The sequence below is a fragment of the Panthera onca genome, chromosome C1, assembly GCF_046562875.1.
Source record: "Panthera onca isolate mPanOnc1 chromosome C1, mPanOnc1 haplotype 2, whole genome shotgun sequence".
Taxonomy (NCBI): domain Eukaryota; kingdom Metazoa; phylum Chordata; class Mammalia; order Carnivora; family Felidae; genus Panthera; species Panthera onca.
The window spans coordinates 91,590,967-91,735,145 of record NC_138346.1 but is presented as its reverse complement, the minus strand read 5'-3'; the positions used below and the strand labels follow the sequence as shown (position 1 = coordinate 91,735,145).

The 144,179-nt window shown below is 38.9% G+C and overlaps 1 protein-coding gene across 1 annotated transcript; it reads right to left on the bottom strand.

Annotated features, from left to right (window-relative positions):
* Nucleotides 1-28,152: 28,152 nt before the first annotated feature.
* Nucleotides 28,153-140,777, bottom strand: NXPH2 (neurexophilin 2). The gene is made up of 2 exons (XM_060626119.3): nucleotides 140,617-140,777; nucleotides 28,153-30,637 (listed from the first exon to the last, which is right to left on the bottom strand). The coding sequence occupies exons 1-2, from the start codon at nucleotides 140,665-140,667 to the stop codon at nucleotides 29,894-29,896; spliced, it is 795 nt and encodes a 264-aa protein (XP_060482102.1). The 5' UTR covers nucleotides 140,668-140,777; the 3' UTR covers nucleotides 28,153-29,893.
* Nucleotides 140,778-144,179: the final 3,402 nt, after the last annotated feature.

Below are 144,179 nucleotides of genomic sequence, written 5' to 3'. Positions count from 1 at the left end.
CTTCCAAACAACCATCAAGTTTCATTCAACCAAAATTAACATATGCTAATCTAAGAACTACTTGATATATTGGATTTTCTTAGATATATTACCACACCATGCTTCTTGGCATGATTTTTACTAAGCCTTACACATTTTTTTTGTCAGTTCTAAAAACTATGGATTGTTTTTTCCTCCCTTGTGCATATCTGACTCTACCTTAAAGTTAAAAATCATTAAAGAAACAGAAAAGCATTTCACCTCTTTTTTTTTTAACGTTTGTTTATTTTTGAGACAGAGAGAGACAGAGCATGAACGGGGGAGGGTCAGAGAGAGGGAGGCACAGAAATCTGAAACAGGCTCCAGGCTCTGAGCTGTCAACACAGAGCCCGACACGGGGCTCAAACTCATGGACCACAAGATCATGACCTGAGCCGAAGTCGGCCGCTTAACTAACTGAGCCACCCAGGAGCCCTGCATTTCACCTCTTGAATGTGCAATATATACACAGTTCAAGTTCTACCCATTTTGCAAGTGAGCAAGATTCCAGCCATCAATCAACCTGCAGTAACTTTTATTTTATTATATTTTAAAGGCATATGAGGTAATAGTAGGAGCTGAAAAAAAGCTTAAATAACCACATCACAGTTAACTAATAGTGCTAAAGGTTTCACCAGAATTTGCTTCTAAGTCCTCATGAAGAATGACTTGTTCTTTTGTAGATTTTCCTCTTTGGCTGTTCCTCAGCCATTCCTGTGAAATTGTTTTATAATGAAGTGTTTCCCCCTTTCTTTCTTTATATTCTTTTTTTATATAATCATGAAAGTAATACATGTTTATTAATGGAAGAAAAAAATGTGTTTTTATTTGTGTATTTATTTATTTTAATGTTTATTTATTTTTGAGAGAGAAAGAAAGAGAGGCAGAGAGCAAACAGGAAAGGGGCAGAGAGAGATGGAGACATGGAATCTGAAGCAGGCTCCAGGCTCTGAGCTGTCAGCACAGAGCCCGACACGGGGCTTGAAACCATGAACCATGAGATCATGACCTGAGCCGAAGTCGGATGCTTAACCAACTGAGCCACCCAGGAGTCCACCAAAAAATCTGTTTTTAAAAAAAGACTTAAAACCTCCATTGTAATGTACTATTCAGAGATAAGCATTAACATTTGGTTGCATTTCCTTTTCTTCTCTCTAAGTGTGTGTGTGTGTGTATGTGTGTGTTTACACATATATACACACAAATGTATGAACAAAATAGGAACATACAATATGCATATACATTTTGGTGTTCTGCTTTTTCTCTTAAAATCTGTTATTAGCATTTGTTTCTCCACCCCCATGTCTTCTGTTCTCAGGTTCATTCCCCCAGTTCCCGATCTCATTTCCTACCAGCCTCCCCACTCTTGTTTTCTTAGTCCCCACCTTGCTACCCTCCTTAATCTTTTCTCAGTGCTGCAGCCAAAGGCATTTCTCTCCTGTGGTACTAGAAAGCATGAGCTGGGGAGGGGCAGAGAGAGAGGGAGACAGAGAACCCCAAGTAGGGTCTGCACTGTCAGCGCAGAGCCCAATATGGGTCTCCATCTCACAAACATGAGATCGAGACCTGAGCCAAAACTAAGAGTTAGACACTTAACTGACTGAGCCACCCAGGTGCTCCTCCCCTATTTTAAAGCCTTTGACATGTTGCCTCTTTGCTCACAGGGTAAACCCAAGTTCCCTTTAGTTTCCTGCATGACCTTCAGCTCCTCTCTCAGGCCTATCTTTCAGTCACAGCCTGTTGCTTTCTCCTTCCATATATTCTGTCCAGTTGCAGCGTTTCTCAACGTATGACCCACAAGCCACGTGTTTTAGTCTTATAGAGTGACATTTGAACAATGAGGAGTCAAGGGGCACCTGGACAGCTCAGTTAGTTTAGCGTCCAACTTTGGCCAGGTCATGATCTGATGTTTCATGAGTTTGAGCCCCGCATCGGGTTCTGTGCTGACAGAGGCTGGAGCCTGCTTCAGATTCTGTGTCTCCCTCTCTCTCTGCCCCTCCCCCACTCATGCTCTGTCTGTCTCTCTCTCTCTCTCAAAAAATGAGTAAACATTAAAAAAAAATTGTTTAAAGTAGCCAGATTAAAAAAAGTTATATGCTTTTGATTCCAATCACACATTTCTAGAAATAAATACTAATCTATGGTATTGAAAGTAGAACCACAGTCATCTGGGGTTGGGAGATGGGGCAGAGGGGAGGGAATGCAGGGAAGGAGGGAGGGATTAAAATGGCAGGAGGAAACTTTTGGGGCTGATAGGTATGTTCATGTCAAAAGTTATCATAAAGTGCACCTCAAACATGTGCAGTTTATTTTATGTCAGTTTAACCTCAACAAAATTGTTTCACACACAGCATCCATCTTTGGATATTATAAAGCAAACGTCTCTCTGCTTTTCAAAGCCTTTCATACGTCATACATACTATTAGCTTCTCAATTTGTCCAGTTAGTTGATTCCCCTTCTGTTTATAGAATTCATCATAAAGTAAGTGTGTTATTCTTGAATGTGTGGCCCAAGAAGTCTCAGAGGGGTGACTAACTCAAAATTAGGGATCACTGTTGTTTCTTACTTAAATCCTAAGAAAAGCCAGTCTCCTCCCTATATCCAAATGCTATTGCTGCCTTTTTTTCTCAGAAGTAGCCTCTCATAATTGGAGTAATTTTACTTTTTCCTCATATTGTTTTAAAATCTCTTCATTTCCTGGGGTGCCTGGGTGACTCAGTCAGTTAAGCATCCGACTTGTTTGCATCCCATTTAGGCTCAAGTCCCGCATCAGGCTCTGTGCTGACAGCTCAGGAGCCTGCTTCAGATTCTCTGCCTTCCTCTCTCTCTGCCCTGTCCCCACTCACGTGCTGTTACTCTCTCTCTCAAAAATAAATATTTAGAAAATAATAAAAAAATAAAATCTGTTTTTTTCTTAGTTCTTCCTGAGAGAAGTCTAAAGCAGTGCCCCTCAAGTATGGTCCACAAATATTCACTGATCTACAACAGATACATACAAAAGTTGAGAATAAGAGTATAGAAAGCATTATAGCAATTTTGAGGAGTAATTATACATCTATTAAACCTAAGAATTAAAAATCGGGGCTTTATTTTATATGTCTTTTTATTATTTTTCTATTCTTTTTTGAAGTTATAAATTATTTTTGTATAGAGTATATGACTTTCCATTTGCAAAATAATTGAACTGAATATTGGCATAGAAAAATATTTATAATTACAAAATAAAAAGAGTAACCTTTTAAAAAACATATTGATCTCTGAATTCTGTATAGGAAAACATTTTTAAGAACACCATAAGGAGTAGTTTCAGTATAGGGGTGCCCGTGCTCCAGCACAGAGCCTGGAGCCTGCTATGGATTCCGTATCCCTGTCTCTCTGCCCCTCCCCCGTTCATGCTCTGTCTCTTTCTCTCTCATAAATAAACGTTAAAAAAAAAAAAAAAGAGTAGTTTCAGTATAATACCAAAGGTCTAGAGCCTGGCAACGGACTACAAGGTTTAATTTCTGCCTCTTACACTTGCTAACTGACTTGGGGAAATTACCTATTCTGTGCCTTTTTAACTATTAAATAGTAACAATATACTCATCATCATCATGAAACCTGCCATATAGAGTCTAGAAATCTATGAAAATTGCTTTGAAGAAGTCCTGGCTCACAGCAGGTATTCAATAAAGGTGTTATCTGTTAATAATTTTTTTGAGCAGTTAGTCACGTCGAGAGGTCAATAAAGTACCCAAATCCCTTACATTAAAATGTTTTAATTATTTATGAGTATTAATTAGAAAATGACCTTTTCAGAGGTGAGAGCTATATCAAATCAATCTTTGCAACCCTATTCTCAGTGCTGGTGCCTGGTGAGGAATTGGCACTAAGTAAAGATGCCTAGAGCGCTCCTCTCCAGGGGGCAGGCATACCTGGCTCCTCTTGCCATCCAATCTCAACTTTCAGTCTTTGCCTCAGAGCCTCCCTTCAGAGGACCCTCTCCCCTCCTCCTACCTCCCCCCCCTCCCCTGCTGTGAACACAACCCATCCTGCCCTATCACTCTCTGGCATGTTACCTGCTTTCCTTCCTCCCATCTCTTATCACTGTCCCCACTTCTCTTTTTCTCTATTGGTTTTCTTATTTGCTATTTTTCTTCTTCCCACTAGAATATAAGGTTAATGGACTCAGGAAATTTGTTTGTGTTTTTATTTGCTATTTCATCACATCAGTGCCAAGAACAGTGTTTGGGAACATAGTATTTTTCTGTTCATTTTTTTAAAATTGTATTTTAAGGACATATCAATTCACAACCACTGGAAAATAAGAAAAAACAAAATGTAAGACACAAAACTGGCCCTTTTACCACAGATAGTTTGAGGGACACTGATTTAATGGGGCTTATTTACCATTTCACACATACATAAACTGAGCCGCAGGAACTTTCAGGGACTTACCCAAAGGCTAATAAGTGGTTATGTTGTAGGACCAGCGTAAAACCCAGATCCCTGGATCCTGGCCTCTCCCTTCCTGCTGTGGACTCCCTTGTCTTTAGCAGGACAATACATTGAGCTTCTTAGATGGTTCAAGTGGGTGGGTTATTAAACTTTGGATTGGAGGTGACCAACAGAGTGCTCTTACTCTGAATGTTTCTCCTATTACTGCAACAGATGATACCCCAGAAAGTTGACCTAAAACAGTGGGGTTCTATCCCTGACTGGCGAGCAAGGCCAGGAGTTTCATTAATACTGGATTTGCCTTGCTAAGTAAACACGCTTATTTGGTTTTAATATATTAGGCTTCGCGATTCAGAACTAGATTAAACTGTCAATCATCCCCCCATATTTCATATTGTTTCCTCTGGGCAGGGGCATGTGTGATGTTACACATGTCTCGCCAATAAAACAGCCCTCTGGATTGAAATCTGTTCAGGACTTATAGCAAGATGTCAAATTAATTGTACCGAAATAATGAGTTAGCACCAAATGCTAATTAAATATTGATGAAAGTCATACTTTCAATTATCTTCATTATGGCCCCATGTTTTATGTAGGCATTAAGTGCTTGCAGTACAGCTACGTCTGGTAATTAGCTCTGCACTATTAAAAAAAAAAAAAAGCCCAAGTTATTGCCCTACATGTTAAAAGCACTTAGAAACCACTTGGAAAATGGAAACTCTGAAAAGAGGTAGTTCTTTTTTTCTGAGAATGTTTGAACTTCTATGAATTCCATACTTCCTGTTTGTAGTAATGGATACTCCTTTTTTTTTTTTTTTTTTTTCCCCCTGACTGGGCAGATTAGAAATCAGAAGGCCCTTCAAAGTCCCTATTGAGCTCTGCTGGGTCATGGCTTTTTCCACTCTGGTTAACTTCTGGCAGCCTTTTCTTTTAAACACTTACCCTGCCTTTGACTTTTTTCCTGCCTGTAGGCACAATGGTTGCCTCAGGCAAATATGACCATTGCTACAATTTGTTGTGTTGTGATTCAGGTGGTTGTCAGAGAGCGCAGTTATTGTGCTGCCAGCGTTCCAATCACCTGGATTACTATTTATCTTGTATACCCCCCAGCCCCACACAGGTGACCCAACAAAGGAGAAGGTGGCCAAGAATGGGGATGATACAGTTTGACAACTGATAGATAATAACATTTTCCATCCTGGCTGTATAGTAGAATAGATGTAGCGTCTTTTAAAACATAGTACCTTACCTGATCTTACGTAGGGCCACAGCCCATATGTGTGTGTGAACATATGAGTGTAAGGACAGTTTAATGGGTCCTTAAACAGTATATGTATACTCTGCCATCCTTTCTGGTGGGAAGGCTTTCTCCACTTCTGTGCTTGAAAATTTCTCTCTCCATTCATTGTCAGTGATGCACTTTTTTTTTGAAATGTGAACTTACTTTGTGCTGGTTGGTCATTTGTTTGTTTTCAGATCCTTTCCTTTCAATATAAAACATGTTCATGGGGATAGTCAGGTGCCACCTTGTCATGAAGCCATGGAAGCAGTATGGACTTGGAGTCTGGAAGCCTTGGGCTTCCATTCACATGTGGTGAATCCTGACTCCACCATTTGTTATTTACTGGCACTTTACAGAATTTATTTAACTTCTCTGACCCTCAGTTTCCTCATCTGCGAAAGGGAGGTAGTCAAATCCACTTCCAAGGTTGATATGAACACCAAATTAAATACTCTACAAGCATGTTAGGCAGGTGGTTAATCGCCCACAAGAAGGCTGCTGTCTGAACCACTTGTAACATGTAAAAGGCTCTGCAAGAGATTCATAGAAAATGCTCCATAAATGTCATTTAAAAAAATTAATTGGATTCTACAGCTGTTTTATATTCATTCACTGAGTCGAGGTAGAAATAGAAAAAAAAAAAGAGCTGGTTCTGTTGAAGACTTCTTCATCTGTCATAGGCTAAACCATTCTGTCCTGCAGAACACGGCTTTTGTCACTCACCAGCTCATAGTCCTCCAGTGGCTTCTGAGTGAATGCCAAAGTGCTCACCTTGTATGAACGAACCCTGGCCACTTGTTTAGCATCAACTCCTACCAGGCCCCCCTTGCTTACTGGCTTCCAGTCACACAGGTCTTTGTGCTGCTCCTAGAACAAGCCAAGCAAAGGCCCATCAGAGTCTTTATGATTTTGTGTCCCTTCTGCCTCGATCCCTCTTCTGCATCCTTGCATTTAAGCTGGCTTCCTCATTTCACTTGGGTCTGTGCTTAACTGTCACCTTCCCAGAGAGACGCCTTGACCATTCTACATAAAGCAGCACCCATCTCTCTTCTTTAACCTGCTCTATTCATCTTCCTAGAGTTTAGCTAGAATACTTACTGTCTGCTTATTTTATCATCTGTCTATCCTTCTAGAAAGTATACCCCAACACAACAGGGACCTCAGGAGTTCACTCATGTATCTAGGTGACTGCTTGACAGGTACGGAATGAATTAATGACCAAAAGCTGGTGGTAAGAAGGGAAAGGGAAGTAACATTGCTGAGCACTTGCTCTGCTGGGCCACGGTCCAGGCTATACAGTCACTCTTTAGGATACAAGGTCCTCACCGTCGCACACATCAGCTCAAGACTCACAGGCAATAAGTTGTTGCCAGTGCAAAGTCACAATGTCCAAAATCACAGTTATGATATTTCCCCTCATCCTGCTCTGGGCCCAATGGATCTTATCTCAGTGAAGGTAGCAGCATCTTCTCAGTTGCTCAAATTAGAAAGCCAAGAGTTGGGGTGCCTGGGTGGCTCAGTCACTTAAGCGTCTGACTCTTGATTTTGGCTCAGGTCATGATCTCACACTCCTGGGATTGAGCCCCACATCAGGCTCAACATGGATTTCAGAACCTGCTTGGGATTCTCTGTCTCTCTCCTCTCTGTGCCCCTCCCCTGCTTGCATTCTTTCTCTCTCAAAATAAATAACCAGACTTGGAAAAAAAAAAAGAAAGAAAGTCAAGAGTCTTCCTGGAGGCACTCTCCTCCCTCACTGCTCATGTCCAATCCATCCGGAGCCTAGTGACTTTATCTCCTAAATATCTCTCAAGTCCATCTGCTTCTCTCCATCTTTATTAGCACTCTAGTCCAAGGAGTCATTAGTTTTTAGTTGGATCTTGTAGTACTTACTACCTGGTTGACCCTCTTTTCCACACTTGCTCTCTAATAACCCATCTTCTACAGAGACCTGAGAAATCATTACAAAATGCAAAACTGATTATGCCCTGCTGTCCTTCCCTTGCTAAAGTATTTCATTAATTTCCCATTGTCCTTAGCACCATACTGAGGTCCTAAATTTGGCCCACCGTGTACCATTTTGTCCTTGCCTCCCTTCTATTGGTTTCCACCTTGCTCACTGTGTACTGGCTACTCTGATCTTGGTCCGTGTTTCTAAATAATCCAAGCATCTCCCGTGCTCAACCTGCACACTCTCATTGCCTTCCTGCCTTTTGGCCAAGTTTTGGTTAACTCTCATCCTTTTTGTTCCAGCTCAATTATATGTCAGAAATATTTCCTTCCTATCCTACAGTCTAGGGACTGATATCAACCATCACAGAACAAGTGGCTTCTTCAACAGGGAGTTTACTACAATTGTAACCAAGAGATTATGAATTTATGCCTATCTTTCCCACTAGATTATAAACTCCCAGAGATAGTGTTCTATAACATTTATCTTGTGGATGTTTTTCCATCACTTAGTCTGGGGTTGTGCATAGAAAGCACTCCATAAATGTTGAATTAATGAATGTGACCTCACTTTGAATGTTGGACCTGATGGGGTTAGAGCTTGGCTTTGGACCCAAGGCTGTCCAACTCTTAACTACATTAATGCTCTTTCTGAAGGTGCTGCTCAGGCCCAAAGCGAACCCAGGTACCAGAGAGAAGTGGAGGACTGGAAGTTCTGAGAGCCTGGGAGTTCTTCCTGGAAGCAAGAGCTGGGAAGCATCTACCATGGGGGCTGGTCTCAGCCCAGGTGCTCAAAGGCCACTGTGTTCTTCTTCCTCCCCATCAGGCTCCAAGACTGGTTTCGAGTTGACCTTTGTTTTTCACTTCTCTCAACTTAAAAAAAAAAAAAAAAGCCATGACAGAGTATCACCTTTCAGGAGGCACACTGCCTCATTTGGAGCTGTTAAGATAAGGGAAGCAAAAGCTTAATTGATGGAGAGTGACGAGGTGGGTGCTACTGTGTATCTGAAAATGAGGTGTGTGAATGGAAATTGGATTTGTGGTGATAGTAACAGCTGAAAGAGGGCCACACTGCTAAAGAGCAACTAAAATTCACTCACTCATTCATTCACTCACTCATTCACTCATTCATTCATTCAGGTGGTGATAGAGCTCCTTTTATGTAAGAAACCCTGATTTAGCATGAAATATACAACAATGAAAAAAATGGCTGGCACTAACCTCTTGTATCTTATATTTTAGTGGGAGAGAGACAATAAACAAATAAAAATTAAACGCGTAACAATATTAAGTGATGAGAAACACTTTGAAGAAAATCAGTGTATGTAAAGTGATAATAGACAAATGTGGCTAGGTTAGATTTTTTTGTTTTTTATTTTTTGTTTTTAATATATGAAATGTATTGTCATATTGGTTTCCATACAACACCCAGTGCTCATCCCAAAAGATGCCCTCTTCAATACCCATCACCTACCCTCCCCTCCCTCCCACCCCCCATCAACCCTCAGTTTGTTCTCAGTTTTTAAGAGTCTCTTTATGCTTTGGCTCTCTCCCACTCTAACCTCTTTTTTTTTTTTTTCCTTCCCCTCCCCCATGGGTTTCTGTTAAGCTTCTCAGGATCCACATAAGGGTGAAAACATATGGTATCTGTCTTTCTCTGTATGGCTTATTTCACTTAGCATAACACTCTCCAGTTCCATCCACGTTGCTACAAAAGGCCATATTTCATTCTTTCTCATTGCCACGTAGTACTCCATTGTGATATAAACCACAATTTCTTTATCCATTCATCAGTTGATGGACATTTAGGCTCTTTCCACAATTTGGCTATTGTTGAGAGTGCTGCTATAAACATTGGGGTACAAGTGCCCCTATGCATCAGTACTCCTGTATCCCTTGGGTCAATTCCTAGCAGTGCTACTGCTGGGTCATAGGGTAGGTCTATTTTTAATTTTTTGAGGAACCTCCACACTGTTTTCCAGAGTGGCTGCAGCAGTTTGCATTCCCACCAACAGTACAAGAGGGTTCCCGTTTCTCCACATCCTCTCCAGCATCTATAGTCTCCTGATTTGTTCCTTTTAGGTACTCTGACTGGCATGAGGTGATATCTCAATGTGGTTTCGATTTGTATTTCCTTGATGAGGAGTGACGTTGAGCATCTTTTCATGTGCCTGTTGGCCATCTGGATGTCTTCTTTAGAGAAGTGTCTATTCATGTTTTCTGCCCATTTCTTCATTGGATTATTTGTTTTTCGGGTATGGAGTTTGGTGAGCTCTTCATAGATTTTGGATACTAGCGCTTTGTCCTATATGTCATTTGCAAATATCTTTTCCCATTCCGTTGGTTGCCTTTTAGTTTTGTAGATTGTTTCCTTTGCTGTGCAGACGCTTTTTATCTTCATGAGGTCTCAATAGTTCATTTTTGCTTTTAATTCCCTTGCCTTTGGGGATGTGTCAAGTAAGAAATTGCTGCGGTTGAGGTCAGAGAGGTCTTTTCCTGCTTTCTCCTCTAGGGTTTTGATGGTTTCCTGTCTCACATTTAGGTCCTTTATCCATTTTGAGTTTATTTTTGTGAATGGTGTAAGAAAGTGGTCTCGTTTCATTCTTCTGCAAGTTGCTGTCTAGTTCTCCCAGCACCATTTGTTAAAGAGACTGTCTTTTTTCCATTGGATATTCTTTCCTGCTTTGTCAAAGATTAGTTGGCCATACTTTTGTAGGTCTAGTTCTGGGGTTTCTATTCTATTCCATTGGTCTATGTGTCTTTTTTTTGGTGGCTAGGTTAGTTTAGATGAGTAGTCAGAGAAGGCCTCTTTGAGGTGACATATGAGGAAAGATCTAATGAAATAGGCCACATGAATATAGAAAGATTTCAAACGGAAGTAAGTGACATACAAAGAAATTTGGTTCATGGTTTAGTTATGAGAGGCTAATTTTTTTTTTAAGTTTATTTATTTTGAGAGAGTGAGGGAGGGACAGAGAGAGAAGGAGAGAGAGAATCCCAAGCAGGCTCTGCACTGTCAGTGCAGAGTCCAATGTGGGACTCGAACTCATGAACCATAAGACCATGACCTGAGCCGAAATCAAGAGTTTGATGCTTAACCCACTGAGCTACCCATGTGCCCTGGGAGACTAAATGTTTAACAAATGTTGGAGGAGGTCATTGGGAAGATATGACCACTGGATGACCTGTGAACTGAACCCCAACAGTCAGAGGCGCTTCTCACTTCCTTCTCTGTCCTTGGAATGTGCATTCCGCTTCCTGGAAGCTGGTCCTGGAAGCTGCACCAAGGACACACTCTTGAGACAGTGATGTGCTGCTGAGACCATCTAGATAGTATACGTGACTGATCCCAGTTAAGGCTGCTATGTAAATTTCTAAGACTTGACAAGTGGGTGCAGAGATCTACTTGTCATGTGGCCACCCAAAACAAACCTCATAAGTAAGTTCCCTTGCACTTTAAACCTTCCACTTATCAATCAGGAGTGGTTGCCTCTCTCTGGCCTCTCTCTGCCCTATTCATGGGCTGATTTTAGATTACACCAGGGAAGTTCCTAAAGAGATTAGAAACCAATGCCAATATCACCCATGCCCACCATGGAAACTCAAGTGGTTTAACACAAAGGATGCTTATTTCTTGCTCATAGCAGAGGCTAGTGTGGGTTTAGTGGATGTGCATCCCTGTGTAGTTTCAGGCTCTCAGGACCCTTCCCCTGGTGGCTCTACCACTCTCTAGCATCCTGAGTCCTCTCTATCCCATTGGAAGATGAAGCAAACAGATCGTGTGGGAGGTTTTTACTGGCCAAGTCTGAAAATGGCATGTGCCTGTCATTTTTTTTTTTTTTTCACCAGCAAGAACCCATCACATGTCACTCCTATCGGTACAAGAGGCTGGGAAATGCAACCTAGCTGTGTTTGAGAAGAAGAGGGTCCAGGTTTGGGAAGCACCTAGCCCATTTCTTTCCAGCATACATAAAGAACACAGAGGAGGCAGAGTGACTGTTGCTGAGGGAAGATGATATTTGAGAGGTGGGCATGTGCTAGGGGAAGGTAATAAGGCCTTTAGGTCACAGAAGGAACTTTGTGCTATTTTCCTGAGTATATTGGCATACTACTGGAAGATTTTAAACAAGGAAGTGATATGCTTGGATTTCGATTTTAAAAAAGATCTTGAAAGCTCTTCAGAGACTATAAAGTAAGGGACAAAAAAGGCGAGGATAATAATTCATGGGAGAGGTGATGATAGCTGGGGCTAAGTCATGGCTGTGGTGAAGAGCTGAACAGTGGTCTCATTGAACATAGTTTGGAAAGAAAAGCAAATAGAAGTTACTGTTAAATTGAATGTGGAGCCTGAAAGAAAGAAAAGAATCAGTGAAGCTTGCTAAATTTTTTGTCTGAGAAACTGGGTAGATAGTTTTGCCCTTTACTGAGATGGAAGAGACTGGAAAAGGAGGAGGGGGCAGAAATGGAGACTTCTCTTCCAGATATTATATTTGTAATGCCTATTGAACAGCCAAGTGAAGGTATCAAGTAGCAATTGCAGATGGAAAGCTCATGGTGGCAGGAATGGAGTGATTGGAGCTGGAGATATCAGGTTTATCAGGCTGGGGTTATCAGGATAAACCAAGAGATTTCAGGAGATCACTAATTTCAATAAAGAATAGACGAATTTTGAGGCCTTGCTCAGGAGCATTTCAAGATCTAAAGCTCAAATCATAGACTCGTGGACTCAGAAATAACAAGGCTCTACGAAGTTATCAGGTCAAACCTCTTATTTTTTTCAGTGAAGAGACTAAGCACAAATGATGCCATTGCATAACTAAGATCACATCATTTGTGTTGGCAGAATTTGGCTACAATCCAGATGTTAGGGCTACTTACCCACTGCGTCTTTGTCTATCTAATAATCAAAACAATAATTCCTGTGGTGAAGGATAAGAGAGAGGAGTTAGAGGACCTGGATGGCTCTGTTGGTTGAGCAACTGACTCTTAATTTTGGCTCAGGTCATGATCCCAGGATCGTGGGATTGAGCCATGCATGGGACTCCATGCTGAGCATGGACCCTGCTTAAGATTCTCTCTCTCTTTTCCTTCCTTCCTTCCTTCTCTTCTTTCTTTCTTTCTTTCTTTCTTTCTTTCTTTCTTTCTTTCTTCCTTCTTTCTTCCTCTCTCTCTTTCTCTCTTTCTCCCTCTGCCCTGGCTTGCATGTGCTCTCTTTCTAAAAAACATAGTAAATAAATAAAAATAAAAGAGGGGCAATTGGTGAGATTAAAGAGAAAAGGAGGGAAATAAACTGTGTTGGAGAATATGTTTACCCCCCTTCCCATCTCCCTCTTAATCTTTCTAATCACTGCAGAACACATTCTATATAAAGGATAAGGTATTAGTTCACTTTCATATTGTTTCAACTCTGAAGAGACTGGGAGAATATTGAACAGTAGCCAATCCTGAAACATATTTCAGATGAAAGGGCAGAAAGAGCTGTTGGAAGAAAAAAAGGAAAAACTGCATCCATTGTCTTTATATCCAAAAGCAGAAGTTAATAAGTTTTGCCTTTTTTTTTTTTTCCTGAGACCTCTGGATTTGGGCTGTGGTTGGGGATTTGGGCAGAGGAAAGGTAAGGAGGCCAGACATATGATGGAAGTAATGGAGGCCCAGAGGAGAAGCATAGTCTCAAGGGGGAAGATCCCATTAACCCAAACTGGCAAGAAGTCAAATATGGGGACTGAAAAATAATTATAGATGGTGTGAACATAGATGATACTGAGAATAAAATATCCAGAATGATAAAGTACACATAGTGAACAGAAAGAAACAGATAAACATAGGTAAAGGTAAGGAAAAATAAGATAAAAAGAGAGATGCAAACCATAAGAGATTCTTAAATACAGAGAACAAACTGAGGGTTGTTAGAGGGGTGTTGGATGGGGGAATGGGCTAAAGAGGTGATGGACATTAAGGAGGGCACTTTTTGGGATGAGCACCGCGTGTTATATGTAAGTGATGAATCATGGGGTTCAACTCCTGAAACCAATACTACACTGTATTTTAACTAACTTGAATTTAAATAAAATTAAAATAAATGAATAAATAAATAAATAAATAAATAATAAATAAATAAATAAATACACAAATAAAGGTTGAATCATGTAATGTCAAATGGTAGTTTCCTGACTCCATCATCCCTTCTAGATTTACTAATTGGCAACATATTGTAAGATGGAACTTTCCCTTCTCTTATATTTATTTATTCATTTCTATCAGCATGTACTCATGACTTCCTATTTTACTCAAAGGGTTGCAATATTTTACAATTATTCTTTATTTTCATATTCAAATTGTCTTGGGCTATACCAAGGAGAGCCCCTTTAAATTGATTTGTGTGGCCTTTTGAGGTCTCCATCATTCTGGAGTATTTTATTGCTTTCTGGCACAAAACATTTTAGTCTTATTATGTAATTTTCTTACCCTAGTCCTAGAGAGGCCTATTTCTTTTTCTTTTCTTTTCTTTTCTTTCTTTTCTTTCTCTTTCTTTCTTTCTTTCTTTCTTTCTTTCTTTCTTTCCCTTGTGATCATAACCTAAACTGAAAAAAAATTCAGACATTCAACCTACTGAGTCACCCAGGCACTCCAAGAGCCATTACTTCAGGAACCCCTGGTTCCTTTCAATGGAGAATGATATTAAGAAGCCAAGATCTAACCTTCAGAGTGTTCCTGCTGCTAGATCCTCTCATAGGGCAGCATTAGGAAACCTATACATATACACCTTTATCTCTTTATCTCTTTGTGTGTCTATCTGTGTATCTGTCATCTATCACAAGCCAGTTCAGTCCAGCACAATAACATGTATTAGCATTCCCCTTTCCTTAATTGTAATCCCTTATCTGGTAATAAAATACCCAGGTTGCATTATTCTCAATGTATTTATTTATATACTTCATCTCCTGATTACGCTAGCTGAAAATTTGACCCTGGTCACATTGGTCCCTCCTATCATACCTCAAGCCTCACTGAGAACTAGCTAAAAGTTTGGACCCAAAGAAAGGGAAAAAGGAAGCCCCCTGTGTATTCCAGGGGAGGAGACATTGAAGGGGGTTCTCAGATATATAATCTGCTATAGTTGGCAGAAAGCATTTGCCCTACTCATCCTCTGTTTCCTCCTCTATTGTCCACTTTCATCACCTGAAGAGCCACTTGCCAAGACCTCACTGTTACAACTGCCATAGGGTGAATAAGAACTTAGTTGTCAGGAACCAGTGTTCCTCAGTGAGCACCCTGCAGCCGTACAGCACAGTGCCTACCCTCACTTCTCTGCCTCTACCACTCAGCCCCAAGGCCACTCAGCTTGAACTCAGCAGTGTAGAGTTCCCTCAGCTTCTGTCTCTCACCAATTCCCTGATGACTTTTCAATACTTTCATTAGATAACAGATACACTAACAAAAACAGCCTTGTCTGTTCTTGCCTTTACATTTTGTCATAGAGACTCAATCAAGTGTAGCTTATTGGCAGAATGGGAAGTGATGTCCCTCTGCTCCTGCTTTTCTAACTTCCCCCTAAGGCTTACCCATCCACTTCCTACTCTTATAACATTCAAATTCTCCTGTCTTCTCTTAATAACAAAATATGCACCAAGTATATCGATGGTTGTGAACAGATCCTGGAAGAGAGAGGTTGGAGTGACATCTGGTCTAGAGCTCGGCCAATCCCCAGCCAGATCCCCATCTCCTTGAGTTTATGATCTCTTATACTCTTAATACTTAAAGGATAGGCTAATAACAGCTCCTAAAGAATGGGCTGGGCAGCTTCTTGTAACTGGCTAAGCCCCCATGGAACTCTCAAGAGAAATACTCTTCTCCAGAGCTGTGCCAGCCATATGTGACTCACACTAGAACCAGGCTGAATGGAACAACAAAGCTGTGAGGATTGATGGATCATCCTCAGATCATAGTATGATGGTGGTCAGCCTCCATATCTTTTTCATTTAAAACATAGCTCTGTGTATGCTCTGCATTTCAGATAGTGCTAAACAGCACTTACAGAGTTGAATATTAATAGTACTACTATTAAGAAATGGTTCTTTTCCTCAAATAAATCACTGCATAGTTTAAGAGACAAACAAATGAACAAATGATTGCAATGCATTATATTTGGTGAGGTGCCAGGAGTATGATAGAAATGTAGAACAAATAGCTGGCAGAGATGAGTGAGGAAATGCTTTCAAGACCAGGTCATGAACATTAGGAGAAAAGTAGAGTTAGCCAGACTGAGTATGCAATAGAAGTGAACTCATTGAGGTGACAGAGAACTTGACACCTGGGGAGTGTGTGTTAATTAGTAAGAATATCAAGAAACAGCACTGTCATACAATAATGGTCTGTTGTACAGCACAAATTGGCACAATATTCCTGGAGGACAATTCATATTTCAACAGTTTTGGCCTGTGACTGATCAATTCTACCATTATGAATTTATAGTAGGGAAATAATCAGAGCACAAAAATATTTATTTCATTATTATTTTAATAGCTATTTATAATAGATAAAGTACATATATGTTGGAGTATTTCTCTGTTTCTTTCCACCCCAGGCTAAGACTCCAGCATCCCTTTCCGGCTCTAGCTCTTATTTAACATATCTTCTTCTATAATAGTTTCAACTCACTGGGTTTTTGTAACACTTTCCTTTCCTTCCTCTTCAGCCTAGAAAGAGTAGGGATGTTCCACTGATGCCTTCCCTGCATGCCTCAATATCCCTTTGTTGTTCCTCTACCCTTGCAACATGTCTGGAAATAGTCTTTTTATTAAATTTTCTTCAAAATACCTCTTCAGGTGTCTTCTGTTTCCTCCTGGAATACTGACTGATAGATACATCACCTAAGCTTTTAAAAAACCATTTTGAAAGGAGGGCTTTTGATAATTCTACAATTATAGATCCGAATGGATGGACCCAAAACGTAGTCTCTCTTATTCTCAATTGACTATAACACACATAAGTGAGCATACCAGGGGTCAGGAGATTTGCTAAGTGACAGGGAAGAACAATGAACAAGAATAATGAAGAGATCCATGGCCCAAGCAAGCTGACAGTCTAGTCAGAAAGACAATGCTTTATACATTATTTATACATTATTTATTATTGCATCCACATTGTACCCTGGTCAGATATTATATAACTAAGTTTGCATCTCAAGACAATATCTATTAACAAGCACATAGTCTCTAGGCACAGCTCTTTCACCATAGACTGTGTTATACTCATTACCACCTCATAAGAAAATCAAGTAAAAATAATATTTGATAATTACAGTTTAATGCACCTGTCCTTGGCCTAAGATGCAAATATTCAGCATGGGACCTTCTATGTTGATACTCAAACAGGACCTATGCTTGTGTTAATTGGGAAAATTTGGGGATGAAATAGTTAAAAATTTTCATTTGGGTAACACCAGGATGTGTTTTGAAATGTTTTCTCCTTTACTTGTTTCTTATGCACTCTTAAAATTTGTGAGTTAATTGCATTTTGCCTGTTTTCTCCCCACCTCTCACTACAGTGAACAGAAAGATGACTGTTCTTTTATATTCAGCTGATAGGATTTTATTACACTGAGTTGTAAAGGACTTGAAGAAACAACTCCTTCTTGATTTTTGCCAGAAAGAAAGGCTATAGTTTATTTCTTAACTAAAGTTGTTATTTTTGGTAAGTGTCCTTTATGAATAAAAATGTTTTAGTGTGATATACTGAAATATAATAGGGTTAAACTGGAAACTTGGGGCCAAAATACATGAACTTTTGGGGCCAAAGCAAATGGAACTATGCATGTTTAGCATGGGGGATATAGAAAAGACTTGGGGGTTTATGTGGACAGTAAACTTGACATGAGTTAATATGCATGATTACTAAGAATATTGGTGTAATCTTAAGTGACATTAATGAAGAAGAAAATTTAAGATTAGGGAGGTAGTTCTCTTGCTGGACTCATTACTGGTCCATCCCACCTTGACTGCTATAGGATAACTTTTAAAGGAGAAGCACAGATATATTGTACTGCATTTGGGGAGAGGCATGGGAATGCGTTAAAGGGCCTAAAAGCATGTAACATGGGAAACATGTGAAGGACAAGAAGAAAAGACAAAAAAATAGAGGGCAAATAAGGAGAGGACTTTGAGCACCATAAATGTCATCATGTCAAAGAGTCTGTGGATGTGTAGCATGGAAAGCAGGCACTAGGACCAGTGAATGAAGGCTAAAGGTAGGCAGAGAGGGGAAAAAAAGTAATTCTCTATTGCAAAATAACTTTATTTCTTTTGGCATACGTTTTGGAAATGGTTTGTTTTGTAGACAACATCAGACAATAGTGTTGCTGAATGGTGGGGAATTGGTGCTTTTTTGAGACTGTTTGGGGAAGGTTAGCTTTCTGTTTTTTTTCTGCCTTTGAATGATTTTCAGGTTCAAAGTATTGGAACCTTGCTTGTGGAATAAAATGTTGAGGATCCCAAAGCTCATGATTTTCTGTGCTGGAAAGAATTAAAAATAACCTCTGTTAACTGCTGTTCACCTGCCCTTGTTGAACTTGTTTCAACAGGATCTTCTTTCACATCATCATTTTATACTATTGTGCAAAATTCTATTGCATAGATGTGCCTCGTTTTTCTTAATCAGTCTTCTTTTTTTGAAAATTTCAGTTGTTTTAGTATTTCATATTAATAATGGTGATCCAGTGAATATCCTTGTTGCTCGATCTTTGCTCTTATCTATGAGTTGCTCTTAAGCAGTCCAATAGCAGGGTCAAAGAATAAAGGGTCAACACCATAAAGGCTTTGGAAGATATTTCCAAATTGCTTTCAAGAAAGGTGGACCATGCACAGTTTTCTTTCCTGTACACATTTTAGCTTGAATATAAAAAAATTAATTTCTATTTTGTTAATTTGTATTAATTTGATTAATTATGAGGAAGAAAACTGTTTTCAGATATTTATTAGCCATTTTTCTCCCTAACCTTCCTCCTGCCCTCCCTCTTGAACTAACTTTGTTTCTCCCTCTCCCACCCATGCCTCCCTTCCAACATTCCTTCCTTTCTATAATGTCCTCATCCCTGTTGGCAAGATTAAATCATAATGCTTCCATAACAGCCCAAGATATCTCACCCCCAGATTTATATGACATGAGAAAAACAAACCTCTATTTCCTTAAGCCATTCTAAGTTAGGTTTTCTATTCGGTGCAGGTGATAATGTTCTCTGCCTGTATTTAATTGTGAAGACCATAATTTGGTTATTGATCTGGAAGAGGTCTTTAGACGTAAAGGGTATGAACACCTATTCAATAAGTGTTGTCAATCAATGATGTTTTAATAGAGGTGTAATGGAATAGATGATAACTATACTTGTGATGATCATAGCATAGTGTATGAACTTATCAAATCACTAAGTTGTACACCTGAATTTAAAGTACCATTATGTGTCAACTATACTCAGATTAAAAAAAAAGCATTTTCAAATATTTTCCAGTTTCTAATTTATTTTTATCTTTTTTGTGTGGTCTGTTTAAATATTAAAAAATTCAGTTATCAAATTTATCAATTTTCATTTTATGGTATCTGCCTTGTTGTCATATTTGGGAAGACTTTTAGTACATGATCATGTATTTATATTTTGCTTTAAAAAACTAGGATGGCATATCCATTATCTTCCCCTCCCACACTCATGGCAGACATTGCTAACTGATGGTGCCACTCATTCTTTATTAGCCATTTTATTAGCTACTAGCCCTATCTGGGCCTCTTCTACCAACAATAAAGTTTCATGTAGCATAAAACTCATTTGCTATCCTCTATTTATAGTAGTTTGTATTTTTAAAAAATCCATTCCTATGTGCCACCATAAGTCATTTCTCAGACAAGATGGAGCATCAGTAGATAAAGAGATAGACTGGTCTACTGGTTTATTAACAATATTGGTCAAGCACCACTAAAAGCAGATAATTGCTATTAACATTTCATAGACCAGAAAAGAAATTGAGAAGAAACATTTCTTTTAATTGTGTAGCTTCCAGTCTAACAAGAAAGTACAATTCAAATGATGATATCTGTCAAATGACAAAATCACTCATATATCTAAATCACTCATATATCAAATCACTCATTATTTAGACACATCTTCTTTCTTGCCTCTACTATATAGGCTGGTGTTTGAATATTCCAAGTGTTTGTGAAGGAGTCAGAACACCTGGGGTATTCAGACCCATGACAACTTCATGGGAGGATGGAAGGGGAGGTGAGCATCTCTGCACAATGGTTCAGCAATGAGAAATAGTGATTCATGAATTAGAAACAATAAGTACAAACCTTTAGAGAGCAAAAAGTTCTTTGGCAGGATTTGAGAAACCAAAAGTAAAGGAAACATGGTCAGGGGACCCTAGAATAAATTATCAGGAGCATGACATTTGTGAGTCATGGAGATTTTTCTTTGACTTTCAATTTGGCCCATTCCCTTCATTCTCTCTCCTATTTAACAGGCAATACGCTGATGCCCATTATGATTTTCCTTGTTGCTTTCCTTAGAATGGCAAACAAAGGGGCAATGCAGTTGTAGATACACATAAAATTCAAAGACAATAATTTTTTAAAATATGCATTCCATAGTTATTTTTAAGGCTTAATTTATATTATTGGTTCCTGAAAGGAAATGCCGAGATAACCTCTAAAAGCTTCTCTCTAGCTAGGATCTGCCACTGTGCTGCTCACTGAAGATGAGTGGCTGACTGCTCTGATGTTATCGATGGTGATACCACAGCATAAAGTAGGAAGAAATAAATGGGACTGGGCTTCATTGGTTTAACCTCTAGAAGAATCATGGAGCTAAGAAGAGAGGTTGTGGGAGGGGATCAATAGTTGACAAATGAAAAGAGTCTCGGTCAGTTGGAAAGGACATTTATTTTCCCATGACGTAGCAGAATAAATCACTTGTAGAATCCCACATCTCAGGATTGTCTTTTGCAAAATAACACTCTCTGTATTTCTTTACCTAAAATCTTTGGGTACTACAGTACAAAGTTTTTTCTACATTGTATAATCATGAAAATAGAAATACGTCACCTAAATTGATGCTGGAAGGAAAGCAAATCTATCATCACTGTTATTGTTCTGAACAAGTACTTATGTAACATATAAAATACGTCGAACATGCTATTATGGAATCTGCTTAATACAATGTGATTCCTGTTCCCATGAAGTTGTTTCCCCCCACAAAATGTAGCGCATGGCCTACTGATAACATGCAAATGTTCTTTTTTTATTGAGAGATTTATCTCAAGTTGTGATGTTTCTTTCACTAATTCTTTGTGTAAGCCAAATTTATCTTTCACATTAAGAGGCCTCCTGGTTGCATGTAATATAAATCTATTTGAGCTATTTCATGGTTTATTTTACACTTGCTGTTCTTTCTCTCCATCCATTCACTGTCCTTTCGTGTAGTGGCTAGTGTGTGCCATGGTGCTGCTCTGTGCTCTGGATTGTAGAGCCCTGGAGACTCATTCTCTTGAACCATCTTGTTGATTGATATCTGGTTGGGTGTGGCATTGGGAGGTGCTGTTAGGTATGAATGAGGGCAAGATGAGAGAGATCTGGATGTTCATTTCTTCCCTCTGCTCTCCTTTGAGCAGTGGCTGCATTCTTTTGACCACAGCTCCCTCCAGGCTAGGTAGCCCTTTCTTCACTACTCCAGCTCCACTGGCTGTCAACATACTCTTTCTTCCCTTATTTCTTTAGCCTAATGATGGTAATGGCTTCTAGCTGATGTTTTCATGATAGAGGGGAGAAACTCAAGGGAGAGCCCAATCCAAACCCCACAATTACATGTTAAGCTTCTGTGTGGATAGGGCAAAGGTCAAATCTACTCACATCCAAGTGGCCAAAGCATGTAACAGGACCAAGCCTCAAGTCAAACAAGTGGGGACATAAGCTTTTCCCACAGGGGTTTTAGACTGGGTGACCTGTTTTCTGCGGGCACTCTAATACACTTATCTCTAGGGGAAAAAAAGGACATTTATTACAATGATATATCGAGTAGTCTTACTGAGCCCAAAGGCAGGGATTGCAGCCTGCCCTGGAAATAAGCCAGAATGAGAGACTTAAGTACACTCAGGACTTGCTTTCTTTTCTCTGTTCCTTTCTGTTTGCCTCCCTCTTCTTCCGTAGGATAGTTTCATTTGCTTCTTTACCTGTATGTTGGAAAACATTATGGCCAACAGTCTTTAGGTGTAACATTCCATAATGAACTATCTCTTAGTCCTAACTCTAAATTCCTAGGAAAGCTTCTGACTGGCCCAGTGTGCAAGACATGCTCATGCCTAGTGCCATTGAAACAATCCAATGGGCAAGGTTGTACTGTACAAAACAGCTGCTGGGATCCAGCATGATTTATGACACGTTAAATAAAATTGTTAGGAAAAGAAGGGGCTGGCAAGACCACCCACTAGGTGCCCAGTACATCTGGGCATCATTTTAGTTATAAGTTTTCCTTTTGCGATGATTATTTTGTTAAATAGCATTTATTAATTAACTACAATTAGTTTACTTTTGTTTACTTTAATATCTATTCTCTACTTAAAAGAAATCTGGGCTTCATATTATGAATATTATGAAGACGATTATGTCTTACTTTTAAAATCTTTGATTTTCTTTATGCAAGACACTATGTCTACATTTTCAATTTTTCTCAAGTACAGAAATAAAGAATACACCTTAAGTAGACATCTCTCTGAAGACGCCGAAGAAGTCCAAGTCCAAGTCCTGCATATACAGCTGTGATCCTGGTAATAAGGATATTCTCACTGACATACCAGGTAAGTGTAGACATGGATTTTGAATAAAAATAATGAAGTCTAACTATTTACACTGGTTTTGGTATATCTATAATGTATAAGAAGTATTGGTAGCAAAAAAAATAATAAAAAGATATTGTGCTTTAAAGTTCTTGTCATCCATTACTGCTCACAATCTATGTGACATTTACTTTCACCTCAACACTACTATGAGCCAGGCATATAACTCCATTTTGCAGATGAAAGAATTCAAGCTCAAAGAGGTTGAGTGACTGGCTCAAGTTCACACAGCTATGTGTGAATCTGCTAGTGACAAAGTCAAGTCCTAAATCCAGGTTACACTAACTGTAAACTCTGCTTATTTATAAAGTATCTAGGATAGTATTGGACCCATAGTAGCATTGATAAACATTAGCTCTTTCTCTGTAAAGACTCTTTCATTTATATAATGCTATAATTTACAAGGTCCTTTCAGAAAGTGAGGGGGGTGGAATTGCAATAATGACAGGCTCCATTTACCACATTAGATGCCACAGGGGCTCTGAGAGTGAGTTGGCTTCATAGAGTCTACTATGAGTGGGATCCTTTTATTTTTATTTATTTATTTATTTATTTATTTAAAAAAATTTTTTTGGGGGGATCCTTTTAACTAAAATTTGTAATATATGCTTTGACACAGCAAGTTCTGCAAAACTGTTTTATGTTTCAGGGACTAGAATCATTCTTCACTCTATTTGTCATGGAGTAGACGACAAGAAAGAGACAAGGCAGAGGACATCCCATTACTCACTTAGTCCTAGGATATCCCATTTTTTAGTTCATATTGAGCCATACACTATTTCCCACATGGTTTGTTCAGGAAATGCTCTTAGTCTCTTTGTCTTTCAGTCAAGAGTTTTATACATAAGATATAATGATCTATTTATTAATTACCATGCTGTACATAATTACAACTCTATAAAAGCTGTGCACACACACACACACACATACATATATATGGACAAAGATGAGGAGGAAAATATAAGAATAAATAGATTTAATTTATTAGTGATGGGATGATGGGTAGTATTTTTAATTTTTAAAAATTTGAGTATTTGAAAGTGGTTTATTGAATTAAAAAAGGAAACAATAACAAATAAATGTACCATAATGCTTCAGCAAGCCAGAATACACATCAAAGGGAGCATCTTGTAAAACTGAAGAGAACATTTTTTAATCATTTAAAACATTCCAAAACATACTGATGTATCTCTGTCATGATACACTAGAAGTTGATACTATGATTTTCCTCTAGAGATGGAAAAGGCTGGCTATAGAAAATGCCTGGGAAACAGGCCTTGTATCATCTACTGTACTGGTAAATTTGGAATTATGAATCCATGTAAGTGGATTACTAACAAAAAAATAAAAATGAAAACATATACATTTCTTCCTGTCTTAGTAGGTGAAGTAGAATTAGCATGATTCTGAAATTGCTGTTTCATTATTTTTTAAGAATTTCCCATCAGTATTTTACATGGGTCATTCAGAAAACCAATTTTTTAAGTAAATAACTTCCTGTGTTATCTTTGAGTGCAACTTATCATCCACTTAAAAGGCAATGGCTTTATCTGGGCATTGTGAGACATTTAAATTAAGTACAAAATGTAATTTCTGGCTTTGGTGAGCCTACTTTTCTTTCTAGGACCTATGAAGAAGTATAAATAATAAGGCAAGCTAAAAGTGTGTGTACAGAATTATTACTGCAATGCTTAGCATAGACTTGACACAATTTAAACAGATGGAGATCAGAGTGGAGCTCGAGTTCACAGAGAAGTTTTATGCAATGTTTGTATTCGTTAGGTAGGGCTGAGATGCAGTAACAAATCCATCCTAATAATTCAGCGACTGTGAGAGGGATATGTTGGTTTATTTCTTATGTAGCAGTCCAGGGTGGGCTTTTGGTTAGCTGCGTGGCTCTACTCCATGGTGGGAAAGGCGCTCAGACTGGCAGTTGCTTTGCCTCCTTCACTGTATAGTCTCTCAGGACCCACAGGGCATCTCTCTGAGACACCCAAAGGGAAGAGAGCGCAGAGAAGCCTGAGAGCACTTTTATTTGAGTCTACTCCTGGAATGAAGACATCCCTTCCTTCTACATTTCATTAGCTGAGAGGCAGGAGCATGCAGTTGGCTAGCCACATATTTGACCTCTTGCAATGGGAGAAGGAGGAAGGTCCATTCTGGTGGGCAGTTGACAATCTCTGTCACAAATGTGGGGAACATCAATGATTGGGAAGGATAAAAAACAGAATGAATGACTTTACCCGGTCAGGAAGAACAAGCCTCCATTTCTTTATCTAATAAACAAAACTTGTTCCAGATGATTTCTAAACTTGTTTCCGCCTTTACACTTCTGTGGTTCTGGGAGCTAGCATTCAATGGGTATTGTGTTCAGGTGGAGTAATGTGTTCATGTTCGAAATGGTGCACAGTAACTCTTATGTGGGTAGAGTGGGTCTTGAATAATCCCTGTATGGCACTGGAAATTTTTTTAAATAATCAAGTGACAGATATTGATCAAGCAACTACTCCATACCAGACACTTTGAGCCAGGTGCTCTGGAAGACACAAAGAAGTTAATTCATTCTTTTTGAGAATAGATTACATACTATTTATGGAGGAGCTGAGCTGGATGAAGAAAAAGGAAGATTAAAAATGAAGCAGACTAAGTTATGTGCCCAGGATTCTAGACCTCACAGTTTAGGGCAAGAGATGAAGGCATAAATATGAAATGACCCTGGAATATCTTCTATAAGATTTTTGTGAACAAAAATATCTCTAATATTTTCCTATAAATGTTTCCTTATAATTTGTCCCTTATAATTGAACATACTACATTTCCATTCATTGAAAGTTATGATTAATTAAGCTGAGGTTAACTAGTTTTATTGCAAGTAAAAATGCATGACTCCATCCTCTATTTTATAAACCAATTAATTTAAGATTCTTTATAAGGTAAAATCGGACCATTAGGCAATTAAAGTATTTCACACAATTTACCTAGTTCTGTGAAATTATATTTTCAGGAGTTAAAATCACTGGAAAATTCTGCCAAATGTGGTGTTTTACTGATGTTAGTTCTTATCCAGTCATGCCTCTAATATATCCCACGACTCTTATCTTTGGATATGATTGTTCTATCCTGACTTTATTTTTCTATAGTTTTAGTTTTAAAAATTTTATGTTCATGGGGAAATTATAACTATGAAGGTTTTGGAGGGAGTGCATTTCTAGCCATGTTCATGTTTAGTTTGGCTTCTGAATCATGTCTTGTTATACACTCACTACAATTATTTTTGTTTTGTCCTGAATATCTGTTTCAATTTATCTTTCTTATGTGACACAAGACCTGAGATTAGGATTCAGTCAGGTTTGTCACTTAATACTGGGCATGTTCTTTACTCTGATGGGGTCTTGGTCAACTTGTTTGTCAAATGAGGGAGTTGAACTAGAAGATAGGTAGGGTGCACTCTCTTTGGAATACTACTCTTATGTATCTTCGTATCGGGTTGCTTACTTTTCTTTATTTGGTTATCAATCTACTACTTTAATTTTCGTTGTTAAAAGAGTCTGCTCCTTTAACTTTTAGGAAAGTATTGTCGGAAGCTTATTTGAATGAGCATAACCTAGGATGCTTATTAAGATGTAGAATCCTATAGTCAATGACATTGTAATAGCACTGTATGGTGACAGATGGTAGCTACACAGGTAGTGAGCATAGCATAATGTATAGAGAATTTGAATCACATGTTGTACATCTGAAACCCAAATAACATTGTGTGTCAATTATTAATTTTTTAAAAAATTTAAAGGTTAAAAAAAGATGTAGGTTCCCTATAAAAAATGTATAATCCCCATAGCACATTCACTAAATCAGATCAGACTCTCTAGGGAAATACTTCTCGGTGGTTAATGTGTATACAAGTCATACGGGGATCTTATTAAAAAGGAAAACTTCCAGTTCAGTGTGTCTGGGGGTAGTACCTGAGATTCTGCATTTCTTTTTCTTTTGTTTTTTTTTTTAACACTTATTTATTTTTTGAGAGACAGAGAGTGTGAGTCGGGGAGAGGTAGGGAGAGAGAGGGAGACACAGAATCTGAAGCAGGCTCCAGGCTCTGAGCTGTTAGCACAGAGCCTATTGCTGGGCTCAAACTCACGAATCGTGAGATCATGACCTGAGCTGAAGTCAGATGCTTGACTGATTGAGCCACCCAGGTGCCCCCAGAGATTCTGCATTTCTAACAAGCTTAGAAGTAACACTGCTGATCTGCCCACCACACTGAAGAGCAAGGCTCTTGAAGCTGTAATGGCAGTTCCAACCTCGCAGAACCATGTTTTGAATGAAGGAAGAATAAGGATCATGCCTAAATGTAGCATGTAGCATCTGAGTCATGTAAATAAGAAAGGTGTTGCAAGAATAAAGATTAAAGAATATAATGTAATATGTATCAGGTGCTCTTTTGGGTGGCCATATCAGAGAACCACACTCATTATTGCTGTTATTCTAATCATAAGAATGTATTGAAATTCCAAGAACCAAGCAGTAAGAAGAAAATTGTTTCCTTTTTACTGATTGCTGCTTTCCCGCATGCTGTCCATGGCTCTTTCTCTCATTTCCCTTCCATACATTTTATAGAGTCTATGGCTGGTATGATCACATTGTTCTTAGTCATGGAAATACAGTCTCTTTCCTCATTCAGTGTGATGAGTAAAATGATTGTTTCTGCTGAAGGGTGAAAAGGTCTTCAAACTAGTTTGCTTTCTAGTAAGCAGTAAGCCTAGAGAGACCCTGGAAAGATGCCTGACATCTCCCTGAAGATTAAATTTCTGCTGAGTGTGTTTTTTTTAACTTACAAAAAATTTATTGAAACACAATTGCCATATAACATTATTGTAGTTTCAGGTGTACAATTGTTGGTTTAATTTTTATTTTTAAAGGGTCTATTCTTTAACTTTTGATGAATTTATAATTGAGTGTAAAGTTAGCTTACATGAATGTCCTTTTCCTCAACTGCAATATTCAAAGGTAAAAATGGTTTTGTAGAAATGTATGCATTTGCATGTTTAAATGGGATCTGATTTATATGGTGCCAAGTACCATTACTGACAATTATGTAGTCTTTGAAATAAAATTATGACTTAAAAATGTATGTGACATATGTTCTACTCCAATTAAAAAATATGCCTAAGGAAATTATCTTTCTTTCTTTTTTTTTAATTACACAAACCCTGCTAAAATCCAAGAATTTTGTAAACCAATTTATATTTTTCCCTTTGTATGGATATGTTCATATCACTCAACATTTGAACACCAGAGTTTTTAATCATATTTCATGCTGCAATAATAATAATTATTATTCCAATCATAATGGAAGCTTACGCTTACAGAGCTCTTACCAGGTACCAGACTATATGCCAAGTGCTTATGTGAATTATCCTTTTACTTTACATTAAAGTCCTCATAGCCAAGGTGCTTTATTTAATATATGCATAAGGAAAATCTTAATGCTCCCTTGGTGTTACACACACACACACACACACACACACCCTGAGAAAAGAAAGAAGAGTCTTAAAAAAAGCCTGAAATCATGTGACAGATTTAGCAAATTCTTTTTATTTACACAGAAATGTGTACACATACTTTCTCTGTACACAGAAAATTCTAAGTATATATACATATATGGTTCCCACATATTTTACAATAAATATTATTTTAATCTTGTTTCTAGATGAAAATAAAAAGATGCCTTAAAATATTTCACACCAACCACAAAATTGCAAAAGCACCTGATGAACTCAGAGCAAAAATTTCAAGCCTGTACTACCACACACTAAGCCTAGTACAATTTTTCAAAAGACAAAATCAAACACTGTACAGATATCACCAGTAAAAGGAAAGGAATGAAAAGCAAAATAGAGGACAAGAGCTGTTGGCTTTTTAAATAATGCAGTAAGAGCATTTTTGTTGGTTAGACTGGTCTTCCTTCAGTTTAATGTTTTACTTCAACTGATATTTTACAAATAAGGAGTGGGGGCTGGGTAAAGTTAATACCTACTGTAAAAAGAGTAGCTGTTCCACGAGTCTTACAAGTTCTAGAAACATTACTGGCCAGCCAGACCCTCTTTCTGGACTAATGCAAAGATCATCCAGTTCTACAATGCAGGATGACTGTCCACCCGCCTCAGAGAAGATGGCAAGGACACCAATGGTGAAGCCACAATAATGTTGAAGTGATTTCAAAAGCCTGGTGCATCAGGTATCTTTGTTGTTAGCACTTAATAATAATCAGTAATGTTTAAATATACTCTTCATTTCTACATAGAATTTAATCCCTCATTCAAATAATTAACTAAATGCAAAGAGAACTGAATCTGGGAGGCTAGAAATAATGAATCCATAATCCTGGAATTTTGTTAGTCCACTTCCAATTGTTTTCCTTATTCTAACCTCTAGGGAACAACCACTTTCACTTTCAGAGTTGTTCTCTATGTGTATAAAAATCACACTATCAAATGAATAGAACGAAGCTATAGGTTATAGGGTGGATACAGATTTAATGGTATTTTTGGCAATCTCACAGCATTGAATTTGGCAAATGAATCTAAAAACATCATGGCCTTCATTATTGTGGGACTCACTTAAAATATAACCAGATTAGCTTTCCCAACCCACTAATATTACTACTCAGGTGAGTAGCCTCAGGATGGTGACCAGCAAAGGGCTAAATGTTTAAGTCACATCCCACTCAAGCTCAGATAATAATGTATTCTGTTCCACTGTGGCACTGTAACTTCACACATGAGGTCTGAAACAAATTTTACCCCTTCATCTCTCATATCAATAACAGCATAGATGTGGGAGGAAAGACAGCAATAAAAACGAGAGTTTGATGTCAGAAATGTGATTCCTCTATCAAATACAATCTTTTCAGTTACTTTACGGAATCTGCTATTTTAAGGTAACCTTCCAAAACATATTTCAAAGGCAGGCTCATTTCAAGAGCAATGTTTATCACATGCATAATTCGGTTCTTTCTCATTACATGTTGCTACCATTGATGCTTCTTTTAGAGAAACAACAATATTTCTAGGACTTAGCCATCCTACATGAAAGCGATGGCTTCATACACAGTTTGACTTTTTAGATTAAGGTACTTAAGACCGAAACAAACACATTTTTACATTTAAAGATCTTTCTTTTTTTTGTTTGTTTTTTAAATTTGAAATCTAATAGGGAACTAAGGTTCACTGCCAGAAACAAAAGGGATCCTTTATCATGAAGAGCTGGGCTTGGTTCTTGGTCATTCTAATTAAATATATAGTCACCCCTCATTTACATCACTGTGGAAAAATTCAGCCGGAAGATAAGTATGGAGTCTCGCTATGGTAATTGTAGTCAGGGCAGACTTTCTGCACAAGTTTATAATCAACACTGTAAAAGGCAATGTAAATGCAAATGACCTTGAAGGGTTTGGAGCACAACCAAGACACATGGCTCTGAGTCTGCTCCTGGTAGCAGATCTTCGAGGGGTCAAAGTTGCACAGGGCAGTCTTCTTCGCCCGATCTGTTTTTTCATATTCAATGCGACAATTGAAAGATTTGGACTCCTTGGTCTCCAAGGTAGACTGCGGGGAAACTTCAAATTCCACCACTTTGGAGGGGGGTACCAAACTCACTGAAACATTGCCCAGGCCTGTGGAATTATGTCGGAAATAAACACTGAAGGTTCCATTTCCGTGGTCAACAATTTTCCCTGTGATGAGGAGGTTGAGTTTGACAGTTTTAATGTTGGAATGGAAATCACCCCATCCGAACATCTTCTTAAATTTTCCCGTTTTTACTATCGGCCTCCGTTTAGTTCTTGCCAATGGCTCCTGAACCTCGGTGACATTGGCCAGCCAATCCCAAAAGTTTTCCATGCTGTCCGCATACGCCAAGTGTCCAGGCTTTGGGACTGGAGACTGTTTAACAAACAGGCGCAGAGGATTGATGATCCTTGAGTGCACCACGTTTCCGACCAATGTCCCCGGAGCATCTTTGTCTTCCCAATCCAGCCCCTCTGTGGCATGCACCACCTTCTTACTTTCACAAAATAACTGTTTGAAAAGAAGAAAGAGAAATAAACTTTAGGTTATGCTTCGAGCGTACACACTAAAGCTAAAGCACAGGGGAAATGCTTGCAGTATTATTTCGATTCTTGATAAATAGCATTTCACACACACAGCTGGGCTCAACAGTGCAACGAGACGGGCATTTCATTCAAACACTGTAAAATTGTGAGTACCAAAATTAAAATGTAATTAGGAAGAGAGTATTTTATTTTAATGGATTGATGTGGTTTTAGTCTCAGCTTCCTAATCTTTACAATACTATCTTTCCAGATTGGAGGAAGGAATGTATTTTGGTATCTCATTCAATAAAAACATTCAATTTGTATGACAAAAACAAAAAAATCATTCAATTTGTGAAGTCTTCTACTTCAGGTAGAAGACAACTCCAGAATGCTGAAGGTTTCTACTAAGAAGCTAGCAACCATCCAAATATAAAATATTAATAAGTCTCTTAAATATATTTGGAAATATTAAGGGTATTATTATATTCAAAGGCTTATGTCATATCATTTCATAACTTTTGATAATTCCATCTCAAACTCTCTAACAAAAAAGGAGCATGAATAGTAATAGAACGGTCCACAAACGTTTTAGTTGAAAGAATATAATTTCAAATTTTGTGGTCTTTACACAAATTCCAAATGTATATTTTTAATTAGTAACAGACTATGTATTATTCAACAAATGTTATTACAACTGAATTATATACCCCGAAAGAATTGCTTAAAAGGATGCAAATGTTTTATGGATTCCACAGAACGTGGTTCAGATCCCACCCACTGAAACATAGCACTTAATCTGCATCTGATTTTTCTTTTTATTCTTTTTGTAGTGTAAGAGTCCCCATAATTTCTAAAAATCATTTAGTTAAGTCAATATTGATTTGGAGGGACAGAATCATAATATATGAAACTGTTGCCTGGAGTGAATATTTATGGATGACTTATGAAGTCCGGAAAATAGAGGCTTCTGGTGGAAACACAGATAGCCTCTTATCTCTAATGGCACAAACCACTCTGGTAATGATTCTCCAGAAAACTGTCAGCATGATGAAAAGGATGAGAAAGAAGTGAAGCTGTATTTATGAACTGTTTCCCCAACCCTTTCAAACTTGGCAAAGCACCTAGTAAAAATAGTCTCAGATCATTACAAAAAATTATTACTTTCAATCCAATTTTGAGGAAAAAAAAAGAGACATAGCTTGGATTATAAATATTTCACTTGACTGTATGGTAGAGTTTAATAACCTGAGGTTATCTTTGATATATTCACAAAAGTTTAGAAGTTCTAATAGAGCTTTGTGCAAAGTGTTTGCACCTACACCTTGTCCCCAGGATCACTTTAGAGTCAGAAACCAAGGACTTCAATGCATGTGTGCTTTTTTCCCCTTTTTTGTACTTTGGGCGGTGAGGCAGAGTTCATAATCTATATATTTGCTTCTGATTAGTTTCCTGAATGTTTTCCTTCCTCATGTCTACTATCTTTAAAAATTCTTTTCCCTTAAATTACTGAGGTTTGGTAGGAGGGCAAATTGATACAATGCACATTCTTACTATATTCAGAACCTAAATGCATACCGCCTTCTTAGGAGCTTGTGAATCCTGAGTTGATACTTCTTTCCTTTGCTGGCATTGAAAGATTAGTATATTCACCAGGAAAAAAAGAATCCTTAGTCTGTATTTCTGGTTCAAAATATTCTACGTGTTTCTGATACTGTAACTAGCTTTCTGATTTTGAATACTCATAATTATGATGTGCACAAATCTCATTCAAAACCATTGGTAATAACCCACGAAGTTCAGTACTGCCTTCAGTTATAACTTGAGTTTCCTGAGAACTGACTGCTGCAGGCTGGTCCAACTGACGTGTCCAGCCTCTCCCCAGCAAGGACAAGGACACGTGGGCAGATAAGAAACCCCTTGCTGATCAAGGCCCAATTTCCCTTCTCTGTGATTATGATTCTTGTTGTCCAGATTCTATTATTTATTTTTCATCCATTTCCAGTATTTCATGAGATGTGCCTTGTTTGGTCAATGCTGACAGACATACCTACCACTTACTAGAATCTTGTAAACAAGAACTTTACTTCCTGATCTCTACTCCCCTATGTGGTACAACTTCCAAACTTCTTTTCTCACTCCTGCCTTCCTTCCTTTCTCTTCATAGGATAAATCCCTTCTGACATTTTCCCCTTCTAAATTGTTAAACAATCTTGGTTCTTACCTTTATGTACCATGCTGCCGATCAATACTATGTTAGTAGAACTAAGACCCATTCTCTATTCAAAAACATTTTTCTTGCTCAGAAGTATGAGAACATTTTTTGTTACCAACAGCAACCTGATCTTTTTTATTTTCCCCTAAAAATGTTTGTTTTACATTATACATTTTCCTGAATTTTTTCTACCTGGGTCATTTGTTCTCATTTAGTGCTTGGCCTGGCTTTCTCCTTACTTTTCCATTATTGAAAACCTATAAACATTGAACCCATCATTCAATGACAAGTAAATTTGCAAGTTAACTGGCATTGGCTTATTCATTGCAGAAGCCGTTATGAGACAGATGTTAAGAAATCCTCTTTCTCTAGGACTTCTGCTGTGATGGTTCTGAGATTACTCAATGATAACAAAAACAAGAATAATAATAAATGATCATTTACTGAGCTTAAAAAAAATGAAGATTTTCTTTGTAGTAATTTATGTTGTAACAACTTGATCCAAACATATGTTGACAAACCCTGAGCAATAAGTATGTAAAAAAAAAAAAAAATCCTAGTTTATCAAGCAGATAACTTAGATGTGATTACTTGCTTTTAGAAAGGCTCTTCAACACTTCAGAAAAGATTTCCCATATGAATTTAAAATGTAATTTAATTTCTAAAAAATATATTTTAACACAATACTCTTCAGGTTCAAACTTATTCAAGGAGCTCTTGATTTGAAGGTTGGCTTATATAAAAAATAATAAAATTTAACGAATAGCACAGATCTATAATTGGTCTCTGTTCTCATAAAAATACTCAGACAGTTCCTTAGATAAAAAGATGTACATATGTTTTAATTTTTTTGCTTTGCCCTAGACCATCACATGTCTAGCTTGCTTTGACAGCAATATTAAAGAAGTTGAGAAAAGCTGTGTGTAAGCTTATCTGTTTATTACTTATTATCATAAATACTGATTTCCAAACATAAACCCCAATCTCAAAACGTTATTAGATAATGATATATTGGCAGAAGAGTGTCATTAAAAGGACAAATATATTGCTAATTGTCCTAAAGAGAAGACGACTGTACCTCCTCTTCCAATTCACTCTCCCTTTGGTATAGCTCGTTTGGCTTCACCCCTGGAATGTTTTCTTCAAATGAATACATCACTGCTGAGAGGGCACCCTCCCCTAGACCCGGTCTACAAGGAGTATTGTATGATCTAAGTCCCCAAAGCTCATGCTTAATCTCAGAGACCTAATCAGGGATGACGAAGGGTTGGAGGAAATATAATCTTGCCCCACACTCATCCATACACTCCCAGTATAGAATCAGCATGGTGGAAAAAGCACAGGGATTTGGTGCCTGATGACCTCACACCCCTCACTTAAGTGTTTGATGTGAACCCGTTTTCTCACCTATATCTCCCTTGTTGATCAATTGTAAGGACAAAATGAAAGAATGGATGGAAATTACTGAGCCCAATCTCTGGCAAGAGTCATTCAGTGACTGATGGCTCTTGCATGGTCCAATGGATAGTACCATGTTTCCTATTCAAGAACTGTCTTCAAAGGGTTGTATGAACTCTCGGGCCTCCAGGAAACTGATTAATGGTTAATCAAGCAACTTGTTCAGTGCCATATGACAAATTAATGACTGAGTAGAAAATACCCTTCTCAGCCCCAGAACATCAATCAATCGTTTCCTCCTATTTCCAGTCTTGCTGGCATCTGAGTTATAGCCAGATCACAGGCACAGGTAAGCTCTCTTTGCCAACAAAATGTGTTTGTGGATCTTTGATTCCAACCTACTGAATGAGTCAGCAAAGGGACCTGAAAGTACAAAGTGTCTGGCAGGTGCCCTCGTTCCTGAACAGACAATTCCATGATACAGCATGCTGGGAGAGACTGCAGGTGGTTCTGAACCTGTTGGCAAACCACTCTGTCCAAGACAATGTTGTTAGATGTTATCTACAAAACACATGGTTATATTCCCCCTGGTTACTTTTGTACTTTCTGGGACTCTGTCGGTATCACTGCTGTCTTTTGTCCCATCATATCGCAATAATAATGCAAAAACATTTAACTGCAAGCACCAAATGGAGTTTAAAAAAGGGAGAAAAAAGAGGAATTGCTGTGCTTTATCTGTTTGAACATTCCCTGATTTCCACACATTTATCAAAGTTTAAGTAATTTATGTCTTGGCAGAGTGTATCCATTTCACAAAGCACACACATTAGCGAGATACAATGATATCATATTAGCTTTTTCTGCATCTTACAGAGGAGCTCAAAAAGATTAATAAAAGCTCAAACCTTCATCAATTAAATGAAGCAGGTGGAAGGAAGGGAATAGAGGAAGAAGACTGTATTTCATTTCAATTCTTTGTTTTTAGGGGGAAAGAAGCTGACAGGTTCAAATCATTCATCATAACAAGCTGGAGTTGAATTTCGCTGATAATTAAATGCATTTTTTTCCCCAAGAGGCAAAGAAGTTGCAATGAATTTTATAGTAGCAGATGTGAGAACTGTCACGAATTATGGAAATAATTTATAAACCAAAAAGCATCTTCATCTGCAAATACTATATCAGAAGATCCTTTTAAAAACTGCATTTGTCATGTATTTTTCAATAAGCACTTTATTTTAGAATAATTTTAGTTTACGGAGAAAAGCTGTGTAATACAGAGTTACCATATGCCCTGCACCCCATTTCCTATATTGTTAACTTCTTACACTGCAACACACTTGTCACAACTAATGAACCAATAATGACATATTATTATGAACTAAAGTCCATAGTTTGCTCAGATTTCCTTCATTTTTCCTTAATGTCCTTTATCTATTTGAGGATCCCATCTAGAATGCCACAGTACATTTGGTCATCATGAGTCCTTAGGTTTGTCTTGTCTATGTCTTTCCTTGTTTTTGATGACATTTTGTATCTTTTGAAGAGTATTGGTTAGGCATTTTGTAGAATGTCCTCCAATTTGAGTTTGTCTGATTTTTTCTCATATTTACACTGGAGTTACAGATTTGGGGAGGAAGAACACAGAGGTAAGGTACCATTTTCATCACTTCATCTCATGGGTCCATGTTAGCAACATATTTTATGACTATTGATGTTACTCTTAATATTTGGCTTAGGGAGAGAAGATCCTCTTTTTAAAGTTTTCCTTTCAGGGGGCACTTGGGTGGCTCAGTCGGTTAAGCTTCTGACTCTTGATTTCAGTTCAGGTCATGATCTTACCGTTTGTGAGATTGAGCCCTGTGTTGGGCTTTGTGCTGATAGCACAGAGTCTGTGTGGTATTCTCTCTTTCCCTCTCTCTCTGCCCCTGTCCCACTCATGCTTGAGCTCTTTCTCTCTCAAGATAAATAAATGAACATTAAAAAAAATAAATTTTTCCTTTCAGAATTTTCACAAGGCTTATTCATTTTTGTTATCATAAGCATAGTTCAAAATTGTTTTAATGTTTATTTATTTTTGAGAGGAGAGAGAGAGACAGAGTGTGAGCAAGGGAGGAGCAGAGAGAGACACAGAATCCAAAGCAGGCAACAGGCTCTGAGCTGTTGGCTCAGAGCCCAACACGGGGCTCGAACTCACGAATCGTGAGATCATGACCTGAGCCAAAGTCAGATGCTTAATCAACTGAGCCACCCAGGTGTCCCCTACCATAAGCTTAGTTTAATTTACACTTAATTCAGTGGCACTTGGTTAGGGTTAATTTTTTTTTAAGTGAAGCATTCTCAAGCATTTCAATTTATAACTAGTGCATCCCTGAATTATCTAAAATAACCTCAGAGTTGCTTAGGAAATAATACACTACTTATAAAGTATCTCAGCAACATTATGTGCTATAAATATGTCTGTCCTCATTATTTATTATTTTATTTTTATTTAGTATTAATTTCTTAAAAACTGGGTCTATTTCGATACCTGGTAGCTCAATAGGAAGAGCTTGTTCTATCAATATCTTATGTAGAATTAGACACCGACTACATCAGATTCAAATGTCTCTTTTCTCAGTTTTGGAGCCTGTCCACTGTACTTGATTCTCCATATCCAGTGAGTCAGTATCAACTTTTCTTTGTACCTGTTTGGCAACGGGAATGGAGCTAATGAAAGAAAACCTCTCAAAAGGGTGTTCTATATTCATAGTATTCTGGTGCTACACTACCATGAATGCTACTTGGTCTCTTGTGGGATTTGGGACAGTGAGACCTTTGCCATAATTATGGGATAATCCTTTTCTTTTCTATATGTCCATACTGTGATAGCTTTGCTTCTTCCCTGTAGCTGTATGCTCTAGGGCTGGGAGTAGAGAAGAGGGAGAAGATTTCTTTACACACAGCAAATAACAGAAAGGAAGTGAAAGACATTTAAAGCTTTGAGCTTCTGGGGTTCAAATTCCATTCAATGTATGCCATGCCATTATCGGTCCAGATAGTTCTATCCTATAGCACTTCTAACAGATGCTGTTTTTATTTGAAGAAATGCCAGGGGAGGAGATATCCCCACCAGCCTTGCTGTCCTAGTCCAGTGTTTAACAATTATAACTGACACTTTTATTTAATACCCATTCACTCTTCACTTACATGGCACCAGGGGAGTAGGAGAGGCTTGGATTTCTTAAGGAATTGAAGCTTAACCCTTGAAGCTCACAGTTTCTATATACAGTTCTCCTGACTTAGCAAGACCAGACTGGATGACATTAACACACCTTGTTTAAGAAAGTAGGGAGACTAAGACAGCTTGGAAATATTTCCACAAAAATTATTTTATTATTATTTTTTTAATGTTTATTTATTTTGGAGATAGTGAGAGAGACCGAGTGGGAATGCGAAGGGGCAGAGAGAGAGGGAGACACAGAATCCGAAGCAGGCTCCAGGCTCCGAGCTCTCAGCACAGAGACCAACACCGGGCTCCAGCTTATGAACCGTGAGATTATGACCTGAGCTGCTCAGACGCTTAACTGACTGAGCCACCCAGGCGCCCCCCACAAAAATTATTTTACTTTTGTAAGGGTAAATTTATTGCTTCACTGACTTTAGCCTATACCTGCAATCAGATGAATGCAACTCTGCTCCCACATTGCACTTGTCAATGATTGGACTGGGAAAAGAAATGGAGAGTCCCAAGCAAGTCTGTGCATTGTAGAAAGAATCTGTTGGCACATCCTTCAGTGGCTGAATTTGCCCAAACAGAAAAACGATTCTGAGTGAAGGAATGAATGAAAGAAGCAGGCACAAGGAACTCAATCACAATAGGTTAAAAACTGCAGCGGGAAACAGCGAGAGATGGAAATAGCAGTGCTTTGATTTGCTGGAAGGAGTTGGCATCAGAAACACTGGGATAGTAATCTGGCACTGTCACTTATGGTCCCATCATCCTGGGGAAGCCATGACCATTTTCTCCAGGGTAAAATGGTGGGGAGAAAAAAAAAGGGTGGAGTTACACTTGAGGGAGAAAAAGGAGGTTGTGAGGTAGAAAGTGAATCAGAGTGAGGTGGCTCTGTGGGCAGGATACTCGTAATGAGGAGAATTCCGTAGTCCAGAGGATTGAGGTGACCCAGAACTGTGGCCAGATGTACACGTTCATCTTTGATCACTGATTCAACACATTTTGTTGAATGCCTTCCAGGTACATCATTTAGGCACTAGATATTGGGAGCACATTGCTCAAGGGACAGAGTTCCTGCCTTCATGGGAATTGCAGAAGAGCAGGGAAAAGAAGCATTAATCATACATAAATATCTCACTTACTTATAATTGTCATGAGGTCCTGGAAATTTATATCTCTATCTATATGTACACATATCAGTATAACAGGGAGTAGAGAGAGCTAGTCCTTAACAGGGGAAGCAACAGTACAGGGAGTGAATAGAATTGAGTAATTAATACCTTTATTCTGATGAGAGAAATGAAATCCAAGATTTACTAGTTGATGGTTGACAATGAATGAATCAGTGTCAAGAAAACGAATCGATCTTGGTATTTATATTCCTTTTTTCCTGTTCCAAATTGTATATCGATTTGTTTATAATTACTAATGAGAGTGTGATAACATTATAAGACAATAGTTCTATTTCTTCCAGTGAAAGGTTAATTTTTTCTTTTCCTTTTTTTCCCCCGCTTTATTGAGGTGTAATTGACAAACAAAATTGTAATATATTTAAGGTGTACCACGTGATGATTTGATACACGTTTACAGTGTGAAAGGATCCCCAGCATCCAGTTAATTAACACATCCATCACCTCACAGTCACCTTATGGGAGGGAGAGGGGGATGAGAACCCTTAAGAAAGGGTTCTTAGCAAATTTCAATTATACAACACAGTATTATCAATTACAGTCACCATGCTGTACGTTAGACCCAAAGAACTTATTCATCTTATAAGTGAAAATACATGGCCACTTCTATTAACCGTAAGTAGGCTCCAGTGTTCAGTCAGTGCTGAATTCCTGATTAGGAGGGCTAGTGCTGGCAGGTGGCACCCTCGCAGGCCTTGTCTTTCATCCTTAAACCTCCTAAGAGCTGCTGAAGATTTATAATACAGCTGACCCTGGAACAACATGGGTTTGAACTCTGTCCATTTATATGCACGTATTTTTCAATAAATACTGGACATTACTGTAAATGAATTTTTCTTCCTTATGATTTTCTTAATAATATTTTCTTTTCTCTAGCTTACTTTATTGTGAGAATACGGTATATAATACATATAATGTACAAAATATGTGTTAATCAACTGTTTATGTTATGGGTAAGTCTTCCAGTCAATAGGTTATTAGTAGTTGAGTTTTGGGGCACCTGGGTGGCTCAGTCGGTTAGGCGTCCGACTCTCGATTTCAGCCTCAGGTCATGATCTCATGGTTTGTGAGTTCCAGCCCCACATCTTGCTCTGTGTTGACGGTGCAGAGCCTGCTTGGGATTCTCTCTTTCCCTCTCTCTCTGCCCCTCCCCTGCTTGTTCTCTGTATCTCTCTCAAAATAAATAAAAATAAAAACTTAAAAAAAACAAGTAGTTGAGTTTTAGGGGTGTCAAAAGCTATACGTGGATTTTTGACTGCATGAGGGTCAGCACCACTAGCTCCTTGTGTTGTTCAAGGGTAGACTATGTATATTATTGGGTTCTGGGACAGTCAGACCTTGGCCATAATTGTGTTATAACCCTTTTCTGTAATTTTATGTAATTAATACAACATATATTAATGTTGATTTATAATGAGCTAAGTATGCTCTGGATAAACAACCATATTCTGAAATAATGTAGGTTTGTCTTTATGTTTCTAAGTGTGTGAAAATACGCTAATACACAACAAATTTGGCTGGCATCTATGATATTCATGAGAAATAATGAATGCTCTAAATAAAAGGTGAAACAAAACAACCTAATTGTTTTTCCATAATCATAGCATTGAAGAGACGTCTATGCCTCAAGAGGATGTTTTCAGTTTTCTGTCTTTATGATTGAATATAAAATACTTACAGCCCATACTATTTTTCCATGAATCATTTGCCAAAATATACATAAAACACCACGCTTACATTGAATAGATCACCTACCATTAACAAGGAAGGCCATATCCCTGTTTTACACTGCACTAAAAATATGTAGTCCTCTGTCCATTAAAGAAAAAAAAATTCTGACTTTCCAGAACCAGGCAGAATGAACTCAATGCTCCAAATTAGTGGATTGGTACCAAGCTGGGAGTGTTATCTTTTTCTTAATAACAGGAGTGGCATATACTCTAAGAGATAAATTGATACAGATCTGTACAAATATTTTTTAAAGGCAGCTGGCTTGCCCCCTTTGGATATCCTGTAAGCATTCATTAATGTTCTTTCAGAGTGACAATCACTGCTAAGTGCCAGTTTGGAAGAATAACTGGTTTGTTTAATAGATCTGTTTATAATGTTGTTCATGATGGAATCCATGTAGCTAGCCATTAATTATTTAACTGGGGCTATTAGTTTAAGCCAAGAACCCCAAAAGTGACCATTGTTATACAATTTAGAGGTGGCTTGCAGGTCCCATTATAGCTGAAGAATTATAGAGCCAATGAAGAAGGTGGTCTAAAGCCTCATTTTTACTGCCTACATATAGCTTATATAATTGGATTGCTTTAACAATTCTATCCTGTATCCTGTAGTTAAAACTAAAACGACAACCTGCTCAGCAGAAAAAAAAAAAAAAAAAGAAAAAGGAAAGAAAGAAAAAAAAAATCCCTGTCATGATCAAACTCAGCATCCCATTAAATTTTTTGCTTGTAAACGAATCTTGGAAAGCATTTTCTCTGAGTAGAAATTTTACAGAGTATCATCATCGCTAACAAAACAGGTATTACGTATCTGGTAGGGAACATACAATGTTGTATTGATGATTAGTAGTACAGCTTGCCCTAAAGTCATATTTCTGGGGCTCCATTACTGAACTGTCACAGCAGATTAAAAGAAGAATGACATAAAGGGGATGAAGGATGGTAGAATCAAACATACATCAATATATTAATTGTGCCTATTAATATCTTGTGGCATAATGTGGCATTGTTTCAAAATTCATTTTGCAAGTTGAAAAACAAATGATTGCTTAGGAGAAGAAAGCTTAACAGTGGACATCCTTCCTTTCTGCTGAGAGTAGCAAATTCATTTTACCTCCCAGATATCTTTTAATAGCTACCCTTTACATTTTTCTAAATTGATACAGGAACTAACAGGAAACATAAATGTGAAGACAGAAATCTTAGCAGTAAGAGCCAAAAAGCTAGATTGCAATGCTTGGCAGTACTTTTATTGCTAAGGTTAAATATGGCAATTCCTATTTTATCTTGATGACAGTAATCTGGAAAATCAATGACACAACCTCTGCAAAAAATTGCACACACACACACACACACACACACACACTGATACACAGAAATATCATGTGTATGAACACATGTGTGCATGCACATACCATAACTTCTGCAAATGTTTAGGGGAAATGGTGTGAAAGGTAACTTAGACTTCATTTTGTATTAGCAAGCTGAATAAAAGGGGTTCTTAAACAAATAATGAACATGCTAGAACCAAATACTGAACATGCCTTGTGCTAGGGGGCTGCTAAGTGATATGATGTGACCACACTTCCAGAATGAAACAGGGGCAGATGGCAGTCTCATTTAATGCAAGGTTTGCAAAGTCAAACAAGGTATTCTTTCGATAATCCAATAGAAAAAAAAATAGTCTTTTAGCAGTTAAGAGATAAATGACTCAGGGGCACCTGGGTGGCTCAATCGGTTGAGCATCTGACTCTTGGTTTCGGCTCAGGTCACAATCTCATGGTTCGTGAGTCTGAGCCCTGCATCAGGCTCTGCACTGACAGTGCGGAGCCTGCTTGGGATTTTCTGTCTCCCTCTCTCTTTGCCTCTCCCTCCCTCCTTCTCTCTCAAAAATAAATAAACAAACATTAAAAAACAAAAAAGACAGAAATGCCTCAGAATGGTGAGTGGTACTGTCTGTTTTCACCCACGTGTCCTTATAGCCTCAACCAAGTTTTCAATGTGAGAGAAGAGCTTCACGTGGTAGGAACCCATCAAGACTTCTCAAATATAATGCCTGGGAGAAACAACATGAATATGTCCTGACCTCTAAAAGCTGGCATTTAAAAAGGAAAGTTACAAAAGAGGGAAGAACAGTCAAATGAGGAGTAGAAATGCCAGATATTGTAGTTCTATGTCAGTTTAGGCAGAGTTTCAATGAGGAAACATGGGTGCAGGGGAGGGGTGCAGAGAGGCAACAGATGGGGGTTAGGAAAAGTGCACAGGTGCATGGTTTTGCATTTTACCATCAAATCCATTTGCTATTTCAATCTTCTGGTACCATTAGTCTGCAATTAACAATTACTGCCTGTGATGGTTAGTATTTTAAATTTTTAATTCTTTTTCAGTACACTCTACTATATCCAACATGGGGCTTGAACTCATACCTCAGGATTGAGAGTCACATACTCTATGAACTGAGCCAGCCAGGCACCATTATGGTTAGTTTTAAGTGTCTCCTTGGCTAGGCTGCAGTTCTCAGTTATTCAAATACTAATCTAGGTGTAGCTGTGAAGGTATATTGTAGATGTGATTAACATCCACAATCAGCTGACTTTCTCTTTTTCATTTCAAAATGATAGTGTTTATTGGTTAACCTTCTTTCACCAAACATGACATTTATTAATTTAAAATAAACCTTCAAATGGTTTTAGATACACAGTATGATATTTCACTTTAAATGTAAACATTCATAGTCGATTGGGGATTTTTACATGATCCTACAAAAATGTGTTGCTTTATTATGACATGATATAAATGTTTTATAAAATCAGTGATAGTTTCCATATGATAAAATGTCTATTTAATAAAAAACACAAATGCATATTACTTCTGTATATGAAACTGATTATTGTGTTAAATTTTTTTTGTAATAACCATTCCTAACCTATACACTGAGAACTACCGTCTACATAAATGACCTCATTTGTTCTTATGCCTACTTTGTGAGGTGTGTAGGGCAGGATATAGCCTTAAAAAGCTTAAGAGGGATTGTCCATGGTCCACATATTGAAAGGCAGCAATAAATCTAGGAATCAGGTCTTTTTTTTTTATCAAGTCACTGTTTTTTCCACATTAACACTCTAATGGGCCTGGGGTGCCTGGGTGGCTCAGATTTAGTGTCTGACTTCAGCTCATTGACTTCAGGTCATGATATCACGGTCCATGAGTTTGAGCCCTGCGTTGGGCTCTGTGCTGACAGCTGGGAGCCTGGAGCCTGCTTCAGATTCTGTCTCCCTCTCTCTTTCCCTTCCCCCACTCATTCATGCTCTGTCTCTCTCTCTCTCTCTCTCAAAAAATAAACATTAAAAATAAAAATTTTTAAAAATACTCTAAGGGGCCTGACACCAAAAAATAACTTGGACAATATAATATAAATAATATAATATAACATATTTACCTTACAAAGAAAAAAATTCTTTTCATTACAAAATGAATTTTATTCTAGAAAATGAAACTAAGAAAACTGAAGAAAATTAAAGTCAGATAACTGTGAATATTTTATTTTATCCTAAAGTTTACTTATTTATCTTGAGAGAGAGAATGCTATAGGTGAGGGCAGAGAAGGGGCAGAAAGAGAGGGAGAGAGAGAATTTCAAGCAGGCTCTGCCTGTCAGCACAGAGTATGATGTGGGGCTCAATCTCCCCAACTGTGAGATAATGATTTGGCCTGAAATCAAGAGTCAGATGCTTAATGGATTGAGCCACCAAGGCGTCCCACAGATGACTGTGAATATTTTAATATGCATTTATATTTTTACCTTATGTAATATAAATAATCATCTTTTGTATATTACCTTTAATTACTTTTAAGGAAAATAATATTGTATTCAGTTGAATACTAGTTCAAATGCTGTAGAAGAGAAAAATCTCACTATTACAAACAGTAAAATCTAAATCCAAAGCAGGGTCAATTTTTTGTAGACCTCTTCCCTAAATCTTGGATACTTTGCTTTTCCATCATTTGTCATCAAAGTGCAAATCAGAGTCATTTGGATCTTTTTGGGCAGGAGCAAAGTCACTGTCCTTTGGACTGGCTGGTGTGGTATCTCCACCCTTTTGAAGCCCAAGGAGGTTTTGTCATCTCTGGTCTTTGCATCCATGTCTCTGCCCTTGGAGTCATTCTGTTTTCATCCTGCCCTTTCCCTGTAACTTTCAGTGCAGGCTGACAACCTTTCTGGTGGTATAAATTTCTTAAAACCTTGTGACAGTCTCCTGTGTCATTCACTGGGGTTCTAAGCCATTAACAAGAGTGCCCTCCACACATCTTTTCTGGATAACTGTTTGTCTATTCCTGGTTTCTGTTGAGATAGTTGATTGGATCCATGAGTCATAGACCTAGTGTCTTTAGCAAAAGTTGTCTAGACACACCTTTGGTGTTTTCTCCAGAGCAGATCAGTTTGACTCTAAGTAAAGGAGATTATTCTTGATGTTGTCGGTGGACCTTATACAATCAGTTGAAACATCTTAAAACAATTACAAGAACCTATCCCTGGAAATACAGCTTTTGGGTTTCCATTTATCTATCCATCTATCCATCCATTTATTTATCATCTATTTATCCTACTGATTCTGTATCCTTGGAGAACTCCAATACACTGCCTTTTAATTTTAATAATTATGTTCATGTGTGAACATTTTATTTTCATGATTCATTTATGTCTCTTACTGTCTTATATTCTCCTCAGAATATAGGGGATACTTGATTGCAACCTCATCACTGGGTCAGATTTAGGGTCAATTGTCTCCATGTTCTTCCAAGAGTAAACTGTGAAAGTTCAGATAGACTTTCACCTGTCATATTGTTTATTATTATCATTATTATTTACTTTTTACTTGACTCTTCCTCTTGCAAACTCCTTGAAGACAGCTACTAGATCTTGTTCGCCTTTATATCTCTAGCACTTATAACTGTGCTTGATTCACAATAAGTGCCTAATAAAAAAGGACTACATAAATCTGAATGGCAGTGTGTAACATCCTGAACCTTTCACAAGTTTTTATTTCCCTAGGCTTTACTCTTAGGCCACTTTGGAAAATGTTCTAAATCCTAAATAAAATGTAGTCGATAAAATAGTCAACTAGAAAAACAGTGGCGATGGGGAAAAAGGACTTACACGTTGGGAGAATGGAACTGAATAAGAAGTAACGATCATCTATCTGATAGAGGAATAATAAAAACTAAACGGAAAAAATTTCAAAATAACATTTAAAAAGGTTGGCAGTAATTACTGGAAGACTTAACTTACAGAGTATTATAAAAGGGACTGAATGTTATTACTCTCAAGGGGGTAGTTGTTCTGGGACTTTGTCCTCTACGTAGAAGCTGAGATTCATTCGCAGATGTCCACTGTTAGCCCAGAATTTATCTGCAGTTTAAGTTCTATGGATCTAGATCTGTAACAGATAGGTTCACTTTAATTGAGCCATGGAAAGTACACAACAATAGCCTCCCATTTTGCAAAACATGATATGATTCTTCCATGATGGTGTACGTAGCAGTTGAAAATGAGGGTAGAAGTTTTTTAATGGGAGGCGGGGGCAGAGGAACTCTTTGTTACAAGTCAAATGATTACAATGCTGCCTCATATAATCTCTACTGGGCTGATATTGTGTTCGCACAACCCTATGGGCTTTTGTGCCTTGCTGATAACTGGCACAGTAGGTAGACACCAAGGGAGTTGTCTTTCAGTCATCTGATACCGGCTAAGACTGGTCATGGCTTCTTTCTCCCGTCTGCAATCATTTGCAAATAAGGTCAAATCAAAGTCTCTTCTGTCTCTCTGGCAAACTCTTGAGTAGCCTTCCACCATTCTCCCCCCACTCTTCTCCCATCAAATGGTTCAGAAGTCCTGGGAAAAGTCGAACAGAACTGTCCTGGGATTAGATGCTGGTTCAAGCTTACAGGCGGTAGCCCTGGCTCTTTCTTGCAAACATTTCCTGTCAAACCACACCTATCAGGCATCTGGCCCAGTACGTTTTCTAAAATCTGTGTTCTAACTGTGAGCCTTTAAATAACTCCCTTTTACCTAGGATGGTGTTTTCACAATTACAAAGCAATGTAATCTTTTTTTTTTTTTTTTTGCCTTAAAGTAGGCTTTTGTAGAATTTTAATATATACAAGAGACACCAATGCCATTTATTAATGCACAATTATATGTGAGTTCAAATGTTTAACAATTATTATTATAAGCTTCATGAATGAGAGAAATAAAGATCTTAAACAAACACAAAACTTGAAATCAGAGGTAGTAGATGATTGTTGCAGTCATATCAGCCTCAAAATAGTTTGTGGCAACATCTCTACCATAGAATGTCTTTGATAATCTAGAGGATTTGGTCACTCTCCACCTATTGGTGGGCCTGCCATTATACTCTTATACAATAGCACCAGAATTGGTCGGTATCCCTTCACAAGGCCAAATTATTTAGAGATCCGGACATTTTAGTATTCTTTGTTATATTCCCAAAGCCCAGCACAATGTTTAAAATAAAGTACACAAGTTGAGTAAACATACATTGCTAAAAAAGTGTAACCCTTCCCCTAAAGTGCTGATATAATTTCAATATTAACTGAATGACTTGGTTAAATTTTCCCAGTAGGTTTTATGCATTATAAAATCATTTCTGGCCTGTACCCAAACGACCATATAATATTTTTAAATTATTGGGGATCAAATTCAAAAAGTTTAACTCTCTGTGGTTTTTGTAGGGAACCTGGGGAGAAAAGCCATAATTGAGAAAGGAACAAAATGGGATGCTGCAAACAATTTCTGATGAGATCCTCGCCACCTGCCTTGGAGACTCCAGCATAATCCCAACTCCTGGGATCCAGAAGACAAGGGTTGTTGGGCTTGGTTCAGGAGTATGGTCATATTCAGGAAGGAGTCTGAAAAAGGGATGTTGTGGCTTACCCTATTTAATGAGCGGAAGGGAAAAGACTACTGTGAAGAGTGTCCTTCAGTGTCCAGGGAAGAATTAGTGCAGCATCCACTGAATTGCTAAGGAGAGAGAGAGCACACTCGTCTAGTAGTGTCCATGTCAAAGTAAAGGACAAGGGAAGAGGCTACTTAGATAAGTTACAGTGTTGTGGAGAGATCTGATTATTTTAGACTAAAAGTGCTCTGGACCTAAAGCACATAGGTAAATGCTCCATTTCTCACTATACTGCACTTGGTTTTTGTAGACATATTTAACAATCTATTAAGTAAACCAGAATACTGTATTAAGTCAGAATACTCAATAACCAGTGGATGCCTTCCCAATGTGTTATTGGGCAAGGGAGGAAAAACCAGTGATTCACTAGGTCCTAATGTACAAATAAGTATAAAGAACTAATTAACCTGTTAATTAAACTTCCTTCACGTTGGTGCTTATTGAGCAACTCTGATGTAAAGATCACTCGGGGAACATTTCCTCATCATGAACTTGCAGTGAAATGAACGGGTAGCCTGAAGTCGTGGCAGAGGAAGGAAGTGGTAAGAAAGTAAATATCCACAGACTGAGAAACTTGAACTGTAAACTTATCTTCAATAGTGCTCATCCCCTACATGAGGACACGGTCATCTGCGCTTAGTTCCTTTCTGATTCCCTCTTGCAAACATATTCTCCTCCCTTTGCCACCTTATCTTTCCCACCTAGTGCATCTCCCTCCACCGGTAATTGAACCCAGAACCTTGAATTATGCTTGAGCCGTTCCCTGTTTTCACCCTCCCACATCTAATCCATCACGAATTCCTGTATTCTGTTCCCAAATCTATTTTAAATCTGTCTCCCTCTCTTCACCTTCACTGTCTCCTCCACCTCCTTTGGTGGTCTCTCTCTTGGACACATTCAGAATCTCCTGTGTGCAATCTTTCACTCATCCTCCACACAGTGACCTTTATACAACCCGGCCACATCCCTCTGTTGCTCAAACTCGTCAGCGTATTCCACTGCATTAAGAATAAAATTCAGACCCCTCAAATGGTGAGCAAGGACCTCTGGCTGTGGTTCCTTCTGCCTTTCCAAAGTGTGCTCCACTTTCTCTTGGGCAGAAGCTTTCTGTGACCTTCTGTCTACTCCTTTTGAAACCAACAGGGAACTTTGCTTATAGTTTTTATCTTAAGGCACATTAATGTTCTGCCTCATTTGCTTTCTCTCACTAGATAGCAAATTGACTTTGGGTCTCCATAACGTCCATTCCACACATGTTTTGGGAAGCACTTCTGCATTGCAGGCCCTGGGCTTGGCAATGAGGTGCAGCAGTGAGTAAGACAAACCTCCCACTTTATGGAGCATAGTGCCTAGTGTGGAAGACGGACAGAAACTTTGTAAACACATGTATTTACAACATAAAAGCAAATCGTTGGAGTGCAGAGAGGAAAACCAACAAAAGATGCACCAGAGAATAGGGCAGGTCACTTTAAAGTGGGTGGTACTTAATCTCACAAGGACATAATTACAGGAACAGTTCAGAAGTAGTGTTCTGGGCAGAGGGGCAGTTCACGAAAGGCCTCATGACCAGATAAAGCTGGGTGGACTCCAAGAGTTCTATGAAGGCGTTCAGTGGCAGGAGAAAGGACACAAGGCCATTCTGGAGGAGCAGGCAAGGGTCAGATCACTTGGGCACTGCATCTTACTTATAAGAAACATTTAATAAATATTTGTTGAGTTTTCAAGAGAGGAGTATATGCCAACTGCAAAGTTACACAGGTTAATACATTGAGCTCTTTAGGGAAAAAAATCTAGAACTAAGGTCTCCACATTCCTTGTTGAGAGCCCTTTCTAGTATCACTATAGACAGTTAAATATAAATGAAGACACAGAAGTAGTGTGGAGATGGCAGCATCTAAAGGTGACAATTCCAGCTTCTATCATGCACAGATTGAACATGATTGACATGCATTAATCGACAGTCTTTTATCAGAATGGGTGATGGCTACTGATAGTTTTCCTGAGTTTATCTTAATTCTAGGAACAAATATTGGTCCCTGCCTGGATGCTCCCCCTTCCCTGAACTTCTTTTGGCTGATTACGTCCCATGTATTTTGTACATCAAGGAAGCTTTTCCTCACTATTGGGACTGAGTTATAACTCTCTAATATATGCACTCTTAAAACTTGAGCAGGCAGGTAACAAGTCAAATTACTCTGCTGGAGACGTTGTGTGTAGAAGCTCTTAAATTACATGGATAAGGAAAGGAGCCCAGTTGAGTCCAAATGTCCAGGCATCCCTTCCCAGGCCCCATGCATGAGAGAGATGTCATCCTGAACCTTTCAGACCTCTTCAAGTGCCATGGAGTATCTCTGAGCAATCCCAGTAAATGCTACTCAGAGTAAGAGAATCGATCAACTAAAACCTGTCCAAATTTTGGATCCACAACATCATGAGATATAATAAAATGGCTGCTGTCTCAAGATTTCAAATTGTGAAGGTAGTTTTTGATGCAGTCAATAGCTGAAACATGGAGGGCACGTGTAAGTCTGTGAGATGATAGAGGTGGAACCACAATGTGCAAGTGCTAAAGAGATAATTGGAACTTTGTCCTGTAGATAAGATTATCTGCATCTGGAGTGACCTGCAGAATTAGCCCGGATGATTCAGCCCTGAGTCATTCTGATGTATGGATCCTGCACAAAGCCCCAGGGCCTTCCTAAACTCTGCCTCCAGGATTTCACAGTCCTCACTAAGGCAGCTCCTGAAAAGTCCATAACCAATCCCTGGGCAACACTGAACATGACCACCTGAGTCCAGACTGTTGGTATGACTTCCATAAGACATGTTTGTACCACCAAGGAATCAATGCCAGCTCCTCACCAGACAATGCAGAGCTTTGGTCAATTTATATATTTCAATGATATTCAAGATAGGTGTAAGAGTAACCACCTCTGTTAGTTTTGCTTAAGAATTTCTATCTGTCTTGGGTCTTATTCAGGCACGTTTTTGCCCTGAAGAAGATGCTTAAATGTTAATTCTGAGTGGATACCTTAATAGAAGAAAATGATTGAGTAGGTACTATTAAACCAGGCCAACAGAAAGCAGGTGAAATTCAGGAGTGCTGGTTTTTACTCTTTTAATATACTCACAACAGACATCATTTTTATGCAGAGCTTATTTGATCTTTAATATATCTCACTTCTCATCTTGATATGACCTAATTCTAAAAAGTAGGTGCTTCAGAATACTTGGAGATTTGCAATATTAATGAAGGAGTCACATCAATAACAGAGGAGAGCAGAGGAGAAAACAATTAGAAGAGACCTGGTTTCTTAAGTCAGCTGTCAGAACCTTAAGAAAGCTTTTTTTAAGTAAATTAAATTTTCTCCCCCTTCTTACACAGTGCATTTAAGTTGTATTTCCATTTCACACATATTCTCTTTTTAAAAGAAGTTTCAAGCAAAGACTTAATGATTAATAACACTGAAGAACCTGCTTGTCTCTCTTTCATCCTATCCCCTCTTCATTGTCTTTGCTTGATTTACTTTCATGGTTTGCCCCATGCTTCAGGCCACTGTGGTCAGGGAAAAAGTAGCTAAGAAAATAGGAATCATCCACTTCCTCCCCAACTATGCATCTGTAGGACTGAACTCATGGATACAAAAGCACGGGAGTTTCTCTATTATTGGCTCTTGGTCAGGTTAAAAATGTAAAGTAAGGTATGTGCCTGTGAGTATGCTGATCAGGTATGCCACAGATCAGTTCAGATGCTCCAATACCATGCAGATAGGCAGAATTTGAGATTACTCTCTGAGGAGGTCACTGATGAGGGTCAGGAGCAGGATGTTTAAAACTCACAAGTCCTATCACCTACATTTATTTTGTGTACCTCTGAAGTATTTTCTGTGAACTGGTGATAAGTAGTTTCTATGTATTTTGCAAATTCTTAATTGTGGCAAATTCTTTCTTTCTTTCTTTCTTTCTTTCTTTCTTTCTTTCTTTCTTTCTTTCTTCAAAGGTGTGACTCTCTAAACAGTGAGCTATGAGGTTTTGGTACATCTGAAGAGCTGTCTACCAGAAGCCAGGTGAGATTTATAGTAGTTTGCCTTAGGTCCGAGTATGGAGACAAGAGGTAGGTAGACCATGGTTTGGTAAAAGGAAGGGATTTCTAACCATGAGGACTGCTCATCTATAGAAGAATCTGCTCCTATGACAGTGTTATGGGTTGGATTGTGTCCCCTCCACAAAGGTAAGACTTTTAGTCCTAACCTCTGGTACCTGTGAATGGGATTGTATTGGAAATAGGGTCTTAGCATATTTAATCAAGTTAAGATGAAGTCATTAGGGTGGGCCCTAATCCAACATGACTGGGGTCTTTATAAGAAGAGAAGAAAAAACACACAGGTAAAACACGCTGTGAAGACATAAGCAAAAAGACACAATCTCTTAAGATGGAGGCGGAAGTGGACTTAAACTTCCACCAAATGAGGAACACCTGAAGCTACCAAAACCTGAAGCAGGCAAGGAAGCATCCTCCCATCGAGGCTTCCGAGGGAGCTTGCCCTTGCCAACACCTTGATTTCGGACTTGCAGCCTGCCCACTGCTAAAGAAGAAATTTCTGTTGTTTTAACTGATCCAGTTTGTAGTACTTTGTCACGGCAGTCCTAGAAAACTAACACAGTGAACTTCTCTGTCCTCATCACTCCGGATGTTAAAGCAGAATATCTGAGGTGGTGAGGGAAATTCATAAAGTAAGCATTGACTTAGACAGCCTTTACATTTTTTTCCAGTCTCAAATTACCTTCATTTTTAATATACTTTTCTATGGTCCGTAAATGATACTGGAGGCTTTGAGATCATGGACCTACTATTGCCATTATTATTTAAAATTGCTGTAGAAGTTCTGGGGTGCCTGAGTGGCTCAGTCAGTTAAGCATCCAACAAAACCAGGTTTTGGTTCAGGTCATGATCTCACGGTTCCTGAGATCGAACACCACATCGGGATCTGTGCTGACAGGGCACAGCCTGCTTAGGATTCTCTCTCTTCCTCCCCATCCTCTCTCTGCCCCTCCCCACTCCTCTCTTTCTCTCTCTCTCTCTAAATAAATAAAACTTAGAAAAAATAACAAAAGAATAAAATTGTTGCAGGAGTTCTGACCAATTCAGTAAGGCATAAGGAAGATAATTGGAAAAGCTCCTGGCCATGAAATGACTATATTATCACTACCTGAAAAGTGAAAGAAGTAAGTTGCATAAACAAGGAATCCAAGGAAATCAAGTAAAAAGGATTCAAAATTGATACTAGTCCAGCAAAATGACCAGATAAAAGATCAATAAGCAAAAATAAATAGTTTTCTATATTTTAATATTAAAAGTGTTAGATGTAAGTTGAAAACATGCTGTTCATGGTGGAAACATAAAGTTTAACATATGTAGAAACGGCTTTAACAAGAAATATCTAGAACTTCTGTGAGTAAATTTATAGAACTCTACCAAGAGAAATGAAGGAAGTCTGCACTAAATGGAGACATAACATGTGCTTGACTGGGAAGAATGGATTGTGTGAAGATATCACTTCTGTCCAAATAAATGTATATACATTTTATGTAATTTGATCTAAAAATTCAAACAGGGTTTTTTGGAGAACGTTAAAAAATGATTTTTTAAGTCATTTATTTATTTATTTTTAAATGTTTATTTATTTTTCACAGACAGAGACAGAATGCACATGGGGAAGGGGCAGAGAGAAAGGGAAACACAGAATCTGAAGCAGGCTCCAGGCTCTGAGCTATCAGCAGAGCCTGATGTGGGGCTTGAACTCACAGACCACGAGATCATGACCTGAGCCAAAGGTGGACACTTAACCAACTGAGCCACCTCGGCACCCCTTGAAAAAATGATTTTAAAGTCCATTTAGAAATAAATTTTAAACCCCTCTTGATATAAAAAACTTGATTAATGAAGTTAAACACAAACATGAACTGGTAAGCTATTTTGAACAAACATGGTAGAAAAGAGATTCACATCTTATCATATAAAGAGATTTTAGATATCATTAAGAAAAGAGGTAAAAACCACAATGGAAACACAAAGGATAAAAACATAAATTTCACAAGATAAACAAATAGCTAATGAATATTGGGGAAAAAAGACAAGTATCCACTTAAAATAATAACATAATATTTCCAAAAGTTAAATTGGCAAGAAGTTTTTAAAGTGACACAATCAATGCTGAAGGTTGGGAACGTGTCTGGAAAAATAAATAGGATACACTCTTTCTAGAGAGACACTTAAGCACATTAACTGATAGCCCTAAAAACTGTGATACCCTAAGCCCAATTCTTCATGGTTAAGAATTTACCTTAAGGCAAAATGATGCCCACAGCAATGGAACAGAGTAAAGAGCCCTGAAGTAAACCCACATATATATGAGCAATTGATTTTCAATAAAAGTGCCAAAGTAATTAGATGGAGAAAGAGCCATCTTTTCAATAAATGGTGCTGAACTACCTGGATATCCACATGGATAAAAAGATTCTCTTACACCAAACTCAATAAATGAGATAAATCCAATGATTATTAGAACTAATGGATCTTAGACCTAAACATAAAAGTTAAAATTATAAGACTTCTAAAAAAAAAAAAAAAGAAAGAAAGAAAGAAAAAGGAAAAGAAAAAAAATGTTCAACAACTTGGCATAAAGCCAAGTTTTCTTAGATAAGATATAAAAAACAAAAAGTATAAAAGGAAAAAAAACGTTTTTTAATTGTATGTCACTAAAATTCACATGGTCTGCTCTTTGAAAGATGCTGTTAAGAAAGTGAAAGACAAGCCACAGACTGGGAAAACATAATCACAATATATAATTATCTTACAAAGGGTTTGTATCCAGAATATGGTAAAGAACCCACTCAACTCAATAAGACAAACAGCTCAGTTTTTAAAAATGGGAAATGGTTGAGCAAAAGAAGGTATATTTCACTAGAGAGATACAAATGGCCAATACACTTATTACAAAATGCTCCACCTCATTAGCCATTAGGGAAATTAAAATGAAATCTGCAAGAAATAGCACTACATACCCAAATGGTGAAAATGAAAAAAAAACATACACTACCAGATCCTAACATTGGTATCAGATGCGGATTAACTAAAACTCTTGTACATTGCTGTTGGGAAAGTAAAATGTAAAATGCAACTTTGGAAAGCAATCTGACACTCTCATATAAAGTTAAAGATATATCTACACTAAGACCCAGTGATTTTACTCCCAGGTATTTATCCAAGAGAAATGAATATACAGCAATACATTACATATATTGTGCATTTGGTTTCAGACCACAACAATAAAGCAAATATTGCAATAAAGCAAGCCAAAAATTTTAAAAATTTTCTAGTGCATATGAAAGTTATGTTTTTTCTAAAGTCATGTTTATACTCTATTAAGTGTATAAAAGCATTATGTCTAAAAAATGTATATACCTTAATCTAAAAATACTTTATTGGTAAAAAAATGCTAACCATCATCTGAGCTTTCAGCGAGTTGTAACCTTTTGCTGGTAAGGATCCAGCCTCGATGTTGATGGCTGCTGACTGCTCAGGGTGGTGGTTGCTGAAGGCTGGCGTGGCTGCGGTCATCTCTTAAAGTAACACAACAGTGAAGTTTGCCTTATAGATTGATTTTTCTTTTCATGAACGATATGTCTGTAGCATTCAAGCTGTTTGATAGCATTTTACCTATAGTAGAACTTCTTTCAAAATTGGAATCAATCCTTTCAAATCCTGCCAGCTGCTCTAGCAACTAAGTTTATGTCATATTCCATATACTTTTTTTGTCATTTCAGCAATCTTCACAGCATCTTCAGGAGTAGTTTCCATCTCAAGAAACCACTTTCTTTGCTCACCCACAGGAAGCAACTCCTTACCTATAAAAGTTTTATCATGAGATTGCAGCAATTCAAATACAATAATGAAAAAGTTTGAAATACTGCAAGTATTACCAAAATGTGACACAGAGACATGAAGTCAGCAAATGCTGTTGGAAAAAATGGTGCCGACACTCTTGCTCAACACAGGGTTTCCACAAACCTTCATTTGGTAAAACAAAAGCAATTATCAGTAAAGTGCAATATGGTGACATAGAATGAAATGTGGTCCTGCCTGTTCATATCCAGAGAAAGGCTTTTACAAAAATATTTGTAGCATCTTTATTCATAATAGCCCTTAAGTGAAAACAATCCAAATATCCAGATCATGTACCATCGAATATGAATAAGTGAATAATGGATAATCAAATTGAAAATAATGGATAATCAAATTGAAAAGAAAAACAATAAAACCATTAGATAAAAAAGTAATTCTCCAAAGAGAAATATAAATGGATAATTTCATACAGTGAAATACCACTTAGCATAAAAAACAAACTAGTTACTCAGAAAATAGAAGAGTCTATATATAATTCATGATCCATTGATAAGAAATTCTAGAACAGGCAAAACTAATCTATAGGCAGATCAGAGGCTGTCTTTGACCACGGGCTAGTGGTAGTGCTGACTTCAAAGGGATTTCAGAGAAGTTTCCAAACTGATGGAAAAGTTCTATAGCTTGATTGTGGTGGTAATTACACATGTGTATGTATTTGTCAAAACTTTTGGAACTGTCTTCTTAAAATAGTTAAATCTATTATGTGTAAGTCTATCTCTTAAAAGATTAAAAATGTACAAGAAATGATGCACACAATTTCTATACAAGCATATTAATTATAGCATTATTCATAATAGCAATATATATAGTATATACATTTAATGGAAGCAATAAAATATAATTTGTATGAGGATCAATCAAAATAATGTAAATAAAGAACATTTAATAACATGAGAAATGAAATACTGCTAACTGGGAAAAAGTGATACCATTTTGGGAAAAATAGTTTACATACATGTTAAAAATTATTGGTAGGACCAAAGAAGACATACAGTGGCCAAAAGACATAAGAAAAGACACTCAACATCAGTAATCATCAAGGAAATGCAAATCAAAACCACAATGACGTATCACCTCACACATGTCAGAAATGCTAGTATCAAAAAGTCAAGAAATAACAAATGCTAGCATGGATATAGAGAAAAGGGAACCTCTGTGCACTGTTGGTGGAAATATAAATTGGTGTAACCATGGTGGAGAACAGTATGGATGTTCCTCAAAAAATTAAAAATAGAAATACCATATGATCCAGTAATTCCACTGCTGGGTATTTACTCAAAGAAAACAAAAACAGTAATTTGAAAAGACATGTTTATTGTAGCATTATTTACAATAGCCAAGATAGGAAAACAACCTCAGTGCCCACTGATAACACGAATGGATAAGGAAGATGTGGTGTATTTTCACGATGGAATATTCTGCAGCCATAAGAAAGAATGAAATCTTGCCATTCATGAGAACATGGATGGACCTAGAGGGTATCACACTAAGTGATATAAGCCAGAGAAAGACAAATACCATATGATTTCATTTATGTGTAGAATCTAATAAATAAAACAAAGGAACAAATAAAAGAGAGAATAGATTCATAAACACAGAAAACAAGCTGAAGGGGGTGGGGGAATGGGTGAAATAGGTGAAGGGGATTAAGAGGCACAAACTTCTGGTTATAAAATAAGTCACGAAGATAAAAGGTACAGCATAGGGAATAAAATCAGTAAGACTGTAGTAACTTTGTATAGTGATAGATGGTCACTTATGGTGAGCGCTGAATAATGTATGGAATGGTTAATTCACTATATTGTATGCCTCAAACTAATATAACATTGTATGTTAGCTATACTGCAATAAAAAAATAAAGTGGCACAAGTGGAAAAAAAAAATATTTGCAGGACACATACCAAAACACTACTGAGTTGTCTCAGGATAGTGAATTCTTGGTGTTTCTTAGTTTCTTCTTCATACTTATCACTATGATTCATTTTATACATTAAATCTGTATTACTTTTCTAATTTGAAAAAATTAAAAATGCAGGTATTGAAGAAAAACAAAATAAAATTTATAAATTGATAAAGTAATTCTCTTTAGAGTAAATATATATTATCCATTCAATAACACGTTCAACCTGATTTCTAACCAAACTAGCACAAATTAAAAAAAAGATGCTTCTGTGATTAACACATTAGCAAATATAAAATGCATGAAAAGAAATATGTTTTCAGAATGAGATTATCTATTGCCGGAAAGAATATTTTCCATACTTTGTTAGGGCAATATAAATTAGTAGAGCATTTCTTTTTTTTTTTTTTTTTTTTTTTCAACGTTTTTTATTTATTTTTGGGACAGAGAGAGACAGAGCATGAACGGGGGAGGGGCAGAGAGAGAGGGAGACACAGAATCAGAAACAGGCTCCAGGCTCCGAGCCATCAGCCCAGAGCCTGACGCGGGGCTCGAACTCACGGACCGCGAGATCGTGACCTGGCTGAAGTCGGACGCTTAACCGACTGCGCCACCCAGGCGCCCCGAGCATTTCTTTATTATATGAATAAAAAGCCTTAAAATTCCTCATTCCTTTTAATGTAATAATTGCACTTCTGAAGTACTAGCAATAGGAAATTTTTTCAAAATACCTGTGATGTATGCACAGTGATGTTCACTACAGTGTTATTTATATAATGATAAACTGCACACAACCAAAATCTCTAAAAATTTAGGAAAATTGTTAAGTGATTTTGATACCCTTATTTATTTATTCATTTATTTATTTTTAAGATGTTTATTCATTTTTGAAAGAGCGCAAATGGAAGAGGAGCCAAGAGGGGAACAGAGAATCTGAAGTGGGCTCTGTGCTGTCAGCAGTGAGCCCGATGTAGGGCTTGAACTCATGAACTGCGAGATCAGTACCTGAGCCGAAGTTGGATGCTCAACCAACTGCACCACCCAGGTGCCCAGATACACTTATTTAAAAAGCTTATTAACTGAAATTTAAAAATGATGCAGGTTTTAATAACTTGGGGGAATACTTACTTCTATAATGTTAGGTTAAAATAGCTACAAAACTGTATATAAGGTATTATTTCAACTACATTGTATATTAAAAATAAATGGAAAGGGGCACCTGGGTGGCTCAGTCGGTTCAACTTCAGACTTCGGCTCAGGTCATGATCTCATGGGTCATGGATTCCAGCCCCACATTGGGCTCTGTGTGGACAGCTCAGAGCCTAAACCTGATTCAGGTTCTGTGTCTCCCTCTCTCTGTGTACCTCCCCCGCTCGCACTCTCTCTCGCTCTCTCTCTCAAAAAATAAACAAACATTTTTAAAAAATAAAAATAAATAAATGGGTACAAGTTAGAATAAATATCCTAAAATACTTATAGGTTACAACTAGGCAGAAAGGTCATTGATAATTTTCTCCCTATTTTTAATGCATTTGTATATTTTGAAAACAGTCAACAGTATAAATATATAGTATAGTATAAATATAATAATTATTCCCAAATAAGATTTTGGAGTTAAAATATGCCCAGATCAAGGTTAATACATTCAGGCAATTTGCTATCTCAGGTAGAATCCTTTAGACTTCTAGCATCCGGTGAAATTGAAAAGGGTAATAAGTTTTGGGAATCAAACTACTTCAGTGCCTGGACAGTAAACAATATGGCACTCAACAAATTTAGATTTGTACATATGACACTTAGCATAATACCTAGGACATGATGGTTAAATAAGTGCGAGTTACAATGAACAGAAATGAAAAACATATTGAAGATGTATATGGATGTGTATGCACATAAATACACGATATAAAGCAATCTCCCAAATTAATCAACAGTGTGTAAAAAGTTTCAACAATATATGCAGAGAAAATTGGAATGAATGCAACCTCATTCTGGAGTTGTCAATGAAGTGCAAATTTAATCCTATGTGAGCAGGAGTAAGTGTCTACTGAAATGTAAGTGTTGCCCCATGGCCCTGGGAGAAAAGAACCCTGGGAGGAAGGTGCATTTCCTTATCCAATCAGCTCGCTTGCCCACTGGGGAGCTGTTGAAAATAGAAGTCAAGAAACAATACAAACTGGGTTACCAGTTGATACCTTGTGAACAGTTCATTAACAAGAATTATTCTTGGGGACGCCTGCGTGGCTCAGTCGGTTAAGCATCCGACTTTGGCTCAGATCATGATCTCACTGTTCAAGCCCCACGTCAGGCTCTGCACTGACAGCTCAGAGACTGGTGCCTGCTTCACATTCTGGGTCTCCCTCTCTCTCTGCCCCTCTCCTACTCGTGCTCTGTCTTTCTCTCTCTCAAAACTAAATAAACATTAAAACAATTAAAAAGGGATACCTGAGGGCTCAGTCAGGTAAGTGTCTGACTTTGGCTTAGGTCATGATCTCACGGTTTGAGTTCGAGCCCCACGTCAGGCTCTGTGCTGACAGCTGGGAGCCTGGAGCTTGCTTCAGATTCCATGTCCCTCTCTCTCTGCCCCTCCCTTGCTGGCACTCTATCTCTCTCTCTCAAAAATAAATAAACATTAAAAAAAATTAAAAAAAAAAAAGAACAGCAAGCATAGGTAACTTGTTCGAAAAAATTAAAAAAAAAAAAAGAAAAATCATTCTTAATGGAGCAGGGGAAGAGAGGGCAAAATATTCCCCTCTTTGCTTTGTGCTTTATCTAATTCAGAAACTACTTCCTGTTACAGCAGCATCCAGTCACTGGGATGAGAGCTGGCCTGAAAACACGGCAGTGAGAACGGATGATCAGGGTTCAAGATCTAAGCAGGTTAAAGGAGCTAGCCTAAGGTGGGGTGAGAGTGAGGGCAGATCTTGCTGTGCCCAGCTTCTGGGAGGACAGATGACAGATGATGGATGCCAGCATGAGGGGGCTTTCTTCTGCAGGGATTAGAGTCAGGGCTTTGGGTGAGCAAGTATCCTACCTGATCCCAGCCAATCTCCTGCTGGGTGCAAAGCACTGGCTGTGGAAATACGTTTGTGCTTATTTTCTTGTTAATAGCAACCTTTAATCCAAGATTCTACAGGAGGCCAAATGTATTAAAATAGAAATTGAGGCTTGTGTGGTAGGTCTTGTCAATGCACGCTCTATGCAATAATGCCACATTGTTCCACACATGTGCTGGACATGTCCTTGTGCTGGCTGGTGTAGTTTGAGGACATTGCTGAATTCCATTTTCCCTATTTCCCAGTAAGCCATGTAGGCAAATGGTAATAGCCTCATTTTGCAGATGAGAGATCAGGGCACAGAAAGTTTAAGCAACTAATCCAAGTTCTCTAGCAAGTGAACCTGGAAAATAAACAGAATCCTGCTCCTTTTATTGCCCCTACAGAGATGCATCTAATAGGCCATTTTCATCCAACATTCAAAACATTTTTAACACGATCCATGGCTTTTCTTTTAATTGAATAGGTGGTATAACATCCAAGCCCTTGGTAAAATACATGTTTAACGCTATAAACATTTAAACATTTAGCACTATAAATATTTAAACCTTAACAACTGAACGATCTTTTCACCTCCCTACATCTGGTTTCTAATATTTCTATTTTGTTGAAACAGTTTATAATATTGCTAACAATTACTGCTGGGTATCAGGCTACATAAATATTTAATGATGCCATTAATTTCTGAAAGAGAACCTTGACATTAGGCCTAAATGAAGAAGGAATTTATTTCCCTATATTTTGCGCTGATATTTAATTTGTAGTTCTTGGATTGAAGCCTCAGATCTATGATTGGTTAGAATCTGACATTGCTCTTTAGGTATTTCTGTTCACCTTTAAATATGGGCTTTTCCCTGCCTTGTGTAGCACATAAAAACTGGAACGTTCAACACTCTATCAGACCAGCACCTGCTGGCCATCCGTCTGTTGGACTTCTTAGTTAATGTCCTCCCTCCTGCTCATTTCTTGAAAGCCTAAGAGATTTCACTTTACATTTGCTAAGACTGGTTCATTAAAATACTAATTTTAAACTGTAATTATCTGTTGGTTCATATCGGCGATTGAACCGCAGTGGTGCTATCTTCTAACTGCAGGAGAATTTCACATCTGTTCTCATCCCCTGGAGCCTTGAGCAAGAGTTACCTTGGCACTCAAAAAAGTAGGCAGTTTGAAAGAGATGTAGAGAACTGTGTTTTAAGGAAAGCAACAAAGGCAGGCAGGAAGAATTGTAAATATGGTAAATAGACTCAATTGTAAAACTATTCATGATCCTACCTTCTGTGTGTGTGTGGGTGGGTGGGGGGAGGAAGCAATCAAATAGGAAGCACAGCAGGTAATAGTCCTGTGGTCAAGTTGGGAGGATTTTAACTGCATGAGCTGATCTAACTCCTGGAGCATTTGCAATCTGCTGGCCCAAGTGGGTGGGAAGTGAGGTGGTGTGGGTTATTCCTTGTTTTAGGATAAAGGTCAGTGCTATCTTTGCCCTGGAATGGCATCCACCAGCCTGGGGAATGCCCACTGTTGGCAGAACTGAGTGCAATTCTCAGACTTAAGGTATAAAGAAGTGAGGAAGGGGGAAAAAAAAAGGCAAACTAAAAAACAAACAAACAAACAAAAAAACAGAAAAAGGGAATAGGTTTTTAAAAAAAGGGAATAGGAATAAAAAGATGGATAGGATAGAGGATGTCAGTAAGGGGAAGGAAAAAAAACACATCCTGGGGAAATGCCACAGTATCTCCTAAGCATCAACTACTCACAACTCACTAGAGGAGTCAGGCCGATAAGAATGAGCATTTACTGAATGTTATTGTGTGCTCGATTAGGGTCTCTGGGTTAGATGAGGATTACCTGCACTGTACAGATGAGGAAACTAAGGCTTAGAGAGATGAGAATCTGGATTTGAGACCCTGGTTGTCCAATGTCATACTCTATGTGTTTTCCATTACATGATGCTTCTCCATATTTCAGAGAGAAAAAGATGAGTAAGACATGAATCCTTCCTTAAAGACCTCAGCAGTGTCCTCCAGGAATACTGAGAGAATTCTCACAACACAGAAGTTACTTTATGATTTTTTTAGAGGCGATCTCTTTATCTTTTAATATATTCCAGACTCAGGTCCTGCCTTGAGTAGTATTATAAATTTGGCCTTGGCATCATATCATCTTGGGGCTCCTACTCACAGCATCCACTCCCAGGAGAATTAGAGATGATTCAAAAGTTTTCGTGAGTTTCCTTCCTACTCCACCTGCACCCACCCCAAATAGCCTGAATAAATTAACTTGGGGAACAAAAATTCATGATGGAAGTGCAGGAACAATGGGGCCAGAGGGAAAGTGTACTTCTTTGACAGAATATTCAAAGCCTCAAGTACAGTATAAAATGCTGCTGCCTTAGTTCACCTATGAGAAGTTGCGAGGTGCCAAGAACAAGAAACATGAAAGATCTTTGCACAGACAAATAAGAACCTTAACAATGGCCAACCAAAGGTAGGATAGAGAAGCCTAGGAAGGCAAAAACCTGTCCTCTGTTGTGAGTATAGAATGTAAAAGGAAATGAGGGCTAAGTGAAGGGATGGTCTATTGATAAATTAATTTGAAAATCTTTCAAGAAAAATTGTGCCTCAGCTCTTATTTATATCTGCTGGAAAGAATGTACCATGTTCTCTCCCCTGTGTTAAATAACAAGTGTTTAACCTAGGAACTAAAAGTCCATTTTTCTTTTATATCTCCAGGACCCCGGGACAAGATTGTTAATAATTTAGCTAATTGAGTAAAACTTAATGCTTCAAATCTTGAAGCAGCAAAATAAAAATTTGAGATTTCCTGTAGATATGGGATGCATAATGTTTAAGGCTTCAGAGATCATTAGTAAAAGAAAATATTACAGCCATACACACCCTCTGAGAGTCTAACTAATGAACGTCTCCCAGCTGCTGTTGAAAAATCAGCAGCAGCATCGGTACCAATTTCAAGACAAAGCACAGCTGACAGATGTTTGAAGGGATAAATCAGGCTGTACAAGGATTAAAATAATAAGTCCCCAGTGCCTTTCAAAGGCAGAGGTGCCACAGCAAACTATTCCCAGCCACTTGAGTACAACTGAAAGACAGATCCTGGGGGTCATTACCTAGCAGCCCAGTAGGTGTGTGAGAGGTATATTACTAAAACCTAGCCCAGGGGGGTGCCTGGGTGGCTCAGTCGGTTGGGCATCCGACTTTGGCTCAGGTCATGATCTCACGGTCCGGGAGCTCGAGCCCCGCGTCGGGCTCCGTGCTGACAGCTCGGAGCCTGGAGCCGGCTTCAGATTCTGTGTCTCCCTCTCTCTCTGCCCCTCCCCTGCTCAAGCTCCATCTCTGTCTCTCTCAAAAATAAACATTAAAAACGAAAAAAAAAAAAAAAACTAGCACAGGTTCTAACCACAATTAGTTTTAAGTAAGAACAGCTTTTACTGTTACTTCTGTTTTAAGGGAGTCTCAAAGATTCTACTTCAGGTACCATGTTAGGGACATGATATGAGTAAATGTGACTAAGTGACCAATATAACGAAACACAAATGACAGTGATTCTTTTTTTTTTTTTTTTTTTTTTAATGCTTACCGATCTATTTTTGAGAAAGAGAGAGTGCGAGCAGAGGAGGGGCAGAGTGAGAGGGAGAGAGAATCCTAAGTAGGTTCCGTACTGACAGCAGAGCCTGATGTGAGGCTTGATCCCACAAACCAAGAGGTCACGATCTGAGCTGAAATTAAGAGTCGATCGCTTAACCAACTGAGCCACCCAGGCACCCCAACACTGATTCTTCATACACATTGTAATGGGTGCTTAGCATGGTGACTAAGCTATTGTAAGAAAGGTGGCAAACAGTCTCCAAATTGAGAAACATGTACTTACTGCGGATCTGTGTGCCGATTCCTATTTGTCATTTACCAAGGTGGGTTAGGGGGACTTTTGAAAAAATACAAATAGGCTTCATTCCAAACTTACAGAACCCTTGGGAGCTACAGGCTTTTCCTACAACAACACACTGGATATGACTTCATTGCAACACTTACTAAATTGTGTGGTAATGGTGTGAATGGGTGCTAACTAGCTACATTCCCCTTGCTCATATCCAATGAGCTTATCGAGAATGAGACCAGATCTGAGTCACTTGGTGTCCCTGAGAGCCTTAGCCAATGTCTGTGATACAAAATATTTAATAAAGGTCTAGCATTTTCTTATGTGTCATGATCTGATGATTAACTTTATGGTCAACTTGACTAAGCCACAAGGAGCTTGGATTTATGGTGAAACATTCTGGGCATTTCTATGATAGAGTTTTTGGATAAGACTAGCATGTAAGGCAGTAGACTTGAGTAAAGCAGATTTCTCTCTCCAATATGAGTGGGCCTCATTCAATCAGTTGAAGGCTTAAATAAAACAAAAAGGCTGACCCTCCCCTGAGTATAGAGAGTTCTTTCCTCTTGATACCCTTCAAACTGGAACATTGGCTTTTTTCCTGCCTTCTAACTTGGCCTGGAATGTTGGCTCTTCCTGGGTCTCTAGGGTGCTGGCCTTTGGACTGGAACTACACCATTGGCTCTCCTGGGTCTCCAGCTTGCCAACTCACCCTGCAGACCATGGCACTTGCCAGCATCCATAACCATGCAAGCCAATTCCTTATAATAAATGGCCCTGACTAAAAATGTCTTCAGGATACTGGAGTGTGAAATACAAGTAGATAACGTAAGAAGTTACATGGAAAGCAATGACTGACAGACAACTCAGGCTTTCTAAACCTGTGGTTCCTTACTCTCACTTTGGGTTAGAATCAGTGCTTCTTAAAGTATGATTCACAAACTGTTACCAGTCCAAAATAAATAATTCATTTTTTTAAGTTTGTTTATTTATTTTAAAGTTTATATATTGAGAGAGAGAGAGAGAGAGAGAGAGAGAGAGCGCGCATGAGTAGAGGAGGGGTGGAAGGGGTGGGGGAGAAAGAGAATCCCAAGCAGGCTCTGCCCTATCAGCACAGAGCCTGATGTGAGGCTTGATTCCATGAACAATGAGACCATGACCTGAGCCGAAATCACAAGTAAGACACTTACCTGACTGAGCAACCCAGGCGCCCCCAAGATAAATACTTTTCTGTTTAGAAATTTCTATAGCAATTTGACATTGTAACAACATTCAGTCATATGGTTTTTCATTTTACAAAGGTATCAGAACTTAAAACAAGCAACAACAAAACAACCACTGGTTATTTACAAAGATGGTTTGAGAAACACTGACCTAGAAAGCTTGTGCCACTTCAGACCAATCAAATCAGAATGAAGGAGACGTGGAGCTTGAGCATCTCCTGGGTATTATGCTCCACAGGGGATTCTCATGCGACGATACTAAATAGATCTAACAACTGGTTCAGCACAGCTCCTAAGTGACCAGAATAGAAGCTGGTCAGTGGCTTCTGATCAGAACAGACGCAAGCTATAAACAAGCACTACAAGTGCCAGTACCAGCTGAAGATCAGCCTTTCCTATTAGAGGGTCCAAGTGGGATGCATCTCTTCGTGAAGAAGGCTGAGTTAATACAGACAGGTGCAGCCCCGTGTAATGGGAAGATATTTTTCCAGCCCCTACAGATGTATTTAAAGGGATTCTAAATTGGAAACTGATAGGCTCACAGTGGCTGTGAAGTAGGGTAAAACCCCTTTATGGAATGGAGCAAAGACATACTGGGGCTCAAATTACATCCCTCAAGATGTGACAACTGTCTAGAGTTAAAGACTACCATAATGTGGCTATTGTATCTTGTCTCCTAATAACAGAATAAAGGATGTCTATACTTTTACATTACTATACTCTGACATCTGTAACTGTATCAAGTGGATTTTCTTCGACAGAGTAGGATCCATCGTATTTTTCAAAGTAAGCATTATTAAGCATTATCAACCTTATATATTTCTTTTCAGATTTGTAAGTCATTTTAAATTCATATAACAAATTCATTTAACATATCTTTGTGTAGTGGAGATGTAAAATAATCCTATTCCAGGAAATGTTATTGTTAATAATATTAATAAGATCTGTGTTTCTTTGTTTCTTTTTGCTTTGATTTCAGATATGGAGTCTTGTACTGATCAAGAATATATATACACATAGACTCATATATATCTGTGTATCTATGTATGTATACATATATGTATGTATATTCTTAGTTGTATTTCAGGTATCTTGACACAATAATCATTCTTTTGAAACAAGTTTGTTGTTGTTGTTTTTCAAATTAATATGAAACAATGACATTTAGGACTGCCCTTCTTTTGGCAACGTAAAAGCCCAAGGAATGTCTTCTACCTAATCCTTTTTAGCAGACTGTCCTGAGTTACTGATTTCCTGGCATTGCCATTACGATTTGAGAAGTCACCATTACCTAATCGAATTCCCCACATTATCCTGAATTTGTTCTATACCATCACTGCCCAGTTGGTCATCCTGCCTGGACATTGAACATGTCCAGTGACGGGTATTTTCAAGAGGCCCTAAGTCATATTTAAATTTTCTACTAAAATTCATACTGGTATGAGTTGAAATTTATCTGCCTATACCGTTATTCACTGATCTGTATTCTCTCTCTTTCTCTCTCTTTCTTTCTCTCTCTCTCCCACTTTCTCTCTCTCTCTCTCTCTCTGGAGTCCTAGGGAAAAAGCTTGGTGAGTCTTCCATGGAGTGATAAACACTCCAGCAGCTGAGGACATTTTTGAATCAGCCCCTTTTTAGACTAAATGCCTCCACTTGATCAATCATGAGCCACCTTTCAATTCCCATAACCCTCCTGGTGCCTTCCCTCTGATTACGACCCAGTTACACAGTACACTGGCCGCTCACCATTTAGTGGGCTCTTCTCTGGTACCCACCTTCTTAATGTATGTGACACAGCTTTTGTCTCCACCCTGTTTACGCCCATTATATTGGTCATTTTAATTATGTAATTTAATTAAATATTACATAAGCGGATGAAATATGAGTGAGAAAAGAAAGCTATTTATATAAAAGGTAAGTTCAATGCCTGGAGAAACTTTTTGCAGATGAGTCTCTTAAAATATTGCTGTTGAAATAAGTGAAAGCAAGACAACTGTAAAAGGAAAAAAATGCAAAAATTGTAGAACAATTTGGATTAGAAGATGTTTTTAGGTACATCCTCCATTTTCAAAAAGCAGCAGCTAGAAATCTTAGATAATTTGTTAAAGGATGGGGTTTATTTAAATGCGAAAATGAAAACTCCAGTCAGGGGACCCCTATTCAAAGGAATAATATTGCAAATATTGTTATAACCAATGAGAACACCCACCTAGCCATGCGAATGGGGGTCTGTCACCAATCACAGGCCTGGCCATACAAGTGTGTACTGGCTGGAGGTAAGACCTACTCTCAAAGGAAAAGGCTTGACCCTACATCAAAAAATGCATGAAAGAATGAACATTCAGAGTTTAAGTTAAAAAGTTTAGTGTACACTTGATATTTTTATGAATCACTCCTAAAGAGCTTCTACTACACAATGAGCCGGAGATGGGATCTGAAAAATGGTTGTCTGATCCCAAAGAGCATTTGCTTGACATCTGTGTACATTGCCTGCAAATGCTTTATGCTATCGCTGTTCTCTTACTAAATACCATAGTCTATTAATACAGTCTAGGATTGCATAAGCATTCTGGAAAGCTCATGCACATTTGAAAAGTGTTCACCATATTGATGACTCACAACTTCAGTTTATTTTAGTTAAAACTTTTCCATACTTGCTAACCATATATCCTTCATCCTTTGGTGGTGGTCCTTTTTGCATCCAAGTACCAGACTTCACAATGATCCCTTTTTAACTTTCTTCTTTGTGGATTTGGCCCATCATTCTAGCCTGCTGAGATCCTTCTGAATCCTGTCAGCCAACACGTCCCCCCTCTCTCTCTGAGCCTCACGTCATCAGGTAATTTAATAAGTTAAGACTTGCATCTGCCCTTTTAAAATCTGACCTTGTCAGAAGGCTCCCTGGGCAGTCGAGCTGATTACTACAGATATGGTCTCCATTTCCTCCTCATTGGAATAATTTGTGATTGCAGTCACAACTCTGGCTGTCCCAAGGTGCCAGGGCTATCTTCCGGCAGAGCCTCATGCGTGGCACTGTGTGTGTCTCATCCACAAGTGCGTTTAGTCTAAACACAGGGCATTTAATAAATGTGTTTAAATCAGAGAATTTAACTCTTTTTCTGGCATAGGATGACAAGGAAGCCCTGTTTGTTGTTGTTGTTTTTTAAAATTTTATTTAAAGCCAAGTTAGTTAACATATAGTGTAATAATGGTTTCAGGAGTAGAGTTTAGTGATTCGTCACTTACATATAACACCTAGTGCTCATCCTTACACATGCCGTCCTTAATGGCCAACGCGGTTTAGCCCATCTCCCCACCCAACACCCTGCAGGAACCCTCAGTTTGTTCTCTGTTTTTAAGAGTCTTTTATGGTTTGCCTTCCTCTGTTTTTATCTTATTGTTTTTTAAAGTCTATTTATTTATTTTGAAAGAGAAAGAGATCGCATGAGTGAGGGAGGGGTAGAGAGAGAGGGAGAATCCCAAGCATGCTCTGCACTGTCAGCACAGAGCCAGAGCCAGACCCGGGCACAAACTCACTAAACGATGAGATCATGAACTGAGCTGAAATCAAGTTGGATGCTTAACCGACTGGGCCACCCAGGTGCCCCTATCGTATTTTTCCTTCAAGCAAGGCCTATTTGGAAAAACAAAAGTAGCTGCTACCTTGCCCAGCTGTCATACACACAAACCACTTTCCAATGATCACCAAAGCCATGAATCTAAACTTGGCAGAAAGATGAGCATAGACTAATTAAGATGTTTTACCAAGTATCTGAACATACAATTGAGCCAGTGCTACTTCTTACATCATGATTTGAATATTGCAGAAGACTGTATTGATTTCCTAAAAATAACTTCATTAATGGAGGCAGATGTAATGTGATTTAATATGCAAATTAATGCTGCACTCACTGAAAAATACTAAAATCACTCCATTTAACAATTTAACTGAAATTAACTAATAAACCTCAAGACAATTTTTTTTCCTTCACAATCTTATTGAAAACTCTTGAAAGACAATAAATGTCTTTTACTTCTGAATATTCTACACAGCAGTCTAGAAATAGGCCCAAACTAATGTGAGCTATAACACTCATTACTCTTTGAATGTTGTTCTAAATTAAGGAGACAAGTTGTAGAAAAATTAACTATTGTGAACTAGAAAACCTCCAATTAAGTGGTTGGATTCCAACCTCTCCTTGACTCAAAGGCTGGAGGACATTTATCAAGGCGCAGGGAAACCAAGACTGAAAACAAGGGCTGGTTTAGATAGCAAACCCTCCTGATTCACTCTCTCCGTGTTGACAAAATACACTCTCTGCCCACAAAGCTAGGCTGTGTCCACGCACGCACAAACCAATGTGAAACAAAAACGAGTATTTAAATTTAGACCAATTATGACAGCAAAAGCTGTGTTCTCTGGCATTCTACCAAACAAAAGCTGCAGAAACCAGCACTTTCAATATTCCCCTGGTCCCCATGTGTATTCTAGCAGCAGTCACTGACAGTGGAGTTAACTGGTGTTTAGACCCTACAGAGCTGACTCTGGGAGCCACTGGGGGAAGCTGGGATGGAGCTGGCAGTTCTGACTGTGCGTTACGGTGGTACAAAGAGCACCCGCCATCCTCTCAGGGCCATAGGGGCAGCCGTGGGGCTCGGCATTCCTGAGGAGGACTCTCAGGACCTGGGAGGCTCAAACTGCATTTTCTCTGTCACTCTTAGCCCTACAAACAGCCTTTGCAACTTCTCTTTAAAAAAAAACCATGTTTTTAGATTGTGATAAAATATGTATAAGATAAAATCCACCATTTTAATGTTTCTTAAGTGTGTAATTTAGTTGCATTAAGTACATCCATGTTGTTGTGCATGCAACCATCACCATTATTTCCAAAACTTCTTCATCACCCAAAGAAAAATGCTGTAATCATTAAGCAGTGATTCTATTCATCCCAAGGCCCTGGTAACCTACTTTCCAGCTCGATGAATTTACTTCTTCTAGATATTTTTTTTTTTATAAGTGACTTATACAATATTTGTCCTCTTGTGCCTGGCTTATTGTACTCAGCAAAATGCTTTCAAGATTCATCTGTTAGGTAGCATATATCAGAACTTTATTCCTTTAATGGCCAAATAACATTCAGTTGTACCTATGTACCATGTGTTGTTGATCCGTTCATCTGTTGGTGACATTTGGGTTGTTTCCACCTTTAGCTACGGTGAATAAATTTTTCAGTGAACACTGGTGTACAAGTACTTGTTTGAGTTCCTGTTCTCAATTCTTTTCAGTTTGTTTGTTTGTTCATGTATTTGAGAAAGAGAGAGACTGCAAGTGGAGGAGAGGGATAAAGGGAGAGAGAGAAAGAATCTTAAGCAGGCTCCACACTCAGCACAGAGCCCAATGCAGCGCTCTATCCCATGGCTGTGAGATCATGACCTGGGCCAAAATTAAGAGTCAGATGTTCCACCGACTGAGCCACCAGGCGCCCCCAATTTTCCTATTTTCAATACCTAGAAATGGGATGCTGCATCACCTGGTAATTCTATGTTTAGCTGTCTGAGGAACCACCAAACTGTTTTCCACAGCAAATGCGCCATTTCACATTTTCACTAGCCATGTACAAGAGTTCGTTTACTGGAGGGTAACTTTGAAGGTACCTGGCATCCTTCCTCCACCTCAGACTCTGTGAGATAAATTCTACTATAAGCTATTACAGTTTATCAGCCCTGGAGCTACAGCTCCCCCTGGAGTTCCCCTCACTGGGACCTCCTTTTCTCTGTCTCAGGCCCTTCACCATCCCACATTCACTCACTCTCTGTCTGAAGTGTCTCATCCACCTCAGACTTGAGTGTAGCTAAACAACTCAGGCTAGACACTTAACCAACCTGACACCCCCACCCCTCCTCAGGCTTTGCCTGAGCTCCGCTGGGCCACTCAGCACTTCCTGTTGACATTCTCCATGCCCCTCAGTTCATGCATCTTGCTGCCCTCTTCCTAGGGCCGGCTACTCACTTAATAAAATGAGGTTGACATGCTCCTTTCCACTCTGAAAATGCACAGTGCTGTCTTATGACTGGCATAATTCTATTTGAAAATCTTAGCCTAACTAATTAGTGAACACTTCAACAGGAGTTTCCTCTGTTTTTTCTAGCACTTACACTTTCAGTCATCCATCTGCCTCCATCCTACTTGAGGCCAGAGTTACCTCATGACAACAGCTTCCAAACTTATCCATACTTGTCCCTTTGCCTCTAAACTGCACCTCAGTCAGATACACATTATCTGAGCTCACGGAACTGGTGTGTGTGTGTGTGTGTGTGTGTGTGTGCGCACTGCAGGATATCATTGCTTCAGTTAATGCAGTCGGATCTATCTTGTCTATTGCAATCATACTGTATCTCTTACAGCACAAATTCTTGTACTCAAACTCTTCAATTTTTCCTTAGTTCCTACTCAGTAGGATTCAAACACCTGGTTCTAGCAGTTCAAGCCTCCCATGGTGGCTGGCCCAATCCATCTTTCCCACACCAGCTCCCACTATTTCTTAGCAGTTTCCATCTGCACAGGCTGTGCACCTCCCTCTGCATCTGGCTCATGACCTGGCCTTTAGTTTCCCATTCACCAAAGCCCTTTGCTTAATGAACCTCTACATTTGTTCAGGGGTAGAGGTTCCATGATAATTCCAGCTACAAGAGAAATGTATATCCTTTGCTGGTCTCATGTAGTTTGTAGCATTTGCTTTATGTTTTAGCTCAATCTGAAAAGCATCCAGTGAGCTTGGGGTGTCATTACAAGAGGGAAGATGGCTACCTGCCAGATGGTCTCAATTAGTTCACCTTGGGACGTTCACCAATGCCAGGGTCTAATCCTCAGTATGGTAGATGGAGCACCTGACTTTGAACAGTGCATGCTGGGAAGAATTGTTTCTTAGGAATGGACACACATTACCTGAGCTCATGGAACTAGTGTGGGTGTATGTGCATTGCAGAATGCTATTATATTAGTTAAGTAACAATGACAGCTATAACCTACATAGATAAAAGCAGGTATGTCACATGAGTAGAAGGGTGTCTCCCTGATGGATAGACTTAAATTAGAAGCTTGTTTCTTTGTTTATTTATTGCCAGTGTGAGTGAGGGATGGCAGAGAGAGACAGGGAGAGAGAGAATCCCAAGCAGGCTCTGCCCTGACAGTATGGAGCCCCACGCAGGGCTTGATCCCATGATCCACGAGATCATGACCTAAGCTGAAACCCAGAGTCAGATGCTCAACCGACTGGGCTACAGGTGCCCCTAGAAGCCAATTTATAATCATAATATTAAATGAGTATAGAATCAATACCAAAATGGGGATTCATTCTTCTGTCCCAGGGGCTGAATTGCTCATCTCCTTAGGCCAGTGAAAAATAGACTTTGGAATTCTCTCCTCTCTGGGCTACTTTCTCGTGATTCAGTTTTATTCTCAACAGCTTAAATGCAGTTTGCCACAATATTACCCTACCTGTCCTCTTCCAACCTTCCACTCTCTGTCCTTGAGATATTCAGACACCTGTGAATCTAGTTTTACTTTTCCCCAAATCTGCAGCGGCACATTGTCTTTGGTTTACCCTCAAATCAAGTTCAACCTTTCGAATGTGTCTGAGTGTATCTTCTTAGCTTAACTCTGAGAAAGCAAAGCTTATTTCCCCTCCTGTCCATGTTCTTAGGTATTATTTTACTATTCTGCCATGCACTGATCACTCTGTGCCACCGAGCAGAAAATCCATTGCACTATAAGTACTTGGGCTCAGTCCTTATTTCCACGTGTGAATGGAAAACTCTTTGAAAACTAGGCCAATGTCTTGTGTATCTGTCTACACTCTACATGGCCTACCACATAGCAGGTATTCAGCCAGTACTATTGCATAAAGGAACAAGCAGAGACCATCATAGCAAACACTCTGTGATAAATTCCCTCTAATTCTTCTTTTTCTCAGCTATGCCTACCATTACTAATTGTTTTGAGACAGTTTTAAATATTGGTGGCTAACAAAAATGCTCTGAATATAAATGAATAAATAAATAAATAATCCAATGCTTTCAAGCCTTATATAGTCAACTGTAAAGTAACCATCCCTGCTAATTCCAAAGGGGTTTCCTGCTGAGAGGAACCTGGGTTGGGCAGCCACTGAGGATTTGCCCCCACCCTGCTCCTTCTGCAGCTGACCTTGATTGCTGCCCTTCTGATTGGGGTCTGACCTACCTCATTCAAGTAGCAAGCCTCAGAAGTCACAGGAGAGCATGCTGAAGAGGATGCCGACTCAGTCTGAAGAGAAACCATTTTCTACTAGGAGTAACAGATTAATTTTTTTCCCTCTGCCATCTTTAGAAGCCTCCAAATGACAGGAGACTAAATACAAACTGAGCAAACTTTGGTCATAGCTTTGCTGCACAGTGCTGGGTTATCGGGTATGCTCAGTATCCACTTCCTGATTTCAGTGAGGGAAACGGAATGAATAGGAAATGAGAACACAAGGAATATAAAACGCTTTCTAAAACCTGGCTTTAACTGCACTTAAAGTCAATTGTGGAAGCCTTTTTCAAAAATTGCAAAATTAGTGCAGGCAGAATTTCCATTCGCCCAGGATCCCAAGAGAAATGCTATCACAACGTTTGTTCTGTGATGAGGCTGTGGGCCCAGACAATAGGCCTGAGACAGGACACTGGGCACAGGGGATCCTTCCCAGCCTTTGTTTCGCACAGACTCACAATGTACCCGCCAGGGGAATCCAATGTGTTTCTTATCAAACCTTTCTGTTTTCAGTGTGAATTACCAAACAATCCTCCAGATACTCATTTTTATCTCCTCACAAGATAAATTTTAGTTCCTACTGGCACATTCCTAGTCAGTGCACCACTCTCAAATTATGTAAAAACAAAACAAAACAAAAAAACCTGCAGTTGGTAGAACAAAATAAGCCAGAAAAATCAGTGAGAAGAGCTTCTTTCTTTTTTCTTGTTGTTATAAAAGTATAGAAGCTTAAATGTATGTCCTAATGCAATAGGTCACTCATTTGGACTATAATTATTGGTTATTTCTGGCCTCCAAATTCACTGGAATAAATTAAATTCTTTTCTACCCCTGCTTCTCTCTTTTGCTGTATGTGTATGTATATGGTGGGATGAAGGCATACTAAATAAAAGAGCAAATACAATCCCACCATGAAATCACCACTAGTGGGATAGTTTTCTATTATTGGATCCTTATTTTATTTTATTTTATATTTTATTTTTATTATATAGAGAGAGTGTGTGAGTGTGGGAGAGGAGCAGAGGGAGAGAGAAAGAGAATCCTAAGCACACTCCACACTTAACACAGAGCTTGAAGTGGGGCTTGATTTCACAATCCTGGGATTATGACCTGAGCCAAAATCAGGAGTCGGGCACTCAACCAACTGAGCCACCCAAGTGCCTGTACTGGCTCCCTATCTTAAAAGATTCATTAATTTATTTTTTTTTCATTCATTCAACAAATAAAAAATATTAAGTGCCTGTCATATATCTCACTCCATGCTGGATATACCCTCATTGAGTTGAAGTTCGTGTCCTGAATTTCTTTCAATTCTTAGAAATGGAGCGACACTTCTCACATTAATAGAAGACTTCCCTATTCCTAGCACCTCAGGAAAAAAACTTGAAGTCTTTTTGAAGATGATATGCAAGGAGAATGCTGAACTCTACTAATCACAGAGGCAGGAAACAGGCTGTGTTCACTTCCCCACAAACTGGAAAAGATTTCCTGCTAATTAACTGATAAAAAATAAGAGGTGAGGTACTGAAGAACTATGTCCACCTCTGAGATAATGGTATTGAGTCATTTGAATGACTTTATTTCTACCATGTGCAAAAGTCCAGCAGCTGAAAGAAATTAGACCACGTACTAAAACAACCTAACCTTGTGCCATATATTATAACATCTAAAGGCATACACATATACAATATCGATAGATACATAGATACTGATACATTTTTTTGATTGTTGATGTCCATCAGTATGACCTCTATGATTCTTTTAACCAGAGAAACACAGAAAATCAGAGGAAGCATTACATATGTGCGGTAAAGTTACTTGCAAAAGTTAATAGACTTATTAACACATTTTTCTCACACTTTTTAATGAAAATTCATAAAACATTGTGGCCAAACAAATTAATTTAGGAATTAATTAGAGATGTTAGAAAAGAAATGTTGGACTGATACAAAAGACATCAGACAGAAAGTTATTTTCACTATATTAATATGATAACCAGCCAATTACTGTTTATCCTAATTCACTAAACATTCTTCCATGCTGTGCTCATTTACTTTTGATAAAATCAGGCTCGGCTCCCCAGAACACTGCTAAAAATATTTCATAATGATAACTGCCTCTAGCAATATGGTGGGCAATATGGTTGGGAGGGACTCTCCTTCTGTAGAAAAGAGTCTAGTTAGGGTGCACAAACCTCCAAACCATAAGCTACTTGGGAGTGGGAGTGGCAGGTAGGGGCAGGGTCTCCCTGGGGTCTTATGTCATAAATTAGACCTTGAGCCTTGGGAACAACACCATAGACAAGCTGAGCCTGAGAATCCTGTCTTGAACTGTCACTCTCAGAGGGATGAAATGGTCCCAGGTTGGCGCAGACCCTTAGTTCACAGAAGAAGCAGAGATAGATACTTTTCTCAGGAAAGCATCTCCACAGGATCCCCACAGAGGAAGAACAAACAAAAAGCTTAAAATCGAAGTGCACCAAGCTCCAGGAGTGAGAGTCAGAGCACATGACAAGGAACAGAGCTGACACTTGAGGATTGCAGAGATTGGAACTATCAGATATAGAACGTAGAATGTGTGAACAATTTAAAGAAATAATGTAGGAATAGAAAAAAAAAAAAAACAAGCAAGAAAGAAGGAATTGCCTGGTAGACTTGTAAAGGGATCAAACAGAAACTCTAAAAAGGGGAAATACTTTGGGGAAGGAAAAGGCGAAGTGCCATTTAGGTAGAGCTAAAGATAGAATTAATGAACAGAAAGAGATATCTGAGGAAAATATCAGCACAGAGAGGAAAAAGATGGAAATACAAAAGAAAAGTTTAAAAATATGAAGTGAATGAAAAGTTCTTAGCATATGTCTTATTAGAATCTCAGAAAGAGGAATCAGAAGGAATGGAAGAGAAGAAACATTTGAAGGGAAAATGAGAATTTTCCAGACTGGATGAAAGACTAATTTACAGAAAATAATCCAAAGCATATGAGTAAAACAATTCCATGAGTAGATACATCGGAGTGGAAATTCCCAAACATCAATGACAAAGAGGTGAAATTTGAAGCAAAATATATGTTACTTGTCAGTGATGGAGATAAGGATGTTCCATCAACTCTAGGTACACTCATCCAAACATGCTGAAAAGAATATTCCGTTGTGGGTCCACTACAGTGGCTTTGTTTTTCACTACAGTCTCTGTATATTTATTATAATTGACTATAAGCTAATAGCTCTCTTGGCACAAAAACAATCATTTATTAAACAGATTTAGAATTTGATTTTTCACTCTAAACTCGATTTTAAATGAGCAGAGACTATTTTATACTACACAGGTACAACTATTCTAGTCAGTTGTTTAGACAAGGGTTTCTCAATCCTGGATGCCACTTAGAATTACTTGGGGAGTTTTGGGGCACCTGGGTGGCTCAGCTGGTTAAGCATCTGACTCTTGATTTTGGCTCAGGTCATAATCTCAGTGTTCATGACTTTGAGCCCTGCATCAGGCTCTGTGCTGACAGTGTGCAGCCTGTTTAGGATTCTCTCTGCCCCTCCCTTGCTGACTCTCTCTCCCTCTCTCTCTTTCTCTCTCTCTCTCTGTCTCTCAAAATGAATAAACTTAAAAAAATAATTACTTGGGGAGGGAGTTTTTACGAGGTATGTAATATTGCACAATCTTTTTAAGCATATCTGGATGAATTAAAACACACTCCTGGGGCAGGCTGGCTTACCAAATGCTTTCTGAACTGGAGGGTAGAATTCACCTGTGACTGTATCCAGGCATTCTGAGAGGCAGGCTTCCCAGGAGGACATGCTGGCTTGGAGCAGACAAGAGGCTTGGAATCCCACAACAGTCCAGGGCCCTATTTTTATGGTTAGAAGGCTCTCCTGTTTTTACTGATGGCCAGAATTGCTTCGTTCGTGTTTCCTCATGCTCTCTGAAGTAGATAGACATGCAGGGTTACCTAAATCTCCATTTCTGTTCTCTCTCAAGTCCAGTACATGTACTAAGACTCTTCCCCAATCTCCTCAGCCACCTGTTCTTTAGAGAATAGGTCTTCAGTCTATGGCCATACCATCCTGAACGTACCTGGTCTCATCTGATCTTGGAAGCTAAGCAGGGTTGAGTGTTGTTAATAAGTGGATGGACGAATAGGTCTTCAGTACCAATAGCAAAACTTCCCATACCAGCTCTGTAGTAGCCTCTGTATATTGGGGTGAAGTGAGAGCTAGGAAGACAGTTGAACTGGCAGTTTTAAATTTAGTTCTTAAAAATCTTGCTGTTTGCCTGATGATCAACTTTTGCCTTTGTCCTAATTGACTTTAAACTTGGAGTTTCCTTGCAAGCTATCTTGAGAACTAATTTTGTCTCTGGTGTTTCTGGCTATAGTTTTTCCTATCCTGCTTTCTCTCTCCAACATTTCTTTGAACTTTTAGGTCCACTGCTAATCCATTTTTATTTTGCTTTGTGCTATCTACATATCATTGTTGCATTGTCTTCATATGCATATGTCTTTTCTATTATTTCTGTGAGGCTATGGGGAATGGATGTGGGTATTTAGTCCTTTTCCAGGCACTGATTCATCTTGGATGACCCCTGATGATCAATCAGTTCACCAAATTACCTGACATGGCTTTGGTCCCTGCTTATAGAACACAGTGAGGGAAATGTTATACAGCAGAAGAAATACTAAACTGAATGTCACGAGGTGATGGTTCTGTTCCCCATACTGGCATAAATTTGCTATGCACCTATTATTAAGTCACCTCACCTTTCTGGGGCTGTTTCCTCACTTTTTTTAAAGTTCATTTATTTATTTGGGGGGGGGGGGCAAGAACAGGAGAGGGGCAGAGAGAGGGAGAAAGAGAGAGAATCCCAAGCAGGTTCTGCACTGCCAGAGCTGGATGCAGGGTTCGATCTCACAAACCGTGAGATCATGACCTGAGCCAAAATCAAGAGTCGGATGTGCAACCAACTGAGCCACGCAGGCGCCCATGTTTCCTCATGTTTCAAACTGAAGGGCAATTTGTCAAAATTCATCAAAAGTAAAAATACATTTAACTTTTTTACCCATTCTGTCTTTAGAGAATTTATTTTGCAGGTGTAACTGCACAGGTACAAAATGACAGATGGATAAGATTATTTATTGCAGCATTAGAGGAAAGAATTCCTTGCTCTAATATTTGAAACAACTCAAGTGTTTGAAACCAATAGGGAAATAATGAAATAGCTATGGGACATCCACACAATGGAATGCTATAAAGCTCTAAAAAAGGAGGGAGCTTTCCATACACTGGTGAAAAAAACCCTGCAGGACATGTTATTAGATGAGAGAAGACAAAGTGAAAAAGCATGTACCTAGTCACGCATCTGCCCTATTACCTGGCAGAGATCCCTCTACATCTTGACACCAAATGAGAATCACCTGAAGAACTTTTACAATACTGACAGCATGGCACCTCAGGTCAACCTATGTGATTCACAAATATGAGCAGAAATGTGAGGAAACAAAATGATCTCAAATGTCCCTAAAAATTCTAAATATTATCTTTAGAAAAATTAGAGAGGCTACTGCACCTATGGAACAAGAAAGAATTTTAGAAATTAAAATGTGATGGCTGAAATTTAAACATCAACGGACCACTGCGTTTTAAGAGAGTTAGAAACCATGTTTTTGATTTGGAAGCTCAAGCAAAGAAATTTTCAGCAACCTAAAACAACAAACAGAAAAGAAGGAAGGAAGAAAAGGGAAAGTTTGAAAATATGAGGAATGGGTCTGAGAGGCTCAATAGTTGATTAAAAGGAGTTCCAAGAGAAGACAGAAAAGAGGGGGGGATAATAAAAGAAATAATGAAATAAAAATATTACAGACTGAAGAAGCATAAGATCCTTCATATTGAAAGCTTCACTGAGGTGAGGTAGATAGAAAAAAGATCCATGCTTAAACATGCTTTATTGAAATCTCTGGAAAGAAAATTTTAAAAACTTCCAGAGAGAGAAAAGAACGATGCCGTCCATAAAGAAAGGAGAATTAGATTGATAGTAGAATTTTCTATCAGCAACACTGGACACTAGAACTTGAAAGAACAAAGACTGTCCAAAAACTCATGGAATAATGACTATGAATTTAGAATTTCCGTACTTAAACTATTCTTTATGTAGCATTCTCAGTCATGCAAATTGTCACAAAGTTTATCACCCTCACAAGCTTTCCAAAAGCTTTACTCAATAAGGCTCCCCAGCAGATCAAACAAAAAAAGAAATAATTAAAAAAGAGTATGCCATGAGCTACAGGAGTAGCAGCTGACATGACTTAAGAGGAAAAAAACTCAAAAGATTAAGAGAAACCATTAGACCTTCAGGTTTGGGCCATCATCCTGTGAGTGGCTAGAGTTTAGTGTCTTAACTAATCCCAGCACTATAACACAGAACCATTTTTGTTTATGGGGAAGAATGTTGGAAATAGAGTCATAGAGAACTTGACTTTTCATTTCTGTCCCTTCTGTGTGATTAGATTTCTAACAATATATTATTAATAGGGATAAAGGATTACTTAAATAAATTTAAGTTAGAATCATATAATGGAACACTGTGTGTAGCCTTTGGAAAGACTGGCATTTGTCAAGATATATCTTTTTGGAAGGTTGTCCACAATGATACATTTAATGAAAAAAAAATAAAATTTGCAAAATAATGTCATCCCATTAAGGTAAAAAAAAAAATGTATCTCTGCATGGGTATATGTAAATGCACATAAAAATATCAGGGAAGAAAAACTATAAACTGAGGGTATTGGAAAGATGAAGGAGTCTCTCAATATTTACTTTTATAATCTCTGAATTGTTTTAATGTTGGGAACATGTAATATATAATTTGCAACATGTAAATATTACTTTTAAAACAAATTCTAATTATTGTACATTACAAAGGCAATATGTGTTGTAACAAGTCGAAAAATCTAAATTTATAAATGTATAGTGTGATTTTTCCTTACTTTCTTCGGTTAAAACTGAACGTTTAAGCATATCATTAAAATTCAAACTTTTTTTATTTTGATAACCAAATAATGCCAATTATTTATTAAATAAACTCTCTATTTCCTCTGGAATGGAAATACTCTTATTATCATACAGTAACTTCCCACATTTACTTACATACATTTCTCGATCTGATTCAATTCTACTGCTCTATTTGCTTTTTCTTGTGTAAATATCATTTTTTTTTATTACCTTAGCTTTAAAGTAAATTCCAGTATCTGGTACTACCTGAATGCATCATTATTCTTTCTCCCTCTCACATTCTTGAGAATTCTTGCATTTATTTTTTTCCATATGAACTTTCAAATCATTGAGTCCAGTACAAAATATAAATCTACTGAATTCTTGGGGGGATCACATGAAAATATATTATCACTGTAATAAAAAAATTCTAAATAAAAAAAGCAGTACGTTTACATCAACAAAGGTCATCTCCACCCTAGAAAGGACAACGTAAAACAGGTCTGCTGTTGACTGTATGAAGAACACCAGCAGTAAATATTAGAGAACCTTATCTTCATACATAAAACAAACTCCTCCGTAACAGAAAAAAAGTATGCCTGTAAACTTCCTCATAGGCAGACCAGAACAAGCATTAGTGTTTATGGATGGCTGTGTTCATAGACCTGCGGTCACCATAAACTGAACAAACTCCTGCAAAATGTGGGCATTTGTTAGCTTTGAATGGGGGTGGGGCGGGGGGGTGAGGGAAAAGGCCACACAGTCAAGATGAGGGCTGACTGCCCCAAGGCTGTTAGTGTTCAGATGTAATTCTCAGTCATGGTCCTTTTCACAGATAATTAATTCTATTTATGTAACCACAAAACTGATGACCCCAGTCGGTAGCTGAGGCACTGTAGCTACAAAAGGAAAGAGAAAGTTCTGCCAGGAAGAGGCTTGCAATCTTAGGACGAGATAGAATCACAGGAGCAGACGCATGGCACCCAGCAGTGCAGAAAGATGACAGGCATGGGGCTGTGACAAGAACATGTGGCTCAGATCCCTGCTCTCCTATTGTCTAGTCATGGGATCTTGGACTCTCTGAGCTTCACTTCCTTCCCTGTAAAATATGGGCTGACAACCCTTGTGACGAGGGCTGTTGTGAGCATGGAACAATATATACCTCACGACGAACACCGCCTGACACACAGAGGGCTCTCAGTAGATGCCAGTGTTAACAGCAATCAGAAATGTACAACCGACAGAAATCAGGCAGAGAAGGTAGTGTTTCTGGAGTAGATAAAAGTATTAAAACGTGACACTGAATGATGTATGTGGGGTCTTCTAGATATTTCTGTGTTGTGAAATTAAAAGCTGCTAGAGGGGCAAGCCTGAGCAGAGGGCTGCGAGGGACATGGGATTTCAGTAAGAAATCCTGCTAGTGTGTATGCTAAGTCAAGGAATCATGATTGTATGTTAGTGCAATTTTTTTTTTCCTTTCTCAAAATGGAATAGTACGATGCATGTCTTTAAAAAACCCTTCTGGCAACAGTACAGAGATGTGCTGGAGGAATTTGGAGGTGGGGCTTTTCAGCAACACTGCAGGCAGGAGGATCATTTGATTTCAAAAGAAGCATTTAGACCTGTTATTTTTTTTTTATGTATGTATGTATGTATGTATTTATATTTGCAATGGGAGAGATACGGCATGTGCAGAAAAAAGCTAGTAAAAAAGAGCATGCTGAGTAGCTAGAGAGGGGACACAAGTTCTGGAACTAACGAATCCTGCATTATGTTCAGTCTTGTTCTCTTACCCCTCTTTTTTCTCCTGCAAACCTAAGACCGACAAAGGCTTAAACCTCCCCAGGCTGAGTAGTCTTGTCAGCAAATGGATAACACTGTGAGTTTGCAGGATTTAGATGCATCAGGTAGATACAAAAGGGTAGTGCGCCCTGAGCATCCTGTCTTTATTGAATGTGCAGACCTGTAATAGCAATGGATGAAGCTGCTTCAAAGTCAGCTGCGTGATTATAGCAGAGAGAGCATAGGCTGCAGAGATTGCCAGCCTAGCTGCTCTATGGACATCATGGGTAAGTTCATTTCTCTCAGAAACTTAATCTAATTTGCTGGTCTCTCGTTCATAAAATTTACACACTAATGGACACACATGGACATCAATAAATAAGTATATACCAAAGATGATGAGTGTAGTGAAGAAGAACAAAGCAGCATGAGGAGATGGAGAGTAACTGAGGGCTGCTTTTTGTGTAAAATGGTCAACGAAGGCATCTTCTGATAAGGTCCCACCTGAGCACACACTTGTAGGAAGTGAAGAAGTGAGTTTTGAAGATATTTGGAAAAAAGAATTCTGGGTCTGGGAAACAGCAAGTGCAAAGGTCCTGGTGTGGAAGAAAGCTGGGCATGGGGGCAGGAATCTTGAGGAGGTGTGTGTGATGGGAATAGAAAGCCGTGGAGAGCAAGCAGGTGGTGCAGGGGAGACCACGTGGGATATGTGGGCTGCATGGAGGCTCAGCCAGTCAGCACGGGTAGACAGGCATCCAGCCAGCATCCCTCTGGGTGGGCAGAGAGAGGGGAAGTCGTCCTGAGCAGAGCAGAGGCGCCATCTGACTTGCGTGGGCATCACGAGGCTGCCTTGCTGAGTACCAACTGCAGGTGCATTAGGAGGAGAGAGAATCCCACTGCAAAGAGAACTGTGATCGGTCAAACAATGAAAATGAGACTAGGAGTTGAAGGGGTGATCGGGTGGTTATATTCTGGATGTTTTAGAAGGTGGTACTACCAGGATTTGCTGATGGATGGCCAAGGTGTGACCATTGGCTCAATAAATTTTGGCTGGTCTTGTAAGAATAAAACAAAGTTAAAAAAAAATGCCTAAAATTTAATAGTTGCTCAAAAACTCAAGTTCACTTCCACTTTCCTTTGAAGTTCTTTAGCTTCACACTCTCCAGGTGTTCGTATGCAGAACATACATAGTCAAGAGTGGCACAAGGGGTAAGGTGGGGCGGGGGGTGGGCAGGAGGACGAAAGAATAGCATGAAGCCCCGTATCAATTAGGTCTGAGTTTTGATTTTTCGCCAGAAGTTCCCTCCTCATCAGTAGATGCCTCAATCGTAAATGACACAGAGAAAGAAGAGTAAAATAAAGGGAAAAATATAGTGCTACAGGGTGCTTCTTCAGCTATTACCTACTGCCTCCTATGTCCTTGACTGCATGTTTTCTGGGTAAAAAAAAAAAAATGAAGAGGTTAAGCACCACATTATTTAATATCTATCACCAGGGCAAGCAGAGACAAGAAATGCTTGAGACAAGATATTTTCTTTCTCAGAACAACTCTGAGGAAATTCATTATAGGCCTTCATGTTAAAGCACAGCCAAGTGAAGCAAACAGTGTTTCTCAAGGCTCAAAGCCTTAATCCAAGTAGCTTTAATGAAGCCTTGAAAAGCAACAATTGACAGTGGTAGAGGATTTCATTCCAGAAAGAATCAATGAAAAAAGGAAACTCATTGAACATTATAAATACTGGAAAATGGATGGAAAAGCCATGGTTAAGTACTTAGCAGAATACCTGGCATTCGAAGTGAAACAAAACAGTTTGGCTCAAACCTGTCCCTAAAATCTAGTTTTCAGTGATTAAACCAAAAGGCCTCTCTTCTCCAAGTGATTTTTTCATGTTAAGCCAAGTGTTAGGGGTCCAGCCTTGGTATTTCTTAGTATCCTAGCTTTTCTTAGCTGTATCTCGTTGGAAAAGGCTGAACCTGGCCCTTTTCTAAGGCATCTGAAAGGCCCTTAGATTTTACACTAAAAAAAGGAAACCTACATTTACTGGGCATCTGTCTCCTATCAGGTCCTTGGCATTCAGTTCTGTTCTCACACTGCCACTCTAGGCTAACTCTCATTATCCCATTTTTCAGAGGTTGTACTTGAGACTGGCCCTAAGCCTCGCAGCTGGTACACCATGAAGCTGCGGTACGACTGAGCGGAGATGCCTCCCAAAGCCTCTCCTCTCTGGCCTCAGATGTCCTTCTCCATCACTGGCTAGTATTTACGCTCCCTGAGCTCCTGGATTCTTTCACCATTACTCTTAAACCATCAGGTAGATAAGACGTTTTATCAACTTTAGGGGCGCCACATCACACTTAGCCGTTTTCTGTCATGTCTTCAGAGTTTGCAGTATGTGACATGGCTACACTACGGCACGAATTCATGTTGGACCTAACTTCCCCCAAACACTGCTGTCTGATGGGATGAGCGCAGGCGCATGCGCGTGGACTTAATAACGTTGTATATGGCACCATGTTAAGGCGCGATGGGGCAGAGCTCAGCAGATCATTGTTCGCTGTTGGATACCTGTCTCTTCCTTCCTAATTGTTTCCTTCCCAAACTATTTATTGCTATTTCCACCTTTGAGAAAAGATAACCTTGCCGGAGAAGGTGGGAGACACTCGGAGGAGCTCATAATAGGAGTAGCTCATAATCGGACTGTTAATACTAAAGGGATTTGGTGAAATGATGAAACTGCACTACCGATAATTGTTTGTGTGTGTCTGTGTTTCCTGTCCAAATTAGTCTGTTAGCGGCTCAAGAAGATGAATATTGTAATTGATTAATTAAACCAACAGCAGTGGGGTGCTTACTATGCAGCAGGCATTGTGCTACATGCTCTCTTTGGAGCTAGGCACTCATAACACAATAAGATTACACATAGCTGAAAGTCAATCTGTGAATGGAAGAAGCTCTACTAAGGACAGCCGTTGCTGTGCCTGCTACTGCTACTATTACTGAGCCCTCCCTTCTGGCATTCCACATTATGATGGTTCACTACTTTTTGTGCTAACAAGTGGGAGCCAGGAAACATGAGCTAAGACATAGCATGGTTAGAATACAATTTGTATTTGCTTTGAAAATGGAGTCTGAAAGATAAACATGGATTATGTCTACTCCAGAACAAAAGAGTGGAGAGGACAGTTAATTATTGAATATTTTATCCTACTATTTTAAACCTCTGCAAGTTTTTAAACTGCGGGTATTTGAGGTTATGTACGACACATATTTACCAAGTGGCTGCTTTTAGAGTTTTTCATCTGATGCTGTGTTAAATGGACTCTGAGTCCCCAAATAGATAAGACTAACTCATGTATCTACCCATCTGAAGTCAGATTTTACCATATTTTACTAGTGTCCCAATTTGGGATACATATGAGGTCCATGGGAGAGGATGGAGAAAGGAGATGAATCCAAAAAGCTATGATTTCTTATCTGAGGGTCTGATTATTCAGTAAATGTATGTTGACTTGAAGGCAAATAATTAAGAATAGTGTAAAATTGTGACTGTTTGTTTTAGGTGAAGTTCATGAAAGCAAGTTTTTTTTTTCATAGATAGTTTTAATTCAAGATTGTGGTGAAAGGATATTCTAGGCTTCTGTTATATGGTATCTGGCATTGTAGATACACTGCTTTCTGTTGAATTTATCCCACATTTGTTCCACCAAGCTATGTATATAGTTGTTCTTTGTATTTAAAAATAGTCTTCTGACAATGAATTGTATTTTCCAGCTTCAATGATCAGTGGCTTTCTCTGACAGTCTCTGTGCTTTTTTTTTAATTTTCCTGCATTAAAAACCCCATGTGCTGTGTGTAAAGAATTTTCAAAAGCACAAGTAAGAAGTATTGTCATTGTTCCAGTATGCCTGCTTCTAGTATTTACTGCCATTCACATTATCTACATTTATATTCTTTCATGCATGTATGAGTTTGTCTCATCTGTGCCACAATTTCCTGACTACATCTTGATATTGTAACTATTTGCATATTGACTTTTTCTCTTCAGCACCATTCATAACATGTCCCAAGGTATAGGCAACTGAGAGTTTAATTAACATAATGTTGATATATTTCCCCCTAGATTATTAACCTAGATACAGAAATGGTGTTACTGAAATGGACCATTATTATTACTGCTATTCCTTCCTTAGGATTTCTGGAGATTAAATATATTCAATCCATACTAAAGTAAGCTGTTTTATTTGTTATCAATTTGAAACAATAAAAAAGAAACACAAACACACACAAAATATCTCCAACACAGTACCAAAGACTAAATTTATTGGTTGAGTACATGAAATGTGTTTTCATGTTATTTGATCCAAATAAATTTCTGTGGATTTTATTACTTCTAATTTTTGTGTACCTGCCAAGATCTGGAAGACAGAGACAGATGTTCCTATATAAGGCAAAGTAAGTGAAAATGTAACATAGACTTCTAGAGTCAGACTGACTAGGTTCCTAACCTGTTCCTGTATTTCCTAGGTACATGACCTCATGTAAGTTTCTTAATATCTCTGTGACAGACTGTACTGTTTTCCTCAAAAAGCTTATATGTTGACGCCCTAGACCTCAATGTGACACTATTTGGAGACAGGGTTTTCATAGAGGCAAGGTAAGATTAAATGAGGTCATAAGACTAGAACTCCACTCTGATAACACTGGTGTCCTTAGAAGAAGAGGAAGAGGGGAGCCTAGGCAGCTCAGTCAGTTAAGAGTCTGACTCTTGATTTCAGCTCAGGTCATGATCTCACGAGTTTGTGAGATCAAGCCCTACAATGGGCTCTGTGTTGACAGTGCAGAGCCTGCTTGGGATTCTCTCTCTCCCCCTCTCTTTCTGTCCTCCCCTTGCACTCTTCCTCTCTCTCTAAAAATGAATAATCTTTAGAAGAAGAAGAAGAAGAAGAAGAAGAAGAAGAAGAAGAAGAAGAAGGGAAAGGGGAGGGGGAGGAGGAAGAGGAGGAGGAGGAGGAGAAACAAGACACTTCAGAGATCTCTGTAGGTGCACCCTCCAAGGGAAGGCCACGTGAGGACAGAGAGAGAAGATGCATATCTGCAAGGCAGGAAGGGTGGTCTCACCAGACACCACCCTACCTTGATCTAGGACATCAAGCCTCCAGAACTGTGAGAAATGAATTTCTGTTGTTTAAACCACCCAGTCGGTGGTATTTTGTTTTAGCAGCCCTAGCAGACTAACACAATGTCTAAAACAGTTTTTAATCCACTAGATACAAAAATAGCACATACCCAACAAGAAGTATTTGGATAAAAAAGAAAGTCATTTCAATTACTTAGCACAGTACCTGACATATAGAAAGAGCTCAATAAATATTAGCTATTATTTTTTTAAAACTTTATTTACTTTGAGAGAGAGAGAAAGCTGGGAGGGGCAGAGAGAGAGAGAGAGAGAGAGAAAGAGAGAATCCCAAGTAGGCTTTGCACTGCCAGCTGGGAGCCTGACGCTGGCTTCAAATTCACGAACCATAAGATCATGACCTGAGCTGAAATCTAGAGTGGGACACTTAACCAACTGAGCCACCCAGGCGCCCTGAGGTAATTTCTTTCTACTCACATTAAAAGAAAGGAGTGTGAATAAACTTAGGGGGGCCTTTTCATTTCTGGGTTATTGTTTTAGGGGGAGATTTGCTAAATTCGATTTGAGGAAGTTCAAAAGATGCTTTATATATATGAAATAAAGCTTCGATTTGCATGTACCTTCCTGCCAGGTCTATCTCTCTTTTCTCATCCCAGTAAATAGCATCATTACTGTCTCAAGCTGGAAATCTGGTAGTGATCCTTCATACCTTCAGTTCCTTGCATATTCACATTCAATTCTTCAAGTCTTGCCAATTTTACCTTCAAACACTATTTTGTACCCATCTGTCCCTGTTTATCTTCATGGCCAATACCTTTCTCCAAGCCAACAGCTTTGTTCACCTGAACCCTTCAGTTAGCGTAATGATTAGTCACTCCTTGGGGTGCCTGGGTGGCTCAGTTGTACTCTGTGGGGCACCTGGGTGGCTCAGTTGGTTAAGCATCCGACTTTATCTCAGGTCATGATCTCATGGTTCATGGGATTCAGCCTCATGTTGGGCCTGCTTGGAGCCTGCTCTCCCTCTCTCTGCCCATCTCCCACTTGCTCTCTCTCTCTCTCTCTCTCTCAAAATAAGTAAAGTTAAAAAAAATAATTAGTCACTCTGTTTCCAGTTGTCCTCTTTTTCACAGTTGTATTAGTGCTATTCAAAACTATAAATCAAAACCTCTTTCTCTGGATTAACTTTTTAAAATCCTGCTGCACTTTGGGGCACCTAGGTGGCTCAGTCAACTAAGCATCCAACTTCGGCTCAGGTCATTATCTCTCAGTCTGTGAGTTCGAGCTCTGTGTGGGGCTCTGAGCTGACAGCCCAGAGCCTGGAGCCTGCTTCAGATTCTGTGTCTCCTTCTCTCTCTACCCCTCTCCTGCTTGTGCTCTCTCTCCCTCTCAAATAAAATAAATAAACATTAAAAAAAATAAAATCCTGCTGCACTTAGAGCACAATCTGAACTCTTTGTTGGGACAACAAAGTCTTCAAATAGTTGATCCCTGCCTACCTCCTCACATTTAACTTCTTACCATGTGACGCCTTGCCCACCGTGTCCGAGCCATACTGGCTTTTAGGTCCTCCAACTGCCAAGCTCCTTCCAACATGCTGCAGTTTTAAAACACTGCCCCGTATCTTTCAACACTCCTGTCATGAAGAAGAGAAGTCCATGTCTCCCCTGTTTGAATCTGGGTGGCTTTGTGACTGCTCTGATCAAGAGAGTATATAAGAAGTGACACTATGTGATGTATTAGTATGCTAAGACTATTGTAACAAATACCACAGAGTGCGTGGCTTAACCAACAGAAATTTATTTCCTTGCAGTTCTGGAGGCAGGAAGCCCAAGATCAAGGTGCCGGCAGAGTTGGTTTCTTCCGAAGCATCTCTTCTTGGCTTGGAAGCAGACATCACCTCACTCTGTCCTCACCTGGTCGTCCCTTGGTCTGCATTGTCGAGTCCTAATTTCCTCTTGTAAGGATACCAGAGTGAAAGGGCCCACTCCTATGGTCTCATTTTACCTTAATTACCTCTTTGAAAGTTTTACCTCCAAATATAGTCTCATCCAAGGTACTGGAGCACAGGACTTCAGAATATGAATTTGGAGGGACATAAGTCAGCCCATAACACTTCTGAGGCCAGGTTCTAAGAGGCATCTTTTAGATGTTGTTCACTCTGAGGCCCTAAGCCACTATGTAAGAAATATGACTACCTTGGGGCACCATGCTGTGGAGAAGTCCAAGCCACTGGACAGACCACATGTAGATTCTCGGGTTCACAGCCTCAGCTCAGCCTGACCTTTGAGCTGTGCTAGCACAAGAGCCAGTCATGGGAGTGAAATCCTAATAACTCCAGCTGATTTCAGCCCTTAGCCATCCAAGTCACCCAATACTTTGTGGAGCAGACACAAGCCATCCTGCAGGCTGCAGCCTATCCAAACTCCTCACCCACAGGACCCCTGAGCACAGTAAATTGGTTGTTTTATGCCACTAAGTTTGGGGTGGTTTGTTATACAGCAATAGATAAGGGTAACACCCTCACAGGGCTTCACATATGCTCTTTTCTCTCCCTGGAATGCTCTTCCCTCTGCTCTCCGCCATCATCCTTAAGCATCACCTCCTGAAAGAGGTCTCTTCTGATGGCCAGCGTAAAGTGTCCCCTTTCATTTGTCTTGAGTTCCTTATCCTCCTCCTTCACAGCATATAAACACTTAAACAGCATTTAATCACTTATTTTTATTATTCAGTTTCTGCCTCTTCCACGATACTCCTTGGTTTTTAAGAGTAGGAATCACTTTTCATTTGTTCGCCCAGATCAGATATGCTTTATGGGCTCATAATCAGAAGCTGTGGAATACTTATTATATAGATAGATGACTATCGGTTCAATGTTGCTCTGTTCTTGTTGGAAAAAGTCATTGAAAGTAAATGATGGGATTTAGGAAGAGGCGTGGTTAAACTTAAGCAGGGCGCTTTGAGTACCTGTTCCTGCTAACTCTAATCTAGGAACTGAGTGCAATGACCACCAAGGAAACCCAAATGCTAAATAAGTCCTCCAGTGGACAGCACTGTGTCAACTCACAAATAGTCTGCTTTTTAGCATAGTCTTCCCAGGGTTTTGGCAACTTAACATGGGAGTCAAAGTGATGAAACTACTGGCTAAAAATGCCCAAGAGAGTGTGCCCTTGGTGGATGAGGCTGTTTCTATGTTCTTCCATAAACACCAGGCGGAGCCATTAAGAGTCTGTGGACACTAAAGACGAAATATTTAAGCAAATCTATAGATAGGTCTGCTAGAAACCATGGAGGTCAACCCAGGGAGAGTGCTGGAGTCTTAGGGCCCAAGGTCAGCATTCTGGTCTACAGTGAGCAGCACCATTAAGCCATCACACGGAGGAGGTGGTATCATGGCCTTGACAGGTCCAGCGTCACAATTCCTAAAACCCCCTTCCTCTTGTAATAGTACCTTTTTCTTTGTTGTTCTTGCCCCCAAAGTGTTGCATTTGTTTCCAGTTATGGTTCTCAGTTCTCATGATTTATATATTGCCTCAACCTATGATCTGTGTGTATGCACCTCTGCCAAAATCTGAAAATGATGTCTGCGTAGGCTGTTCTGAGTAGGCAGGTGAGGATGCATGTGTGGATAAAAGGAAACAGAAATAAAAATGTGACTAACATGGCAAAGAAGGTTAAGGAACTGGCTGTTTGTTCTCAGACATCTTGGTTTACATCCAAAGTATGTCAAATTAAAAGTAAGAAACCATGGACTGTATTGCTTTCCAAGTTTGCTGATCTCATACATGCTGTGTCAGAAAGGGGAACTTTGTGATTAGGGATATAATCATCTCAGGCAACCAAACATGTTTTTAGAATCCTGGAGAGAAATTTGGTCCGTGGAAAGTCCTAGAGAAGAGGAGGAGATTGGGAAGCTACTTAGGTGGCCTGTCATATACATGGCCCGGGAGGAGAGTAGGATGTGCAGTTGGACTTTTTTAAAAAAATGTTTATTTATTTATTGTGAGAGAGACTGAGAGAGTGTGAGAAAGTGAGCAGGGGAGGGGCAGAAAGAGAGGGAGAGAGAGAATCCAAAGCAGGCTCCACGCTGTCAGCACAGACCCCGACGCGGGACTCAAATTCAGGAACCATGAGATCATGACCCAAACAGAAATCAAGAGTCAGATGCTCAACTGACTGAGCCACCCAGGTGTCCCATAATTGAACTTTTTAAAAGGCACCTTCATAGTTAGGTAAGAAAAAAAGAGTTGAAAACCTAACTCTTAAAGTGTCAAGGTGGGGACTCCTTTTAGAAGAAGGTCTCATCTAAAAAATCAAACAAACAAACAAACAAACAAACAAACTTGTGTCAGTGTCAGGCCTGAGGCTGTGGACTTCCTTTTAAATGGAGAGAGAACCTCAGGTACACTGGCCCAGCCTTCTGAGTCCTGCACCTTAAAGCTTCACTCTAAAGACTCTGCCCTCCTCCTGCCTTGTCACCTTGGCTTTATGAGCTTGTGCTGTCATCTCATTGACCTATCTTTCTGAACCTAGGGTCTTTCAAATGTTCCTTCTGCTGGCATTCAGGTTTAGTTTGTGTCCTTAATCATTTATTTGAAGTCTTAATAACTGGCTCTTTATAATTCTGAATAATATGGCTCTTGCTAACTCCATTGCTTATTCTTTTTATTCTACTTTTAGAGGTTTGTTGACTGCTATTGACTATATACCTCATGGCATATTTTATAGAAAGCCCAAACCTCCAGATTAAATGGAAAAAACCCGAGGCAAATCACAAATATTTGGTATTGTGCAAAATAAACTTTCAAGCAATTGATTACATTTCCACCTTTTCAAAATGCAGCTTCTGTGACTTCTTGCTCTTAAATCATCTCTTGTCGTGTTTAACACACACAAATCCTTCAAATACCTTGCATAGCTCTTTTTTCTTTTTTTTAAGAAGTTGAGAAAAGTGAATGTATTGAAGTAACCTGTATCGTATGTTCTAAAAATTCTTTCATTCACTGTATCAACATGACCTATAATTAAGTGATTTGAGGGAGAAATTTCCTTAAAGATGATTTTCATATTGACTGAAAAATTTCTATGAGATTGTTTTGTATGAGTGGGCCTGTGATAAGCGTATCTAAAGAAATCAAGATACACAGAAGGCCATTTTATTAATGGGGGGTAACTTAGAAGGAAAGAAGGGAAAGTTATAAAAATTTTAGAGAGAATATCTGACTTAAAACAGGGACTGAATAAACATCTAGATATTTCACATCTGTATAAATCAAGAGGGAAACCATCTATCAAATATGCAGGTCACTCCAAGATAGGAAAAATTATTAACATGTCAGATTACAGAACCAAGAATCAAAAAGATCCTGAAAGGCAAAAAGGAAAGAATATGAAATTAATGGAGGGAAATGTGAAGTCTTGCACTTATATTTGGAAAAAGTTTCAGTGGAAATTGTCATTTCGTGTGAAAAAATATCTGTATGTTTAGTTGTCCTCTAGCTACACTTAAGCAACAGAAAACTCTCCCAACTTTTAGCTACATTATAGAAGCAGATCATATGGGACCATCAAAGGAGGTTACTGTGCCCTTGGACTCAGATCATGTCTTGATATTCATACTTGGTTCTAAAAGGGATATTGAGTAATGAGTTGTTTCCAGAAGATGGTGACCAGGATCTGGAAGTTTCCTGAATATGAAATCAGGGGTAATGGAAGGATTTGTAGTTATACATCAAGAAGCAAGAAGATATCAGAGACAATCAGAGTGCTATTTGTAAATATTAGAAAAAAGTGTCAAATAAAAAAAAGGGCATTTGGCTAGTTTTAAAGGGTAGGTCTAGAATAATGCATGGAAATTATTGAGAAGCAGAACTCAGCTTGGGGATATTTGACTTAAGAAAAGCTTAACTACTTATTATGTTCTGAGCATGGGGAATACAAGGATGAATAGAACTCAATCTCTGTTCTCAACTTTATATTTTAATTTTTTTAATGTTTATTTATTATTGAGCAAGAGAGAGAGAGACAACACAGAATCCGAAGAAGGTCCAGGCTTTGAGCTGTCAGCACAGAGCCTGACGCAAGCCTCCAACTCACAAACCATGAGATCATGAACTGAGCCAAAGTCAGAAGCTTAACTGACTGAGCCACACAGGTGACCCTCAACTTTATATTTTAGAAGAGGAGCAAACTTCTAAATATGCAATTTCAACCTATGGGGTTGTTATCCCCTCCCCACCTCCGCCCAACAAGCAATACTCTGGCACCAGCTGAGTGTCTTAGAATTTAACTTAAGTCTGACACTATTGTGGAATTATGTAAAACTTCTGGACATGAGAGACTCCATTTTGAAAAAAAGCCCCATTTTCCGTTCTAAAACAAATGGTAAATGAACTCGTTGTGAAATGGGCAAAAAGACCTTCAGACTGGGCCAGAAACAGCAAGTGTTTTACAAGCAATTGTTGGTAAGGTCAACAGGACAATGGACATTCTGATCTTAAGGCTGTGGGTTGTGGACATTTTAAAGACCTAATAGCTAACTAATGAACACCAAGAGTAGTTTCATTTGCTAACACCAATAGAATAGTTGATCAATGTGTAACCAAAAGTGACTCTGCCTGTTAGTCTCAATTGACAATTTTTCCCCTCTTTTATCCAAGTCATTAATTGCTCCCCTTCTTCTTTCCCTGCTTTTACCTTGGACACTTTTCCCATTACTGCTGGAATCTGTGTTCCCTGAATTACAATCCTCAACCCCTACATAAAGCCTTTGTTCTTTTTCAGTTTTGCCTCCTTCAGTTTTGCCACTATCTATCCAGACATAGCATCACATCCCACAGGTTAAGGTCTCAGTCCAGCAAGACTGCCCCCCTCCCCAATTTGGGATGCCAGTTGCAAGTTCAGGTCACGACCTGTGCTTCTGACCAACCATCTACTTTTTGGAGGTTCCAATGACCTTTCTTGGATTTGATTCATTTGCTAGCATGGCTCGCAGAACTCAGAGAAATGTTTTACTTACTAGATCACTGGTTTATTATAAAAGGACTTAACTCAGGAATGACCAGAATAAAGAGATGCACAGGACAAGGTGAGGTGAAATGGTGCAGAGCTTTCATGCCCTCTCCAAGTGTGCTACTCTCTCCAAATCCCCATGTGTTCACCAACCTGGAAGCTCTCTGAATGTCTTCCTTTGGAGTTTTTATGAAGGTTTCATTACACAGGCATGATTCATTAAGCAATCAGGTTGACTGCTTCAACCTCTATCTCCTTTCAACTCCCCAGAGGTCAGGGGTATGGGACTGAAATGGCCAACCCTTTAATCACAGGCAACCAGCCCCACTCCTTAGGTGCTATAGAGAAGTCACCTCATTATCATAGATCCAGTTGTGGTGCAAAGGGGCTTGTTATGAACAACAAGACAACCCATTACACCTATATGGCTCTGGAGTGGTTTTTAGGAATAGAGGACAGGATTGCTCTTATTGTTGAGGAAATTCCAAGGGTTTGGGAAGCTGCAAGTTAAGAACCAAAAATGAAGACCAAATATGTATGAGAAACATACTTGGGTCACCCGAATAACCAAATACGTACTCCATATAACTCATAATATCATGGGGAGGCAATGAGTTAAGCAAAGTAACTATTCAATGTGATGGGTGGCAGAGAGGAAAAAAATGTCCAAGCTAGGGAAAGTTTATGTCCCAGCTAGGGAAAGTTAAAGGGATATGTTTGAGCTAAACCTTGAAAAGTGAATGTGTGCTTGTAGAAGGATGGACTATGGGATTGAGGGAATGAACGCCAATTAGAAAGGTGACAGCAAAAAGCCAGAGGGACTTGTCAGGAGTGGAGGAAGATTTATAAATGGCAGAATGAATAGGCCCTAGTGCTGATGGGGGTGGGTAAGGGAGGTGAAGAAGAAATGCACCCAGATTTGTATTTGGGTGCTTGGATAGCTGGTGTACCATTACCAGAGAGAAGCAATATGGCGAGCAGGAGATGTTCCGGGACAAGAGGAGAAAAGAGGGAATTCAGTGTTTTGTGAATTGAGTTTGTGATAGCCCAGAGGCATCTTGATAAAAATGTGGAATCAAGAGATAGAAAAATGATCAATGTCACAGATGTAGATCTAGAAGTCCGCAGTTTGTTAAGTGGTAATTAGTCTTGATAGTGGGTGGTATTATGCAGGGTATGGTAGATATTTTACCAAGTGAGAAGGCCAAGAACAAAATCTTGAGGAAGTCAGTAGTTTGAGGTTGGGTGGGAAAGGGGTTTGTGGCAGGCAAGAAGCTGTGCTTAAATATAAATATGGTGCTATTCTGGAAAATCCATGATAATGGATGCCTGAACTTGGAAATGTTGAATTTTATAACCCAAAAGATCATAAATCTCCTATGATTCTGTAAATACAAAAAGAGCTGATGGTTGAGACTGATTTTTGTAGGAGGTTTCAGAGTTGGAATCCCATTATGGTGTCCTTATTTTCTTTCTTTCTTTCCATGTCACCAATCCCCACACATTTTAATATGTATTTCAGAGTCCATCTGTCTCTGGAATGTCTCAGCCTTTCAGGGCTATTCTCTCTCAAGTCAAGAGCAATGTGTTGGAATTAGTCAGATACCCCCTCCAGACCTTCAAATTGTGGGTATCCTAATCAGTATGTGTAAAATACACGACTTTCAGGCAACTAATAAGAGTGCTTCTTTGAATCATTATGTATTCTGTCATTCTTTGAAAGACATTGCCAGTCTAATTTGTGGTTAATAATCCAGTGATCAACACGAAGGAGTTGTTCTATTGTCTGGTTAGACTGAAGATCTTCATTCTCATATGTAGACACAGTCCAGTGAGGTAGAAAGCAGAGTTTGGATTAGGTTTTGGGCTCCAAATTCCATTTTATCACTTGTTATGACTTATTTTTTTTTTTAATCTGTCAAATGGTGATTCTATGGAGGTTATGGGGCTGTTCTTGCAATTAAATAAGATAATGGAGAAAAAAACACCTGGAATAGTGCATGACACTTAGTGGATCGCTCCCAAATGGTAATTGCTATTTCTATTTTTATTTTGGAAAACATATTTTCATCTTCCCTCATTGTGTGCAAAAATCTCTATCTAATCTTTAGAGATATACCTATTACCTCAGTCTACAAGGATAAAAGACTTTAAGGGGGAAAAAAACCACTGTGGTTATTCAAAGGATTTTCATGGCACTGATAAATGGGTCTTTTGTCCAATATAGATTTCCTCGATCACTTCAATGCTCATTATAGCAGCACCTCTGTTCTATTCTCTCTTTTACAGTTTTGTTCCTACAACAAAAGAAATCAAAGCACCCAAGTTCAATGCAGTGCAGAGCAACCCTAATCTAACTTCACTGAAACAAAGAGTCAGAACCGAAGGGACTGCCTGAATTTTTTCCCCTTGCTCTGCCCAGTGAGTGCTGCTTGCGGGAAATATGTTATCACACAGGCCACATGTACTGCAGCATCAAAGGGGGCAGAATCAGGTGAACTGGGGATTTTGTCTCTCATCAGCTTCTTTGGGAAGCTATAACATCTATAACATACCTATGACACCATCCTCAGAGACTTATCTGCCTGCAACTCACAAACTCACCACTACACAGTACAATGGAAGTCAACAAACCCTCAAAGACATCTAGGCTTTGAAAATTAATGAACTCTTGGGAAACAGTGTCTACTATTTTAAGAAGAAAAGCTTCTTAAAACAATAGGTTAAAGTTCATACTGAATATGGGATGGTGAATAAGTTAGCAATTATTGCTTCCATGGGCAATGTTTGATTGCCTGAGGAAGAGAAACTACAAAGCACTGTATAAGCATACCTCATGTTATTGCATTTCACTTTATTGCATTTTGTTTTTTTAAAAATTGCAAGTTTGTGGCAACCTTGCATCAAGCAAGTCTATTGATGTCATTTTTCCAACAGCATTTGCTCATGCCATGTCTTTGTGTCACATTTTGGTGATTCTTGCAATATTTCACTATTGCATTACTATTCATAATTATTTCATGCTATAATATTATTCATTATTATTTTATGCAATAATTTCATCATTATTATATTTGTTACGGTGCTCTGTGATCAGTGATTTGGGATGTTACTACAGTCATTGTGTTGGGGCACCACAAACTATGCCATATAAAACAGCAAACTTAATTGATAAATGCTGTGTGTGTTCTGACTGCTCCACCAACCAGCCATTCCCCCATCTCTCTCTTTCCCCTCAGGCCTCCCTATACCCTGAAACACAATAATATTGGAATTAGGGCAATCAATAGCTATACAATGACCTGTAAATGTTCAAGTGAAAGGAAGAGTCGAATGTCTTGTCTCTCACTTTCAATCAAAAGATAGAAATGATTAAGCTCGGTGAGGAAGGCATGTTGAAAGCCATATAGGCCAAAAGTGAGGCTTCTGATGCCAAACAGTTAGCCAAGTTGCAAATGCAAAAAAGAAGTTCTTGAAGGGAATTAAAAGTGCTACTCCAGGGAACACACGAATGATAAGAAAGCACAACAGCCTTATTGCTGAAATGGAGAAGGTTTCATTAGTCTGGATAGAAGATCAAACCAACCATAACATTCCCTTAACCAGAGCCTAATCCAGGGCAAGGGTCTAACTCTCTTCATTTCTATGAAGGCTGAGAGAGGTGAGGAAGCTTCAGGAGAAAAGTTTGAAGCTTTCAGAATTTGGTTCATCAAATGTACCGAAAGAAGCCATCTTGATAATATAAAAGTAGAAGATGAAGCAGGAAGGGCTGACGTAGAAGCTGCAGCACCTCATCCAGGAGATCTAGCTAAGATAATTAATGATGGTGGCTACACTTAAGATTTTCAATTTAATCAAAACAGCTTTCTAGCAGAAGAAGATGCCATCTACGACTTTCATAGCTCTAGAGAAGTCAATGCCTGGCTTCAAAGCTTCAGAGGACAGGTTGACTCTGTTGGTAGGAGCTAATGCAGCTGGTGACTTTAAGTTAAAGCCAGTGTTCACTTATCATTCTGAAAATCCAAGAGCCCTTATAAATTATGCCAAATCTACTCTGCCTATGCTCTATAAATGGAACAACAAAGCCTGGATGACAGCATATTTGTTTATGACATGGTTTACTGAACATTTTAAGCCCACTGTGAGACTTACTGCTCAGGAAAAACATTTCTTTCAAAATATTACTGCTCATTGACAATGCACTTGGTCACCCAAGAGCTCTGAGGGAGATGTACAATGAGACTGAGGTTGTTTTCATGCCTGCTAACACAACCTCCATCCTGCAGCCCTTGGATCAAGTCTTGACTTTCAAGTCTTATTATTTAAAAACAACAACAACAACAACAACATAGTTCGCAAAGCATAGATAGTGATTCCGCTGATGGATCTGGGCAAAGTTAATTGAAAACCTTCTGAGAAGGAGTCACCATTCTAGATGCCATTAAGAGCACTCGCGGTTCATGGGAAGAGGTCAAAATATCAGCATTTACAGGGATTTGGAAGAAGGTGATTCCAACCCTCCTGGATGACTTGGAGGGGTTCAAGACTTCACTGTAGGAAGTAACTACAGATGTGGTTGAAATAGCAAGAGAACTAGAATTAGAAGTGGAGTCTGAAGATGTGCTGCAATCTCATGATAACACTTTCACGGATGAGGAGTTGCTTCTTATGGATAAGAAAGAAAGTGGTTACTTGAGACGGAATCTATTCCTGGTAACGATGCTGGGAAGATTGTTGAAATGACAACAAAGGATTTAGAACGTTACGTAAATTTAGTTGATAAACCGCCAGCAGGGTTTGAGAGGATTGACTCCAACTTTAAAAGAAGTTCTACTGTGGGTAAATGCTACCAAACAGTGTCACATGCTACAGAGAAATTGTTCATGAAAGGAAGAGTCCATCAATGTGGCAAACTCGTCTGGGGTCTTATTTTAAGAAATGGCCATGGCCACATCTGCCTTCAGTAACCACCACCCTGTTTAGTGAGTAGCCATCAACATCTTGCTAAAAGTTCAGATGATGGTTAACATTTTTTACCAATAATGTATTTTTTAGTTAAGGTATGTACATTTTGTTTTTTTAAATTTTTTTTTTTGAGCGTTTATTTATTTTTGAGACAGAGAGAGACAAAGCATGAACGGGGGACGGTCAGAGAGAGGGAGACACAGAATCTGAAACAGGCTCCAGCCTCCGAGCTGTCAGCACAGAGCCCGACGCGGGGCTCGAACTCACAGACCGCGAGATCATGACCTGGGCCGAAGTTGTCCGCCTAACCGACTGAGCCACCCAGGCACCCCTAAGGTATGTACATTTTTAAAGACATAATGTTATTGCACACTCAAGAGACTATAGTATAGTGTAAACATAACTTTTTTTTTAAAGATTTTATCTTTAAGTAATCTCTACACCCAACATGGGGCTTGAACTCACAACCCTGAGATCGAGAGTCGTGTGCTTACTGACTGAGCCAGCCAGGCACCCCTAAACATAACTTTTGTATGCACTCGGAAACTAAAAAAAAAAATAAAGTGAAATCATTTGACTGGCTTTATAATACTCCCTTTACTGCAGTAGTCTGGACCCGAACCCACAGGATCTCTGAGATGTGTCTGTATCAGTGATAAAAACAAAATATCAACAAAAATGAGAACAAGCACAACCACAATCATAATAATGTGCTTTCATTTATGCAACAAGGAATCATCAAATTCCACCTTAGATTCCAGATTTGATTGCTGTACCAGGAGGCACAGGGGACAGGAGTGTCACAGCCCCTAGGTAAACAAACACCAAAATATCTGCCACCAAAATTTTACACTCACACACACACACTTTCAGAAGAGGGAGAAATAAGCATTGACTCCAGTGATCAGAAAAGGCTTCATATGGTAAACAGTAATGAAATGTGGTGAGGAACTATTTTGGAAATAGAATATGGAACGAGCTGAGGTCTGTAGGGCACGAAGGAAGAGGAAGGGAGAGGCCGAGGGAAGAAACGGCAAGAAGTCCCAAGTGCCTGTCACCCACAGTGGGGTCACATTAGGCAAGGCCAGAGGAATATGGTGGGAGAAGGTTGCAGAGGGACATGAGCACCAGGCTGAAGAACTGGGATTTTTCCTCTGCAGTTTAGCTGATGAAAGCCATCTGCTCTCAAGTAGGGAAATGACATATGATCAAAGATGCGGTGCGAGATTAACCTAGCAGTAGTGAATCTTCCTCAGGGATGAGGCAGGAAATGTACATATGCATAAAGAAACAAAAAGATATAATATACATATTACATATTATATATATTATATATTATACAGTGGCACTGCACAGAATAGATTAGAATGTGAAGGGGGGGAAATCATGAGCAGGGAGAACAGACAGGAAGCAGGCGGGAAGATGTAATCCTTGACCCTAGAATTATCTGGATACGTACACTTGGAGTTGCTTTTGTAACAACTGTGGCAATTTCCCCCTAATCCATTCATATCTGCTCACTAAAATCCTCTTGTGCAAAATGGTACAAATTTGCACATTGGGTTCTCAATCCACAGAAAAGAACCATGCAAACTGGTCATATGGGGCTCAAGTTCATGCTCAGTTCTTCACCTTAGGGCCCTAGTGGCACGAATGACCTTACCAGCTGGAGATCATGACTATGATCTGCAGTAGGAAAGGGAGGGACAAGTTAAGAGTAGATTTTAGTAACTAGGTCCTGGTTAACTCAGGAAAAGAGGGTATGTAGACGTCTGAGAAAATCTCTGTTGCAGTTAAGAGCACGAGGTACAATATTATTTTTCAACTCTCTGGCTAGAGGTATTCTGGTACTTGGTTTTTTCTGTTTCTCTCTCTCTCTTTTAATGTTTATTTATTTTTGAGAGAGAGAGAGAGAGAGAGAACAAAGTGGGGGAAGGGCAGAGACAGAGGGAGACACAGAATCCGAAGCAGGCTCCAGGCTCTGAGCTGTCAGCAGAGTCCGATGTGGGGCTCAAACTGCAAACCGCAAGCTCATGGCCTGAGCTGAAGTGGGATGCTTAACAAGTCAGATGCTTAACTGACTGAGCCTCCCAGGCACCCCTTCTATTTTTCTCTAATCTACCTGCCACATAGGTATCCAATTGTTCTTGAACTTCGCTTGTTTGCTTGCACACCTTTTCAGAGGATTATCAAAGTGCAATGAGGGGTTCTAGTCATCTTGAAATGAATCAGCTAATTAAATTAATTTTATCTCGGGTATATTGCTTTAGTCCAATTAAGTTACTAAGCCAATCACATCAGAATAAATCAACCATACTGTTACATAATTCTTTTTAATAAACAGAGTTATAATTATATGAAGGCAATTCTGAGGATACCATATGCTACAAAGCAGGGAACCTAATTTATTTCCTTGATTTGGAGAGACAAACTCACTCATGTGTAATAACTTTTATCATCCAAAATTTTAATTCTTATTGCATTATAAAGTTTAAAGTCTCTTGCTTGCTTTATAGATCACAGTAAGAATTCGTTCACAATGGGGCCTGAGGGGGAAAGGGAGGCTATGCAACGGATCTGAAATGATGAGCGCGAAACCCTGGGGCAAATTGGCTAAAGCAGAGTTAGAAACAAGTGCCGTTGCCTCCTGTACTTTTGAGCAGCCAATAAAAGTCGAGATGTGAGTGGGGGTTGGGGTGGGGAAAAATATGTCTTGAAACAGATCCTTAGAGAGAAGAGCCATGTTGGGACAATTCCCTTGTGTCTCACTTCTCCCTTCCCTTTTTCCTGGCAAGTAATAGGCGTTGTATCAACTCCTGTTGAAAATGACTTCTTTTGAAACATAACAACACAGAAATCCACTTAACAGATCTGAGAACGGGAATGAAAACACCTTTGTTTGACAACTTGGCCTGATTCTCCATGAGTGCTGGTGACGGTTCCACTTTGTTGTGGATGGGAACGAGTGGAGGGGGGATCAGTCCATGGTAGCATGATGTTCAGAGGCCATTACCATCTCCAGCCAAGATAGCATTGGCAGAGCTATGGGCACCATTGGCCCAAGAGATGGATGCCCTGCACAGCCGTGCACATACTCATTCACGCAGCCACTCAGACAGGGACTAGCACTGGGGAGCTCGGAAACAATGGAGAAATGTTAGGTCAGAGACCCTGAGAGCTACCTTTGCTAACCTTCTCTCTGAAGTGATTTCTGAGAATGCTAGAAAAATAGGGAATCATCCCCCACTTTTTTGGTTTATATTTCTCCCTATTGAAGTTCTGAAATTGTATGATCCAAATCCCAGTTACTTCTGGAAGAGATAAACAAGTAACCTAATTTCTCAATTAGGAGTGGCACCTCTTGTCATTGAACTAATTTCCGTATCTGCAGAAGTTGCACCACTCATAAATTACGTGGAGTCCTGAAATGAAATAACCTAGACACAAATACCCTAATTTACCAGAAAAAAAAATCTAGGTTAAAGCAACAAAAGTAGCAAAAATTGATGTGAAAGCAAGGTATTTAGTGTATTATGTACTTTCTGTAGTGGTTACATCTAATTCCATTCTGGATTGCAACTAGAGATGTTTGGATATCAACTGCATTTACTTCTGTTTCCTTCCAGCCCTTATAGAATTACCTAGATGCAGAATAGAGAGAAGTAGAGGATCCCCAAAGCAGACAAAGCCCTGTACTGCACTCAATTTGAGCATTAATGGGAAGAATGTTACCATGGTAAAATACACTATTGCTAATTCATGGCTACACGTTCCATGGAAGCTGGCATATTGCTCTCTATTTATGAGCCTGAAAAGTCAATCCCATGCCATCATTAGCCCATAATTCCAGCCAACTGTCAGCATTCCAAAGGAAAGAGAGCAACACAAAATTTGGCTGGAATTGAACCAGTTCATTACTAAGGTATTAATCCCAGGAATAATGAGTCTTGGGCTGAGAATTCAGATTGTTTAATTTATCCTCAACAACTTCAGAGCTGGGTGTCTGACAGCCTTGCAGATGTGAGATGTCTTTGAGCTAACACTTGAATCTATCTTTGGGTGTTCCTCTGGGATAAGGGGCTGGAGCCCTGAGGGCAGTGTGGATTTTTTTTCTGGAACTTACATAGGTTAAAATAGTGAGGAATCCTAGGGTAAGGTGGGTACTAATAGAGCATATTGATAATGAAGAGACGAATTTGGATCTTATAGGAAAATATCAATGTATTTTTGACAGGAATTTTCTTGCTAATATTTTTGGTGAATATTCATTTCAAAAAAAACTCCTCTGGTATGGTATTGTAATAGCAATGTATAGTGACAGATGGTAGCTACACGTGTGGTGAACTGAGCATAGCACAACTTACAGAGTTTTTAAACCACTATCTGCCTGAAACTAATGTAACATTGTGTCAACTATACTTCAGTTAAACAAACAAAAAACAAACTCTGGTACTATTATGGGGTCATATAAAATGAGATTAAAGGTTTGTTTCCAAGATTCTCAAAACACCAGTAAGTGTCCATGGACAATAGTGGATGCCATAATGTATGAATGTGACAGGAGTGTGTGTAAGACACAGCAGGACACAATGAGCAATGCAGACCCCTCAATTGGCTGAAATTGTAACCAATCCCAGCAAGAAGGCACCCCAACCTTTGCTGGGCCCAGAACAAGTCACCTTTATTGGATGAACCCAAATAAGAGGAAATAGAGACCTCATTTAAATCCTGACTCAAGTTTTGTGGTGTCGACAGTGTTCTTGAAGTTCAGGTTCCAAAGGTATCCACGAAGGCATACAGACTAGCCTGGAACAGAATGGTCTGCATCACAATAGACATATGATAATGATTCAAAGTAACAAATATTGCCTGCTCTTGGATATGGCAAACACAAACAGCAACAATATTTTTATCATGCATTTTCAGTTCTACATCAATACATATTGGTATTAAGCCTATGAGATCATTTCTTATTTGCAAGACTATTAATTATGGTAAATATTTCATTTCAAAGAACTGGCTGAAACAAAGCATTCTCAAATATATTTCAAGAGAGTTACCATAGTGTCAAAGTAGTTCTTTTGGTTGCTTGTGACTAAGGTGGTTAGTCTCTACCCAGTGCAGGGAGAAATGGATTTACATATGCCATGAGGTATCTCTTTGAGGTCATGGTCATCTGGATAGAGTCCACTTCTAGTTGGAAAAAGACAAACTAATGTCCCTGAACTGGTGAATGGATAAATAAATTGTGGTATATGTGGTATAATGTGGTATAATGGAATATTAATCAATCAAACAAAGGAATGAAGTACTGATACCTGCTATAATATGGATGAACCTTGAAAACATTATGCTAAGTGAAGAAAGCCAGTCATAAATGCCCAGGTACTATGTGACTCCATTTGTATGAAATGAATCAGCACTCCATAAAGAAGTAAATTGAGTTGTCTAGGGCTGGAGGGAGTGGGGGATAGAGAATGACTGCTAATGGGTATAGAATATCTTTTGGGGGGTAATGAAAATGTTCTAAAATTAGATAGTGGTTGTTGTACAACTCTGTGTATTTACTACAAACCATTGAACTGTACATTTTTTTCAAAGGGTAGATTTCATGGTCTGAGATTATATCTTAATGAGACTGTTACAGAAATGACTGAAGGTATCCTGTTATTTTAATCTATCTTTTTTTTTTTTTTTTTACCATGTCTTTAAATATCCAACTCTCTTTACAAACATTACTAGTAGGGGAGTGACTTGGCCATAATAAAAACTATGTTTTCAGTAGTCATAATGTTAAGAATTTGCTGTGACCATGAGAATATACTGTTCTAAGAATTTTGTCTCCGTATATAAAATAGATGACAGCATTTTCCCCCTAATTAGTATAGACAAATAATCTGTGAATGGATTGGCTTAATAATGGATGTCTTTTCTGTGAAAAAAAGGAAAAGTGAAAAGAAGAAAAGGACAAAAGAAAGATTCTCTCCAAGGTAGGGAAGACAGTAATTTATTGTTGTCTTTGGCACTGGTCCTACTATTTACATTACTCCTTGGAGGACTGTATAAACAGGTTGCTCTACCAGTGTCCACCATCACCTCTTTGACTAAGCTTTGCTTTGGTTAGGTCAATGTTTTGGGATTGGGTAGGTGTCGATCTGATCCTCCATGTAGTTCCTGATGCCCTCAATCTGCTATTCCTTGCCATCAGTCTGCCCTAGAGCTCCCTCCTTCGAGTGTCCAGACTTCCTCCTCCTTCTAAGCCTCTTTTCCTTCATAGACCAGCCCAAACATGCTTCCCTGTTACGTTCTCTTGGGCATAACTCTGATCCTTGAGGTCTGGTTTCTTCCACTGTGTGAGGGGGAGAGTTCTCCCTGGCTCTAGCCCACCATGGGAGGATCTGCGAGCCAGGCTCAATCTTCCCAGGTTGGGTGGGGGATCTCTGAGTACAGACTGCTGCTTCCAGAGACTTCCTCTCATCTCCACATCCTCATATAGTGGACACCTGTTCCATGAGAGTTTAGGGCTCTCAGCTATGCAACTTTTAGGGTGCAAATGCAGGACTGTGTACCGAGATATCACTATTCCATGTGTGGCTGGCAAAGCTAAGGACGCAGTTTCAGCTGTTACAATGCCTCTCCTTTCTCCAGTTTTAGCTTATTGTCTTCCTCCACCTTAGTTAGACTTGTTTTTACCTCCACACCTCTAACTCTTATTCTTCTCACCCCGAGGCCTTCCTTGCTCCTCTCATTGGCTCAGGCTGATGTTAACAGCCCCCCTCTGACATGATTTTTGAGGTTAGGTGATTGGGTTTGGAATCAGATGCTATGGATTCCTTTGTGGCTTTGACATTTACCAGGGCAAGTTACTACATGAATTCATTCATCCAGTGTTACCTGCGTGCTGCTAGATGCCTGGAACTGTGGTGGTGCTAGTGACACTGCTGTGTGTCAGCAAGGAAGAGGAATGACAATCAATTCGTTGGCTTAACCTCACCAGCCTGTTTCCTCCTCTGTGCCACAGAAACAAAAGGTGGTATCAATCTCAGAGGACTATGGTGAGCACTGCCAGAAAGCTCTTACTCAGCATAGTGGTTGAGAGTGAGCGCTCATTGAAAGTTAGCTCAGTGTCATCATTTATATCCTTTACAGGTCAGCAGGGCGTGACGCAACCTTTTGCCCAGAGGGGCCGCTCCCAGAGCTGCCTCCCCGTCATGGTCCAATCGCTGGATCAGAATGACAAAGTAAACCACAAAAAAGTGTGCAAGTATTACAGTGCCACCTAAATACATTTATTACTAAAGTGGATAGAGATGAGCTAGACATGGAAAATGCCTGATTTGAGAGGTACACACACATGCATGCACACACACAATAGTATACTGTGGAAAATGTATTTATTAGGAGAGGAAGAAGACATTTTCATATCTAAATAGTGGAAATGAAATTTCGACTTAACGACTACTGGATTTGCTTTTAGAAAACAAAGATGACATGTTACTGCAACCCTATGGATAAAGGCAGTCAATATACAAAACAGAGCGCTTGGAGAATGGCAGTTAAAATTTTTTTTTGATGTTTAATTTATTTATCTTGAGAAAGAGCACATGCATCCAATGTGCAAGCTGGGGAGGGGCAGAGAGAGAGACAGAGAGAGAGAGAGATTGAGAATCCCAAGCAGGCTCCATGCTGTCAGCATAGAGCCCGACACAGGCCTCAAGCTCACAAACCATGAGATCATGACTTAAGCTGACATCAACAGTCTGACACTTAACTGTCTGAGCCACCCAGGAGCCCCAAGAATGGAAGTTTTTTAAAAAATAAAAGTGTGCATTGTGGTCAGCAAGCTTAAGGACTCCTTTGTGATTGTATAATAAAATGGAATAAAAGAAACAAAGTTTTCCATTCTTGTTTCTACTCCTTCTCTTACCAAAAGGCTGAAATATACGACTTAGTTCCTTCAGTCCTGAATTTTCAGATTTGATTTAGTAAAGCTTTTATTGATGATAATACCTTAGATGCTCCTTTATGTTTATCAAATTACTTTCAAATACTTTGTCTTATGTTATTAATGTGTTTGAATTTTATAATGATTCACCCTGAACATATATTCAAAGAATAAACTCTTTATTAAGAAAAGAGAAAATTTTAAATGAATTCAAGAATTAGAGGTTTCCCTACACTTTAATTCCACCTGCCTTTTTATCCCAAGCTGAATTCTTAGTTTAAAAAGTAAAACAGCAAAGGGGGGCCTGGGTGGCTCAGTCAGTTAAGCATCTGACTCTTGATTTTGGCTCAGGTCATGATTTCCCGGCTTGTGGGTTTGAGCCCCATGTCGGGCTCTGTGCTGACAGTGCAAAGTCTGCTTGGGATTCTTTCTCTCTTTCCCTTTCTGCCCCTACCTCCCTCAAAATAAATAGACTTAAAAAAAAAAAAAAAGGAAAACAGCAAAAGCATTCAAAGTTTTGAAGATAGTTGCTTGAACTACAGAGGAAAAAAAGTGATAATTTTAAATCACAAATAGTTAAGAGTACAGTTTATAATGTCAGGATGCAATAATAAATTTTATTGACATGAGGTATTTCTTTTATGAAGACACCACATTTACGTTTTGTTCCTCATAAGGATGAATTTAAATGAGCAAACATTCCTCTACGAACTTAATTTAAGACCAGTGCAAGCGTTTCCCGGTATCTTAAATCAAATCAATAGCAGGGACTATGTTGCTTCTATAAAGGACTTGTTTTGTGTTTCATTTCAAAAGATGCTGACATGTGAGGTAGAAGCCAGGAACCTAGGGAACAGCTGTCCATTCCCTTTGAATCTCAGGAAAGATAGGGGAATAGTAGGCATTTCATTGATTAGGAGGCATTTCAGCTGAAACACTTTTTTACTCTTGGTCTCAAACAGAAAACACACGAGATACACACACAATGACATTCAGGGTGATGTGAGGCTCCTACAGGATGAAAATAATAATGCAACCTTTTGTTGCATCCAGAATGCAGGTCTTATTTTATTCTTCTCCATGGTGAAGACTAAAGTGATATTTCTTTTTATAGTTCACCATTTACTATGTTCAAAAGAAACATTTTGTGAATGTGAAAGTCATCCATGTATTCTGCTTTTAGTATCTCTCATGCAGTAAAAATTAAGAAAACAAAAACAAAATCTTGGAATGTATGCAAATGATTTAATTCTAAACATTAATATAAGTCCAAATTCAGCCAATGGCATAAGCACATGAAGAATTAAATAATTCGATTTGGACATTAAAATAAAAGAAGCTCATGAAATAAGAAAAAAAATCTATCTAGAACATATTTTAGATAACACAAACATCATGGATGCAGCCCAGCAATCAGAGCTTTAACTGGGTAGCAGCAGAGTGGGGCCTCATTCATTTGTCCATCTGTCCACCAAACATTTGCAAGTGCTGCTACAAGAACAGAGACTATCGGTATTGGTGACACAAAGGTGAATAAGAACCAGTTCTTACCCTGAAGGCCTTACAGACAAGTGAATGAATAGATATTGTCCAAAAAATCTATTGGACAATTGCGTGACTTCAAAAATTAAATTAAAAGGAAAAAGAGATGTATGTGTAGCCTCAGCAACTTGAAGACAACCAAAAATAAAAATCTAAATATTACAAGCTACAGGGAAAGCAGAAGTGTTGAATCTCTCATTCCAAGTAACAAATAATAGTGGTGGGTTCTATTGCCATAGAATATTCTGTGGCTTCTCACATAGTGTGGCAGAGGATAGATCTTTTGGCTGAAAGACCTGGCCAGCCTGACTGAGAACATTTTGTGGCTGAATGTGCCCCTTGAACATGATAAAACATTTTTAGGTTGTTTTACAAGCATACAGAAGTAAGGCCCCTGGGTGGCTCAGTCCGTTAAGCGTCTAATTCTTGATTTCCGCTCAGGTCATGATCTCTGGGTTGTGAGATCAAGCCCCATGTGGCATGGAGCCTGCTTAGGATTCTCTCTCTCTCTCTCTCTCTCTCTCTCTCTCTCTCTGTTCCTCTGCCCCTTCTCCCCCCACTCGCATTCTCTCTCTCTCTCAAAAAAAAAAAAAAAAAGGAAGAAACTAACCAAGAGTTAGTTATATACACTGAGTTAAATTAAACAGAGCTTATTTTATTCAATATTTTGTAACAAATGCTTTGTTACTTTAAAAAGTATAAAATAAAAGCCCATGGGAGGCACTTGGCTTAGCTCTTAGAATGCAATAAGTTTGGGAAGAGATGTACTTGGTGAATGATGTGTGACATAATCTTAAAGTAATGACATACAGCTTTTTAGTTCCAGGAAATATGCTTCAAAATCCATGATCCTAAGCTTCTTGCTAGATAAGGCAAGAAGACCCGTTAAATACTTCTTTCTGCTAACACCTAAACCCTTCCGTTGGCCTTTCGCAGATTATTTTCTTCATTTTACCCTTTAGTTTAGCAATAATTCCCTGAATGTAAATTAAAAATATAACTAAAATGGCCATAAGTTTGGTCCTCACAATCGTAGGCCCATTAATTTACCAAATTCTTTCAATACTGTACTTCAGTATTATTCCTAGCTTTAAAAAATTCTATTTTTAATTAGTAGCAAATTTATGTCTCTCAATCCAATATTTATTTTAGGAGAAGCAAACCTGTTCTCATTATAATCTTTCTCATCTTATAGGAAAAATATTCCAAGCAAAATGTAAGTATTTACATCTTTCAAAGTCACAGTCTCCTGTTTTATTAAACTACTCTTTCAAAAGCTGCATTGTAGTAACATCACCACCATCAAGGGAAGCAAAAAGGCTTCCTGCTGAACCAGATAATGCTAAAAATTGTAATGTCAGAATAAGCCTAAGCCTCCTTTGTTTAAAACTTATATTTTACTAAAATAATAGTAATAAAGTAAAAAAATGAAAAATTTAAAAATTTTAAAAAATATTTAAAAAAGGGGCGCCTGGGTGGGTGGCTCAGTCAGTAAAGCCGCCAACTTTGGTTGAGGTCATGATCTTGCAGTCTGTGAGTTCGAGCCCCACATCAGGCTCTGTGCTGACAGCTCAGAGCCTGGAGCCTGCTTCGGATTCTGTGTCTCCCTCTCTCTCTGCCCCTCCCCCACTCATGCTCTGTCTCTCTCTTGCTCTCAAAAATAAACATAAAAAAAACTTATATTTTACTATTTCAACATTGTTTTCACTCATCCATTAATGCCTAAAATGGGCAAAAATGGCAGCCATTGCATTTTCTATTCCCTCTCCCTGGGAATAGATTCTATTTCCTCAGGTATTCCCATGTCTGGCTTCTTTCTTTCACTCTGGTGACACCTCTAATGTTAAGTCAGAGAGGCCTTTTATTACTACCCTCTATAAAACTTTGGCCCCTGCTCAGTCCCCCTTGCATCCCTACTGCCACTCTTCCATCCCACCTCTGTCTCATTACCCTGGGTATTTTTCCTGCATAGCACCTGTTATTGTCTGACCATCTCTTGATGGTTTATTGACCTGCTCCCTTCTGTCTTTCTCACTAGAACATACACTCATGATAGCAGGTGTCTGTTGCCAAATGAACCAGGATATTTGGGGATATAGAAGGTACTTGGAAAGAAATATTTGTGCAAGAAATCAACGAGTAGTAAAGATCACATATTAGAGAATATACCATGCTCTCTTTGAGACCCAGCTACTCACAGACATCCAGATGAGAAAGCTAGTAGTTACAGAAGACAATTTGAGGAACAAACTATGTATATACCACTCTTACTGTCTTAGATATTCTCCAAGTGAATTAGAATTTGGAATCTACTACAATATACTTGGACTACATTACAATATCATCTCAAATAACTATGTGCATTGAATTGCCTTTTATTATTATGGCTTCAATCTTTTAGTCAGTTGTTATGAGAAACAACCATATAAATTTTATTTCCATATTGGCTGTGAAACCATTGCAAACAATTCTTTATTTTACCCCCTTGACATGCCCTAAATATAAATTCTTTCAGAATCTGGAACAAGGGAAAGTTTTGCTTCTCTGAGAAACTGGTATGTTCCCTCTTCAAAGGGGACATATAATTTAATCACATTTCCTTGTTTTTCTTGGCCACCAAATAAAATTGTGGCAGCTTTCATGATGAATTTTAACAACTCTATTAACTTTTATGGTTAAAGTATTTGTTTATCCCCTCATAACTCTGTTTAGATTTTTCTTAAATTAATTTTACTATATTCTTCTTTCCAGGGTAACTTCAATTCTTATTTGAAAGGTTGTGAGGAATACTGAATTTAAATTGTAATACTAAATACTAAACTTAATAGTCAACACTAAATATACTAAATTGAGTAACAGACATCATTGAGATTGTAGGGAGATGACTTTAGGAATATTTGAGATGCCTAAATTACTTTGAGTTTGGTCTCAAAGATACATTAATGGAATGGAGGCCTGAAGGGATTAAAAAATAAATTTTGAGAAGAGAGCAATAAAAAATGATTTAATTCTACTAACAACACGGCTTTAAGAGCTCCCTGTATCTGACAATGTGAAGAGGAAATGTAAGGAGAAAAAAGCCCACATATGATTTATTTTGAACCCAAATCTTATTTGTTAGGAATAAAATTCTGGCAAGCCCCCCGTTTTCTGTCAGCATCAGACTCCTTATTCATAGATCTGAAGAAAATCACTATCCCCGTGGGGTTGTGGCAGGGACTGAATGAAATAACAAAAATAAGGTTTCTAGTGGAATTTCCCCTTCCTGAATTAATGGCAGAGATTTCAGGAGAAGCCCTCTCAGCTGATGAGATTAGCCCTTGCCCTTGGCCAGTTTAAAAGAGATATGTACATTAAATATGACACACACCTTAAACATTTTTTAAATAAACTATATATTTTGTAAGTATTTAATTTGCAGAAAACTGTGAAGTTACTATAGCGCTCCCATTTACCCCGTACCCGATTTACACTATTATTCACATCTTACATCAGTATAGTATATTTGTTGTAATTAATAAACCAATATTGGTACATTACTATTAACTAAAGCCCATACTTCGTTCAGATTTCCTTAGTTTTCCTTTAGTGTCCTTCTTCTGTTCCAGGATGCCATCTAGGACACATAGTACTTTTAGTCATCATGTCTTAAGCGCCTCTTGGCTGGAGTTCTCAGACTTTCTTTTGGATCACCTTAGTTTTGAGGAGTACTCGGCAGGTATTTTGTAGGATGGCCCTCCATTCAGATTTGTCAGATTTTTTAAAATGTTTATTTATTTATTTTGAGAGAGAGAGAGAGAGAGAGCAAATGCAAGTGGGGGATGGGCAGAGAAAGAGGGAGCGAGAGAGAATCCCAAATGGGCTCTGAGCCCAATGCAGGGCTCGACCTCACAAACTGTGAGATCATGGCTTGAGTTGAAATCAAGATTGGACGCTAAACTGACTGAGCCACCCAGGCACCTCAGAAAAAAATTAGAAAAAAAAATTATTGGTTTATTTATTTCTTGACAGAGAGAGAGAACAGAGGAGGGTCAGAGAAAGAGGGAGACAGAATCCCAAGCAGGCTCCATGATCAGTGCACAGAGCCCAATGTGGGGCTCGACCTCACAAACCGTGAGATCACGGCCTGAGCTGAAATCAAGAGTTGGACGCTAAACTGACTGAGCCACCCAGGTGCCCCTCGCATGTTTTTCTCGTGATGAGACTGGTTTTTGGGAGGAAGACTAACAGCTAAAGTGCCATGTTCATCTCATTGTATCAAGGAAATCTACTATCCACATTGATTTTAACTTTATCTGGCCAAGGCAGTGTTTGTCAGCTTTCACCACAAATGAGTTTTTCCCCTTTCCATACAGAACTGCTTGGAAGGAAATCACTATGCATAGCCCAAGCTTAAGGAGTGGAACACTTTACCCCTCCTTGAGGGCGGAGTATCTACACACAACATTTGGAACCCTCCTGCCTGGGAGATTTGTTTATTCAGTAATTTATATCAGTAAGGACTCATTTATTTTAAGCCTTGGGTTATAATCCAATATTATTTTACTTCGCTGCTCACATTATTTTGACCACTGGAAGCTTTCAGTTGGCTCTTATGTCCTTTTGACATACACCATTGTTGAGGATTTTTTTTTCTCTTTTTGAACACTTTCTTACCCTCTGGCACTACGAGATGCTCCAGACATGAGCTGTATATTTCCTGCCTTAGTTCTAGAATCGGTCATTTATCTAAGAAGCCCTGGTTCCTTTTACTGGGGAAAAAAAAAAAGGTATTAGAAACTAAGATGTGGTTGCTATGTGTGCTCATTGCTACTGGGGTGATGTTGTTGCTAGGCTATCAGCTGGCAGAGCAAGGGGATACATGTGTATATACTAACCTGTGTATGTACACACATCTTTCTAAGTGCAACCATCTATATTTATACTAAGCATGAGTTTATACTGATGACTCCAAGTCTAATCCATTATCACATGGATCATTCTAGCCTCCCGCCTTTCCTGATCAGCAGATTCCAGCTCCAAAGAAATCTAGCTCCCACATGGACCACACACTTCCTTAATTGATTGATTCCAGTGTACATGCATAGCGATGTAAGGACTGCTGACTTGGACCTTCAGGGGAAACAATTTTATCAACTAGAGTACAGTGCCTACATACAGTTTCTTGCCTTTAGCTTTACAGACCCCACTCACTTGTGAAGTTACTTAGGTCAGCAACTCTCTCAGACCCCCATCCTCTTTAGTGAGGTTGTTTCATGCATTGGTAATGCAATTAGATTATTTTGTCATATTCTGCATTCCGTCCCAGAATCTCTTGACCTCCTAAATGTTTTTGTTTTTGTTTTTGTTTTTTTTGCATACATGAAGATTCATACTTTGTGCTGCAAAATTGTATGTACTATAACAATGCCTGGTGTCATATATCCACCATTACAATATCATGCAGAATAACTTCACTGTCCTAAAATGTTTCTTATGCTTTGCCATTCATATCCTCCCCTGCCCCCAAGCCCTTGCCAATCACTAATCTGTTTATGGTCTCTATAGTTTCCTCTTTCCAGACTGTAATATAATTGTAATCATAAAGTGTGTGGACATTTAGCCTGGCTCCTTTCACTTAGCAATATGCATTTAAGATTCATTCATATATTTTCCTAGCTTGCAACTCACACTTTTTATTACTGGATAATATTTTATTGTACAGATGTACCATTATCTGCTTATCTGCTCACTTATTGAAGGACATCTTGTGTGCTTCCAGTTTTTGGTGATTATGAATAAAGATGTTATAAACATTTGCATGCAGGGGTTTGTGCATAAATAGAAGTTTTCAATTCTGTTGGGTAAATATGTAGAAGCTCAGTTGTGAATCCTATGATAAAACTATGTTTAGCTTTGTAAGAAACTGCCAACTGTTTTCCAAAGTGTCAGTACCATTCTGAATTCTCATCAGCAAATGAATGAGATTCCTGTTTTCCACATCCTTGCCAGCAATTGGTATTGGAAGTTATTTGGATTGTAGGTATTTCAACAGATGTGTAGTGGTATCTCATAGTTGTTTTAATATGTGATTTTCCTATGACAAATGACATTGATCATCTTTTCATATGGCTATTTGCCATCGTATGTCTTCTTTTTTTATTAAAATTTTTTTCCTAATGTTTATTTATTTTTGAGAGAAAGAGTGTGAGTAGGAAAGGGGCAGAGAGAGAGGGAGACACAGAATCGGAAGCAGGCTCCAGGCTCTGAGCTGTTAACACAGAGCCCAATGTGGGGCTCGAACTCACGAACTCGAGATCATGACCTGAGCTGAAGTCAGAAGCTTAATGGACTGAGCCATCCCAAGCACTCCTGCCATTTGTATGTCTTCTATGATGAGATTCAGATCTTTTGCCCATTTTTAAATTGTTTTTATTATTGAGTTTTGAGAATTCTTTGTATAATCTGTATACAATTCCCTTATCAGATATTCACTCCACAAATATTTTCTTTCAGTCTGTGGTTTTCTTTTCATTCTTTCATTAGTGCTTTCACCAAGAAGTTTTTATTTTTTAATAAGGACAAAATTATCATTTTTTCCCCCTTTCCTGGATTGTGCTTTTGGCTTTCTATTTAAAAATTCCATCAACAGACCCAAGGTCACCTCGATTGTCTCCTATGTTTTCTTCTAGAAGTTTTATAGTTTTGCATTTTATAGTTAAGTTTATGATTTTGAGTTAGTTTTTGTGAAAGATGTAAACTCTGTGTCTAGTTACATATCTTACATATGTATATCCAATTGTTCCACCACCATCTGTTGTAAAAACTGTCCTTTCTCTGTTGAGTTGCCCTGGCTCCTTTGTTAAAGATCAGTTGACTATATTTAGGTGGATCTATTACTGGGTCCTCTATGCTGTTCTAGGAATCTATGTGTCTATTCTTTTACATTTCCATACTGTCTTGATTACCATGGCCTAATAGTAATTCCTAAAATTGGGTAGTGTCTGTCTTCCAACTTTGTTCTTCTGCTTCAGCACTATATTGGTTTTCTGGGTCTTTGTCTTTCCACATAAATTTTAAGACCAGTTTTTCAATGTCTACAAAATGGCTTGCTGGGGTTTTTCAATGGTATTAGATTACTCTGTAGATCAAATTAGTAAGAAATGGCATTTTAACAATATTGAGAATTCCAATCCATGAATACAGCACATGTCTCCATTTATTTAGTTCTGCTTTGTTTTATTTCATCAGTGTTTTGTAGTTTTTCATAGAGAGATCCTGACATATTTTGTTAGATTTTTACTTAAGTACTTCATTAATTTTGATGTTGTTGTAATGGTATTATTTTTTAAATTTCAAAGTTCAATTGATTTTTGCTGGTATGTAAGACAGAAATTGACTTTTGTGTATTAACCTTGTATCCTGAGGCTTTGCTAGACTCACCTCTTAGTTCCAGGGCTTTTTGCCGTTATTAATTTTTGGGGGGAATTTTCTAGTTACGTAATCATGTCACCTGTTTTATTCGTTCTTTTCTAATATGAACACTGTTTATTTATTTTCCTTGTCTTAATGCACTAGCAAGGATTCTAATATAAACATATTTTATTTATATATTTATTTATTTTTATTTTTTAAACGTTTATTCATTTTTGAGAGAGAGACAGAGTGCAAGCGGGGGAGGGGCAGAGAGAGAGGGAGACACAGAATCCGAAGCAGGCTCCAGGCTCTGAGCTGTGAGTACAGAGCCCGACATGGGGCTCGAACCCATGAACTATAAGATCGTGACCTGAGCCAAATTCGATTGCTTAACCAACTGAGCCACCCAGGCACCCCTAAACATATTTTATTTTGATCAAAATATATAAATATGCCAATATTTCATTGTAAGATCAAGAACGTTTCTTTGAGAATGGCCTCATGATGGAAGTTATATCTATTTCTTATAAAAACCACACTTTCTCTAAGATTTTCAGTACCAATTCCTTTAAGTACCTTCAAAATGAACACACTTCCAAAGTAATCTATATGCGGAAACTGCCTAGAATTTTAGAAGACAATTTGCCTTTTTCTTTAGTTGCTTTGCCCATATTTATTAGAAAAGTAATAACTAGCCTTTATTTACTCTTTCAAAGACACTTAAATAAATTTTAATAAATGAAATTGCCTTCTCTTCAGAAACGATTTTTAACAATTCATGATAATAATTAAATTACAGAATCAATAACACTTAAAGGGTCATGAATAAACTGGGTGCAAAAGAAAACAGACTTGACAACAGAAGCTCTATTGTACTAAGTGCTCAGAAAGGTTTCTAAGGGATTCAAACTCTCAGTGTTCCATAGGATTAGTCAGTGTGTTTGACAGAGAGAGATAAAGCCACTAATTCAGCTGGCAAACTAGTTAAGTAGGTTACAAGGTAATTCATTGTATTATTAAACTATAGCCTTAATTTTGTATCAATGAATACTGAACAATGTGTGTGCTTACACACATATATGGCTGGATGGATACATATGTATGTATGTGTATCTATCTATCTATCTATCTATCTATCATCTATCTATCCACCCATCCATCTATCCTCCTATCTATCTATCCATCCATCCATCCATCTAATCTCCCATTGATTCTGCTTGCCTGGTTGAACCTTGACTAATACACATACCAATGAACTTTTTCCCAGAGTCATGTTTCTGAGTGACGAGTGATGGTCCAAGAAAGAACACTGTTATGATGTAGCTTTCAACAAGCTATGTGATGAGAAAGGGATTGAATCAAGGATGATGCTCGTACTCAAGTTTTTAAGGAAATTTCTATCTCTTATATTTCACAGACTAGATCTCAAAAAGAGAGGCCACAACCTTTTACAACGGAAGACTCCAGGAAAATGAAAAATCATACATGAATAAGACTGAACTTCTTTTGAAAAAACTGGTCACTGATTTGAATAATATCACCTGGGTTCTCTCTATAATATTATTAAATTTTATTGCCAAGGAGCTATTCAGGTACCTAGGAGGCCTCTGCTTGAAATCTGCTTTGACCCGAAGGACCACAACCCTCTATCCTTATGAAATTACTGTAGAATCACAGAATTTTAGGTCTAGGCATAACTTTAAAGTTCACATAACATTTTCATGGAAAAACACTGAGGTTGAGTGACATTGTGACTTGTTCAGAATCACTCAGCTAGTCAACAAGAAGAATCTAATTTTCAGGTTCAAATTCTTGCCCTCAATCCAGAGTTCCTTACACAATACGGTTTCTGTGCTCAACTCATGCCTTCTCTACCTGATTGAGCTCTGTGAACTCCTACATAAGCCTTCTGGCACAAACATGTCCTGCCACACTATGAAATGTCCTAAGTTTTGTTAAGTCACATGCTTGCCTTTCCAAATTCCAGCTCTCAAAATTGAAAGACTTATAATTAGAGATGCAGCCTTGTGGATCCATTTCTCTGACTGGTTTACCATGTCTGGAGCACTCTTAAGTCCTCAGATTTTGTTTACACCCATTGTACCTCACCAAGAATGCCAGCAAAAAGTTCATGAAAAGTGGTTCTGACACATTCCATTCTCAGTCTCCCATTCTGAGCGGATGAGAGTTGGTCTAGTTCTTATATCATAATACATTCATGTCGTGAAAGTGTTTCCTCTGCTTACTTTATAAGATACAGAACTCACCATCTCAGATCCTGAGACATTTTGTCGCCCCTACCTCAAGTTACAAAGCAATCTGAGGCCATGTATGCTGTAGGAGGAACAGCCTATCATTTGAAACCCTTTGTAATTCTTTCTGAATCCCATCAGTCTGGTGTATGGTTTGTGAGGGCATTTTTCTTTCTTCCTTTCTTTTTAATTAAGTTGTCCCATTCATAATGGTTCACAACTATATTTTTTAATTTAAATTATTTATTTTATTTTATATTATTTTAGAGAGAGAGAATGTGTGGGGAAGAAGGGCAGAGAGAGAGAGAGAGAGAGAGAGAGAGAATCTTAAGAATCTGACGCAGAGGTTGATCCATGACTCTGAGATCATGATCTGAGCCATAATTAAGAGGTGAACACACAACAGACTGAGCCACCCAAGCGCCTGGGTTCACAACAATCTTTGATAATGGGTGTTTTTACTAAGGTGGAACCTTTCACAAAATGTTTGAGTATCCTGTATCAGTTAGGACACTATGTGGCTTAAGTAGGCAGGTACAGAAGAAACAAGAAGTCCTGAAACAGGCAGGCAAGGGCTGGCACAGATGCTCCACAAAGCCATGAGACTCAGTCTTTGTCATCCTTCCTTTCTTCCATCCCTGAGATGTAGCCCTCTGCCCATGCTTGCTGCCTCATGTTCACAGGATGGCTGCTGTACCCACTAGCTACAATTCTATAATCCAAGTGGAAAAGGGGCAAAATGCCAAAGGGCAAAAGGCATTCCAACCCAATTTATCCTTATTTTATTTTACTGATTTATTTATTTTTTTCCTGAAAGTAGCACTCAGAAAATTTTGACTTGTATGCCATTGGTCATAGCAATGTCTTCTAAGAATTGTGAGAATTTTACAATCCTACTGTGCTAGAATTTTACACAGAACAAAGAGGTTGTAGATGGTGATTGTGACAGCCAGCCCAATAGTCTCTGCCATATACTTTTATGCCACTCTTCCTCAGAATTAACAATCATTTTGAAAAAGTCTTCAAAATCATAACCCATTTTAAATTTTTCCCCCCCAAATCAAGAAGCTAAAACTCACCTGCAATTGGTTCATTCTCAAAGACAACTGAAAAAATTAAGAAACCCAACCCTGTATGGGATAAATACCATATATCTAATAGACACAACAGTAGAATAAGTGGGCTACCAGCTCCCCAACTACTGGTGAATGGTGATAAACCCATCTGCAAGCCACTCTCCTTCTTGTCCTGTTGCAGATATTGAGTATGTGGACAGACTCAGAATAGCTTAAGTTTTAAGATGACTCAACCTGACCCTCCAAAACAGAAAGAACTATATGTGTTAACAACACACTTTCCAATGCTGAAATCCTGTGACGTTTATATATGGAGAGTATGGGCAATCACATGTCAACCACTTCACAGGACAAATTCTGCTTTACAGGACAAATTTGTCCTGCTTTACAGGACAAATTCTGTCAGGATTTTTAAGTAATACTCTGCCATTAAAGTCTCTAGAGGAAGTAGAACCAGTTCCCTTTAGGCTAGTGTTCCTTCAACTGACTATAAAACCTGCTTTAGAAACCCTTTAGATGCTTCCTAAAATTCAGGCTTCTGGGCACCCCCTTATTCACCTATCTCCTTGAGCAGCAGCCAAGAACCTGCAGTTTTAGCCATCTTCCCAGGTGGTTGCAAACTAAAAGTTGAGAAGCACTCTCTCAGATTAATATGCCAGACTCATGGACTGAGTAGACACGCTGGAAGAGTTCTCAGTCAGACCAGACGTGGACCTTCTTTCTGAAGCCAAATGCAGAAAGAAGAATAACTTCACGTTTTCGCAGGACCCAGGCTGAGGACAAAGGCCTGAGCTCCATTTGCTAAGCAAATATCCAGGGCAAGGGTGGCTGCCTGACTAAACCAGGCTGTGGCACGTACAAGCCTGTAACTGATTAATACTGCTGCCAAGTAAACGTCTGTCCTAAGGAGATTTTCAGGTGCTAGAGCTAGCTTTACCTGAAGCTCAGAGAGCCACAAAGGTCCAAAGCTTTTGTCCTTATGTCTGACCTATAGCAGCCATCTGCCCAACCCTCCCCTCCATTTGAACCTGTTCAGGTCATTCCTGTCTTTTCCACTTATGCTCTGCCTAACCTCAGTTATTTTCACCAGTCTCTAAAATATTCTCTGGCCACACATGGCTAACCCCAAACCAAACATTTTTTTCTGATCTGTAGTAGCTGATCTCACCACTCACCTATGGCAGTCAATTATTCTAGCAATGGGGCAACCTTGACACCTAGTTTCTTGGCCAGGTCCCCAACAGTCGAGGCCACAGCACACTCCCAGTTACATTTATGCATTCGGAGCTCTTCAATGTTATGTGGCTGTATTTCCTCATAGTTTTGTAATTTCTGTGATTTACTAATACATCTGCTGTGCCTCCTGTTGGCTCTCAGCAAGAAGCCAAAGCGTGTTCTGTGGCACAGAAATGAAAGCTATTCTGAGACAGCATGCTGGAAATCTGAAGGGGGTTTCCTGTGCCATTTGAAGCTGAGGAAGGAGGATCCTGGCTTGGGCTTTAGTACCCAAGTACATCTTCCTCCACCCCCAAAGTTCACTAAAATAAAGTTGGAAAAGTGGTTTTCTGGTCGCTTGCAGATACAAGAACATTTAACTTTCAAAGATTCTGATTGAAGTACATATCTAAGGCAAAGTACGCTTCATCATGTGCATCCAAATGTGTGGATTATCTGAAGATAAAAAAGGTTAGCAGATTCAGCTAAAGAGAAACCTAGCAGCTCTGAGAATTAGAAAATTAAAAAGCAGGCATCTGAAGCTAACCATTTAAGACGCTTGCGGGATTCAAGAGGGTGTCAGGGGAGTAGTGCTAACCACACAAAACGTCATCACATTTCAGAGTACAAGGTTACAAAGGTGGAGATCCTAGATTAGGCTTGTTGAAATCCAGAGTAGCATAAGGATTAAACACGACTGAAATTTAGAGAGTTTCTTTCCTGAATTAGAGATATACGCAGTTCTGGTATACGCAGAACTGGGAAGTAGCCAGGACCACTTGGGTCCCCAGAGAAAGAGCTTAGCAGAAGTTTCTGTTAGAAAGCACATTAAGCAGATTCAAAGCTGAGTGTATGTGAGGTGAAAGAAGGGAACAGATGTAAAGAGAAAAAGCATGACTTTTGCTTCTTTTATAGCACAACGTGTAACCTATCCCTGACATATCTGGAGATGAGAGCCTTGAACGACACTGTATTATGTCATCAAAAAGGTCAATCGAGATCATGGGTGTCCACAAGCTATGCTATGTATGACATTGCCAAAGAAATCAGATTTCACACCAATTCTGGCATCTCTCCCCATGATTCACACTTTACCCAGAAGCCTCTAGCACACCAGAATGCTTAATAAAAACTTTAAGTCTCTCATTAATCACATTCAAAGATGACAGCTTTTGCTCACTACTCGCACTCATAAAATACCATTCTCCTACTGCAGGTGTATTATTTAATAACAACTGGGATACATTTTGATTTGGTTCTACATCTCCCCAATATAAACCCAAAGCCAAATATTATAAAAGGAATTTTTTAATGATTTGGTCATGCGCCTTCACCGTGTCAATTTTGGTCTGCTAACTTAAATGTTGTACAACACATAAAAAGAGCTTATTATACTATAATATTTGTGTTGTTAGAACCCAGAAGAAAAGCTGTTCCTGAGTGAAAGTGCAAGAACCTTCCCTATGAATAAACAGAGGATGCTTTTATCACATGGAGCTTGTGAGCTGTGTCCTGCTTAAACCATAACTGTCTACAAATAATACTCTTCGACTGAAAGGAAATCTGCTTCTTTATCTGCTGGAAATATGCTTGTTTAGTCTAATGAAAAGAGGCTCCATATCCTACAGAACCAAGCTTGGCTCCTCAGGTCGGGCCATGCCTACTTCCATTCACATTACATTTACTTATATTTAAAGTGGGAGAGTTGGGGCACATGTCATTTTACAAGAAGGTTACAGTGCTTACTGATAGGTAAAGGGATGACTGTTAAAACCGTGTGTGGTCTTTGAAATTTCAGAGTTAAAAACCAGATCAGAAATCTTGATCATAAATTTAAAATTGTTGAACGTCTAAATCCTTATTTTCGTTAAATTTTTCTATCAAATGATTTAACTCTAAACTTTAGAAATAAAATTTTCCCTGTTATCTATTTCTCTAAGTATATAAATTTTAATATATTAAAAAGGGCAACAGCACAGCATATTTTATTAAAAACACAGGAGTCAATAATAATGATAAGAAGAGATTATAAAGCTTTATAAGGGGCATGTTTGTGAACCAACATCAAATTTTATTTGTGCCTATCTGTATTTACTTCTAAAAGGGTAAACACTGGAATCAATCAGTTCCTTGGCTATTGAGAATACCCTTTCTTTGTTCTAATAGAAGATAACAGACTTAGTCTTAAAATAATCACACAGAGCAAATAAATCTATCTTTTTATGGTGCTGTAACTTAGGTGTAAAAGTTTTGTCCCAGAGGATCCTTGCAATGATACCATTAAGAAAAGTTAAGGGCCTTTTCTCATATAAACCCAGAGTTCCAAAACAAAGGGGGTTCGGGTGCACTCTGAAGGAGTTCAGGGATGCTAACGTATAGCACTTAGATTTAATCTGTCACTCAAATTTCTTCCTTGTAATCTGTTACAGGTAGTTTTCCATTGGCTTTGAAGCATGGCTCATCAAGGAGGTTATTGAGTGATTTCTCTCAAAAGTTCATTCATTCAGTCATTTGAGCATTTATTGGATGCCTACTGGGTGGTTGGCTGTGGTGTTAGAAACTGACATCTACGTTCTCAGTGTTTATAGATTTCATTTAAGTGGACTATACAAAGAGATGCTTCCGTCTCCAGTGGAGGTGTGAGCAGTATGCAGGAGCCCAGAGAAAAGCACTTAACATGCCTTTGGAGGAAAGGTCTGCAGAAGCTGGGAAAACCCCTGGTGTGTGACCTGAGGCCATCTCCTTCCTGTGATGGTGGCCAGGGTAACTGTAGCTCCTTCCATAAGCCATAATAATATGGCTTATATTCCACCCATCAGAGGCCAAGGCTCCAACAGCACCATAAATTCATAAAGCCAAAGAACATCTAAGAGACCATCTGGCTTAGGGGTTCCCAAATCTGGCTGGGCCCCAGCAACACCTGGTGTCTTGGCCCCAACCCACAGACACTGATATAACATGCCTGAAGGCTCTGAACACACTCTTTCATTGTGGCTGTTGCAGTCGGCATACATAGACCAGCATTTGGGAATCACTGAATCCAACCACCTCAATTTTCAGAAGGAAACTTTTAGAGGAAATTCATACCTGCAGAAATGAAAAGACTCCATCAAATTTCAGGAACAGCAATGGAGAAACATCTGGCCAAGAAACTTTTAGCACAAATACTTTCAAAAAGTATTTTCAAGGCACATGATATAAGCTGTATATCATAGGACCATATGTAAAAGAATACAAGGTCAAGAACTATATAGTGGGAGAGAAAACCTTCAAGAAAATTGGTTTTAGTAAAGGTACTCATTGCAATGAGCTATAAATTTGCTCTGCTTTTCCTGGTAGAAAAAGTAAATAGAAAACACTGAGTTGAAACTCTTATTCTTTAAGTCATGATAGTTGATTTAGGGAAAAATACTTTTGTTCCTAGGAATATATTCTAAGGAAAAGCTTGGCATAGTACTATGCCTACAAGACACTTAAACTGGCATATGAAGCCATGAATGAAAATATGACTATATGTGTTGCAAAAAAAAACAAAAAAAACAAAAAAAACCACCTGTTTTTCTAAGGCTATCTCCTACATTAACCTTTGATGGAAGGTAGGAGAATATCAATAAATAATGGCTTGTGCAGGCATTTGTAGAGAATGACATTAGCACAATATAAACAGGTCTATAACTTTCAAGGTAGAGAAAAAACATCCTCCTGCCAATGAAAAGATACCACTTTTGATGTGGTGGTGAGAGTTCAGTAGGAGAGTGTTCTCTGTGCAGGGCATGTGTGTATGTATAAGGGCAGTAGGAAGGATGTACTGGCCTGCCCACGGTGCCCTCAACACACTCACTCCAGAGGCTACAGGAGCCTATGCACAGGTTCATCTACCATAGATATAAAGGCAAAGAGCTGTAGTCCACTGTGGTTCTCAGACTTTGTCCCAATAAGTAGTCATTATTTATAGAAATTAGCTATAATTTCATGAAAACATACTATGTTTCAAATTTTAACACCAGCAAGGATTCTGTGTACTTATTTATTGCCATGTTTATCTCTGGAGGAGAAGAAGCAACTCTTACAGTGTATATACCTTCACAGGTACATTTTTTAAAAATGAGAATTGCCTTAAAGAAGAAATGTAATTAAAAATGCATTCCAATTGGGTGGCTCAGTCAGTTTAGTGTCTGACTCTTGGTTTGGGCTCAGGTCATGATCTCACAAGGTGAGATCGAGCCCCACATGGGGCTCTGTACTGACGGCACAGAACCTGCTTGGGATTCTCTCTTTCCCTTTCTGTCTGCCCCTCCCCTGCTCACTCTCTCTCTCAAAAATAAAAATAAATAAACTTGAAAGAATGCATTCCAATGTAGAAGTGATTTATACCATTCATAAAAAGAGTAACTCGGAGCTTATATTTTAGTATGAATTTAATAATTTTAAGCTACTTTTTAAAATGTCAAAAACACTAAATGGAATTTCCTACTCAAAAGCACTACTCTCCAGTTTTGATATGCATAATATAATCTGGGTTTGTGATAAACTCATTGAAGAATGTAACCCTACTATATGTTAATTGTAACAAATACACACATCAAATGTGATTCAGTTCACATTTTTATTAACCAATTATTATTTATGATTGTCATTTTCAGTTTTAGTTGCTGTCTTCTATCTTTTACAAGGTAATTTTTTTTTCTTATTACTGCATTTTAAAATATGGAAATTCAAAGGCTTTACTAAAATTCTCTGAGCCAGCCCTAACAACTGGTAAGAGCTGCACCTGAGGCAAAATGAAATGTGTGAATTTCTACTAAAGAGGGAAATCCTATCCAGGAGAGCAATATCAGGGGAATCACTCATCCATTTCCCTTAAAAAGGGAAATTTGTTTAACAGAGATGTGTACCCTGGGCAGAGTGCCTAACAGAGTTGGCATTCAAAAATATTGTTTGAATTGAACTGAACTGAAGGAAACTTGCCTGAGATATGGGGAAAACAGTGTTAAGAAACTAGGTCTATGCAAAATGCTAACCCCTTTCCAACAATGCATTTAACTGGAAGAGGTCAAAGAGGTCATTTGGTTCAGCTTTTCACAGCCAGGAATCGCCTACAGCAGTGGTCCTCATCAGGGGGTGTTTGCTCCCCAGTGCACAATTGTCAATGTCTGGAGACATTTTTGGTTGTCACAATTGGGAGAGTGTACTACTGGCATCTAGTGAGCTGGTAGAGTCCAGGGATGCTGCTGAGCATCCCACAATGCACAGGGCAGCCTCCTTTTCCCTGCCCCTAACCTTCCATTCAAGTAATTACTTGGCACAAGATGTCAACAATAGTGCTGAATTTGGGAAACCCTGCCATATAGCATGACTAAATAGGTTGCCTCTGCTTACCTTTATTTTTTTTCCAAATCACTTTATTGAGGCATGACTGACATACAAAATACTATATATGTATAATGTATACACTAAGAGATAAGTATACTCTCATGAAACGATCACCACCATCTCTGCCATTCACATATCCATCACATCCTAGTGAATGCACACTCAGGACCTTACAAGCATGCCTTTATAACTGCCGGGCAGCTACCTCCACTAAAAAAGAACACCCTTATTTTGAAATTCACAGCGATAGTATACGCCAAAAGCACTTCACAAAAAACAAGTGCACATATCCAAAATCACATTTGAAGGTCAAAATGCAGTTTCCAGTTGGTAATATTAAATTTATTATTCTAACCTGTTTATATGACAAAGAATAAAAGCACATTGTAAATAAATTTATATGCAGAATTTTTGTTGGTTGTATTGCTTTTAAGTCTTCTATTTGGCAGCTTTTAAGACTTTAACCCTATTTCTTAATTTATTAACATTAGACAGCTTCTCTTCTTACTATGAAAGGTAAGGAGACTGGCATGCTCATCTACCTTTACCTGTGTATTCCTTTTACCACCAAATTTTTATCATATTCTATTACTTTAGTTCATTAATATTTATTATGCTTACATTCCATTCTTAGACTATATTGAAATCACTCATGCTTTGTGTATAAATCCATTCCAAACACAGTAAACAAACAGCATTTATAAAACTGAAAAGAGTGAAATGGCTTCCCTGTAGAGTCACAGTGTGACCAGACACAGAGAAGGAAACGGAACCCGACACCTTTGACACCTTCCCAAGGTCAGAAGCTAACTGTTCCTTTCTTTGCTTTACTTCTTCTGAGTCATGCTCAGACACCACTGTGTCCCACCTCATTCCCCTGTTCTATATTTCTTCCTGCTTGGCTGAGCTAGGTCTTTGAAGATTATTCCATATGGTGTGAGTGGTAACTCCCCAGAGATCCTTGCATGCCCCAAACATCATTTTTCATTTTTTCTGATTTTCTCTTCTTTTTTCTTCTTCTTTCCCTTTCATATTTAATATAATTTGGCTGTTGGCTCAATATCCCTTCCCCCTCAGAACTTTTAAGGCATTATTCCATTGTTTCTAACATCTAGTGTGGTTAAAGAGACGTATGTGTGTTTGTCAGTAATCTCTTGTCTCTCTGAAAGCTCTTAGGGTTTTCTATTATTTCCTTTGAGTTCAGAAATTTCACCAGATTCTCTTGTTTTTAAATCAGTCCCTTCAACACTATTTTTTTGACTAGGTCACCTCCCTTCACGGTCTCTGTTTCTGGGGCTCCTCACTGGATTTTCTGGAATTGGTTCTCTGTGTCTCTTCACTGTTAACTCCTATTTCCCATTTTGGTCTTTTGGTTCTGTCATGACAGACTTCCTTGAATTCACGTCACACAGTTCACCAGCACGAACTTTTGCCCTTTCTTTTCAACCCTCTCCCCAACTTTTTAATTTTATCAGTTATATATTTCATTTCTAAGAATTTTTCTCATTGCTCAGTTGATCTTTCTTCATAGCAGCATGTTCTTATTTTCAGGATGCAATATACTCTTGAGTTTCTGAGAATACTAATTAGGAGTCTTTAAAGTTGAAATCTGTCCCCTATATTATCTGTTTCCTCCAGGGTAGCGCCTCATCTTCCTCTTCCTCATCCTCCTTCTTGCTAATGATTTCTCTCAAATGTCTGGTAATCTTTGGTTATCTAGGTCTATGAGTGAAAAATCATGCTAATTAATATGAAGAACTGGAATGGGTCTTTTTTGTAGGTGTTTGGGTCTCTCTTTCTAATAGAGTTCTTCCTTCAGTGGGAGTTCCGATTACAAGATCTCTAGTGACAATATATAGTGTTGATTCCCTAGGATGTGTAGAACTGTTGATCAAAGTATCCCACCCTTTTCAAGCCAAGGAAAATGACCCAAGCCAAGAGCATGACGTATTAAACGAAGCAAAACAAGAACTGCAGAAAAAAAAAAAAAAAAAGCTTGGCATTTATTCATCATCTTGTCCAATTGATACCTTCCAGATACCTAGACCCTTGATTCTGCTCTAGACATGCCTGGTTCTGCAACCTTTCACATGAGCCACCTGTTTTCATGAGTTTCTTCTCTGCCTAAGTTTGTCATTGTTAGCTTCTGTTGCTTGAACACCAAGAACTGACGGTGTTGCAGATGGAAAGGAAAACTGATCTTTGTTAAGCTAACTCTAGGTACTGGGCATTTTACATTTTTGTATATAATGACCATAACCCTATGAAATAGCTATAATTGACATTACTTTATGAAGAAACTGAAATTGAGTAGATTTATTGGCTTGTCCAAGATGCCAAAAAAAGAACTGGAATCCAAGTCAATCTGACATCTAAACGTATGCTTTTTTCCCCTCATCTGAAGTACTCATGGAGTATTAAAGATACAGACCTGGCTGTGGGTATCAGTGTGTGATGAATATTTGATGAGAAATCTAAGGCCGCAAAAGCAGGTAGAAACATTTAGACTAGGTGTGTTAAGAAAAAGGGAATCACAATCTCATTCTTAAAAGTCGAGTGACATAGTAAATCAAAGGAAGATTTAAGAAAGATGATTCTATGACATGTGGTGTGAATTTAGAAGGCTTGCATTGGAATAAAGTAGACTGGCTAGGAGGCTGCTGTAGTGATGAAATGGCAGCAGGTGGAGAGGAAGAGACAGTTTACAGAAGGATTTGGAAGGAAATTTCATAGGATTTTGTGACTGAATGGATATTGTAGGGGATGAAGAAAATGAGCCAAAAATGACTAAAAGATTTCCAGTTGCAGGGGAAAGCTGAGTGAATGTATTTACCTTGCCTCCCTCCCAAATTTCCAATGAAATGAACTAGGAATGCAAAAATAAGACTGAATGCATTGCGGTGCTAGAAAGAAGCAAAGATGCCAAGAGTCCACAAGATTTGAGAACTTCTAGAGGAAGGAAAGAAGAGTGAATCAGAATGATGCAAAAGCCGGATATGCTGAGCAGTCTGCAACCAACAAAGACAAAGGAGAACAGCACCTGAGCACTAAGCTAGGGTTTACCCCATGTGGAATACACTCTTCTCACCACCACGCTCAGCCCAGGAAGAGCTAGGAGTGCATGCAGGCACCAGGCCAGCTCCCAGGTGGCCGCAAAGTCCTCTAATGAGCAAAAAGAGGGACGCGGCCTGGAGGCTCACCCCTTAATGTGAGGCTTCATTCACCTTGGACTGTATAGAATTAACCATGGAATCTGCCACAGAAAGCTTCCAGTTACAGCAGTAGACCTAGAGAGGGAATGAAGGCAGTTCCCTACTCCTGTTCCAAAACATACAAACTTGAGGGGGAAATATGGCACTCACAAAAGTGTGGAGTAAATTTTTAAAAATTAAGTTAAGAACATATATAATGTTATGCTAAATAAATCTGAAGATATGCAAAAATGCATAATTTTCTTTTAAAATTAATAAAAGCGATTCCATAAGGGCTGAAGAAAAAATCTGAAAGGAGAAGGAGTCATAATGACAATGAAATGTTTATAAAAGGTTTCTCCTGGGGCACCTGGGTGGCTCAGTTGGTTAAGTGTCGGACCTCAACTCTGGTCAAGATTTCACGCCTCATGAATTTGAGGCCCCGTGTAGGGCTCTGTGCTGACAGCTCAGAGCCTGGAGCCTGCTTCCAATTCTGTGTGTGTGGGTCTCTCTCTCTGCCCCTTCTCCCCGCCAAAAAAAAAAAAAAAAAATTTAAAACATTAAAAAAAAAATCTCTCCTGAGGCACCTGGGTGGCTGAGTGGACTGAGCATCGGACTTTGATTTAGGCTCAGGTCATGGTCCCAGGGTCATGGGATCAAGCCGCATGTCGGGATCCATGCTAAGCATGAAGACTTCTTAAGATTCTCTCTCTCCCTCTCCCTCTGCCATTCTCCCCCGCTCGCACTCGTGCTTTCTCTCTCTAAAAAGAAAATAAAAGCTCTCTCCTAAAACAAAAAGGCTCAAATGGATTAAATAACCTCTAACAAACTTCTAAGAGAAAGCAATTCTCAACTATTTTAATATCTCCCAGAACTGAGAAGAATAAATAGAAGTCCTTCTAATTATGGTCCTTGAATAATCCTAATGCAAAACCTGCTGTGTTACACTTTTGCTATATTTTATTTATGAATAGTGTTCCTAAACAAAATACTAACAATATAAAAACACATGTATCAGTGTATTAATATACAGATAATTTGAGGCATCTGGATGGCTCAGTAAGTTAAGCGTCTGACTTCAGCTCAGATCATGATCTCACTGTTCATGAGTTTGAGCCCGGCTGACAAGTAGTGCTGACAGCTCAGAGCCTAGAGCCTGCTTAGGATTCTGTGTCTCCTTCTCTCTCTGCCCCTCCCCTGCTAGCACTCTATCTCTCTCTTTCTCAAAAATAAATAAACCTTTAAAAATTTTTTTAAAAATACAGTAAAATGCAGACAATTTAACTTGGTTTAAGCAGTTTATTAGGATAACTATTCATAAATAAGAAACATAAAGAGGTAGGCATTTTTTTAAAAAAATGATCATTTTGAAGGATCCTGAAAACATATCTCAAATCGACCTCTATGATCAACAAATTTATTTTAATTTGGAATGTAACTTGATTGATTATCAGAAGCTAAAAGGAAACACCATATTTAGTAAAGTTTACATTACAGTTGGAAATATGAAAAAAAATACCTACCTTTCCAGTGTTAGTCAACAATATTCTGAAGCTTCTACTCCATACGCTAGGAGAATAAATTTTAATTCAAGAGGCATCAGTGTTTAATAGAAAGAGCCAAACATAAGATTATTTATAGATAATATAATTGTCTATACATAAAATCCAGGAGAATCAAATTAAGAATTACTAAAAATAAAAATTACTTCAGAAATTACATTTCTGAGTTCTACTCATATAAACACAAATATATGAAAATAAATATATTTCCTTATATTCCAGCAAAATATAATTTTTAAATGTCAGGCATAGAAACAGTGTCCACAACAACTCTACAATGTATAAAATGTCCAAGAATAGTAAAATAAACAACTGCGCAAAAGCAAAGTAAAAAAAATATTAAAGTTTAAAGCTGTAGAAAAAATGGAAAAATTAAGAAAATTTATAAGAGTAAGAATACAAATGGTTAAATATGAAAACACACGTTACCTTCCTAATAAACAATGAGGTGTTTTCCTCTAATAGATTAGCAAAGTTAAAAAAAAAAAAAGAGGGAAAACACTATTCAGATAGGGACATAGATATGCAAATACACTGTGTGTGGTACTGTATTTTGGTATAGTCTTTTAGGGGGTAATTTATATTTACCAAAAACCATATTGTACATTCCCAGCATTGAACCAGTATTTTCAGTTCTAGGAATTCATTTTATATATTCACAAATATACTAAAAAAATTAAAAACAATCAAAATATTAATAAAGGACTAATCAAATACATTATGGTATGTCAATGCTGTGAAATACTATGAATGCTCAAAAATACAAGTTGTTCTATATTGCATAAAAATGGCCACAATATATTATTGTATTAAAAATACGTTACAGAATATTGTATTGTTATAATTATGATAAAAGCATATATACCTACAATTTCTGGAAAAATATACATTAAATTATTAGTGATTATCTCTAACTGCAAGAAGGCAGAAAGCAGACAAGGCTGAGAATGGCTACTTTAAATTTTATGAATATTAAAAAAAAAAATTTAAACAAATCTGAGGTTGGGTTCTCCAGAAGCAAATCCTGAGACAAGTGTTTGAATGCAAGTGATTTATCATGAAGCGGTTGCAGGGAAGTCGGGTAAGGGAGAGAGGCCGCAGGTCAGAGAATGGAAGGAAGCCATGGAACTATGTGATCTCAAGCAAAATGCACTTGAGGTAGATTCAGCCTGCTGCCTCAAAGGGAACTCCAGAACATTCTGCTACATCTCAGAGCAAGGGAACGTGGCTTTTCACACCCTGGCACCTGTGAGTCACTTATCTGTTAAGAGCTGGCTGAAGGGGCTGGGAAGGGAACAGGACAATGCGACTCTGAGTGCTCTCTGGCAAGGTGCATCAACACCAACACCTGGGGTGCTCCTCTGAAGGAGAGTCACAGTTGCCCAGTGTTAGAATAGAAACCAAAAGGTGGAGGCTGGGGGTGGGGAACGAAGGTTACAGGGGTGGTCCATAGAAATGTCTTTTCAACATTTCAAAGAGATCTGGGTGGACAGCCAACAAAATCTACTATGATATATTATTACCTTTATAATAAGATACATATTGTCATAAAATGTAAGAAAGGGAAGAGACAGCAAGAGGAAGTATGCTACTGGTAAAGCAAAATTCAATATGAATGCTTGCAAGTTCTGCACCAGTGTAAGCACCTACTAGGTAGCCCCGCCCCATCCCCCAGGCTCCTTCTCATATTCCCACCTGCCCATTAGACAACCAGGATTAAATGGCCTTTAATAGAAATTAAGACTTTTCACTCTCTTCCTTTTCATTTTTTCAATCCGAAGTGGTACAGGTTGAGATCTTGAGAAATTAGAGGAACTCTCAAATCCTCTGTTGATCTTAACTGGAACCATATTTACTTAGCCAACAACTTAACCCTAAAGCTGTATAAAAGCCAAAGTACTTGGCAAACTCTATGAGGCTAAGTCCTAAATAGAACTCCTTATTAAGGGACATGATCCAAGAATCTGTTTGTTGTGTTTACCTTCTTTGACTTTATGAGAAACTGTTTAAAACATTCCTAAAATGAATGAGTTGAGGTTTCTACCACAGCATGGACACTGAACAGAATGAGACATTTCCTAGAAGTGTCCCTCAAGCCTATCATTCAGGACATCAAAGACAGATCTCACAGCCTTCTGCTACAAATGGACCTGCCTGACCTAAGAGCTGGACTAGGTACATGATTCAAGTTTTATCTTTTTCTGGTCTACAGTCCATGTCTGAAACCTTCAAAGGTTTTGTTTCTTCATCTGTAAAGTGGATGCAGTAACTATTATTTTGGTTACCTTTCCAAGCTGATGTGAAGATAAAATGAGATCACATGTGTGAAAGACTGTAGTAAACCATGTAGTGCTTTATTCCAAGTCACTTGTCTGAATACAAGGATACCAGACATTAAAAAGGGGGAAGAGGTGACCTCAAGATCTAAACCCATGAATAGTGTAAGGAACTTGTTCAGGAAAGATGTGTGTGGCTTTGAATATGTTAAGCTGAGAAAGTAGTAAAACATCCAAGTTACAATGAACGGTAAGCTCTGGAGATATGGCCTTGGATCCTGAACAACAGGGTAGAGACTGAGGTTCAAATTTGGGAGTCATCGACATAGGAGCAACACGTGAATTCGCGACTATGGAAAACACACCTTTGAAAACTTCACCTCCTTTTTTATTTCCATAGCAATATTCCTATACTGACCCCAACTGTCTTCTATCGTGGATTATCAAAATGCAAAACTTTGTTAATAAAAATTATCGTTATCATTACTACAAAATGTTAAACAGTTCTTTTGAGTCTCAATTCTCTTACTGTAGACATTATCCGTTCAAAATGTTGTGCAGATTGTCAGACTCAATAGATCACTTTCACTGGTTAAGCTTGCACACACAAAAGAGGGGTAGAATTCTGGAATGGAAATCACGTGGACTTCATATAACCATATAAATTAAACATGTGGTCTTTCCTTGCAAATCATCTAGACTATTTCTTAAATTAATTACCGTTTTGAATGAATATATATACATGCTAGGTAACTTAAGGTAAAATTGATGAGAGAGATTTTAAAAGTGTCAGTATTATATTACAATGCTTGAAAATCACAATCTCGCATATTCTTGCATGAAGAGATTTAAGTGAGTGTTTTTTTGACCCTAGAATCACCTTATTTGGTCCAAACAGCAATATCACAAAGTCAGGGTTCGTTTTTAGACATTTACATTGTTTCAAGTGTAGCTGGACTGATCCCCAGGACTAGTCAGTCTGTTTCAGATGGCTTGTTGCCTAAAGTTATGACCACTGACATTTCTCCATCTTTGATAGGGTCTCACATACCAGCTCTTTATTGGTTTTCTTTTAAAAGTGTTGTACCATTTACATTTGAACTCCTGAAATCTTAGTAATTAAAAGTATTTCTGCGTCAAATAGGCTGGATTCTATTGAGGCACACAAAAGTCATATGATCTTTTTTCTGGTTGAAGTACAGTATTAAACTGTAATGTTGTTTATCTTAATAATTAGAATTTAACTGAGAGTCAATTTACTTTTTATTTAAATTAAAGTAATCACTAGATGTTAGTAGTTTACAATTTAAAAATAGTATAGAGGGGAAAGAGCCTGAATGCACAATTTTAATTTAAATTTTATTGATTTGGTTGATTATATGGGTTAAATAAATGTTCATCAATTCCCTTTGCCTACTTTCAACTAATTTTCCCTTCCCATAACAGGGATAACATTAGTCAATCTTGCAGCGTTTTAAATCTACTTCTAAATATACATATCCTTTGTGATGTGGTTAACAGCATAAACTCAAAGTAAAATTTATATTTAAAACAATATGTTTGTAAGACATACTTTAAATTGTACAGTAACTAAAGATGTAATTCCTAAAAAGAAAAATCCAGAAACACTGTTACCATGTATTAAAAAAAGGAGAGTGATGCCAGAAATCATTTTTCATCCACTTTATCATTAATGACTTCATTTACAGATGAAGGGTTTGAGGTTGTTAAATGAGTTGCCCAAGACACATACACACACATGTATGTGCACACATTCACACACTCACACTCTCAGGCCAGTCCTATTTTGTTGGCTGCTATGTCCTCAACATCTGCTATTCTCTCGGTGTGTAGTCTGGGTTCAAACAGTCAGTCAGTCAATATTTGTTGAGGGTGCAATTTATTTAGAAATGGAACACCGAATGCATTGTTCAAAATGGAAATGTTTAAGACATCCTTCTAGATCTTATAGTTTTATTGGGAGAATAGAACGTGATAAACCATATAAAAGAAACTTGAAAAGGGTGAGTATATGCAAATCTCAGAGAACGTTATTATTGTAGTTTAAGAGTACAAAACTTCCTTTGTCTCTTACCGTATGACCATTGCCTAAGAAAGACAGAATTCACAAGAATGCAATTTTAAAGACACTATTTTAATTTCTTGAATGACTGGCTAGGAAAAAGGAAAATATGTTCTATGGCTTTTGGGTTTAAATAACGAAACTTTAATTTTTAATGGTCGTTCCATAAAGAAACAGAATTCCTTATTATATATTGATCTTAGAGCACAATGAACCAAACATTTGTTTGAAGGTTTTTTTCTAGATTTTCATACATTAAAAATAACATAAAATAGAAGTTTTCAATCAATTCTATCTTAGGATTCTTTCTATAGTATGAAACTCCATGCTGTAAATTGCTTTAGATCCTTTTCTAAAGGGTTTTGAAATAAAGAATGCCATCAACATAAAGAGACGTCATCAACACCATTGGTCATATCAAAAATAGTAAAACATTTAAGTAGATTGTTAGCAAATAAAGACTCATAAAAACAATCATTAGGGCATCTGAATTTGGCACCATTAAAAACACTCTTGATGAAGTCATGTTACAAAATCCTACAATGATGCAATAAACAGGTTAACTGGGAAAGGATTATTTAAAATACGTTAAACACTATAACCTCTGGGCCAAAATAATACAGAAATTAGTTTGTTGCATACCATAAGAGTACTGAGAGAGTAGCCTCACATGGGTGAGTGCCCAAAATCATTTGGTCCAATTTTTTAAAGCAGCTTTAAAATAATTGACTCCCAAATCCAGATATTAAATGCCAACTTCTTACCGGCAATAATGCTTATGGCTAAGATAGAAATGAGATTCTTTACAGAAACGCTGACACAGCCCTAACTGTAGGCACTTGAGTGTGCAGCTATAATTCTTTTTTCAAATCTTACCCAGCAATGCTTCAGGTAAAGGAGTCCGCAGAATATGTAAACAGTAAGAGACGTCTTTTTTACGAAAAGCTTTTACGAAATCACAACCCTTGACACATTGATATTCACTGTTGATCGCCACCGCTAAATGTCTAAATCACTCAAAGTGTATTGATTAGATCCTTCATAGGTAAAAGGTGGGCAACGTATTATAAAATCAACATTTCTTAATTCATTCGATTTGCAAGAGCTACACATTTTAAGCTGACAATGTAAAACCTCTAAAAGGTTTTTCAGAAAGCCTTCTGCCTTATTTAGCATTTTGACCATTAATCAAAAACAATGAGAAAAGAATATTAAAAAACAAAGCAAAACAGAACAAAGATTAAGAAAGCTTTTCTTTTCCATTTGGAAATCTATTAAGCTATAAAATAAGTTCCCAAGAGGAGTCAGTTTCCTGTGTGAAAGGCATTTAAAACTGAACCAGATAACATAAATCTCAGAACAGACCAGAGGGACACAATTTACACTGGAAGAGTGGCTAGAATGGAGGGCTTCGCTGTGTGATCTTGATTCTCATCTTTAAAAATGTCTAAGATAATGATGCTTTTAATGAGGAATTAATTTTAATGCCCAGCCAACTCTAAGTGGTAACCATGACATGGCAGTAGTTCTACTGTGCATTGCCATCTAGCCAACAGACAACTATTGATCCTACACTAGAAAATACTGTTTTGATGTTTATTGATCAGAACTCTAAGAGGGAAATTGTGATTTCTGAATGGAAGACAGTCATGAGTTACCACTTTTTGTAAATATAGAGCTGAGAATAAATATGTAGTACAAATATTGTACTAAACAAATACTAAAATTATTAACTTGTTAAAGGATAAACAAAATACCCTTAGTAAGTTTATGTGGGATGATATTCTACGAGGATGAACTTAAAATTGTAATACCTGCATCACAAGTATTCTGATTTTATAGAATTCTAAAATTCGCTACCTTACATCACTTCTAATTTATATTTTACTTTATAAAATTATTATATCACAGAAAACAAGTTGAAATGTGTAACAAACTTATTTAAAAAATGATCACTGAATTTTATATTAAACTCAAGCTAGTAATCCATTTAAATTCAAATTTAATCTTTTTACAATCTGCTTTTTACTTAAAGGCAAAAATCACACTTATTATGAGTTACACATTATCATGTAAATCTGTAAGAAGTTGTCATCTGGCAAAGTCTTTGTATCATGTCAGGAAATAACACTCATTGTATTATAATATTAATTTCAAATGCTAATTTTCTCATCATTAGATGGCAGAAAAGAAATAATGCGCTGTTAATACTGTAATAAAGAATGTGTTGCTGAATAAGGATTTCAGAGAAAATAATACATTCAGGATTGATATTTAAATTTTGCAAATGCCTAGTAATCCTGTTAATTAGGGAAAGTAACCTATCTGTTAAAACACCGGACACACGCAGGCAAGGAAAACTGGGCAGGGACAAGTAACATACACACATACTTCATAGGTTGCCTGGAATATTTATCAATTCAGTTTATTGTTTTCTTAAAAATTTTAAGTATTAAAAAAATAAGTAAAAACATTCTAGCTATTGTACCAGTATCAGGTGGTTAGTGACTTATTTAGACCCAACTCCCTGTGACTGCTTTTGATGAAAAAGGCAATTTTCTTAAAATTAAATTTCAACATCCCCAAATGAATGCACTACTCACTTAAAATATTTAGCAGTTTTTAAAAAGTATATTCTTCAGATTGCCAGTATGGATGAAAAAGTAAAAGGCGATTCCAGCAATAACCCAACCTTGCCCCGCCCCTCCCCCCCCCCACCTCCCCAATGGCACCTCTACTAACTACATATGTTTCTAGTTCCTAGAAAATTAAAAGACTAGTTTTCAAATCTAGAAAACATGTTATCCACTTGCTGTTAGGACTTAGCAAATCAGTTCAATATCAGCTGGAAAAGGTAGACTAAAGCTGTGAGCCACCCAAAGGGTGGAATTAGATCTGCCCTTTTTTATACCTGCTGGGGTGGGGTACATGATGGGATTGGGGAATGTTTTCATTTAGATCCACCCTCCTAAGCCACTCTGTTTTCCTTTACACCGTAACCTCCTTGTGTTATAAGGCTGGAAACAGCTCTAAGAACGTGGAGAATGTAAACAGCCTTTTATTGTCCAAAAGGATGGCAGTGTAAGAAATGCGGGCTTATTACAGGGCTGCAGCTCCCACCTCACTTAACATGATAAAGTGCTCCAGGAAAAAAAAAAAAACAACATTACAACCCAAGCACAATCCAAAAACGGATTAGAATTTGACATAAGCTTCCTTAAAAATGAATCAATCAATCCGTGCTGTAATATTAGAATCTAGCTCTTAAGAAGGGTATATAATTCCTTCAAGATGTATTTCCTATTCCCTATTGACTATGGTGTTGTGGAAAAAAAAAGAATCTAACATTTCCAGTATAGCAGCTGATGGGAGAACTTTTTCCCAACAGATGCCCAAATGTATTTCCTCATCTTTAAGAGTCTAACACAGTGGAACACATACACAGTTCATGGTCACTGAATGCAAAATTAAATTAACGAACTAAGAGATTCATGAAGATATCCTGAAGACCTTACCTAAGTACCTGATTTCCTCAGGCTTTTAGTTTCACTTACACACACCATACAAATGCTGCTGACCAGATCACCTTTTATTGGAATCCAGCTTAAACATTTGAAAAAGCAAGTGACACTAAAGTCTGATGTGGCATATATGTTGCATGCACAATGCCTTAGATTTAAAATGTCTTGTAACATGCAGTATTGTATATAGGCAGCATGTGATGGCTCACTGAAGGACATCTGGGAACACCACTGCATTTTCCTCTTGATGCCACTGAAGAATTTCTCACTTAATGCTGTGCAAGTGGAGCTAATCTCTGTTTTAAGGAGAATGGCCAGGCTCTTTCTTATCCTCTCCCCTTCACTAAGACCTTTTAGAATCCCTTCCATTCTCCAAACTTGCAAAGTATCTCTGCATCTACAGTATCATACATCTGATAGAGAAACTTTCATAAGTTACTTGTTCTTACCCTCCAGAAGGAAATAATAGAAAGAGAGAAGAGAAGAGAAGAGAAGAGAAGAGAAGAGAAGAGAAGACATTGTCATTCTCTAAGTGCTTGGCTTCCTTAACCTTTTTTTAACAGCCCGGAGCTAACTGAGTAAAATCTTAAGTATGAGGACCAAAAAGCGTGGGATCTGGAGAAAGCTCTCTTTAACAGCACCGTATCAAGGTAAGTGCCAAGAGAGCAGGAGAAAACCATCACACAGGCGAAAGCAGTCCCTTTCTGTAATTTTACTTTAAAAGTGGTCCTCTTGACGCTTTTACTGGTGACTCCCTGACATAGAATTAACTAGCAATACATACAGTATGTAGGTATATTTCGGAAGGAGGCGAGCACGGCGCCACGCGGGAAAAGCGAGGAGAGAAGATAGTTACAACGCGAGCAGTCGCCCAAAGCCTCGCTGGCGAACCCTGAACCACCTTCTATCTAATACCCTTCATATTCCTTAGAGCCCCTTCAGGCGCCAGACCAGGCAGTAGAGGTCTTTGGTAACATACTGCTTGGAGATTCCCGAGAGGGGGCTCCAGCGTGGACTTTGGCGTGAAAGTTAGACCCTGCATCCCCACCGGCAGAAATCCCCATCCCAGTCCCCAGCGCCGGACGGAAAACGAAGAGAAATCCAGTCTGCGTTCCCCCCCACCCCCCAATCGGTCCTTTGCTTAAGTTTTCCCCTAGCCTGGAGCCTCTGACCCTAAAAACAAGGAGGCACGATGTCAGGGTTTGAAAGAAGTGTCTGCAGACATCTGGGCAAAATACCATGTGAAATATAAAGACCACCAAGCCCCTCAAACTCTGGGCTGGAGGCAAATCTTTCAGACCATTCTCATCGTATCCCGGTACCCTCATCCCCTCTCGCACCTTCTTCCCGGCCACTTTCCGCCTACTTTACCCCAGCTCTCAAGTCCCAACCCTTGCTAAGCCCCTCATCCGCCTCCAGATCCCCTCTATTCCATTCTGCGATCCTTCCCCTCTAACCCCTAAAGCAACCCCAAACTCCTTCCATTCCGCGCACTCCTAGCCCCAAGGTCCCATGAAGCCCCAGGCTCGGCTTCCGAGTCGGCCACCCGCGCGGTTTTCCCGCCGAAACGCGTCCCCAGCGCGTGGGGCGCGCAGCCGGCCGGGCACTCACCAGCTGCAGCAAGCCGGGGACCACGACGAGGGGCAGCGGCCGCAGGCGCATGGTGCCGGCTGGCGCGGCGTCTCACGAGCTGCGCGCCCTTGCCTGCCTCTCGCGCATCTCCACTTCGAGGGGCAGGACTGAAGACGCCAGGGACACTGTGCGGCGCTTTCCTCCCGGAATCCAAGCGCAGCGCCGCGCCGCGCCGCGCGGGCCGGGTGGGCGGGCGGGCAAGGTGAAGGGGGAGGGCGGGCTGGCGGGAGGTGCTTCTGGGGTCCCCAGCGCGCCACTCCTTGGAGGGGGCCTGGAAAGGAGCGTGTGGGGCCGCTCGAGACCCGCACGCTACGCGGGGCTCCAGGGGTGCCCGGGACTCCGGGGTTCCGGGGTATGGGTGAGCGCGGGGGACGCCTGCGGGCCGGAGGCGGCGGCTCGGGAGCTTTGGTACCCGTTCCCGCGCGAGGCTGCTCTAGGGATCCGGCCCCACGGTGCAGCTGCACAGCAGAGCTGAGCGCGTCCCGGAGCCGGGGGAGGCCCGGAGCCCTCTCTGCCCCCGTCCCCGCCCAGCAGAGGGCCTGTCCGGTGCCCGCTGACCCGCTCTCGTTTTACTGGGGAGGTAGGGCGGGGGGAGTCTCCCTGTATGGCTGCGAGAAAGAGGGCTCCGAGAGAACACCCAAGGAGTTTGAAGCGTAGGCAACAGCAGCGTCCTGGGCGGGGCGTGGGGGGCTGCGAACAAGAAAGGCTGAAGCGGGGAGGTGGGGCTGGAGCCCCGGACGCCTTGGGAGAGCGCCCCACTCTGCGGCAGCGCCTAGCTCCTGAGCCCTGAGCGAGGGGTGCGAAGTGTGGCTGGCGTGGCTGGAAGGATTTCTGGAAGTGGGAAGTAGGGGGAACCGAGAGGGACCTGGAGAAGGGGTAGCGGCAGAGCCAGGAGAAATCGAGCTAGGTGTGCGGTCGGGGCTTGCTCGGGTTTGAAGGTGGTGTAGACAGCTTGGGTGGCCCAGAGACCAACGGAGCTGCGCCGCGCAAACCTGCCGGGACGCGGGAGAAGAACGGAGAAAACCCCACTGCAGCCTCCCACTCGGGAAATCTTGGAGAGGGGTATCTTTGAGACCGGGTGAGGCTGTACACCTGCAGCTAGTGAACCTCACCCCCATGTTAACAACTCGCCATTGGAGAGATCCTGAACCTTTAACCATCTCTGTGCTGGACATTCGAGGGGAAAAGTCAAAGGGCAATGGGCCTCAGGCTCTTCCAATGTTTATGGTGGATGGGAATGTAGCCACCATTCATCAACCCTTTTATTGAACAGGTGGGAAATTTAAGGTCCAGAGAAGTACAGTCACTTTTCCAGGGATGAGTCTCTGGGCAGCTGCTTCGACAAGAATGAGCAAAACAAGGTTATTTCCTACACCCAGAAACACAAAGCTCTTACGGAAGAAAAACATACTGATGCAAGGGAGAAGAATTGCGATTGATTTCCAGCCTTCAAAAAATAAAACAACAAAAAGTGAAGTTTGGGATAGAATCTTACGGGAAATTCCTAGGGGAATTTTAAGAAAACCCTTCTCTTCTTACTGCCCACCTCCCACCCCAAAACAGGAAAAGAAGGGGAGTTTTGTAAGTCTTTAAATGGTCCAGGACCACGTTTGAAGCAGAGCAGCCTCCGTGGTAGGTCCCAAGGATAATAGAATTGACTTGGGTAGGGCAAGGTCCCACCATTTCACTGGGGATGCCAAGACTGTACAGATGGGGAGGGAGTTTATTCCAGTGTTCTGAGATCCCAGTGCCACTTTGAGAGCACGTTGTTCCTGAGGCTGTAGGTGGGGTATCTCTCAAATGCAACTCTATTCTGTTTATAGAGGTAGGGAGGCAAGAAGGGTCATGTATCCTTCTTAACCCCTTGCCAAGACTGACTGGGAGTCCCAGGGCCCTATGGCAAAGGATGCAGCAGACCCTTCCCGCTTTTGCTTGTCCTCAGACTCTTACTATTCTTTGCAACAGACTTTTAGACACAATCGCTATTTGCATATGTAAATCTATAACTCACTTCCTAGAACCACCCCTCAGGTCCATAGAATTCTCTCTTTACCGAGGCTTAGAGCCCACTTCTAGAAAGTTATTCTATCCTCGAAGCATAAGTAAGATCATTTTGAAAATTAGAAGATCTCCTTGTTCTACTTTAGGTCCTGAATAAGGATTTTATTCACAGACAGTCTTTGGGAAACAAGAAGGACTCAATGGGAAGGGTTTGGCAGACATAGAGGAACCCCTGTTTGGAGGTGTGCTGCTAGAAGAGGAAGGGGAGGGCAAAGGACTTTGCAAGATTTTGACTCATTTAGAGTCTGAGCCTCAGCTGACTCATCTATAAAACCAGAGGGTGAGATCCCTTTCTGACTTAGTAGTTTCCAATTCTGTTACTACTAACTCTCTAAATGATGAGTGTATGACTTAACACACTATTGAAATAAATAATTAAGGGATTTAATTACTGGGATACTTCACTCTTTAAAGTTGTTCATATTTCTGACACCATTTCTGCACTTTTGAGAAACATACAGAAAATTTTAAAGGAAGCTATACTTGGACATGTGTCCTAGTAGTACAAAGTTTCTCACAAAGGAACATACTGAAGGGTGTTGAATTCCAAGCTAAAAACTAAGGGACATGAGAGAACTTTTCTGTCCCATTGATAAGGCCATGTAAGAGAAGCAACAAGGGCCTCATTGATTAAGGTCTGGTATTACTGTGTTCATTTATAAGGTGACTGCCGATAATGTATTGTATTCTCTAAATTTGGCTGCCCGTACATGGGAAAGTGGAACAAAGGAAGGAAGGAGAGAAAGAGGGAGGGAGGGAGGAAGGAGGAAAGATAGGCAGAAAGTAGCATTTAATACGTTGCTTTGTCCTTCAGCATATACAGTCTAATTAGGAAACATTCAATAAACAAAACACAGCAGACATTACAGGAAAGTGTAAGCTTAAGTGCTGCCTCGTACAGCTGGAGGGAAAAAAGATCATTGTAGGCCAGTATGGATGTTTTGTAGCAGACATGAAATGGGAACTGGCTCAGTTTCCAGGAATGGCCAAGATGAGTCTATCGGGAGAAAAGGGGAAGAGCCATTTCATGTGGCAGGAAGAGCATGAGCAAAGGCAGTGTGGGGGACTGCATGTGACATAGTTGAAGGATGGACAGTAAGTGCAGCAGACTGGCTGGGGGACATGTGTTGAGGAAAAGCAAGAGGAAAGGTGGGCTATGCACCAGAATGTAGAGATCCAAGAATGCCAAGCTAAATAGTTTAGCTTGATCTGTAGGAAATAAGGAATCTTACAACTTTTTGGAGGAGGAAAGTCATACACCAAGTGGCATAAAGATATATACATGCAGGGTGGTCTTGAGGAGGAGGTCCCAAGACGTGATGGTCCTGGTAGCTGAAAAGACAAGAATGGAGAGACGTGGGTACATGAGCTTATTATAATGGAACAGTGAACTGAACTTGGGGTTGGAATATTTTTAAACTTTCCTGGCATATTGGAGGATTTTTTTTTCCCCTTTAAACATCACCACTTTCTTTCTTATA

Excerpts from the sequence above, each read along its gene's own strand:
- NXPH2 (XM_060626119.3), bottom strand. The coding sequence starts at position 140,667 with ATGCGCCTGCGGCCGCTGCCCCTCGTCGTGGTCCCCGGCTTGCTGCAG. Across the intron at positions 30,638-140,616 it reads TCCCCGGCTTGCTGCAGCTG|TTATTTTGTGAAAGTAAGAA; the intron begins GTGAGTGCCCGG and ends CTTTTCAAACAG.